The sequence below is a fragment of the Ranitomeya imitator genome, chromosome 10 (assembly GCF_032444005.1).
Source record: "Ranitomeya imitator isolate aRanImi1 chromosome 10, aRanImi1.pri, whole genome shotgun sequence".
In the NCBI taxonomy this organism is placed as follows: Eukaryota; Metazoa; Chordata; class Amphibia; order Anura; family Dendrobatidae; genus Ranitomeya; species Ranitomeya imitator.
The window spans coordinates 34,750,356-34,894,534 of NC_091291.1; the positions used below are offsets into that span (position 1 = coordinate 34,750,356).

At 42.7% G+C, this 144,179-nt stretch overlaps 1 protein-coding gene across 1 annotated transcript; it reads left to right on the forward strand.

Annotated features, from left to right (window-relative positions):
- Positions 1-11,874: 11,874 nt before the first annotated feature.
- LOC138650990 (potassium voltage-gated channel subfamily A member 7-like) lies at positions 11,875-62,261 on the forward strand. The gene is made up of 2 exons (XM_069740891.1): positions 11,875-12,782; positions 61,081-62,261. Exons 1-2 carry the CDS (start codon positions 12,195-12,197, stop codon positions 61,948-61,950), a joined length of 1,458 nt encoding a protein of 485 aa, XP_069596992.1. The 5' UTR covers positions 11,875-12,194; the 3' UTR covers positions 61,951-62,261.
- Positions 62,262-144,179: the final 81,918 nt, after the last annotated feature.

The window sequence follows — 144,179 nt, forward strand, 5'->3', positions numbered from 1 at the left end:
CAAGGTCCTGGAGTGGCCTAGCCAGTCTCCAGATCTCAACCCTTATAGAAAACCTTTGGAGGGAGTTGAAAGTCTGTGTTGCCAAGCGAAAAGCCATAAACATCACTGCTCTAGAGGAGATCTGCATGGAGGAATGGGCCAACATACCAACAACAGTGTGTGGCAACCTTGTGAAGACTTACAGAAAACGTTTGACCTCTGTCATTGCCAACAAAGGATATATTACAAAGTATTGAGATGAAATTTTGTTTCTGACCAAATACTTATTTTCCACCATAATATGCAAATAAAATGTTAAAAAAACAGACAATGTGATTTTCTGGATTTTTTTTTCTCAGTTTGTCTCCCATAGTTAAGGTCTACCTATGATGTAAATTACAGACGCCTCTCATCTTTTTAAGTGGTGGAACTTGCACTATTGCTGACTGACTAAATACTTTTTTGCCCCACTGTATGTTCCACTTGTTGTTGATTCTACACCAAAAATTTACATTTGGTATCTTCATGTTTGAAGCATGATATGTGGGAAAAGGTTGAAAAGTTCCAGGGAGCCGAATACTTTCGCAAGGCACTGTAATTAGTTCAGATTTGTCCACATTGAGTTTAAAGTCCAAAAGATGAAGTAAGGGACAGGAGTTTGGAGGCTGCAGACTGGTGAGTGTCAATGGGGACGTTGAAGTCACCCATGATGATGATGGGAATGTAAGCAGAGAGAAAGTGAAGAAGCCAGGTGGAGAATTGGTCAATAAAGGCAGTGGTCGGGCCCTGAGGTCGGTATATGACGGCCACTTGGAGGTTGGAGGGAGAGTAGTTGCGGAGAGTTGACTTCAAAAGAGGGGAGTATAAGGGAGGGTAGAGATGGGATTGTGTTAAAGCAGGGGTGGGCAATCTTTTTTCTGCAAATGGCCACTTGGATATTTATACCATCCTTTGGGGGCCGTACAAACTCCGCCTACAATGTACATCCTGACTCTAGCACTGGTTTCAGGACGTAATCTTTCATTGCATGCCCTTCAATGTTCAGTAGTGAACACTGCATGTGTGTGCTAATTGAGCAAGAAGAATTTAATGAGCTTGTGGCATTCAAAATACACCTCCCTGCCCAAGAATGCAGTCCCTGAGAATCTGCTCGTGGGCCTGATAAAAGGTCATCGAGGGCCGCAAATGGCCCTGGGACCTGAGGTTCCCCACCCCTGGGTTAAAGGTACAAATGGAAGAAAGGAGAAGGCCCACTCCTCCACCATGTCTGTTGCCAGGGCGAGGAGTATATACAATTATAAAAAACAATATTACAAATAGCGGATTTAAGGCATGATAAGCATTAATATATCAAAATCAATAAATACCCCAAAAGAATATATATATATTTTTTTAAATTAACAACGAGGAATCAACACCCTGGATATACAGAGAGCTCACATCCAGCCTGGATGTGGGAGAGTTACTCACACAAGTGAAAACATTGAAACTTAGATCAGATTTCAAACTGCATATCATGGGGTCTGAAAACAAATGAAGAATGCAGACTGAAACTTAGTGCAATTTTATTAACTAAAGATAACTACTGTTGACATAGTGTATGTGCAGCAATTTTAGACCATAAACCAAGCAATTTTGACATGTACATATTTCTAGATGGGTGAGGGCTCACAGTATACACCCTGTGTAACAAGACGGCACCCTCCTTATATCAGGTGTTATCAGGGATTTGAATTTAGGACCCCTTACATGGATGGCTGAAACTCTAACAGTGGGCCAAAAGATTTTTCTTTGCCTAAAGCTCTAAATGGTATTCTTCTTCCTTACAGGCAAAATGTATTGGTACATAGAGATACATCTCTACATACCAGTATGTTATGGGTAAAAAAATCCCAAAACTGAAAAATTAATGTCAGAGATTTTTTCCCATAAAGTTAATGGTACAAAATAACATGTTTTATACACTTTTTTTAAAATAAACATCACAAACCTGTAATTAACATGGAAATATTTGGTATCTCTTACAACCCTTACAATACAGTCAACATATTATTTATGAGAATTGGTTAATGTCATTCCTAAAAAATGTAAAAAAAAAGTCTCGATTTAATCAGTGATTAAAATTAATATAAATGTACCACTTACATTTCTGTTTGGTAAATTAACACTAATAAAATATATACATTATCTAGCAAAAAAAAGACCTTATATAGCAAAGTTTATGTCAAAATTAAAAAATGTATGGCTGTTACATCTATGAATAACGGAAGGCCAAAGAAGCATATTCTTCTGGTCATCTGAATAAAATTTCCATTAGTGAAGACTTCAGTAGTAGAGGAGGATGATAACACGTTGAACGGCTGCACTGCGGTAATTGAGAAGCCTTTTGTCTTCCAAAATGGTCCTTTATTGTTCCAACGCATTTCGGCACCTTTCTCAAGGTATCTCTGAAAATGTCATCTTTTCCCGCAAAAAAAGCAAGCCATCAAACAGCTCCGTCAGTGGAAAAATAAGAAAGTTGTAGTTCTCAGAATAAAGTGATGCAAAAATAATTCTTTTTCCAATAAAATAGTTTTTATTGCGCAAAAGTGCCAAAACCTAAAAAAAAATCTAAATGGAATATTGCTGTAATCAAACTGACCCAAAGAATAAAACTGTCGTATAATTTTTACCATATGTGGCATGATATAAAAAACACCCAGAAAAATACATTTCCTGAATTGCTGGTTTTTGTTAATTCTGCCTCCCAAAAATAGGAATAGAAAGCGATCAAAAAAGGTCATGTGCCCGTCAATGGTACCAATAAAAATGTCAGCTCGTCCCGCAAAAAACAAGCCCTCAGATGACTGTCAGCCGAAATATGGAAAAATTATAGCTATTTAAATAATAGGATGCAAAAAAGCATCTTTTAGTGTGTGACAGCAGCCAAACATAAAAACCCATTGTATATCTGGTATAGTTGTAATCGCACCAACCTGAAGAATAAAGTCGTCTAATCACTTATACCGTATGAGGATTAGCATAAAAAATAAAACCAGTTCTTCATATGATGTTGATTTTTTAATTCTGTCTACCAAAGATCACAGTAAGGCTCAGCTCCCATTTATCCTGCGCTCTGCCATGAGTGTTTATATAGGGGTTTCCGTGTAAATCTCTGAAATAATTCATTCAGACAGAACCCCTGGTGGAAAATTCCCTATAATGAGGCAGATGGAGGCACTGTAGATGCCGTCTGGCCTACGATCTGGCGGTGTCCGTCTTTTTAGGCATGTTTAAAAGTGCTGTCGACCACAGTTTTGTGCACTTCTAAAAAGAAGGATGACGCTGAGCAGAGGCCAGACGGAGTCCAGAGTAACTCTGCTGCCTCATTATAACGAATAGATCCCTCATGGGTTTCATCTGAATCACGTCACTTGGAGATTTAGATGGAAACCCCGATATAAGTGCTCAGCGTAGAGCCCAGGATAAAGGTGATCCCAAATGTTATCTAAAATGTTCTTAATTAAAGTTTCAACTCAATCCACAAAAAAAAGCAAGTCCCCACTCAAGTCCATCATCTGTCAATGGAAATATAGGGGCTTCCACATTACTGGTAGCATAAAGGCTCTGGAAAAGCGCTATTGCTTCTCTCCCCCCAAAAGAAATTCAGCAAATTCTCCAGAAGCATGAGCTGGACACAATGTACTGGTCACTACAACGTACTGGTCATTGCAATGGCACTCAGCAACATTAGTGATGAGTGAGTGTACTCGTTGCTCAGGTTTTCCCAAGCACGCTCGGGTGACCTCCGAGTATTTATGACTGCTTGGAGAATAAGTTTTCATCAAGGCAGCTGAATGTTTTACAGCTAGTACCCAGCCTGAGTACATGTGGGGGTTGCCTGGTTGCTAGGGAATCCTCACATGTAATCAAGCAGGCTAGTAGCTGTAAATCAATCAGCTGCCGCGATGAAAACTAGATCTCCGAGCAGTCATAAATACTCGGAGGTCACCTGAGCAACATATACACGCTCATCACTAAGCAACATCCATTGCTGCTTGTTTCTGGAAAGCACCCATGGAGTCAAATTGATCATTACACCTGTAGATAAATTCCCAAAGGGGTATAATTTTCAAAATTGGGTCACTTGAGGGGATTCTGCTCTTCTAACACATAGAGGTTCTGTATATGGAGTCCGCAAAACTATTCTAGGAAAATCTGCGTTCCAGGAGGCAAATAGCGCTCCGTCCCTCCCAAGTCTTTCCATCTGGCTAAGCAGTACGGTACAGTCACACATGGGGTATTTCTACATTCAGCAGAAATTGTGAGATACGTTTTGGTGCCATTTTTACCCATTTCCCAGTGTGAAATTGTAAAATATGGGGCTAAAACAAAATGTTGGTGGAAAAATGTAATTGTTTTTTCTTTACTGCCTAATGGTATAAAATTCTGTGATACCCCCATGGTGTTAATATGATCACTGCACACTTATATGAATTCATTGAGAAGTATAGTTTGAATAATGGGGTCACTTATGGGGGGTTCTGCTATTCTGGCACCTCAGGGGCTCTACCAATGTGACATGGCACCCTCAAACCAGTCCAGCAAAATCTGTACTCCAATATGATGCTTCTTCACTTCTGAGCTTTGCACTGTGCCTTAAAAGTAGTTTTCAACCATGTATGGAGTATTGGTGTACTCAGGAAAAATTGCACAACAATTTTCGGAATCCATTTTCTCCTGTTACCCTTGTGAAAATAAAAAAATTGGGGCTAAAAGAACATTTTTGTGGAAATTTTTTTTTTTCATTTTTATTTTCATGGCTCAATGTTATAAACTTCAGTTAAGCACCTGGGTGTTCAAAGTGCTCACCACACATTTAGATAAATTCCTTTAGGGGTCTAATTTCCAAAATGGTGTCACTTGTGAGTGATTTCGACTGTTTAGGCACATTAGGGACTCTCCAAATGCGACATGGGGTCCACAAATTATTCCATTAAGTTTTACATTCAAAAAGTGAAATGGCATTCCTTCCCTTCCAAAATCTGCTATGTGCCCAAACAGTGGTTTTCCACACATATAGGGTATCGGTATGCTTGGGAAAAATTGCACAACAAATTTCCTGTTACCCTTGCGAAAATAAAGAAAATTGGGGTCTAAAGTAATATTTTTAGACAAAAATACCGTGTGCACTACTGGAAAGGATGGTGCTAGGTTAGGTTCCCACACCTTCATAGACTATAATGAAAAAGAACCCAGCACTCAACTGATGCTTTAGTGCAATTTTAATCGTAGTAGTACCCAATAAACGTTTCGGTCCTAAACATGGACCTTCGTCAGTAACGTACTAAAGAATAATAGGACAGACCATAGGGTCATAGGGCACAAAGAGGCAGCGTCTTGTAAGTGAATCAGATAGGAGCGGTACTGAGGAGACCGAGCTGTATGGTGGTGCTGTCAGACGCGGTGTCCACCGCTGAGACTAGCGGTGGACACCGCGTCTGACAGCACCACCATACAGCTCGGTCTCCTCAGTACCGCTCCTATCTGATTCACTTACAAGACGCTGCCTCTTTGTGCCCTATGACCCTATGGTCTGTCCTATTATTCTTTAGTACGTTACTGACGAAGGTCCATGTTTAGGACCGAAACGTTTATTGGGTACTACTACGATTAAAATTGCACTAAAGCATCAGTTGAGTGCTGGGTTCTTTTTCATTAAAGTAATATTTTTGTAAAAAAAAGTTTAATGTTATTTTTTTCCTTCCACATTCCATTAATTCCTGAAGGGTTCATAAACTTCTTGAATGTGGTTTTGAACACCTTGATGGTTGCAGTTTTTAGATTGGTGTCACTTTGGGGTATTTTCTGTCACATAGATCCCTCAAGGTCACTTCAAATGTGATGTGGTCCCTAAAAAAAAAATGGTTTGGTAAATTTTGTTGGAAAAATGAGAAATCGCTGGTCAACTTTTAACTCTTCTAGCTTGCTACCCCCAAAAAAATGATGTTTAAAACGTTGTGCACATGTAAGGCAGACATGTGGGAAATGTTATTTATGAACTATATTGAGTGACATACAGTATCTCTCTGACTTAAGGGCATAAAAATTAAGTTTGAAAGTTTGCGAAATTTTAAAAATTTTGACCAAATTTCTGATATTTTCACAAATAAATGCAAGTCATATCGAAGAAATGTTACCACTACCATGAAGTACAATATCTCACGAGAAAACAATCTCAGAATCAGTGGGATCTGTTGAAGAGTTCCAGAGTTATTAGCACATAAGGTGACAGTGGTCAGAATTGTAAAATTTGGCCTGGTCAGGAGGGTAAAAAGAGTGTTCGGGGTGAAGGAGTGAAATTACAAACTTTGCAGCATAGATCTTTTTAGGGATTGTTCACACATGTTAAACTTTTTGACCACTTTTTTCCTTGAATTATAGGAAAATATAACAAGAGAATTATGTGTGTGTAATATGTATGTATTTGCTATGTACAGTATGTGTGACTTTTTGAGCATTTTTTCCCTGGCATTAGGGGAAAATATGACACAAGAGTAATGATTGCATAATATGTACGTGTTTACTATGTATGTGTGACTTTTTGAGCATTTTTTCCTGGCATTACAGGAAAATATGACACGAGTAATGTATGCATAATATGTACAGTACATGTTTACTATGTATGTGTGACTTTTTGAGCATTTTTTCCCTGGCATTACAGGAAAGTATGACACGAGAGTAATGTGTGCATAATATGTATGTATTTGCTATGTATGTGTGACTTTTTGAGCATTTTTTCCCTGGAATTACAGGAAAATATGACACGAGTAATGTGTGCATAATATGTATGTGTTTACTATGCATGTGTGAATTTTTGAGCATTTTTTCCTGGCATTACAGGAAAATATGACACAAGAGTAATGTGTGCATTATATGTACGTATTTACTATGTATGTGTGACTTTTTGAGCATTTTTTTCCTGGCATTACAGGAAAATATGACACGAGAGGAATGTGTGCATAATATGTACGTGTTTACTATGTATGTGTGACTTTTTGAGCATTTTTTCCCTGGCATTACAGGAAAATATGACACGAGAGCAATGTGTGCAGAATATATACGTGTTTACTATGTATTTGTGACTTTTGAGCATTTTTCCCTGGCAGTACAGGAAACTATGACACGAGAGTAATGTGTGCATAATATGTACGTGTTTACTATGTATGTGTGATTTTTTGAGAATTTTTTTCCCTGGCATTACAGGAAACTGTGACACGAGAGTAATGTGTGCATAATATGTACGTGTTTACTATTTATGTGTCTAATGAGTATGTGTGTAACTTATACATGCTTGTGTGCATGTGTGTTGTACAAATGTGTGTGCACAATGTGGGTATGCTTATATAGTGTGTATATTTTATGCATATGTGTGTGTATTGGGGAGGTTATTGTGCATGTGTACATGATGGTGGGGCATTATGGAGGGGGAGCCAGACACATGTCCTGTACAGGAGTCCTTAGCTGTCAGTGTCCGCCCCGGGTGCGGGCATTGAAGTGACTGACACAGCACCACGTCGCTGCTCTTTGACTGTCCCAACGCTCGTATCGCCCTCCGACGTTCCTGCATTCTAGATTGTTTCAGCTGATATATGTCGGAAGCGTCATCTTTTGTTCTGCCAGACGGGATTATGTACATTCAGATCTGGTGGATTTATACATTGAAAAAGAAAATGAGTTTACTAGACGCGTAGATTGATCTGCCCCATTATAACATATCTGTGAAGGAATTCTCTGTTAATACCTTGTATTGTTCGGTCTAATCGCTTCACAATTACTCAAGTGAGCTTCATTACACCGGTGCTTGCAGAGGGTACATGATGTAACAGCTCTAAAATAAAGTTCTTACTGGGCATTGTACTCAACGGCAAGCAATACAGACATTCTACATAGGTATATCTGCAGCATTAGGAGCCAACATATGACCCAGCACATTCTCCACCGTGACAAAAGAAGCAGGAATGTAATGCAAAAAAACAAACAAACAAAATCATAAAGTAACTTCTAATAAAAAATACACATAAATCAAAACATAATAGCATAAATATCACACAAGATAAAAAATAATCACTCATGACGGGAAGGAGGCTGTCGCTTCATTTTAAATCAATAGAACATGTCATTTCCCAAAATTCTCAATTCATGGGTAAAATCTGTCAGATTTTCCCATTCCTGAGATAGGAGATGACAGTTGCTGCTCATAACGTTCTATGGAGAAGGAGGAACTAGAGACAGACAAAAAAAAAAAACATTCTACTGCAAGTTCTCCTGAAATGACAGTTACTATTTTAAAAACAAGTTTATTAAAGTTTAACTGTCATTTCAGGAGAACTTGCAGCAGAATGTCGGTGTCGGCCTCTAGCTCCTCCTTTCTCCATAGAATTTTAAAAGCACTGACTGTCATATGTTATCTAAATAATGAGAAAATCTGTTTTCACTGAACACGTTTTTCCCATGAATTGAGAATGAATGATCAATCCTGGAGGAGAAAGAAGCAGATTTCCCTGATAAGATATACAGTTAGGTCCATATATATTTGGACAGAGACAACATTTTTCTAATTTTGGTTGTAGACATTACCACAATGAATTTTAAACAAAACAATTCAGATGCTGTTGAAGTTCAGACTTTCAGCTTTCATTTGAGGGTATCCACATTAAAATTGGATGAAGGGTTTAGGAGTTTCAGCTCCTTAACATGTGCCACCCTGTTTTTAAAGGGACCAAAAGTAATTGGACAGATTAAATAATTGTAAATAAAATGTTCATTTCTAGTACTTGGTTGAAAACCCTTTGTTGGCAATGACTGCCTGAAGTCTTGAACTCATGGACATCACCAGACGCTGTGTTTCCTCCTTTTTGATGCTCTACCAGGCCTTCACTGCGGTGGTTTTCAGTTGCTGTTTGTTTGTGGGCCTTTCTGTCTGAAGTTTAATCTTTAATAAGTCAAATGCATGCTCAATTGGGTTGAGATCAGGTGCTGACTTCACCATTCAAGAATATTCCACTTCTTTGCTTTAATAAACTCCTGGGTTGCTTTGGCTTTATGTTTTGGGTCATTGTCCATCTGTAGTATGAAACGATTACCAATCAGTTTGGCTGCATTTGGCTGGATCTGAGCACACAGTATGGCTCTGAAGACCTCAGATTTAATTCGGCTGCTTCCGTCCTGTGTCACATCATCAATAAACACTAGTGACCCAGTGTCACTGGCAGCCATGCATGCCCAAACCATCACACTGCCTCCGCCGTGTTTTACAGATGATGTGGTATGCTTTGGATCATGAGCCGTACCACTCCTTCGCCATACTTTTCTCTTTCCATCATTCTGGTAGAGGTTGATCTTGGTTTCATCTGTCCAAAAAATGTTCTTCCAGAACTGTGCTGGCTTTTTTATATGTTTTTTAGCAAAGTCCAGTCTAGCCTTTTTATTCTTGATGCTTATGAGTGGCTTGCACCGTGCAGTGAACCCTCTGTATTTACTTTCATGCAGTCTTCTCTTTATGGTAGATTTGGATATTGATACGCCGACCTCCTGGAGAGTGTTGTTCACTTGGTCGGATGTTGTGAAGGGGTTTATCTTCACCATAGAGATTATTCTACGATCATCCACCACTGTTGTCTTCCATGGGCGCCCAGGTCTTTTTGCATTGATGAGTTCACCAGTGCTTTATTTCTTTCTCAGGATGTACCAAACTGTAGATTTTGCCACTCTGAATATTGTAGCAATTTCTTGGATGGGTTCTTTCTGTTTTCGCAGCTTAAGGATGGCTTGTTTCCCCTGCATGGAGAGCTCCTTTGTCCGCATGTTTATTTCACAGCAAAACCTTCCAAATGCAAGCACCACACCTCAAATCAACTCCAGGCCTTTTATCTGCTTAATTGAGAATGACATAACGAAGAGATTGCCCACACCTGTCCATGAAATAGCCTTGGAGTCAATTGTCCAATTACTTTTGGTCCCTTTAAAAACAGGGTGGCACGTGTTAAGGAGCTGAAACTCCTAAACACTTCATCCAATTTTAATGTGGATACCCTCAAATGAAAGATGAAAGTCTGAACTTCAACTGCATCTGAATTGTTTTGTTTAAAATTCATTGTGGCAATGTCTATAACCAAAATTAGAAAAATGTTGTCTCTGTCCAAATATATATGGACCTAACTGTATTACAAAGATTTTTCTTTTCACATGTACTATTTATTTATGGAAAAAATTAAGTTTTAACAGAAGGTTATTATTTAGGAGGGCTGTTCTAATCATACAAATCAGATAAATAGGAATAAAGTTAAGTGGATTGGGATAAGAATTATTTAAATTTCCTGTTGGCGCAGATTTCCCTGAGAAATCCCATTCACAGAATAGTCAATCTCCACAGACTTAATATCCCTTGTTATGCTCTGGGGACTCTTTAGACCACAGAGCATAATAAATGTAATATAAAAAAATAAATCTTTATACTCACCTTAACACTTGCCTCTCCAGCCCCTCCGCTCCTCACTGTCACCACTCCAGTCCCTCTGCTCTTCACTGTCACCTCTCCAGCCCCTCCGCTCCTCACTGTCACCTCTCTGGTCCCTCTGCTCCTCACTGTCTCCTCTCTGGTCCCTCTGCTCCTCACTGTCACCTCTCCAGTCCCTCCGCTCTTCACTGTCACCTCTCTGGTCCCTCCGCTCCTCATTCTCACCTCTCCGGTCCCTCTGCTTCTCACTGTCACCTCTCTGGTCCCTCCGCTCCTCATTCTCACCTCTCCGGTCCCTCCGCTCCTCACTGTCACCTCTCCAGTCCCTCCGCTCTTCACTGTCACCTCTCCAGCCCCTCCGCTCCTCACTGTCACCTCTCCGATCCCTCCGATCCTCACTGTCACCTCTCCAGTCCCTCTGCTCTTCACTGTCACCTCACTGGTCCCCCCTCCGCTCCTCATTCTCACCTCTCCAGTCCTTCCGCTTCTCACTGTCATCTCTCCGGTCCCTCCACTCCTGTCACTGTCCTTTTTGCATCTTCTGATCACCTTCACTTGCGCTGAAATCCTTAGGCATTTCACACTGAATCTGAAGTTCCTACTTTTATGAAGCCCGGGAGTGTTCTGCGCAAGCACACAAAGCTTGTGTTCTTTGCCGTGAACTTGCACGCATGCACAGAAACCGTCTTGGGTATTTCAGCACTCGCGGCAGGGATAAGAAGATGCAACGCAGAACGAATAGGTGACAATGATGAGCAGAGGGGTTGGAAGGTGTTCATTAGCTTTTTCTTTTTACTTTTTGACTGTTCAGAAAAATAATGCACAGCGGTCACCACTTTGCTGAATCTGTATTTTTGTTTATCAAATATTTTTTATATTAGCGAAGATGGAGATTTAACATCAGTGACTATAAAAAAAGGTAAATTTTTTGAAGAACGTTCACAGGTGGTTGCAATAGGTACATTTTACATTTCGATCTTTGCTTGCAGATAATTTTAGATTCCAAAATCTGTTGTAAGTTAAGTTTGTTAAAAACTTTTGTCTATTAAAAAATATTGATACAATTTAGTTGGCTGTTCCAAGGAGATTAGTTCACAAGGTCTTATTTTTAGAGGCGGTATGGTAGTGGACTTGAGGCTGGGCTGACCTACAGCCTTCAGTGGGTTTCCGGACATTAGCAGGGGAAAGGGAGTTTGGAGGGAGGAGCTGCAGATGTGTATTTTTATTTTGCATGGAACTCTTATGTAGTCGAGAGAACCCGATACCTAGAGCTCTGCGAATCTGTTTACAGCACAGAGCAAAGTGCAGCTATTGGTATGAAGGTCTGGAAAGAAGTATACAGGCAGCAATAGCAAATGTGACATAATGTTAATCCCCTGAGCCAGGCAGGCAGGATCACAAATCAGAGAGACCAGGGTTGTGAGAGAAGGCTGGTGCATCTCCTCAATTAATGGACGAAAACTCCACTGGAAGTGAAGTTTATGAAAGACCTTTGGGATTTCTGGAACGTTACATGAACATTGAATCAAACAGACACACTACGTAAACTTAACCCTCAAAACTCGGAAGTTTTTGAAACTAACTACCATGTGAAGAAAGGAACAGAAAATGTGAACTCTATAAAGAAAAAAAGAACAAGTAAATAAAAAGTGAAAACAGGCTATGGATATGACAATTCTACTGGGATTACCTTGAGTACACTTATAGGCTCTCAGTCATGGAGAACGGGGACGAAGTGATTGGGAATTCGAACCTCGTGGTGGTCTCCGATGAGAAGAAGTATGAAGTTTGCCGCCAGAAAGACTGTTGTGAACGAGTGGTTATTAATGTGTCTGGGTTGAGGTTTGAAACTCAGGTGAGGACACTGAGTCGGTTTCCCGACACCTTGTTGGGAGATCCAAGAAGACGAATGCGATTCTTTGATCCATTGAGGAATGAGTATTTTTTTGATCGGAACCGGCCATGTTTTGACTCGATACTATACTTTTATCAGTCTGGGGGTCGTCTACGACGACCTACTAATGTACCCCTAGATGTCTTCATGGAGGAGTTGATGTTTTACCAGCTTGGGGATGAAGTGATCGGGAAATTTAGGCAAGATGAAGGATTTGCTAAAGAGGAGGAGAGACTTCTTCCCGAATGTGAATTTATGAAGCAAGTTTGGCTATTGTTTGAACATCCAGACAGTTCATCCGCTGCTCGTATCATTGCCATTATCTCAGTCATGGTCATCCTGATTTCCATAGTCATCTTCTGCTTAGAAACGCTACCTGAATTCCGAGATGAGAGGGATCTGTCCTTACCGGTAAGAGTTGTATCTAAACTAATTTGCAGTGATTGAGTTGTTTTTGCACTAGTGCATCTAAGTGAAAAATTTCAAAAAATGACATTAAACTTGTGTTCATTTCCTTGGGAATGTTCTCTGAATATTTCCAAAAGTGCCCTTGCTTAAAGCTGACTACACAGGATATATTGAGCTTTTTGCAGTTCTCCATAATCTCATAGTGTTTCTGAAAGTAGGTTATGAGTTTATAAAAGGTTCTAAATGTGCTTTTCACATTATCTACCCTTGGCGTAAGTCTAATAGAAATGGGTTGACAGTATTATTATAATACAAAAACTATCTACGATATATTAGACAGTCATTGAGTTTTGACATTTGTTTACATCGTTGTTCCGGCTTGTGGTTTCTCACTTTGTTAACCACAAACCAAAATATCAAGGGTTCAAATTAAAGGAGAGCTCTAAAATATCAGTATCAAGGGATAAAAGAAAAATGTTTTCACTGTCCAGTTATAAAGTTTTCTTGGCTGGGTGCACTTCCCTCATTCCGAATTTATTTACTGGTAATCGCATTTTTATTAAGAGCCCTGTGGCAAAATATGTGCTGCAGCAGGGCTTTATTACGATGGTCTCTACTCCTCCATGGCCCCTGTCTGACCGGTGGATTATTCACAAAGAAATGCTAGTTGTGATTAAAAAATATTTCCAATAATGCTTTAGGCTGAATTCACAAATGCAGTTTTCGAGTCAGTTTTAGTGCATTTTTTAGCCAAATCCAAAAGTGTATAGAGGGAATAAAAAAGGTAAAATAGTTATTTTGTTTATGCATTTTCTTTTTCTTTAGGTATTAAAAAATGCGCTAAAAATGAACAAAAAAAGCCTTTTTTTTGTATATCTACCCATACATTCATGAGTATATTCACACGCAGTGTTTTTGCAGCATTTTTTATGCAAATAAGAAGCTGCTTTTTACAGTACCAGCATAATCAGATTTCAGAAATCTCATGCACACGCTTTTTTTTCCAGTCTGAATTGGAAAACTAATTTTTTAAATCTGCAGCATGTCTATTCTTTCAGATTTTTTTTTTTCACTCATAGAAAGGAATGAGAAAGTGCAAAAATGCTGCAAAAAATCAGCAAGCAGGTTTTGCTCTGTTTTTTTTTCTGCACTTTTGGTGAATAAAACTCAGTTTATTAAACATGTACTGTGGACAAAACACATGTTAGGCTATGTTCACACGTTCCTGATTTCCCTCCTTTTTTTCAGGACTAAAAACCGCAGCTCTTGGCAGAAAACACAGGTCCTTTTTTTGGTGCTTTTTTGGTGCTTTTTTGGTGTGTTTTTTGATGCGTTTTTTGATGCGTTTTTTTATGCAGTTTTCTATGCAGAGTCTGTGTGTTTTCTAGGAAGTTTTTTAGGGTTAAAATGGCTGAAAATACCCTACCCCTAACCCTACCCCTAACCCTACCCCTAACCCTACCCCTAACCCTATTCTAACCTTAGTGGGGAAAAAAAAAAATTCTTAATTTTTTTATTGTCCCTACCTATGGGGGTGACAAAGGGGGGGGGGGGTCATTTACTATTTTATTTATTTTGATCACTGAGATAGGTTATATCTCAGTGATCAAAATGCACTTTGGAACGAATCTGCCAGCCGGCAGATTCGGCGGGCGCACTGCGCATGCGCCCACCATTTTGCAAGATGGCGGCGCCCAGGGAGAAGACGGCCGGACGGACACCGGGAGGCCGGGTAAGTATAAGGGGGGGAGATGAGGGCACGGGGGTGGCGTCGGAGCACGGGGTGGTGGCATCGGAGCATGGGGGGGTGGGATTGGGGCACGGGGGGGCAGCCACACTGCAGCGGTTCTGCACCACAAACCGCAGAAAACCCGCAGATATTTTTTTCATCTGCGGGTTTTACTGCGGGTTTGACCTCACAATGGAGGTCTATGGGTGCAGAACCGCTGCAGTTCCGCAAAAAGAAGTGACATGGTACTTCTTTTTTACCGCGGCTATTCAGCGCGGCTTTTTTCGCGATTTTCCGCAATGTGGGCACAGCAGTTCCTGTTTTCCATAGGGTACATTGTAATGTACCCTGCATGGAAAACAGCTGCGGACCCGCAGCGGGAAAATCGCGGCGATTCCGCATGAAAAAAAGGATGGTGTGAACATGGCCTTAATATCCACACCAAAAAAGCAGCAACAACACGCTGCAAAAATGCAGCAAAAACCTGCATTTGAATGCAGCGTTTTTACTGCTGAGAAAGCAGGTTTTTGGCTACAGAAAAAAATGCTATGTGTGAACATCGCTTAAGACTGTGTAACAAATTGGCAACCCTGTCTTAAGTTTTTGCTGATGCAACTGATAATGAAAAGTTCACACCAATAATCCATATGACTAATTTTAGTGGAAATTTCCATGTGGCCTTCTCATTTTCTTTGGCTTAAAAAGATGCTGAGATACCAGGCGTGTAAAGCTGATTATAGATGAAAAACATTATTATTTTTCCATTTTTTGATTGCTTTATTTTAAGTCGAGAAAGATAAGTTGCCAGACACCCATTGTCCATCTACAAGGTCCATTATGGAAGACTCTGCAAACCTCCTTATTCTATAGGTTTTGTTATCAGTTATTCAAGCAGTAGACACTTCGGGAATTACTTGTTTCTGGGGTTTTCTCAGTTCTTTGTAACCCTCAGCGGTTTTTTTTAGGGTTTCGTTTTTTCCTGCACAGATTTTTTAGACATCTTTTATTTATGTTCTCCAGACTTTTTAAAATCCATTTCTGTGGCGAAAACGCATACAAAATGCTTCTTTTTAACCTTACCGTTGACTTCTACTGTATAGTATGGTCCGTCTTCCTAGAAAAAGCGCCGAAAGAATGTTCCGCTCGCTTCTAATAAACGCTCGAAACCTGGAGCAGTTAAAAGACGCTCAAAAGCCTGAGCGTATGAACAGAATGTTGTTTTTCCATTGAAGAAATGAGATGATTCTTTTTGAGCCTTTTCCAAGCTTTGTTTTTTTCTGAAAAACCACCGGAAAAAAATTCAGCATGAACATACCCCTAGTGTATTACATATAAAAAGATGTCACCAATTATGGAAATTATTCTCGGGGGTCTCCCCAGAGCATAATAAATACTCATTTCTGATCCACTGCATGTCCTCTTCAGCTTTTCCATTATCTTCTCTCAGAGCCAGGGCTTCCAACACCAAATAACCCTCAGAAGTCATGACACACGTAAGATATAAGGTGAATTGTCCAAAGTCTAGTAGGCTTCTCGGGTGATGGACAACACCATTGCTTGACATCTGAGGTCTACTTAATGCTGGAAGCTCTAGTGCTGAGGAAGATGATGGAAGAGCTGAAGAGGATGCGTGCAGGGCCAGATGAACAAAGGAACAGACAGGGGTCTGCAGTGGTAAAATAGGTGTGCGTTGGGGTATTTTTTGGGGTTTATGGCCCGCTACAATCCAATCTGCTATTTTTCTCAATTTTCACAAACCCTCTGTTCCTCCTGCTTCTAAGATGGCCATGGCAGTGGCATTGGAAGTGCAGTGGTAAGTCTAAACCATGTCTCACCTGACTTTCCGATCATGCAAGAGCGACGCGGTTTAGACATGCCACCACACTCGCCGTGCCATTACAGCAGCCATCTTAGAAGCTTAAATAACAGAACAACACTTGTAGGAGGCAACGAGAGCCAAACAAGAGGGCACCAGTTAGGACGACTATACATGACTAAACGTATCATCACTTTTCAGTCCCAGGATATAGGGTGACTAAAAATTCAACTATAAAAAGAAATAAAAAAATGCAGGCACTAAAGCACATTTAATTAAACACACACACCAAAAATGCCATTAGCAATATTCCAGTTTTACATGTTTTTTTTTCTTTTTTGCCAAAAATGGGGTTGGCCCACAATCAATATTCATAGTTAATAGAATCAGTGATAACTGTATGAGAGGACAGTGACCTCCTCATACTCTTCCACGGGGACTTCCTCTAGTGACGACTGGCACCTCCAGTAACGTCCATCTCCTACTTTTCCACTGAGACTTCCTCCAGTGACCACTAGGGCCTCCTCCAGTGACCTACTGCTGATACTTTTCCACTGAAACTTCCTGCAGTGACCACTTCGGCCTCCTCCAGTGACAACCTTCTCATACTCTTCCACTGAGATTTCCTCCAGTGACAACTAGGACCTTTTCCAGTGACCTCCTCATACACTTACACTGGGACTTCCTCTAGTGACCACGAGGACCACCTCCAGTGACCTCCTTCTCATACTCTTCCACTGAGACTTCCTCCAGTAGCCACTAGGACCTCCTCCAGTGGCCCCCTTCACATATTCTTTCACTGAGACTTCCTCCAGTGACCATTAGGACTGCCTCCAGTGACCTCTTCATACTCTTCCACTGGAACCTCCTCCAGTGACCTCCTTCTTATACTCTTCCACTCAAACTTCCTCCAGTGACCACTAGGACCTCCTCTAGTGACCTACTTCTCATACTCTCCCACTGAGACTTCTACCAGTGACCACTTGGACCTCCTCCAGTGACCACCTTATACTCTTCCATTGGGATTTCCTCCAGTGATCTTCTTCTCATACTCTTTCACTGAGACTTCCTTGAATGACCACTGGGAACTCATCCAGTGACCTGCTTCTCATTCTCTTCCACTGAGACTTCCTCCGGTGACTACTAGGACTTCCCCGGTGACCACTGGGACCTCTTTCAGTGACTTCCTCCTCATCCTCTTCATTTACACCTCCTTCAGTGACCTCCTTCTTGTCTTCTTCTACTGGGACTTCTTCGAGTGACCATTGGGACCTCCTCTTATCATGCAGGGGTCCTGTTCCTAGTTTCATAGGAGCACACTACTGCTTCCTGCAATGTCTGCATTATAGATAGCTGAGAATTGTACATCTTTATCGCCATCAATCCCACAGGCTTTGAATGGAAACTTTGTGCGCATGTGTGCGCAAGGATTCATTCCAACCGGGAAAATGGGACCTTCATTCCTGTGATAGGTATACCCCCACCCCAGGAGATAGATGATTAATGTCCTTGTGCCAACCCCTAAACTATTGAATACATTCCAGATTTGGTTGTTATTTTGCCAAGACACTTTGAAGCTAAATTCAGAAATTGAAAAATGAGGAACAATGGGTAAGTCTTTTTCTTAAATTTGCCCTGTAGTGTAAGTTTTTTCATTATATTTGCCCCGTGCACAAGATTCAACACTGGTTTTGGCTCCCAAATACCACTGCAAAATACTGACCTGTTCTGCAATGTGTGAATAAGGCTTAACGATTAGGAACATTTCCAAGTATGATTGGCCAGGAAGATCACAATTCGTGTCCTCCATCTCCCGCACATCTGTTGCTACACATAGATGCTTATTGATGTGTTCCGTTGTCTGTAGTCAGTGCAGCTTCAATGACAGAAGATCAGTGATCATTTTAGCAGACAGCTTGCTAAATACATACTGATAATTTCATGAATGCCTGGCAATGAGGCCTATGCTTCAAAAGTTCCCGTCTGTCCTTTCATAACGTCTGCGAGAAAGACTTACTTAGACTGGTGTTTTATAAGCCAAGTCTAAATCCGGTATGAATCAATATGCCCCCAATTTATTAGGACACAAGGGCCCTAGAGGTAAAGGGGGACCCACTATCACCTCCAAACCAGGTGAAATTGTGCATTATTATGAGCCATTGGACTGCAAAGTGCCCATATATTGTTCTCGCACAGAGGCCCTCTCCTGATTGTGTTCTCTCCTCATGTATGCATTTTCTGAACAGTATATTGATTTTAATATCCACCATGTAATGCCTCACTTCCACTGCGGAGGCGCTGCAGGAGAATTAAACACTTGCTATTAAGTTCCTCTTCTGATTGCTGGGACATCCTGTGGTCAGCCTATCCATTGGGGAATCTTCCAACACTAGGAAATTATCCAAACCTTTACACCCCTTTACTTTACAATCCTTTTCTGGACATTTTTATCACGTGTTTAAAAAAATGAAACTTCATTTTTTCACCTCCTCTTGCTGGTCTCATATTTGTTCTGCTGTATTCCAAAACTAACTAGATGTGGTGCAACTTGCAAATATACCTTTATCTAGGTCCCCAGGGGTGGACTAGGAGTTCTTGGACCCTCCAAATTATTACCCTGATGGTCCACTTCACATTTATACAGAACATGTTCATGTCCACTTAAAGGGTAATTAAACTTTTATACTTTTTTTTATATAATTTTGTCCAGCATGGAATGTTCTGAAAATTTGCAAATCACTTTCCATGCTGGAGAAAATTATATAAAAAAATGAAGTTTTAGTATTTCTTTAATATTACAATGTTAAAGTGGTAATCCAGGACTATATATTTTTTTTTTTACTATGGGCCTAAGAACTAACAGATCTCTGCTGGCACAGAGTGGTCACAAATCACTACTGCCGTGACCTCCAAATAGAGCTATCTTCTCTTAAACCTTTGACACCCATTATTGCCCTGCTCACCAAACTCACTGGCACTCTGATTGGCCAAACCATCCTTGAAATTAATATTTATTTTACAATGCACTCAGTTTGACACCCATGGATCCTTAGGAGAGTAAGTTCATGTGTGGAAGATTTAGGTACCCGAGGTCAGTTTCACAGAAGGGTAATAGTGGCATATTTCTGCCACTGTATGACGTTGCAAGTCCTGGCCTGACTGTTGTGGATTCTGTTTTTGGGCTCCCTCTGGTGGTTACAGATGGTACTGGGTGACTTGTGTTTTCTGCGGTCTCTGGTGTCCACCTGTTCTATCAGGATATGGGTGTTTCCTATTTAACCTGGCTTTCTTGTCATTTCCTCGCCGGCTATCAATGTAATCAGTGTGTCTTGTTACCTCTGCTTCCCGCTTCTGTATTCTTCAGGACAAGCTAAGTTTTTGATTTTCCTGTTCCACGTTTTGCTTAATTTTTGTCTTAGTCCAGCTTGCAGATATGTGATTCCTTTTTGCTGGTTGCTCTAGTGGGCTGATATTACTCCTCATGTTCCATGAGTTGGCACTTGAGTTCAAGTAATTTCAGGATGGTTTTTTGTAGGGTTTTTCGCTGACCGCGCAGTTCACTTTTGTATCCTCTGCTATCTAGCTTTAGCGGGCCTCATTTTGCTGAATCTGTTTTCATAACTACGTATGTGCTTTCCTCTCATTTCACCGTCATTACATGTGGGGGGCTGCTATTTCTGTGGGGTGTTTCTCTGGAGGCAAGAGAGGTCTGTGTTTCTTCTAATAGGGGAAGTTAGTCCTTCGGCTGGCGCGAGACGTCTAGGAATCATCGTAGGCACGTTCCCCAGCTACAGCTAGTTGTGTGTTAGGTTCAGGATCGCGGTCAGCTCAGTTTCCATCACCCTAGAGCTTGTTTTGTTTTTTGTGCTTGTCCTTTTGTGATCCCCTGCCATTGGGATCATGACAGTATCGCCGGCCAAAAAGTGGTAATCGTATTGGCTGAAGTAGGAGGAAAAGTAGTCTGAGGAAGTTTTTTTTTTTTTTTCCCTCAGAGTTTGCTGCCTAGCCTTAATTGCAGCCTGGCTGCGTCTTACCTCCTCTTAATCCCTGAATGGCTCTGACCTCAGCTGTTTATCATGGACGTCCAGAGTTTGGCTTCCAGCCTGAATAATCTTGCTGCTAAGGTTCAAAATATACAAGATTTTGTTGTACATGCTCCTATGTCTGAACCTAGAATTCCTATCCCAGAGTTTTTTTCTGGAGATAGATCTAGTTTTCTGAATTTTAGGAACAATTGCAAGTTGTTTCTTTCTTTAAAATCTCACTCCTCTGGAGACCCTGCTCAGCAAGTCAAAATTGTTATATCTTTCCTGCGGGGTGACCCTCAGAATTGGGCATTTGCATTGGCACCAGGGGATCCTGCGTTGCTCAATGTGGATGCGTTTTTTCTGGCATTGGGTTTGCTCTATGAGGAACCTAACCTAGAGATTCAGGCTGAAAAAGCTTTATTGGCTCTCTCTCAGGGGCAAGATGAAGCAGAAATATATTGTCAGAAATTTCGAAAATGGTCGGTGCTTACTCAGTGGAATGAGTGCGCCCTGGCTGCAAGATTCAGAGATGGCCTTTCTGAGGCCATTAAAGATGTTATGGTGGGGTTCCCTGCGCCTACAGGTCTGAATGAGTCTATGACTATGGCTATTCAGATTGATCGGCGTTTACGGGAGCGCAAACCTGTGCACCATTTGGCGGTGTCTTCTGAACAGGCACCTGAGACAATGCAATGTGATAGAATTCAGTCCAGAAGTGAACGGCAAAACTATAGGCGGAAAAATGGGTTGTGTTTTTATTGTGGTGATTCAGCTCATGTTATATCAGCATGCTCTAAACGCACAAAAAAGGTTGATAAGTCTGTTGCCATTAGTACTTTACAGTCTAAGTTCATTCTGTCTGTGACTCTGATTTGTTCATTATCAGCCATTTCCGTCGATGCCTATGTGGATTCAGGCGCTGCCCTGAGTCTTATGGATTGGTCATTTGCCAACCGCTGTGGGTTTAGTCTGGAGCCTCTGGAAGTCCCTATTCCTTTGAAAGGAATTGACTCTACACCTTTGGCTATGAACAAACCTCAGTACTGGACACAAGTGACCATGCGTATGACTCCCGTTCATCAGGAGGTGATTCGCTTCCTGGTACTGTATAATTTACATGATGTCTTAGTGCTTGGTCTGCCATGGTTACAAACTCATAACCCAGTCTTGGACTGGAAAACAATGTCTGTGTTAAGCTGGGGATGTCAGGGGGTTCATGATGATGCACCTCCAATTTCTATCGCTTCATCTACTCCTTCTGAGGTTCCTGTATTTTTGTCTGATTATCGGGATGTTTTTGAGGAGCCTAAGCTCAATTCGCTTCCTCCTCACAGGGATTGCGATTGTGCTATAGATTTGATTCCTGGCAGTAAATTTCCCAAAGGACGTTTGTTCAATCTGTCAGTGCCAGAGCATACTGCTATGCGGGATTATGTTAAGGAGTCCTTGGAAAAGGGACATATCCGTCCATCTTCGTCCCCTTTGGGAGCAGGTTTTTTTTTCGTGGCCAAAAAAGATGGTTCCTTGAGGCCTTGTATAGATTACCGTCTTTTGAATAAGATTACAGTCAAATATCAGTATCCTTTGCCATTGTTGACTGATTTGTTTGCTCGCATTAAGGGGGCTAAATGGTTCACTAAGATTGATCTTCGGGGTGCGTATAATCTTGTGCGGATAAAGCAGGGTGATGAGTGGAAAACCGCATTTAATACGCCTGAGGGCCATTTTGAGTATTTGGTGATGCCTTTTGGACTTTCTAATGCTCCTTCTGTCTTCCAGTCCTTTATGCACGATATTTTCCGTGAATATCTGGATAAATTTATGATTGTGTATTTGGATGATGTTTTGGTTTTTTCTGATGACTGGGAGTCCCATGTTCAGCAGGTCAGGAAGGTGTTTCAGGTCCTGCGGGCCAATTCTTTGTTTGTAAAAGGTTCAAAGTGTCTCTTTGGAGTCCAGAAGATTTCTTTTTTGGGGTATATTTTTTCCCCTTCTACTATTGAGATGGATCCCGTCAAGGTTCAGGCTATTTGTGACTGGACGCAGCCTACATCTCTTAAGAGTCTACAGAAGTTCTTGGGCTTTGCTAATTTTTATCGTCGTTTCATAACTAATTTTTCTAGTGTTGTTAAGCCTTTGACGGATTTGACTAAGAAGGGTGCTGATGTTGCTGATTGGTCTCCTGCGGCTGTGGAGGCCTTTCAGGAACTTAAGCGCCGGTTTTCTTCTGCTCCTGTGTTGCGTCAGCCAGATGTTTCGCTTCCTTTTCAGGTTGAGGTTGATGCTTCCGAGATTGGAGCGGGGGCGGTTTTGTCGCAGAGAAGCTCCGATTGCTCAGTGATGAAGCCATGTGCGTTCTTTTCTAGAAAGTTTTCCCCCACTGAGCGGAATTATGATGTTGGTAATCGGGAGCTTTTGGCCATGAAGTGGGCATTTGAGGAGTGGCGTCATTGGCTTGAGGGTGCTAGACATCGTGTGGTGGTCTTGACTGATCACAAAAATCTGATTTACCTTGAGTCTGCCAAGCGTCTGAATCCTAGACAGGCTCGTTGGTCACTGTTTTTCTCCCGTTTCGATTTTGTGGTTTCATACCTGCCAGGTTCAAAGAATGTGAAGGCGGATGCTCTTTCTAGGAGTTTTGTGCCTGACTCCCCTGGAAATTCTGAGCCCACTGGTATCCTTAGGGATGGGGTGATTTTGTCGGCTATCTCCCCAGACTTGCGACGTGCTTTGCAGGAGTTTCAGGCGGATAAACCTGATCGTTGTCCGCCTGAAAGACTGTTTGTTCCGGATAATTGGACCAGTAGAGTCATCTCCGAGGTCCATTCTTCTGTGTTGGCAGGTCATCCTGGAATATTTGGTAATAGAGACTTGGTGGCCAGGTCTTTTTGGTGGCCTTCCTTGTCGAGGGATGTGCGTTCTTTTGTGCAGTCTTGTGAAGTTTGCGCTCGGGCTAAGCCTTGCTGTTCTCGGGCCAGTGGATTGTTGTCACCTTTGCCTATCCCGAAGAGGCCTTGGACGCACATTTCCATGGACTTTATTTCGGATCTCCCTGTCTCTCAAAAAATGTCCGTCATCTGGGTTGTGTGTGACCGCTTTTCTAAGATGGTTCATCTGGTACCCTTGCCTAAGTTACCTTCCTCCTCTGAGTTGGTCCCTCTGTTTTTTCAGAATGTGGTTCGTTTGCATGGGATTCCGGAGAACTTCGTTTCTGACAGGGGATCCCAGTTTGTGTCTAGATTTTGGCGGACGTTCTGTGCTAAGATGGGCATTGATTTGTCCTTTTCGTCTGCATTCCATCCTCAGACGAATGGCCAGACGGAACGAACTAATCAGACCTTGGAAACTTATTTAAGGTGTTTTGTTTCTGCTGATCAAGATGACTGGGTTACCTTTTTGCCGCTTGCCGAATTTGCCCTTAATAATCGGGCTAGTTCTGCTACCTTGGTTTCTCCTTTCTTTTGTAATTCGGGGTTTCATCCTCGTTTTTCCTCTGGTCAGGTGGAGCCTTCTGATTGTCCTGGAGTGGACATGGTGGTGGATAGGTTGCATCAGATTTGGAGTCATGTGGTGGACAATTTGAAGTTGTCCCAGGAGAGGGCTCAGCAGTTTGCTAATCGCCGTCGCCGCGTGGGTCCTCGACTTCATGTTGGGGATTTGGTGTGGTTGTCTTCTCGTTTTGTTCCTATGAAGGTCTCTTCTCCTAAGTTCAAGCCTCGGTTCATCGGTCCCTATAGGATCTTGGAAATTCTTAACCCTGTGTCGTTTCGTTTGGATCTCCCGGCATCGTTTGCTATTCATAATGTGTTCCATCGGTCGTTGTTGCGGAGGTATGAGGTACCTGTTGTTCCTTCGCTTGAACCTCCTGCTCCGGTGCTGGTGGAGGGAGAATTGGAGTATGTTGTGGAGAAGATCTTGGATTCTCGTGTTTCCAGACGGAAACTCCAATATTTGGTCAAGTGGAAGGGTTATGGTCAGGAGGATAATTCTTGGGTGGTTGCCTCTGATGTTCATGCTGCTGATTTGGTCCGTGCATTTCATAGGGCTCATCCTGGTCACCCTGGTGGTTCTCGTGAGGGTTCGGTGACCCCTCCTCAAGGGGGGGGTACTGTTGTGGATTCTGTTTTTGGGCTCCCTCTGGTGGTTACAGATGGTACTGGGTGACTTGTGTTTTCTGCGGTCTCTGGTGTCCACCTGTTCTATCAGGATATGGGTGTTTCCTATTTAACCTGGCTTTCTTGTCATTTCCTCGCCGGCTATCAATGTAATCAGTGTGTCTTGTTACCTCTGCTTCCCGCTTCTGTATTCTTCAGGACAAGCTAAGTTTTTGATTTTCCTGTTCCACGTTTTGCTTAATTTTTGTCTTAGTCCAGCTTGCAGATATGTGATTCCTTTTTGCTGGTTGCTCTAGTGGGCTGATATTACTCCTCATGTTCCATGAGTTGGCACATGAGTTCAAGTAATTTCAGGATGGTTTTTTGTAGGGTTTTTCGCTGACCGCGCAGTTCACTTTTGTATCCTCTGCTATCTAGCTTTAGCGGGCCTCATTTTGCTGAATCTGTTTTCATAACTACGTATGTGCTTTCCTCTCATTTCACCGTCATTACATGTGGGGGGCTGCTATTTCTGTGGGGTGTTTCTCTGGAGGCAAGAGAGGTCTGTGTTTCTTCTAATAGGGGAAGTTAGTCCTTCGGCTGGCGCGAGACGTCTAGGAATCATCGTAGGCACGTTCCCCGGCTACAGCTAGTTGTGTGTTAGGTTCAGAATCGCGGTCAGCTCAGTTTCCATCACCCTAGAGCTTGTTTTGTTTTTTGTGCTTGTCCTTTTGTGATCCCCTGCCATTGGGATCATGACACCTGACCCTGCGTCTATAGAACTGAATTGACAAAATCAAAGCTGTCCAGGACATGGAATGGATCTTCAGGTGCAGAAATTTTTATAATCTACTCCATGTGAACACCGCATTGTGGCTCCAATCCTCTTTTTCCTGGTTTGTAGTGGTAACACATTGCTTATTGGCCAGGCAATGTGTGTGCTGGTATTTATAGTCCAAAATGCCAACATACAAAATAATCAGTTACCCCAGTCTGGTGTAACTGATGATTGGTTTTCTTGGTTAGAGCCAGAACATACTATATTTAGACACACTTAAAAAGTAACTAGTTTTTTTTTTATTAAATCATCCTCCAAGCACTGCAAACTTCTGAATGTTTATAACATAGTTTATTACCTTATTTTGCTTGCCCAAACACAATGCAGCAGCACTTTTTCAGTGCCTAGTTCATGCTCCTTTAGAAGCTGCCTTCAACTGCTGCTCAGCAAAGAGCTAAGATCAGCGAAGAAATTAGAAAAGTCTGTGTAGGGAATTCTCCAGTTTGAGTAGCGGGGTTGTGAACAACGAGGCTAAGACAGGTTAAGTCCTGTCTATGGACTGCTTGGATATAGTGTAATGATCGTTGCTGAGCAGCAGTTGAAAGCAGCTTCTAAAGAAGCATCAAATGGATATTGAAACAGTACTGCAGCACATTGTTTGAAAGAGAAGGAATCAAAATAAGGCACTGAAGTATATTCCAAAATTTACAATTTTACAATGTCAGGAGGATAATTAAAAAATGTTTAATTACTCTTTAATGGTATTTTAAGTAAGATAAAGTATGTTACAGTAAGGCAAGTATGAATTACTCTTACACTAAGCATTTCAAAAAGATCTGCCCAATATGTATTATATATACAGTACAGACCAAAAGTTTGGACACACCTTTTCATTTAAAGATTTTTCTGTATTTTCATGACTACGAAAATTGTAAATTCACACTGAAGGCATCAAAACTATGAATTAACACATGTGGAATTATATACTTAAAAAAAAGTGTGAAACAACTGAAAATATGTCTTATATTCTAGGTTCTTCAAAGTAGCCACCTTTTGCTTTGATGACTGCTTTGCACACTCTTGGCATTCTCTTGATGAGCTTCTAGAGGTAGTCACCGGGAATGGTTTTCCAACAATCTTGAAGGAGATCCCAGAGATGCTTAGCACTTGTTGGCCCTTTTGCCTTCACTCTTCGGTCCAGCTCACCCCAAACCATCTCGATTGGGTTCAGGTCTGGTGACTGTGGAGGCCAGGTCATCTGGCGTAGCACCCCATCACTCTCCTTCTTGGTCAAATAGCCCTTACACAGCCTGGAGGTGTGTTTGGGGTCATTGTCCTGTTGAAAAATAAATGAAGGTCCAACTAAACGCAAACCTGGTGGAATAGCATGCTGCTGCAAGATGCTGTGGTAGCCATGCTGGTTCAGTATGCCTTCAATTTTGAATAAATCCCCAACAGTGTCACCAACAAAGCACCCCCACACCATCACACCTCCTCCTCCATGCTTCACGGTGGGAACCAGGCATGTAGAGTCCATCCGTTCACCTTTTCTGCGTCGCACAAAGGCACGGTGATTGGAACGAAAGATCTCATTTTTGGACTCATCAGACCAAAGCACAGATTTCCACTAGTCTAATGTCCATTCCTTGTGTTCTTTAGCCCAAACAAGTCTCTTCTGCTTGGTGCCTGTCCTTAGCAGTGGTTTCCTAGCAGCTATTTTACTGTGAATGCCTGCTGTACAAAGTCTCCTCTTAACAGTTGTTGTAGAGATGTGTCTGCTGCTAGAACTCTGTGTGGCATTGACCTGGTCTCTAATCTGAGCTGCTGTTAACCTGCGATTTCTGAGGCTGGTGACTCGGACAAACTTATCCTCAGAAGCAGAGGTGACTCTTGGTCTTCCTTTCCTGGGGCAGTCCTCTTGTGAGACAGTTTCTTTGTAGAACTTGATGGTTTTTGCACTTGGGGACACTTTCAAAGTTTTCCCAATTTTTCGGACTGACTGACCTTCATTTCTTAAAGTAATGATGGCCACTCGTTTTTCTTTACTTAGCTGCTTTTTTCTTGCCATAATAAAAATTCTAACAGTTGTAAGATTGCTCTTACTGAGTGTATTGGGGGACACTCGCTTGGCACAGGATTCAAGCACTCAGGCATTAATTTTCACTCAAACAGTCTATTTGGTTTATTAAAGACTCATAAACCATTTCATGAACAGTCCATTACACATTCCAACAGGACATCACAGTATATGGCTTTGTAACTCGGTCACTAAACACGCTGAACCACTGTGTCCAGTTACCGTGGGTGACCGCACGCCATACAGTTCATTAATGCCCATGTAGCACAACCGGCACCAACATATGACATTACGGTTGCAGCAACTAATCACTCTGGTCCTCCCTTGACCAGTTGCCGTGGGTTACCACACAGTTCATGTCACAACACAATCACCAACAGTCTATGGTACCTTACGGGAGCTCCTGCTCCACCTGCTGACTCCTTGTCAGTCCCCTGGGAAAGCTGCCTCACGGGAATCACCAACTTGCCTGTGCGGCATATCTTAGTCAGTCCAGACCCACCGAAGGACGGTAGCTTCCCCAACAGTTTCACTGTGCGCTTTTCAGGGATCCGGTCCCACTCCCAGGACCTCCCAACACACCAGCATGTGACTTGTCCAGGTGCTATTCAGGACTCCATCCAACACCCCAGGCATGTGACCTGTCCGGGTGCTATTCAGGAAGGTAGTCCAACACCCCAGGCCACCAGGTCTGAAGCCCCACCATGTGCTCTTCAGGAAGCCTCCTCCCAGGTCTTCCAACACAGGCTTCAAACAGGAAACTCGCAGCGACATGTGACCCACACCCTGGTCACATTATATACCCTTAACCACTCCCCTGGGTGGGAGTGTGGATGTGTGGCTAGTTTGTCCCACCCATCTCATATAACTAGCCTAGTAAGTCTCCCTTACAACTACACCATACATATACACACACTCTTGAGGGACCACAGGTCCCAGAACAACAACATTGCATCAGACTTACCACGCAGACTCCCTCTGCGACACATATCGGCCATTCACAACAATGCCGGCTTTGTCACATAATCACATCCATGCATGCAATTGCCATGCATTCCTATGGCCTCAATACGCCTCTGTGCGTATATTGGGGAGACCATGCATCGCCCCCTACCTGTTACAGGGGTCACTGCATCACACAGTCTATTCAGTAGGACTATCAGCTGTGTATCCACCAGACTTCTGCACAACACAACTGATGGTCCCAACCCCATTTATAAGGCAAGAAATCCCACTTATTAAACCTGACAGGGCACACCTGTGAAGTGAAAACCATTCCCGGTGACTACCTCTTGAAGCTCATCAAGAGAATGCCAAGAGTGTGCAAAGCAGTCATCAAAGCAAAAGGTGGCTACTTTGAAGAACCTAGAATATAAGACATATTTTCAGTTGCTTCACACTTTTTTGTTAAGTATATAATTCCACATGTGTTAATACATATTTTTGATGCCTTCAGTGTGAATGTACAATTTTCATAGTCATGAAAATACAGAAAAATTTTTAAATGAGAAGGTGTGTCCAAACTTTTGGTCTGTACTTTATATTTTCAGGTACTTGGAGGAAAGCATTAGGGCATTAGATATTACCGCATCCTGTGGTTGTGGTGCTAAACAGAACAAGGATCAAAGGGTTAGATGACACCGTAATTACCACATCAGGAATTATACTGGATACATGTAACCTGATAATAAGGGGGTTCTCCGGGAATATATAAATATAGCTCCAGTAACAGAGCACTAGATGTACTCACACTTCTTATTTATACTCTGCTAAAATCCAGTACTCGCCTTGGGGAGGTTACAGCAACAAGGAGGGAAATTATTTTTTACTCGTCCGATCTGTGTAGACATCTATGAACAAGGCATAAGTAAATAAATAATTATGCCCCGTCCTGCATCCAAGATCAATGCTTGGGGGCAATTTTTTTTGAGAAACATTCCTTAATTCAGGACATAATCAATAACAACGAGCTATAAACAGGGACAGATTGGCCCAACAGAATTCAGACATCCGATTTTCATGTACGAGTCCTATCAGAGTTTTCCAAAGGTAGAACACGTACCTGTGATAGTCCATGGAGCCATTCACGTGATTTTTTCACAGACTGAGATGTCCATGGAATATCTCTGAGACCTGTCTGTTTTTGATCCCTTTGGTCGGATCAAAATCGGCAATGCAAGTCAATGGGTCCGTGCAGTGTTAGACTGGGCTGCCAAGGGCCCCCCAATAACCAACTCAAGGGCCCCACTTTCAACTACATGTCAATGTGACGCTATCCTCAATCACAAATTTATGTAACAATGATCTCGGTAGATTGTTAAATTAATAATATGCTGCCTTTGTCTGTACATGTGACTCAAGTATATAGTTCCAAGTACTGCTCATATAAGACGGTGGTGGCCCACCGGAGGATTCCCCTGTTGGCCAGTCCAAGCCTGGGTCCATGTGTGGGATATCCGAGTGTGCTCCAATTTTCATGGACTGTCAGAATGGAAAAGATGGGGAAACTTTTCTTTAAAAAAAAAAAAACTCCACGTATGAAAAAAAATGAGTGAAGTTCGGACCACACTGAACAAACTCTGATCAGAATAATCAGTCCATTTTTCTTGTACATGGAAAAATCAGATATGCGAATGTTAGAGGCTAAATCAGTGATCCCCGGAAGAAGGTGGTGGCGAAACGCGCGTCGGGGTGATGGGACACTTTTCACTATACAGGTAAAAACTAATCAAATGTTTGCAGAATAACTTGATACTTGGCTGAGTATGTATCATTATTAATACAAGCTCTTACCTCTTTATCCAGCCTTATGTTGTTCAAGTTAGGAAACGATATATCATGACAAACATCTTTTACTCCATGATTAGTATTGCCTGTACACATGCTGCTTTAATATATGTCTTTTTTTAAAGTGGATTTAGTTTATACATTTTGGACTTATTATTTATTGATCATTTCTTTACCTTTATCCCTTATTATTATTTTTCGATTTTCCCTCATTTTTTGCTTGGCGTCCCCTATATGGCATTCTTGTTTTCTGTCTTCACTTTATGGCTTCTAACTCTAAGTGGATCAAAAATAATTATTATTTTAATTAATTTGTTGGATCTCTTCTTGTGCCCTCATATTTATTAATATGTGGGATTTGTTGTTCTACATTGTTTGAAGTGCCACCATTATTTAGGACATTGCTTTGAATTCCCAATGTGTCTGTATGTTTTTAGATATTTTTTTTACATCTTCGCAAAAATTATTAGCCTTATTGGGGGAGATAGGGGTGCAAACCCCCAAATTCCTAACTGTATGAACATATTAGAGCTCTTTGGACCTTTTTTTTTTTTAACCCACACAATTTAGGAGACAGCATGGACTTGACATCATCCATAAAACTTGTTAGAAGGTTCACACAACCCGGTGTGTTGTTCCAGCTGACTAGTGAGTGATAAATACTCTTGAGAGTCCATAATTACCTCAATTTGTCCCCCATGATTAGAGTGTTATAGACATAACTATAAGACAAGCGTATTTATTTCCATAGATCTCACTTATCAAAATCACGGGTGGCCAAACATCGCAACTCTGGTTCACGTGTACACAGTGGATTTTACATAGGAGGACTAGCACAGCAAAATATCTAAATGCAGCGCTGATCATGTCATACACCCCTCGAGCTGGCTCTCAAGACAAAATCAGATACCCCATGCCACAAAGAAACTGGATCCGAGCTGCCCAGGTGACGACTTTTCCATGTGAAATTGACTCTACTGGTGATGAGAATGAAGCCTAGGTATAAACTACAAATACAGAGATGGGCAGTGGTGTAAATAGAGTCCTAGGGACCCATTGGCAACATTTGAACCAGAGCTCCCACAAGCACGTTGGTGAGATCTATGGGCCCCTGTAATAATGCCCTTTGTCCTGGCCCCTATTCTGTAATAATGTCCCCTATTCAGTAGTAATGTACCTCATCCTGGCCTCATTCTTTAATAATGGCCTCTTCCTGTAATAATGTCCCCATCATGTAATAATGCTTCCCATCATGTAGTAATATCCCTGTAATAATGTCCTACACCCTGGGCCTCATCCTGTAACAATTACCCCTGTCCTTGCACCTATCTTGTAATAATGGTTAACATCCTAGCCTCATCCTGTAATAATTGTCCTCGTCCTGGACCCTTCCTGTAAAAATTTACCATGTTCTGTAATAATGTCCCCCTTCCTGTAATAATGTCCCCATGCTGTAATAATGTCTCCCATCCTTCCTCTTTATTTAATAATGCCCTTTATACTGTGCCCCTTCCTGTAGTATTGTCCCAGTCCTCTTTTAATGTTCTACATCCTGGGCCCCTTCCTGTAATAATGTCCTTTGTCCTGGCCCCTATTCTGTAATAATGTTCTTTGTCCTGGCCCCTATTCTGTAATAATGTCCCCTTGTTGTGAATTCTGTGGCAGAGTTCACTCCTGTGGTCACAAGTGGTACTTCGGCTGATTCTCTCTGGGATCTTCCGTTTGTGGAGGAAAGTGGTACTGCAGCTTCTGAGTTTCCTCCCTCAGGTGATCTGGTGAGCTCGTTAGCTTCTTCTCTACTTAACTCCACCTGATGCTTTGATCTATGCTTCCTGTCAATGTTTCAGTGTGGGACTTGTTTTTTCCCTGGATCATTCCTGTGGCCTGCTGCTCTGCAAAGCTAAGTTTTGCTTATGTTATTTTGTTGCTATTTTTCTGTCCAGCTTGCTTTATTGGTTTTTCTCGCCTGCTGGAAGCTCTGAGACGCAGAGGGACCACCTCCGTACCGTTAGTCGGTGCGGAGGGTCTTTTTGTCCCCTCTGCGTGGTTTTTTTATAGGTTTTTGTGCTGACCGCAAAGTTATCTTCCCTATTCTCGTTCTGTTCAGCTAGTCGGGCCTCACTTTGCTAAATCTGTTTCATCTCTTTGTTTGTGTTTTCATCTTACTCACAGTCATTATATGTGGGGGGCTGCCTTTTCCTTTGGGGAATTTCTCTGAGGCAAGGTAGGCTTTTTTTTCTATCTTCAGGATTAGCTAGTTTCTCAGGCTGTGACGGGGCGCCTAGGTTCTGGTCAGGAGCGCTCCACGGCTACCTTTAGTGTGGTTTGATAGGCTTAGGGATTGCGGTCTGCAGAGTTCCCACGTCTCAGAGCTCGTTCTATTATTTTGGGTTATTGTCAGTTCACTGTATGTGCTCTGACCTTAATGTCCATTGTGATTCTGAATTGCCTTTCACAACAGTACAGGAAGCCAAAAGTGCTAATGATTCTCAATAGAGGGAAAAAAGAAGTTCTGAGACCATTTTTTTTTCTTTGCACTGTGTTTTGTCTTTTTTTTCCCCTAGACATTTGGGTGGTTCAGGACACAGGTGTAGCAATGGACATTAAAGGTCTGTCTTCATGTGTGGATCAGCTCACGGCAAGAGTTCAAAATATTCAAGATTTTGTGGTCCAGAATTCTTTGCTTGAACCGAGAATTCCTATTCCAGATTTGTTTTTTGGAGATAGAACTAAATTTCTGAGTTTCAAAAATAATTGTAAACTATTTCTGGCTTTGAAACCTCGCTCTTCTGGTGACCCAATTCAACAGGTTAGGATCGTCATTTCTTTTTTTGCGCGGCGACCCTCAGGACTGGGCGTTTTCTCTTGCGTCAGGAGATCCTGCATTGAGTAATATCGATGCGTTTTTCCTGGCGCTTGGGTTGCTGTACGATGAGCCTAATTCAGTGGATCAGGCAGAAAAAAATTTGCTGGCTCTTTGTCAGGCTCAGGATGAGATAGAGGTATATTGTCAGAAATTTAGAAAGTGGTCAGTGCTCACTCAATGGAATGAATCTGCGCTGGCAGCAATATTCAGAAAGGGTCTCTCTGAAGCCCTTAAGGATGTCATGGTGGGATTTCCTATGCCTGCTGGTTTGAATGAGTCTATGTCTTTGGCCATTCAGATCGGTCGACGCTTGCGTGAGCGTAAACCTGTGCACCATTTGGCGGTATTACCTGAGCTTAAACCTGAGTCTATGCAGTGTGATAGGACCTTGACCAGAGTTGAACGGCAAGAACATAGACGCCTGAATGGTCTGTGTTTCTACTGTGGTGATTCCACTCATGCTATCTCTGATTGTCCTAAGCGCACTAAGCGGTTCGCTAGGTCTGCCACCATTGGTACTGTACAGTCAAAATTTCTTCTGTCCGTTACCTTGATCTGCTCTTTGTCATCATATTCTGTCATGGCATTAGTGGATTCGGGCGCTGCCCTGAATTTGATGGACTTGGAATATGCTAAGCGTTGTGGGTTTTTCTTGGAGCCCTTGCAGTGTCCTATTCCATTGAGAGGAATTGATGCTACGCCTTTGGCCAAGAATAAGCCTCAATACTGGACCCAGCTGACCATGTGCATGGCTCCTGCACATCAGGAGGTTGTTCGCTTTCTGGTGTTGCATAATCTGCATGATGTGGTCGTGTTGGGGTTGCCATGGCTACAAGCCCATAATCCAGTATTAGATTGGAAATCCATGTCGGTGTCCAGCTGGGGTTGTCAGGGGGTACATGGTGATGTTCCATTTCTGTCAATTTCGTCATCCACTCCTTCTAAGGCCCCAGAGTTCTTGTCTGATTACCGGGATGTATTTGATGAGCCCAAGTCCAATACCCTACCTCCGCATAGGGATTGTGATTGTGCTATCAATTTGATTCCTGGTAGTAAATTCCCAAAAGGTCGATTGTTTAGTTTATCCGTGCCTGAGCACACCGCTATGCGCAGTTATGTGAAGGAATCCCTGGAGAAGGGGCATATTCGCCCGTCATCGTCGCCATTAGGAGCAGGGTTCTTTTTTGTAGCCAAGAAGGATGGTTCGCTGAGACCTTGTATAGATTACCGCCTTCTTAATAAGATCACGGTTAAATTTCAGTACCCCTTGCCATTGTTATCTGATCTGTTTGCTCGGATTAAGGGGGCTAGTTGGTTCACAAAGATAGATCTTCGTGGTGCGTATAATCTGGTGCGAATTAAGCAAGGTGATGAATGGAAAACTGCATTTAATACGCCCGAGGGTCATTTTGAGTATCTCGTGATGCCGTTCGGACTTGCCAATGCTCCATCAGTGTTTCAGTCCTTTATGCATGACATCTTCCGAGAGTACCTGGATAAATTCCTGATTGTGTACTTGGATGACATTTTGATCTTCTCGGATGATTGGGAGTCTCATGTGAAGCAGGTCAGAACGGTTTTTCAGGTCCTGCGTGCTAATTCTTTGTTTGTGAAGGGATCAAAGTGTCTCTTTGGTGTGCAGAAGGTTTCATTTTTGGGGTTCATCTTTTCCCCTTCTACTATCGAGATGGATCCTGTTAAGGTCCAAGCCATCCATGATTGGACTCAGCCGACATCTCTGAAAAGTCTGCAAAAGTTCCTGGGCTTTGCTAATTTTTATCGTCGCTTCATCTGCAATTTTTCTAGTATTGCTAAACCATTGACCGATTTGACCAAGAAGGGTGCTGATGTGGTCAATTGGTCTTCTGCTGCTGTGGAAGCTTTTCAAGAGTTGAAGCGTCGTTTTTCTTCTGCCCCTGTGTTGTGTCAACCAGATGTTTCTCTTCCGTTCCAGGTCGAGGTTGATGCTTCTGAGATTGGAGCAGGGGCTGTTTTGTCGCAGAGAGGTTCTGGTTGCTCAGTGATGAAACCATGCGCTTTCTTTTCCAGGAAGTTTTCGCCTGCTGAGCGTAATTATGATGTGGGCAACCGAGAGTTGCTGGCCATGAAGTGGGCATTCGAGGAGTGGCATCATTGGCTTGAAGGAGCTAAGCATCGCGTGGTGGTATTGACTGATCATAAGAACTTGACTTATCTCGAGTCTGCCAAGCGCTTGAATCCTAGACAAGCTCGTTGGTCGTTGTTTTTTGCCCGTTTTGACTTTGTGATTTCGTACCTTCCGGGCTCTAAAAATGTGAAGGCGGATGCTCTGTCTAGGAGTTTTGTACCCAACTCTCCGGGTTTATCTGAGCCGGCGGGTATCCTCAAGGAAGGAGTAATTGTGTCTGCCATCTCCCCTGATTTGCGGCGGGTGCTGCAAAAATTTCAGGCTAATAAACCTGATCGTTGCCCAGAGGAGAAACTGTTTGTCCCTGATAGGTGGACGAATAGAGTTATCTCTGAACTTCATTGTTCGGTGTTGGCTGGTCATCCTGGAATCTTTGGTACCAGAGAGTTAGTGGCTAGATCCTTTTGGTGGCCCTCTCTGTCGTGGGATGTGCGTGATTTTGTGCAGTCCTGTGGGATTTGTGCTCGGGCTAAGCCCTGCTGTTCTCGTGCCAGTGGGTTGCTTTTGCCCTTGCCGGTCCCGAAGAGGCCTTGGACACATATCTCTATGGATTTTATTTCTGACCTTCCCGTTTCTCAAAAGATGTCAGTCATTTGGGTGGTCTGTGATCGCTTTTCTAAGATGGTCCATCTGGTACCCTTGTCTAAATTGCCTTCCTCCTCTGATTTGGTGCCTTTGTTCTTCCAGCATGTGGTTCGTTTGCATGGCATTCCAGAGAATATTGTTTCTGACAGAGGTTCCCAGATTATTTCGAGGTTTTGGCGAGCCTTTTGTGGTAGGATGGGCATTGACTTGTCTTTTTCCTCGGCTTTCCATCCTCAGACTAATGGCCAGACCGAGCGAACCAATCAGACCTTGGAAAAATATCTGAGGTGCTTTGTTTCTGCTGATCAGGATGACTGGGTGTCCTTTTTGCCTTTGGCTGAGTTCGCCCTTAATAATCGGGCCAGCTCGGCTACCTTGGTTTCACCGTTTTTCTGCAATTCTGGGTTCCATCCTCGTTTCTCTTCTGGACAAGTTGAGTCTTCGGACTGTCCTGGTGTGGATACTGTGGTGGACAGGTTGCAGCAGATTTGGACTCAGGTAGTGGACAATTTGACCTTGTCCCAGGAGAAGGCTAAACTTTTCGCTAATCGCAGACGCCGTGTGGGTCCCCGACTTCGTGTTGGGGATCTGGTTTGGTTATCTTCTCGTCATATTCCTATGAAGGTTTCCTCTCCTAAGTTTAAACCTCGTTTTATTGGTCCGTATAGGATTTCTGAGGTTCTTAATCCTGTGTCTTTTCGTCTGACCCTTCCAGATTCTTTTTCCATACATAACGTATTCCATAGGTCATTGTTGCGGAGATAAGTGGCACCTATGGTTCCATCTGTTGAGCCTCCTGCCCCGGTTTTGGTGGAGGGGGAATTGGAGTATATTGTGGAGAATATTTTGGATTCTCGTGTTTCAAGACGGAAACTCCAGTATCTGGTTAAATGGAAGGGTTATGCTCAGGAGGATAATTCCTGGGTTTTTGCCTCTGATGTCCATGCTCCCGATCTTGTTCGTGCCTTTCATGTGGCTCATCCTGGTCGGCCTGGGGGCTCTGGTGAGGGTTCGGTGACCCCTCCTCAAGGGGTGGGTACTGTTGTGAATTCTGTGGCAGAGTTCACTCCTGTGGTCACAAGTGGTACTTCGGCTGATTCTCTCTGGGATCTTCCGTTTGTGGAGGAAAGTGGTACTGCAGCTTCTGAGTTTCCTCCCTCAGGTGATCTGGTGAGCTCGTTAGCTTCTTCTCTACTTAACTCCACCTGATGCTTTGATCTATGCTTCCTGTCAATGTTTCAGTGTGGGACTTGTTTTTTCCCTGGATCATTCCTGTGGCCTGCTGCTCTGCAAAGCTAAGTTTTGCTTATGTTATTTTGTTGCTATTTTTCTGTCCAGCTTGCTTTATTGGTTTTTCTCGCCTGCTGGAAGCTCTGAGACGCAGAGGGACCACCTCCGTACCGTTAGTCGGTGCGGAGGGTCTTTTTGTCCCCTCTGCGTGGTTTTTTTTATAGGTTTTTGTGCTGACCGCAAAGTTATCTTCCCTATCCTCATTCTGTTCAGCTAGTCGGGCCTCACTTTGCTAAATCTGTTTCATCTCTTTGTTTGTGTTTTCATCTTACTCACAGTCATTATATGTGGGGGGCTGCCTTTTCCTTTGGGGAATTTCTCTGAGGCAAGGTAGGCTTTTTTTTCTATCTTCAGGATTAGTTAGTTTCTCAGGCTGTGACGAGGTGCCTAGGTTCTGGTCAGGAGCGCTCCACGGCTACCTTTAGTGTGGTTTGATAGGCTTAGGGATTGCGGTCTGCAGAGTTCCCACGTCTCAGAGCTCGTTCTATTATTTTGGGTTATTGTCAGGTCACTGTATGTGCTCTGACCTCCATGTCCATTGTGATTCTGAATTGCCTTTCACAACACCCCTATTCAGTAGTAATGTACCTCATCCTGGCCTCATTCTTTAATAATTGCCCCTTCCTGTAATAATGTCCCCATCATGTAATAATGCTTCCCATCATGTAGTAATATCCCTGTAATAATGTCCTACACCCTGGGCCTCATCCTGTAACAATTGCCCCTGCCCTTGCCCCTATCTTGTAATAATGGTTAACATCCTAGCCTCATCCTATAATAATTGTCCTCGTCCTGGACCCTTCCTGTACAAATGTACCATGTTCTGTAATAATGTCCCCCTTCCTGTAATAATGTCCCCATGCTGTAATAATGTCTCCCATCCTTCCTCTTTATTTAATAATGCCCTTCATTCTGGGCCCCTTCCAGTAGTAATGTCCCAGTCCTCTTTTAATGTTCTACATCCTGGGCCCCTTCCTGTAATAATGTCCCTCATCCTGTATTAATGTCCCCCATGCTGTAATCCTGAGTCCTATATTATTGACGTCCCTTTCCTCAAACACATTTAAACATTAAAAAATAAATGATTTTTCTTACCTTTCCTCACTTCCAATGTGAGCAGTGTACTCTTCCTTCTTAGCCGACCTAGGATCCATCCGGGATGGGTCCGGTTGCGGTCGCACTCTCTGCAACCACGATCGTTACGTCCGTGGAGATAGGCAAAGAAGACATAGCTAATTAGACAGTGCCAATAAACTGCCAGACCACTCAGCCCCATCCTAAAAAAAAAAAAAATGTTACTGATCTCTGAAAATGGCGACACAAAGCAAAATAAAATATTTTTGCAATATTCAGAATTTTTTTTTTTCATCACTTAAGTAGAGAAAAAAAAATTGTTGCATGTCTGGTATCGCTGTAATTGGACTCACGTAGACAACCATATTTCCAGGTCATTTTTGCGACACAATGATCTGCATAAAAACAAACCGGCCCAAAAAAACAAGGTCAAAATTTGCATTTTTTTTTCATCATGATTTGAATCTTTTTTTTCCCGGTGTTTCTGTACACTACATGGTAAAACTAATCGTGCCATTCAAAACTACAACTCTTCCCGGGGAAAAAAAAAAAAACAAGGACTCTAAGGACAAGTAATTTAAATAAAAGGTTATGTCTCTAGAAATAAGGAGAGGGAAAAAAAGAACAAAAAATAAATTCCCTGGTCTTTAAAGGGTTATTATTATTATTATTATTATTATTATTATTATTATTTCACATTCTCATGATTGATGAATGCAGAGTAGATGGTATGAGAAATGTTGTGGTGGCGGTGGCCCGGGGTGCAGTCATTCATTGTCACTCTTCTTTGATGTACTGTGGAAAAACATGACATGTGCGTCCTGCGTGTGAGTCATATGTCTTGATGTCTGAAAATTCTATCTCTTGACCTTTCTGACAGATGGAAATGCAATCTTCCATGTTAAACCCTAGTAAAACTGTTGGTTATGGGGGGGATCTTAAAGGGTTATCTGGTTCAGAAAACCAATTAACCCTTTCATCTGCAGGATCAGTGGGGGTTCCCATTAGAAGAATCCCCTTCAAAAAGGAATTGTCCGAAGTAGATACTCACACTAACATGGGGAAACCCTCCAAACCCCATGCATATGCTGTCCTTGGACCACATCAAAGCCAAACTGCTCACCACTGCTTTAAGGGAATAGCTTATCGGGTTTGTGCTATTTAGTCTAAGAACAGCATAGTATAGAGCAAGAGAGCCTGATTCCAGGGATGTGTCACTTATTAGACTGAGTGTTGTAGTTTCAATACAATCAGTGTTTTATCAGAAGGAGATTATCACTACTGGACTAGTTGTCATGTGCCTCCTAGTCCTACTACTGTGTAAGCACGCCCCCACCACTGATTGGAAGTTTACTAACAGTGTACACAGGAACTGGCCAATCAGTGACATGGGAGAGCTTATACACCGCTAAGCATTCCCTGATCTGCAGCAGATAAAAAAAGGGATTCTATCAAAACTGCACCAAGCAACCCTCTACATCATACTGCTCTCAGATTCCATAGCAAAATCTTCTGACAGATCTCCTTTTAGTATTGCAATATATATTATGAGTTATCAAATGATTTCAGTCTCTTAAGGGGACTAAGAAATAAAGTTAAAACAACAAATTATTTAAAAGTTTAAATCACCTTCTTTTTTTTTCCCATTTAAAAAAAGAAATAAATTAGAAAAATATCTTTGGTATTGCCGCATCTGTAAAAGTCCAATCTATCAATCTATCAAAATCCAAAATAATTTTAATCTAGCGTTAAAGGACAAAAATAATCAAAAAGAGTCGAAACGCAAGAACAACTTTTTTTTTACTGTCACTGTACCCCCACAAAAAATGCAATTGATAATGATCAAAACATTACACGTACGCCAAAATGGAGTCAATAAAAAAGTAATCTTGGGGCACAAAAAAGCAAAATCTTACACAACTTTTTTTTACATAAATATTAAAAACTTGTATGTTTCATAAAATGCCAACACAGTCAAATTTCATTTTTTAAAAAGTTTAGATTTTTTTTTATTTCTAAAATATATATATATTTTTAAAAATTATAATTTGGTATTGCACTACTTATACTGACCTGCAGAATCATACTGCCTGGTCACTTTTAATGAATGTTGTAAAGACAAAACCCAAAAAACAACAGCGGAATTTTGTTTTTTTTAGTTTTTAATTTTTACCTTACTTGGAAGTCTTTTTATCGTTTTTCTGAACATTACATGATAAAATGAATGGTGTGATTCAAAACGACAACTCATTCCGTAACAATAAAGCCCTCATAAGTTGACGGAAGAATGAAACAAAAAGTTCTAGGTCTTGGAAGGGAGTGAAAAATCGAAAACACAAAAGTGAAAGATTTTCCAAATATGGCACATCTCACCAATTTTTAGATCAAAGGAATTGGCGTGTCTATAGTAATAGTTTGGAACATTCTTGGGGACTCTTTGTTAGTGGCTCTCTGAGTGTCCGGAATTGATCTTGTATGATGTTGATATGCCATAGTAGGGTTTATCAAAAAAAAATTGTCCACTTTGAGCTAAGCCCACTTAGGGTATGTTCACACGTGGCTTTTTTGCTGGTGCATAAAATAGGCAGTGTTTTACAGTACCAGCATAAGCAATAAGATTTCTGAAATCTCTAGCGCCCATCGCAGGGTTTTTATCTTGCTGTTTTGTTACCAAGACGTCAATTATTTCACCATCTTTGTAGAGCTTTTCACTCCTTTAGGCCAGTTTCACACGTCAGTGGCTCCGGTACGTGAGGTGACAGTTTCCTCACGTACCGGAGACACTGACTCACGTAGACACATTGAAATCAATGTGTCTCTGCACATGTCAGCGTGTTTTCACGGACCGTGTGTCCGTGTGCAAAACACAGAGACATGTCAGTGTTCGTGGGAGCGCACAGATTACACGGACCCATTAAAGTCAATGGGTCCGTGTAAAACACGTACTGCACATGGACGCTGTCCGTGTGCAGTCCGTGTGCCATGCAGGAGACAGCGCTACAGTAAGCGCTGTCCCCCCAGCGTGGTGCTGAAGCCGCCATTCATATCTTCTCTCCAGCAGTGTTCGCTAGAGAGAAGATATGAAAAATCCTTTTTTTTTTTTTTTCGTGTTTAAAATAAAGATCCCTGTCCCCTCCCCCCTCCCACCCCCTGTGCGCCCACCCGCTGTTAATAAAATACTGACCCGGCTCCCTCGCAGCGTCCTCTCAGCGCCAGCTTCTCCTGTATGAGCGGTCACGTGGTGCCGCCAATTACAGTCATGAATATGCGGCTCCACCTCCCATAGGGGTGGAGCCGCATATTCATGACTGTAATAGGCGGCACCACGTGACCGTTCATACTGGAGAAGGTGCGGCGTGGAGAGGAAGCTGCGAGGGAGCCGAGTGAGTATTTTAGGGCGGGTGCACAGGGGGTGGGAGGGGAGAGAGGACAGGGATCTTTATTTTAAACACGAAAAAAAAAAAAAGGATTTTTCATATCTTCTCTCTAGCGAATGCTGCTGGAGAGAAGATATGAATGGCGGCTGCAGCACCAGATGCAGGGGACAGTGCTTATCTCTAGCGCTGTCTCTTGCACGCTCCATGTGGTACCCAGTCGGCACACGGGCGGCACACGGCTGCCGCGCGTGTGCCACACTGATGTTCAAGGTAAGCACACGGACACACGGACACGGATAATTCCGGTACCGATTTTTCCGGTACCGGAATTATCTGGACGTGTGAGACTGGCCTTATATGAATCGGTTTAGAACACATATTGGTGCGAAAAAAAGCCACGTGTGAGCATACCCTAAACCCAAACTAATCCATTTATTTTCAAATAAAATTTTGAGGTCTACAGCAGTTTGGATGTATTGGGAATTTTGACCGTCGGAAAGCTTACCAGTATTACATTTTTTTCTTAAAAATTTTTTTTAGGATCTTTATATCTGATAGATGTGAGCAGGCTTGGACTGGCCCACAGGAGAACCGGAGAATCCTCCGGTGGGCCACCACCCTCTTATATGAGCTGTACATGGCACTATATACGTGCAGACAAAGGCGGAATCTTATTCATCTAACAATCTACCCAGATCATTGTTATATAAATTTGTGATTGAGGATAATGTCACTTTTGCATGTAGCTGAAAAGTGGGGTCTTAGAGTTGGTTACTGGTGGACCTTTGATATTGCAGAAACAGATGCCCGAAAGACGTAGCCGCGCTCTCAAGATAGATGCAGGTCCCACATCTGTTAGCCATTTATTGTTTTTCCTGTTTATTCAAGGTGAGAATAATAATAATAATAATTTTATTATAGCATTTGAATTCACAGAAGAAATTGAATAGAGAAGCTGAACAATATCTCTGTGTGATTGGTCAATAATAAATTACAAGAGAAACAATAAAAGAGACAAGAAAATAACCAGGGACAAATCTTTAAAACCTGGGATTATCTCTGCAGATTAGGGACAGTTGGTGACTATGTAATACATGAACTTTGCAGAAAATTTACTTTTACATTATGGTTAAAGAAAAACTAGGTCATGATTTGTAATATCTCACTAAAATGGTCTTTTGGGGACTTTTTAGTGCACATTTATGGCAAGATGTCACAAAAATTGTTGATTTGCATAGAATCACTCCTGGGGTAGGATTGGAGAACATTTGTCACAAATTTTGCTACCTTTTGAAAAGTCGCTAATTAGAAAACAGGCGAAAACATCTGGAAACTCCAAACTCTGCCCACAATAGCAAATGTAAGAAAAACACACGTATAAAACTTACAAAAAAAAAAAGATTCAAACTGCAAAAAAATCAACAAAAAACTGGTGCAAATGCAATAATAAATTGGGCCCCAAATCTTCAATATTTTGTCTTGTTATATTCATACAGGGGTTTCGTTTTTCTTTTACTGTAAGTGGATTTTGGAACAGACTCTATTTCGAAATCCACATGAAAAAAGATCTGAAATACTCTTTAAATAAGATTCCTATTAATTTCAGTGGTAAAACACGCTTAGGTGATGTTCCACAAATCGCGTATAGTGCACACTGTGAAAATTCTCCAGTGCAGGGGGCAGGAGCAGGCGGTTATGTAACTGTAAGTATGTGATTTTCATCCTTCTAGCCACATTCCATCCAGACGTGTCTGGCCTTCGATTGAATGAGAACGCGCACGTCTAGTCGGCATGTGACCACATGTATGTAAATCGCAAACTTGCAGGCACGCGCCCGGAGAATCCTCACAGTGTGCGTGATGTGAGGATTCACAGTGCTTTGCAAAGTGTCAGATCAGCGATCTGACACTATAGCATGATGTCCCACCCACAAAGTAAAAAAAAAATATTTACATGTGTAAAAAAAAAAAAAATCCTAAATAAAGAAAACAAATAAAAATATTGTTCCAATAAATACATTTCTTTATCTAAATAAAAAAAACAATAAAAGTACACATATTTAGTATCGCCGCGTCCGTAACGACCCAACCTATAAAACTGTCCCACTAGTTAACCCCTTCACTGAACACCGTAAAAAAAAAACAGGCAAAAAACGCTTTATTATCATACCGCAGAACAAAAAGTGGAATAAAACGCGACCAAAAAGACGGTGATAAAGTGTGCAAAATGTAAAGCGCTGCGGAATATGTTAGCGCTATATAAAAATAAAGATTATTATTATTATATAAATACAGCTGAAAACGTCATCTTGTCCCGCAAAAAAACGAGCCATCATACAGCATCATCAGCAAAAAAATAAAAACGTTATAGTCCTCAGAATAAAGCGATGCAAAAATAATTATTTTTTATATAAAATAGTTTTTATCGTATAAAAGCGCCAAAACATAAAAAATTACATAAATGAGGTATCGCTGTAATCGTACTGACCCGAAAAATAAAATTCCTTTATCCATTTTACCAAACGTGGAACGGTATAAACGCCTCCCCCAAAAGAAATTCATGAATAGCTGGTTTTTGGTCATTCGGCCTCACAACAATCGGAATAAAAAGCAAACAAAAAATGTCATGTTCCCGAAAATGTTACCAATAAAAACGCCAACTTGTCCCGCAAAAAACAAGACTTCACGTGACTCTGTGGACCAAAATATGGAAAAATTATAGCTCTCAAAATGTGGAGACGCAAAAACTATTTTTTTGCAATAAAAAGCATCTTTTAGTGTATGACAGCTGTGCAATCATAAAAATCCACTAAAAAAATCGCTATAAATAGTAAATCAAACCCCCCTTCATCACCCCCTTAGTTAGTGAAAAATAATAAAATTAAAAAAATATATTTATTTCCATTTTCCCATTAGAGTTAGGGTTGGGGCTAAAGTTAGGGTTAGGGCTACAGTTAGGGTTGGGGCTAAAGTTAGGGTTGGGCTAAAGTTAGGGTTAGGGCTACAATTAGGGTTGGTGTTAAAGTTAGGGCTAGGGTTGGGGCTAAAGTTAGGGTTAGAGTTGGGGCTAAAGTTAGGGTTGGAGCTAAAGTTAGGGTTTGGATTACATTTACGGTTGAGATTAGGGTTGGGATTAGGGTTAGGGGTGTGTCAGGGTTAGGGGTATGGTTAGGGTTATGGTTGGGATTAGGGTTGTGTTGGAGTTAGGGGTGTGGTTAGGGTTGGGATTAAGGTTAGGGATGTGTTGGGGTTAGGGGTGTGTTGGGTTTAGGGGTGTGGTTGGAAATAGGGTTAAGGACATGTTTGGGTTAGGGGTGTGGTTAGGGTCATGGCTAGGGTTGGGATTAGGGTTAGGGGTGTGTTCGGGTTAGAATTGGGGGGTTTCTACTGTTTAGGCACATCAGGGGCTCTCCAAACGCAACATGGCGTCCAATCTCAATTCCAGCCAATTCTGCGTTGAAAAAGTAAAACAGTGCTCCTTCCCTTCCGAGCTCTCCCGTGCATCCAAACAGGGGTTTGCCCCCACATATGGGGTATCAGCGTACTCAGGACAAATTGGACAACAACTTTGGGGGTCCAATTTCTCTTGGTACCCTTGGGAACATAAAAAATTGGGGGCTAAATAATCATTTCTGTGGGAAAAAAATGATTTTTTATTTTCATGGCTCTGCGTTATAAACTGTAGTGAAACACTTGGGGGTTCAAAGTTTTCACAACACATCTAGATAAGTTCCTTCCTTGGGGGGTCTAGTTTCCAATATGGGGTCCTTTGTGGGGGTTTCTACTGTTTAGGTACATCGGGGGCTCTGCAAATGCAACGTGACGCCTGCAGTCCAATCCATCTGCATTCCAAACGGCGCTCCTTCCCTTCTGAGCTCTGCCATGCACCCAAACGGTGGTTCCCCCCCACATATGGGGTATCAGCGTACTCAGGACAAATTGGACAGCAACTTTTGGGGTCCAATTTCTCCTGTTACCCTTGGGAAAATACAAAACTGGGGTCTAAAAAATAATTTTTGTGGAAAATTTTTTTTTTTATTTTCACGGCTCTGTGTTATAAACTGTAGTGAAACACTTGGGGGTTCAAAGTTCTCACAACACATCTAGATAAGTTCCTTAGGGGTCTACTTTCCAAAATGGTGTCACTTGTGGGGGGTTTCCACTGTTTAAGCACATCAGGGGCTCTCCAAACGCGACATGGCGTCCTATCTCAATTCCAGTCAATTTTGCATTGAAAAGTCAAACGGCGCTCCTTCCCTTCCGAGCTCTGCCATGCACCCCAAACAGTGGTTTACCCCCACATATGTGGTATCAACGTACTCAGGACAAATTGTACAGCAAGTTTTGGGGTCCAATTTCTCCTGTTACCCTTGGCAAAATAAAACAAATTGGAGCTGAATTAATTTTTTTGTGAAAAAAGTGAAATGTTCATTTTTTTAAAAACATTCCAAAAATTCCTGTGAAACACCCAAAGGGTTAATAAGCTTCTTGAATGTGGTTCTGAGCACCTTGAGGGGTGCAGTTTTTAGAATGGTGTCACACTTGGGTATTTTCTATCATATACACCCCTGTTATGGCTGGCAATCAGGCAACACAGCGTGCAGTAATCAGCGCACATACAGAGATCTGGCAATAACCAAAAACAATAGGACGAGCTCTGAGACGTGGAATCTCTGTAGACTGCAGTACCTGATCTATCCTCACACAACTATAAGCAGCAGTGGATTGCGCCTAACAACTACCTATGCAACTCGGCACTGCCTGAGGAGCTGACTAGCCTGAAGATAGAAATACAAGCCTGACTTACCTCAGAGAAATACCCCAAAGGAATAGGCAGCCCCCCACATATAATGACTGTTAGCAAGATGAAAAGACAAACGTAGGAATGAAATAGATTCAGCAAAGTGAGGCCCGATATTCTAGACAGAGCGAGGATAGCAAAGAGAACTATGCAGTCTACAAAAAACCCTAAAACGAAAACCACGCAAAGGGGCAAAAAGACCCACCGTGCCGAACTAACAGCACGGCGGTGCACCCCTCTGCTTCTCAGAGCTTCCAGCAAAAGACAATAGCAAGCTGGACAGAAAAAAACAGAAAACAAACTAGAAGCACTTATCTAGCAGAGCAGCAGGCCCAAGGAAAGATGCAGTAGCTCAGATCCAACACTGGAACATTGACAAGGAGCAAGGAAGACAGACTCAGGTGGAGCTAAATAGCAAGGCAGCCAACGAGCTCACCAAAACACCTGAGGGAGGAAGCCCAGAGACTGCAATACCACTTGTGACCACAGAAGTGAACTCAGCCACAGAATTCACAACAGTACCCCCCCTTGAGGAGGGGTCACCGAACCCTCACCAGAACCCCCAGGCCGACCAGGATGAGCCACATGAAAGGCACGAACAAGATCTGGGGCATGGACATCAGAGGCAAAAACCCAGGAATTATCTTCCTGAGCATAACCCTTCCATTTGACCAGATACTGGAGTTTCCGTCTAGAGACACGAGAATCCAAAATCTTCTCCACAATATACTCCAATTCCCCCTCCACCAAAACAGGGGCAGGAGGCTCCACAGATGGAACCATAGGTGCCACGTATCTCCTCAACAACGACCTATGGAATACATTATGTATGGAAAAGGAGTCTGGGAGGGTCAGACGAAAAGACACCGGATTGAGAATCTCAGAAATCCTATACGGACCAATAAAACGAGGTTTAAATTTAGGAGAGGAAACCTTCATAGGAATATGACGAGAAGATAACCAAACCAAATCCCCAACACGAAGTCGGGGTCCCACACGGCGTCTGCGATTAGCGAAAAGCTGAGCCTTCTCCTGGGACAAGGTCAAATTGTCCACTACCTGAGTCCAGATCTGCTGCAACCTGTCCACCACAGAATCCACACCAGGACAGTCCGAAGACTCAACCTGTCCTGAAGAGAAACGAGGATGGAACCCAGAATTGCAGAAAAATGGAGAGACCAAGGTAGCCGAGCTGGCCCGATTATTAAGGGCGAACTCAGCCAACGGCAAAAATGACACCCAATCATCCTGGTCAGCGGAAACAAAACATCTCAGATATGTTTCCAAGGTCTGATTGGTTCGTTCGGTCTGGCCATTAGTCTGAGGATGGAAGGCCGAGGAGAAAGATAGGTCAATGCCCATCCTACCACAAAAGGCTCGCCAGAACCTCGAGACAAACTGGGAGCCTCTGTCAGAAACAATATTCTCAGGAATGCCATGTAAACGAACCACATGCTGGAAGAACAAAGGCACCAAATCAGAGGAGGAAGGCAATTTAACCAAGGGCACCAGATGGACCATTTTAGAAAAGCGATCACAGACCACCCAAATGACCGACATTTTTTGAGAAACGGGAAGGTCAGAAATGAAATCCATCGAAATATGTGTCCAAGGCCTCTTCGGGACCGGCAAGGGCAAAAGCAACCCACTGGCACGTGAACAGCAGGGCTTAGCCCTAGCACAAATTCCACAGGACTGCACAAAAGCACGCACATCCCGTGACAGAGATGGCCACCAGAAGGATCTAGCAACCAACTCCCTGGTACCAAAGATTCCTGGATGACCGGCCAGCACCGAACAATGAAGTTCAGAGATAACTTTACTAGTCCACCTATCAGGGACGAACAGTTTCTCGGCCGGACAACGATCAGGTTTATTAGCCTGAAATTTCTGCAACACTCTCCGCAAATCAGGGGAGATGGCAGACACAATGACTCCTTCCTTGAGGATACTCGCCGGCTCAGATAACCCCGGAGAGTCGGGCACAAAACTCCTAGACAGAGCATCCGCCTTCACATTTTTAGAGCCCGGAAGGTATGAAATCACAAAATCAAAACGAGCAAAAAATAACGACCAACGGGCCTGTCTAGGATTCAAGCGCTTGGCAGACTCGAGATAAGTCAAGTTCTTATGATCAGTCAATACCACCACGCGATGCTTAGCACCCTCAAGCCAATGACGCCACTCCTCGAATGCCCACTTCATGGCCAGCAACTCTCGGTTGCCCACATCATAATTACGCTCAGCAGCAGAAAATTTCCTGGAAAAGAAAGCACATGGTTTGAACACTGAGCAACCAGAACCTCTCTGTGACAAAACCGCCCCTGCACCAATCTCAGAAGCATCAACCTCGACCTGGAACGGAAGAGAAACATCAGGTTGACACAACACAGGGGCACAGCAAAAACGACGCTTCAACTCCTGAAAAGCTTCCACGGCAGCAGAAGACCAATTAACCAAATCAGCACCCTTCTTGGTCAAATCGGTCAATGGTCTGGCAATGCTAGAAAAATTACAGATGAAGCGACGATAAAAATTAGCAAAGCCCAGGAATTTCTGCAGACTTTTTAGAGATGTCGGCTGAGTCCAATCCTGGATGGCCTGAACCTTAACCGGATCCATCTCGATAGTAGAAGGGGAAAAGATGAACCCCAAAAATGAAACTTTCTGCACACCGAAGAGACACTTTGATCCCTTCACGAACAAGGAATTAGCACGCAGTACCTGGAAAACCATTCTGACTTGCTTCACATGAGACTCCCAATCATCTGAGAAGATCAAAATGTCATCCAAGTAAACAATCAAGAATTTATCCAGATACTCACGGAAAATGTCATGCATAAAAGACTGAAAAACAGATGGAGCATTGGCAAGTCCGAACGGCATCACCAGATACTCAAAATGACCCTCGGGCGTATTAAATGCCGTTTTCCATTCATCTCCCTGCCTGATTCTCACCAGATTATACGCACCACGAAGATCAATCTTAGTAAACCAACTAGCCCCCTTAATCCGAGCAAACAAGTCAGAAATCAATGGCAAGGGATACTGAAACTTAACAGTGATCTTATTAAGAAGGCGGTAATCAATACACGGTCTTAGCGAACCATCCTTCTTGGCTACAAAAAAGAACCCTGCTCCCAATGGTGACGACGATGGGCGAATATGTCCCTTCTCCAGGGACTCCTTCACATAACTGCGCATAGCGGTGTGTTCAGGTACGGACAAATTAAATAAACGACCTTTAGGGAATTTACTACCAGGAATCAAATCGATAGCACAATCACAATTCCTATGCGGAGGTAGGGCATCAGACTTGGACTCTTCAAATACATCCTGAAAGTCCGACAAGAACTCTGGGATGTCAGAAGGAATGGATGACGAAATAGACAAAAATGGAACATCACCATGTACTCCCTGACAACCCCAGCTGGTTACCGACATAGAGTTCCAATCCAATACTGGATTATGGGTTTGTAGCCATGGCAACCCCAACACGACCACATCATGCAAATTATGCAGTACCAGAAAGCGAATAACTTCCTGATGTGCAGGAGCCATGCACATGGTCAGCTGGGCCCAGTACTGAGGCTTATTCTTGGCCAAAGGTGTAGCATCAATTCCTCTCAACGGAATAGGACACCGCAAAGGCTCCAAGAAAAATCCACAACGTTTAGCATAATCCAAATCCATCAGATTCAGGGCAGCGCCTGAATCCACAAACGCCATGACAGAATACGATGACAAAGAGCACATTAAGGTAATGGACAAAAGGAATTTGGACTGTACAGTACCAATAACGGCAGAGCTATCGAACCGCCTAGTGCGTTTAGGACAATTAGAAATAGCATGAGTAGAATCACCACAATAGAAACACAGTCTGTTCAGACGTCTGTGTTCTTGCCGTTCTACTTTAGTCATAGTCCTGTCGCACTGCATAGGCTCAGGTTTACTCTCAGGCAGTACCGCCAGATGGTGCACAGATTTACGCTCGCGCAAGCGACGACCGATCTGAATGGCCAAGGACATAGACTCATTCAAACCAGCAGGCATAGGAAATCCCACCATTACATCCTTAAGAGCTTCAGAGAGAACCTTTCTGAACAAAGCCGCTAGTGCAGATTCATTCCACAGAGTGAGTACTGACCATTTCCTAAATTTCTGACAATATACTTCTACATCATCCTGACCCTGGCATAAAGCCAGCAGATTTTGCTCAGCCTGATCCACTGAATTAGGCTCATCGTAAAGCAATCCCAGCGCCTGGAAAAATGCATCAACATTACTCAATGCAGAATCTCCTGGTGCAAGAGAAAACGCCCAGTCCTGTGGGTCGCCACGCAAAAAAGAAATAATAATCAAAACCTGTTGAATAGGATTACCAGAAGAATGAGGTTTCAAGGCCAAAAATAGCTTACAATTATTTCTGAAGCTCAGGAACTTAGTTCTGTCACCAAAAAACAAATCAGGAATCGGAATTCTTGGTTCTAGCATCGATTTCTGATCAATAGTATCTTGAATCTTTTGTACATTTACAACGAGATTATCCATTGAGGAGCACAGAGCCTGAATATCCATGTCCACAGCTGTGTCCTGAAGCACTCTAATGTCTAGGGGAAAAAAAAGACTGAAGACAGAGCTAAGAAAAAAAAATGATGTCAGGATTTCTTTTTTCCCTCTATTGGGAATCATTGGTGTGGCTCCTTGTACTGTTATGGCTGGCAATCAGGCAACACAGCGTGCAGTAATCAGCGCACATACAGAGATCTGGCAATAACCAAAAACAATAGGACGAGCTCTGAGACGTGGAATCTCTGTAGACTGCAGTACCTGATCTATCCTCACACAACTATAAGCAGCAGTGGATTGCGCCTAACAACTACCTATGCAACTCGGCACTGCCTGAGGAGCTGACTAGCCTGAAGATAGAAATACAAGCCTGACTTACCTCAGAGAAATACCCCAAAGGAATAGGCAGCCCCCCACATATAATGACTGTTAGCAAGATGAAAAGACAAACGTAGGAATGAAATAGATTCAGCAAAGTGAGGCCCGATATTCTAGACAGAGCGAGGATAGCAAAGAGAACTATGCAGTCTACAAAAAACCCTAAAACGAAAACCATGCAAAGGGGCAAAAAGACCCACCGTGCCGAACTAACAGCACGGCGGTGCACCCCTCTGCTTCTCAGAGCTTCCAGCAAAAGACAATAGCAAGCTGGACAGAAAAAAACAGAAAACAAACTAGAAGCACTTATCTAGCAGAGCAGCAGGCCCAAGGAAAGATGCAGTAGCTCAGATCCAACACTGGAACATTGACAAGGAGCAAGGAAGACAGACTCAGGTGGAGCTAAATAGCAAGGCAGCCAACGAGCTCACCAAAACACCTGAGGGAGGAAGCCCAGAGACTGCAATACCACTTGTGACCACAGAAGTGAACTCAGCCACAGAATTCACAACACACCCCTCAAAGTTACTTCAAATGAGATGTAGTTCCGAAAAAAATGGTGTTGTAAAAATGAGAAATTGCTGGTCAACTTTTAACTCTTATAACTCCCTAACAAAAAAAATTTGGGCTCCAAAATTGTGCTGATGTAAAGTAGACATGTGGGAAATGTTACTTTATGGTATTTTGAGTGACAAATCTCTGTGATTTAAGGGCATAAAAATTCAAAGTTGGAAAATTTCCAAATTTTCCAAATTTTCACCAAATTTTTGTTTTTTTCACAAATAAACGCAGGCAATATCAAAGAAATTTTACCACTATCATGAAGTACAATATGTCACGAGAAAACATTGTGAGAATCATCAGGATCCGTTGAAGCGTTCCAGAGTTATAACCTCATAAAGGGACAGTGGTCAGAATTGTAAAAATTGGCCCGGTCATTAACGTGCAAACCACCCTTGGGGGTTAAGGGGTTAAGTCAACGCAACTGAATCTCTGGAACTAGCATATTCTTTTTGCTTCCTAATACTCCTCTCAGCTACCAGGCTTTTCTAACTGTTAACGCCCCTCTGCTTTTTTCTTATAAAGTTACTTGCACTTCTCCCCAATTTGATACCTTTGCAAAGCATAGCAATGCAATAAATGGTTGCATGAACATCACATATTAAATCTACTCTACTGGGACAAGTGGTGTGTCAATATATTTAAGTTTGTTGTACTACTGTAATATGGTGCAGGGTGGTAGCTGAGAGCGAGGCACTTGTCTCTTATGCCACGGCACGTTACCTGAAAGTGGGGGGTCCTGGCTGGTGTGTGGACTTGTGCTGTGAGGTCACTACGCCCTTGCAGGTTGCATGTGATCGATGTTGCTGGTTTACAAGGACCAGATGTTTCACAGTTCAGTGAGGGAGACCACGATTCAAAAATTACCTTTGTACGTTAACGGGAACTTGGTAAGGAATATATACAAAACATAGTGGGTACACTCATTCTTATGATAATTTCCTTTATAACTTGAAGCATTTTTCACACAGTTTCCGTCTTTCTTTTACTTCTTGTTCTCTATCTTCTCCTTTCCTCTTTACAGTCTCTACTTGTCCTCTGTTTCCACTCTTTCTCGTTGCTTCAACATAATCCAGCCTGACACTACAGTCCTGATTAGCAAGAGTCATGTACTCGTCCCGCGGTTCGCATCTTCTTTCCCCTAAGGGTGCCAGTATGGCTGGTACTTATCTCCTTTAATGCTGACATTCTGGAACTCCCGCCCAGGGCATTTACTCGTCTCACGCACTCAGTCCTGTTTAGACCCGTTACATTCAAAAGTTTTAAACTCTGGACCTTGTGGATAGTCATCCTCTCCCAGGACTCATCTCCAATAAACCACTCTGTCTCTTAGTCACTTCTCCGGATCTCACTATCTCTATGCTTCTGTCTCCCCTCACCTCAGGGACACCCCAGAATGCAGCATTGCTCACTTTGGACCTTACGTCCTATTTCTATGCATGTTAGGCCCTATCTAACTCTCTGCCCGGAAATTGTCACTTTCCCTTCAATTTATCCCTTCCCACTCTTGGCTAGTCCCATACATCAACTATCACTATCCCTACTGCCAAACTACATACGTTATCATTATTATCAACAACTTTAATGTACATCACAATTTGCAATATACAGTACATCACAGTTCACATTACATCACATAACATAATACTTGTTTCTTCATGGGGGAACTTTGGCAACATGTCCATCTCCATACTCTAATACACAATTAATTACTGAGAAGTCATTAATGATGAAGTTTTGTGTATATATTCTTGATCTGTTCCTCCTAAACACAGCCGTGTTTTTGGAACTCACATCATATCCAAGGCTTGGGAGGTCCGCTTGGCTCTGGGCATATGACACTTTACAAAATACCAGCTAGGAGTTATCGAGTTTTGTTGGATGACAAACTATTTTTATCTGTGTCTTGATCGAGCACTGATTTCGTCTTATACCTCTCACTTCTTTTTTGTGCATTCCATGAGAGTCAACATGCCCATCTTGACACCGCCTATGTTTTAAGGGGTTAAGGCGCAAAATGAGACACAAACCTTAAAGGGTTTAACCCAACTTCATGTAGGCTTCCCTTGATCTAGTCCTACTCATACAAACTGGAATAAGATTAGTATTAAATATTAGTAAAAAAAACAAAAAAACAACCACAATTAGTAAATATTCAATTACACATGAAACATTTTGGAGCTTTTGAAGATTCTGCCCTGACCTCATTTGCCAAAAAGGTATCACTGTGTTGTCATGATGTGCGTGGGGATCGGGTGACAGGTCATCATAGTTGCACATCTATTCTTGACAGGATTAACAACATTCTGAGGTGTACCGACATCTTGGTGTCACTTAATCCAGGACACGATAGGACAGTGTGTTGTTGAACTTGTGCTTGGTTACAGAGACGGAGAGAGAGAAAGAATTTTTGAAACCTTAGAGTATCTCATAAAAGTCATAAAATAGATGTTTCTGTTGTGCATCTGTCGGGACGGCTTTTGTATTCTGATATCTTGATATTGGCAAATTATAGTTTTCTATTTTGACGCTGTAGAAAAAACAAGAAAAATGAAAAAAAAAAAAAAAAAACCAAGATGGAAATAAAAAAATGCTGGGGAATTAGGCAATTACAAAGTAGCAAAGGTGACCAATCCATAGCTCTCAGGTACAGATTGCAAAATCTAAGATTCTCTGTGGACAAGCCACAGAATTTCTGGATTTTTCAGTAATAGAGAATTGAGAAGAAATGCCTGCACCAAGCTGCTGTAGAAAATCTTTAAAAAGGGGAGATTTATGTAAAATACTGTTTGAATTACATAATGCTCCTCAGGGGCGGTCCCCTCTATACAAGGAGGTGGTAGAAGGGAATGGAGAACCAAGAATGAGAAACATCCAGGTAGAGTGGGATAAATTACATAAAGCTCCTTGGGGCGGCCCTCTCTATATTCAAGGAGGGGTCATAAAGGAAAGGAGAACCAAGATTGAGAAAACAGCCATGAAGAAGTGGGTCACAGCTAGGAAAAGCGAGAGCAATCCAGACAGTGCAGTTACATTGTGATATGTCCTTCTTCTTCAGTATCTGAAGTGCCATGCACCTGCAGAACATCTTTTAAAGGATTGAATTACATAAGGCTCCTCAGGGGCAGTCCTCGCTATATACAAATATGCTTCAGAAGGAAAAAGAGAACCAATAACGAGAAACATCCAGCAAGAAGGGAGAAACAACTAGGAATAGTGGGTGGAATCCATAGTTATATGGTGATATGTCCTGTATCTGCAGGGTCTGGGGCCCAATTCAAAATTTGTTACAGTACCCCAACTATAGTCTCCTTAAAGATTGGGCATCCTCAGACTCCAAGACCCAGATGCAACCAGGGCATGTGCGCCCCATACAGTTGTGCCAGTGACTTTCCCATCGTAGGTTTGATATATATGTGAATAAACAGTGTTGGATGATATGTCACCAATATTTCACAGCAGAGGCTTTGCCTTAATACATGCGTCGTCTGACTACAATTTTTGACTTTAGTCCCTGCACCTTGATTAATACTGTGACACCTACAGACAATTCACTTAAAAAGGACCCCCCTGAATTACAGATACAAGTGATGCCAAAAAATCTTACGCCAAGGTTTCAACAGCGTGAAATAGCAAATTACAGGACAAGCTGCCCTTATCTAAAATAGCTGTCACTAGTCTTGTAAGTCTGTCTCCACCCTGAAATGTCAGGAGGGTTTATCAAGGTAGCCATTGACAGAAGGATTCCTGTTTTCGATAATTTCTTTGTAAATTCTTGTAAGGCAATAACCAATAAAGCCGTAATGACCCGTGACACAATCACAATACTTTTTATACAGTAGCTAAACTTTCATTTTTTTTAGAATTTTGTCCAGCATGGAAAGTCATAAAACTCAGCCACTGCCACTGCAACCTCTATAACATTATTTTGCCTTTGTAACAAGAAGGGATTGATATGGTCAGAGCCACCTTCTCCTTGGTTTAACTTTGAACTCAATGGGTCGGATTCCTTAATTGTTTTTATTTTTAAGTCACTCTTCTTTTTTTGTTTCCCTGTGGTATTCATTGACATTTTTTTGTGAATTTTGTGCAAAATAGAAAAAAAGTATTTCTAAGGAGTTCATCCTGGCAGAAATCAAAGTAGAAGGAACCTGGAAAGTGACAGGACTCTTGGATTTCAAGAAAAATAAATTTCTGAAAAAACGTCTTTTTCAGGCGAGTCCATTCCAAAAACCACTAACTAAACACTCAAAAGAATGAATATGTGCATTTCTCGTAAAAAAAAACAACAAAACACTCATTTGTTTGTTCAGTCTTTGGAGCATCTCTTCTGGTTTCCAAAGACGCCAAGTTAAAAGAAGTGACCCAACCATTCTTTAGGTATCTTCCACTCTGACGACGCTCTGTACTTCATAATAGAAGTCAAAGGGAAGGCTTTAAAGATGCACGGATGTGTTTTTTTGTGTGTTTTTCCAACGTTTTTGCTTGAACGCTTTCTTCATTGACAAATGGAGTTAAAAAAAATGACCAAAAACTGCAGTAACTTAAACTTCCACAAAATTGCTGGATTACTGCCTAAAAAAGTAAAAAAAAAAAAAAAAAGCTCAGAAAATGACCAAAAGATGCTAAAAAAATGCTGCAGGAAAAAAAATCAATACTGTTTCCTGTAGCTTGTTTCTCCTAAAAAAATTTGGCAAGTTCACCTCCCTCAAAAAAGAAATAGGAGCCGATTCGCCAAGAACGGCGTACCGCTCAATCTCTCTATGCCAATCTTGCTGAAATAAAAGATGTAAAACTCATTTAGAGGTGCACCCCACTTGAAATTGGTTCCTTTTCTAAGTAGTCTGCGTCTCCATGAGACGTGCTAGAAATGCTACTCCGGTCATGGACTGCCGTAGCATTTCGGGAGTATGAAGAGCTAGCATTTTTTTTAAAAAAATATGACGTTCAGATGGTCCTGTCCCACCCCATTTCATGAATCAAGAGCATCTAACTCCTTGACACCTCCTCTGAAAAATCGCAGACCTTGATAAATCGTGGCCAAATCGGGGCAATATCCTTAGGCAGCTGGGTGATGGAACATCAAAAGTCTCCAAGTTGTAGGACATCAGATAGACGTGTTTACAGTAAGGAATTCTGGACATCAGAATCCAACAGTGAATATTACGCATTTATTTCATGAAGGCTATCCAATTAAGGTTTTTTAACAGTTACATTTTTTTTCTCACATCTTAAATCGGAAACATTACTATGTATACAGGTTTAGCGACTCATTTGTTTGGAAGGAATACCCCATCTCTAAAGCTGTAAAGGTTATGTCCTAATGTGACCCATGTTAGTAACACGAGTGGTCAGAGCATTTGAGGTCAATGGTAGAATTGAATTATGAAGCCCTCTTAAGCTCGAAGATGTTTTTTTAAGCCATAAAACGTCTCACTTCCAAATGTTCATGACCCCTAAAACACCAAATTGCATGTGTGTTTGCCCAGCAGCAGTATTTATTTGAAGCTCGTGGCACCTTGCCTTCAAGAGTTACCAACTTGGGTTTCATTTCACGCTAGTCCTCATCACTCACACGGGGTTCGTTTTCATGTCTGAAGATAGTTCGGTAGGTTCTGAACTCCAAGTTCTAAGATACTTAACCTTTAATTAACAGTTGGTGCAGAACTTTTATCGTAATGGAATATTGTGCTAACTTGATCGATACAGTTTCATTGCTATTCTTCTCGTTGATCTTTGTTCATAGCCTAAACTCAACCTTTATTTTGTTTATCACATTATCTTGATTTCCCATTGTCTTAAGGTGTCGATAGGCGATAGATAGAAATAGGTTGATGGTTGAAAATCCATTGCATGAACGGTCATCTGCTGAACCTACATGGAGCCATATACATTTAATACTGGATACATGCTTAAGTGTGTAGGGGACCACGGTGAACTAACTGGCCGCTTGTGTCCAGTCTCAAATTTAACAGCCTCATATGAGGCTATTAAGTATAGGTTGGAAAATCCTCATGACCTGTTTATGAATCATGGCTCATTCAGACATCAGTTTTTCATGTGGGAGTTCTATCTGTGTTTTTTTGCCGATAAAACTCGTACCTATCACATTCTATACAGCTGGTCACATATCCATGTATTTTTGCAGACTGAGGGTGGTTTCACATTTGCGTTTTTTTTTTGCGTTTTTGCAGTAAAAAACGCATGCGTTTTCCCCCCTATATTTAACATTAAAAACGCATGCTTTTTTTGTATGTGTTTTGACGCGTTTTTGCAACGCATGCGTTTTTTCTGCATGCGTTGTGTTGCAGAACTGCAACATGTAGTATTTTTAGCGGCGTTTTTTTTGCCGCAAAAAAACCCATGTTTTTTTTGCGGCAAAAAAATGCATTGCTGTCTATGTAAACGCATGCGTTTTTAACCACATGCGTTTGCATGCGTTAAAAACACATGCTTAAAAAAAAAAAACACTGATAAACCACCCCACACCATAAAATTGATAAAGGGATCCTAACCCTACCCCTAACCCTACCCCTAACCCTACCCCTAACCCCTTTAAGGGTAGGGTTAGGGGTAGGGTTAGGGGTAGGGGTAGGGTTAGGGTTAGGATCCTGTTAGGGTTAGGGTTAGGATCCCTTTAGGGTTAGGGTTAGGATCCCTACCCCTAACCCTACCCCTAACCCTAGCTCTTTCTGTTTATAGTGGGTTTTTTACTTTATTTTGATGATTGGCAGCTGTCACACATTTATCTGCATGCGTTTAAAAAACGCAAACGCATGAAAAAACGCATGTAAACGCGTCAAAACGCAGCATTTTTTTCACCACATGCAAAAACGCATGCGTCAAAAACGCAGCGTTTGCACGCGTTTACATGCGTTTTTTCACCATGCGTTTTTTTTTTTTAAAAACGCATGCGTTTTGAAACGCAAGTGTGAAACCAGCCTGAGAGGATCACTTAAAAGCATGAAGAGTTGTCCAATTGTGATCGGAGTGTTGGATCAAACCCACCAATGCAATTCTATGGGTCAGCGAAAAAATTGGACAGCATTCAGTTGCCATCTATGTTCTGTCCTTTTTTACTGACTGTTGATTGAAGAAGTTTGAGAAACCTCCATCTTTTTTTTCATACAGGAAAACTGATGAAACACAGTGACCAAACTCTGATGGAAATCAGATCAAAAATATTGATAACTTTTTTTGGTCAACCAAAATCACTGAGGTCTGAATGACTCTTTAATTCATGTTAGCTGTCACGGTTCTTCAACATGGACTTACATGTCCAATAACCGGACAAAGGACGAACAATTCTACTGGGAAACATTCTTTGTCCGACTAGTGGACTAAAAAATTAAAACTCGTCTGACGTTGTTTGAGACGATAGTCGAATGTGACTAGTCAACTAAAAATTTTTGTGCACCCGACGAATGGATGAACACTCATAATGGTTTGAATCATCCATTTTGGCCACTTTTTTAATCTTTTTCTAAAATGATATGCTGGTTTTCTAACATTTATTTGAAGGTACAATATAGCATGAGTGCCTGCACCTTCCAGGTCATGATGAATCTTGATTGTTCCTCTTTCACCACTTGGAGCTGATAGCCCTATTGGTGTTCAGTTTAGATGGGGAGAGAATATTAGTTTTTCAGGTAAATCTTATAAGATTAATTCTACTATCATTTAGTTGTTTGTTTCTTTAGATCTTTTTTTTTACATCAATTTTAGTAAATTCTGGCATTACTCATGAAATAACAATTCTTTCTTAGAATTCTTAGAATTTCTTAGAACTTTTCCTTGCGAAGTTCATCTGTTCTTTCTTTTGAAAAAAATGTTTTAATAAAATGATAACTGGAAATTACCATTATCCTTGCCATTAGGCTGCATCATTGTCATCATTCGTTGGACCGTGCATTGTAGGGCATGGCCAATTATAAGGGAAAAGGTGCTCCCAGTTGTCCATTCATTAAAAGAGGTTTTACCATTTAGAACGTTGATAGAATATGCAATAAATGTGCAATAACTGCCACAGAGACCTACATTTATCCTGGACCCTGTCAAAAATTAAGAAGTGACTGTGCACAAATTGGCTTAATTTTTCTGGATAATGTAGTGCAGAAAGAATTTAATACGGGGTCTCATGCAGTTGCATAAAACAAATAACCCACTAAAAAGCTGACTATGACCAAATATCACCATTAAACATAACATTTATTGGTATACAGTAATAAAAACATATATAAAAAATGACATATAATCCCCACAATGTAAAGGAGAAAAAGGGTTGAGGTAGTAGGGCAAATCAAGAACCCCGGAAAAAACAGAGTTAGGAATGACTTACATTAATGTATAAGGCATTTAGATGGTATAAAAAAACCCGGAAAAAAAATATGGAATTGCATGTTTTTTTTTAGCTATTTTGCCACATTTTAAATTGTTTTCCCACTTTACATTACTTCACATAATAAAATAAATGATGCCATTCAAAAGTACAACTCGTCCCGCAAAAAAATAAAAAAGTTATGGCTCTTAGAATAAAGAGCAGAAGAAATGAAAGCTCAAAAATAAAAAATTTCCCAGTCCTTGAGGGATTTATGGTCCATGTTGGCAGCCATATTAAAGAAAACTAGTGATGGGCCAGTATACTCGTTGCTCAGGTTTTCCCGAGCACGCTGGGGTGGTCTCCGAGTATTTGTGACTGCTCGGAGATTTAGTTTTTGTCGATGCGGCAGCTGAATGATTTACAGCTACTAGCCTGCCTGAGCACATGTGGGGGTTGCCTGGTTGCTAAGGAATTCCCACATGTATTCAAGCTGTCTAGCAGCCGCAAATCATGCAGCTGACTCAACAAAAAATAAATCTCCAAGCTCTCACAAATACTTGGGGACCACCTGAGCGTGCTCAGGAAAACCTGAGCAACGAGTATACTCACTCATCACTAATAAAAACACATATGTAGTGAAACCATAACCGTAGATAGCACACTCAGACATAATAATACCAACCAGACGTTAGGGGAAAGTCAAGATGCCCAGAAAGCCCGACACGAGTTTCACGCATCATACTTCATCAGGGGTGAAAGTTTTTCTCCTTCACATGTGGAATATAAATGTCATGTTTTTATATTTTGTTCTATGCTTTTTTTACTGTGAACCAATACATTTTATTATGTTTTATGGTGATATTTGGTTATAGTAATGCTTTATTTAGGGGGTTATTTAGTTTTTATTTGAGCCCTAAATGTCCCAGATGTGATAACTCCTTTAAAATTTTTGATCTATATATTGTAAATGTCCTAAAAATGTTTTTTTGTTTCCTTATGTTGCAGGTACAGCCGGGTCATAGGGGTAATTTCACACACAGCTTTAAAGAGAAAAGTCCATTTGAGGATCCCTTCTTTATTGTGGAAACCATATGCATCTGTTGGTTCTCCTTTGAGCTCTCTGTACGTTTCATTGCTTCTCCCAGCAAGGCGGCCTTCTTCAAGGATATCATGAATATTATTGACTTTGTGGCTATAATACCATACTTTGTTGCACTAGGCACAGAACTAGCTCGCAACAAAGGTGTTGGCCAACCAGCCATGTCATTGGCCATTCTCAGGGTGATCCGTTTGGTGAGAGTCTTCCGTATCTTTAAGCTGTCCCGGCACTCCAAGGGATTACAGATTTTGGGACAGACACTGAAAGCAAGTATGCGAGAACTTGGGCTTCTTATATTCTTTCTGTTTATCGGAGTTATTCTCTTCTCCAGTTCTGTATACTTTGCAGAAGCAGATCACGAAGAAACCAAGTTTACCAGCATCCCGGAAGCCTTCTGGTGGGCTGTGGTCACAATGACAACTGTAGGCTACGGAGATATGTCTCCTGAGACTGTTGGGGGTAAACTGGTGGGCTCACTCTGTGCCATTGCCGGTGTGTTGACCATCTCTCTTCCTGTGCCAGTCATTGTATCCAACTTCAGTTATTTCTACCATCGCGAGACAGAGTGCTCAGATATGGGCCAGTATAATCACGTTGGTTCATGTCCTAATGGCCCACCCCATACTCCAAAGACGGTGGGGAAGGATAAGAGTCCCATACTGGATAAAATCAAGAATTTATATAGCAATTCTAAGCCAGAATACCTGGATGGACTGGGCCCCCTGGATGATAACAAAAGAAATTCTGGACAGTCACATACAATAACTGAAGTGTGATTTCTGCTATGGTGGCTTTGTCCCAACTAGCATCATATCATCTTCATCATTACCCTCATCATCATTTCATTTTGGAGTCTTAAATGAAGAGTATTGGTGTCCAATCAGTTTGAGAAATATGAATAGTACCATGCTGAATTTTTTTTTAAATACTTGGCTTATTTTAAATTAGGAAGAATTTTGAAAGTTTACTAATGGCTTTTTGGCGATCTGAAGGTAGACAAAGTTTCCACTGATTATGCTGATGAAGTGTCGCCACTATAAGACACAGAATTGGGGTTGACATGAGATGAAATTTGTGAATTTTTGAGAAAAAAACAAACACATAACACAAGCATTCTTGTGAAGATTAATGAATTGCCAAATTTACCGCATACTCTTGGCCAATGGAAGGTCCTTCACCAAAGTCGAAGAGCGAAGAAGATGACAATTATGACTTACTGCACTATTATGAGCTCAGGGAATCAGATTGTGAGATCAGGCTTTAAAAGATGGCAAACGAATCAATTCACAATAATGACAACAAAGGTCAAAGGTGAAAAATATGCAACACGATACTGAATATCACCTGCTATAACTACGTGACCCCCTAAAGACTGGAAAATGTGGGGCTCACTTAGGAGAGAACCGGAGAACGCATGTTTGTGAAATAATTTATTTAATTGAGTTGAAGAGCCTTTGAGTTTACAAATATTCTTGTTATATATATATATATATATATATATATATATATATGCTCTGTTTTTGAAGAACATTGGAGTTGACGAGGGTGAGGTCTGGAGGAAGGTTCCCAAGGAATTATTGGTTATACTCAGTTCACTGTGATTTCCTTGTTCGCTGACTAGATGGGGCAACTTTTGCGGGAAGCTTTTGAAAATACACAATGTACTTCTGCCATACAAACTTTAGTCAAAACTTTTGTCTTAATTTTTAACATAATTGTGAGGTTTAAATTTCAATCTCACCAAAAATTTTAGCTTTTCCTCATTCCTCATGCACTTCTTATGACCTCTTAGTTTTAATATGTAGCCTCTACTTTTCCCTGAAGCCCAAAAAATTGAAAACGCAGTTGTCCATAACATTACATCGATCCCATGTTACTCACACAGGGTTTTAGATAGTTGACAAATAAGGATTTGTTTCGGGCAGTCCTCGGAGGCGTAACTTAAAGCTCCTGGGCTGACACAAATGTCCCCAAAAGTGCTATTTATAATACAAAGGTGCCTTTGATCCCCTCTCTCCCCGAAGGGTTCAGGTTTAGTGGCTTGCACAGTATTCCTCCTTGATCTGTCCCTGTCCTTTCCTGCAACTTCGGGCAAATCTGTTCACATTCGCACTCCTCTGGCTCACATTGCACAAACAAATGGTTCACAGTCTGAAGCACCATTTCCACTCACCACCTTTGTATACACATAAGGATAAAATGTTCTCTAAAATGGAACAGTTCTGTTGGAATGATTGTTTTACTAATACTTGTAGTCTTCTAGCACAGGTTAACGAAAATCCAAATTTTGGTCTTCATACCCCTAGGGATATATAAAGCATAACACCCTAGTGCAGCAGACCTCAAGCTTGGATACTCAATAGGTTATTTATTATTAAATACTAACAATGATAAAAAAAATGTGCGTTATATAAAAGTATAGAGTCCTAATGGAAAGCCAGATTTTTCCTGACACTGGGTTTCGCTTTCACAGCTTCTTCTGGGGCTTGTCCTAGTTATTTGGACTTTGACCATTTATTTGTGTGATCTGAGCTACAGGAGTACGAACGTGATCTGATTACACATTTAAGGAATTGTTGACTTTTTTTTCTCTTCTGGTTGGTGCCCAATGGTAATTTTTGGCTTGAAATACTCTCCCGCATAACATCGATATTGGAGAAATCTGTTGCACTAGCTGTTTTTTTTCTATGTTCAATAAAACACATAACTTTCAGCTCCTGGGCCCTATTGTAAAAAATGCTGAGGTCTGGTTGGGACAGAAATGCACAGGAGGCCAATACTACAAAAGGAATAAGAGAGGGTGAGAGTGATAGTAATGCTCCCATTGGAAGGAAGGTTGTGTAAGGGCACAACATGTACAAGAGCCTAAGTATCAGCAGCTGCAGCCCCATGGCTGGAGGAGAAATTCTTCTGGATAGTAATTAACTTTAATGGAGATATCAAAGTACCTGGGCTGCACGTGTGGGAATGAAGATACCTCAATGGTAAACAATTAAGGTTTGTATTCACACTAACGCATTTTGGTGCCGGACTAACATTTGTTTTTTTAACCCGAAGAAGCACCGACTTTTTTTTTTTACCATGAAAAAGGCACTTTTCCGGCACCGAAATGCGTTTGTGTAAATTGAAACCTTAATTGTATACCATCGAGGCTTCTTCACCTTTCCTGCAAGCGAAGCCCAGGTACCATGATAATGCCACTAAAGTATAATGCAAAAAATTAGGACAATAGATATTTTGGGGAATGCTCTTTCAAGGAAAGATCATTGGTAGGTAAAAGATCTTTCGCCCCATTTTTTGAATATTTCAGACAATAATGGAGCATTATTGGTTACTTTAAAACACTCATTCATTGTTTAATTTCCAAAATCCTTATTAATTTCTTGGAAAAATATTAACATGGGACTCTAGCGTACATCCCAGAAAAGGTCTAACCGGTAGAGTAAAGTGACAAAAACAATCTTCACCCAACACATCGGCCACCAATCTGGCTTGTCTTCTTCTCGTAGACCAGACGTAACCCAGACCAAAGTATTCTGGACAAATATTGAACCTCCTCACTTCTGAGTTGTGATATAAGAGATGAACCGGAGGGGATGTTTTATTATTTCCATCACTACCTCTTTGAAAAGTTTCCGATGGCAGTCAGGTCATGGTCATTACAAACTCACGAGAGGACTATAATTGGTTCAATCATCAGACCTACCTAAAGACATGACAGTAGAAACAGCATACTTGTGTTTTAATGAGCCTTTCACTCCAACAAGACAGTAAATGAGGCTGAAGATTTCTTCTTGGTGGGGTGGAGGGTTGTGTGATGTGAAGCCTTGATGACACGTAGGAAAATACAACATCTGTGCATTCAGAGCATTCAAAGAAGGTGGACAATGACTTCTGCTTAAGAGTGTGAACTATTAAAGCTGGCATTGCTTTTGAATTTCTTGTATCTCTTACAAGCCGCATTAATTCTATTTGTAAAGGAGCCAAGGTGATGTTTTGAGTGCTTTTTTTTGCATATATAAAATTTGTTATAATTCAATTAACAAAGAGATGATGCTATGCAAATTGTTTACACAGGACTACTATATGAAAGTGCCAAAGATACACTGGCCAGTGCCACGGGCCACTTCTTAATACAGTACATGTAAGCACAATGTCATCTTGGAAAATGTATATTTATCTAATAATAAACAATTTATTTATTGCAAAGAGTTTTATTCCTTATTTGTGCTTTTGTCCTTACTTTTTTTATAGTTAAAGGCTATTCTCATCACCATGAAAGGTTAACATTGTAAAGCAACGTTGCCATTTACTTGTTATTAAAAATTCTCTCTGCTCCCCAGAACAAAGAGATTTTTACTTTTATTGTTTACAGCTAATTGCCGAAATTACTGACCTCCTCTGCAAGTCTATCAGTGGTAACCGGTTTCCTAGGCAAGGATTGCAGTGCTTACAAGCTCTTTTTTATAGAACTTGTAAGATCTGCACTGATGCCTTCTGAATTGCTTGATCCAGACTGCTTTGGTGTCACTGTGCTCTTCCGATGCTGCAGAGGCTACGCTGTCTCTGCTTGTAGCATTGGAAAATGCATAGTTCAGAACTGCAGAACAAAGCTGCCTCTGCTTGCAGCACTAGAGACTGCACAGTTCGGTGCTGCAGAACAAAGCTGCCTCTGTTTGCAGCATATGAAAGCATACAGTTTGGTGCTACAAAGGTAAAGCTGCCTCTGCTGGCAGCAATGGAGAGTGCACAGTTCAGTACTCCAGAAGTAAAGCTGCCTCTGCTTGCAGCAATGGAGAGTGCACAGTTCAGTGCTCCTGAAGTAAAGCTGCCTCTGCTTACAGCAATGGAAAGTGCGCAGTTCAGTGCCCCAGAAGTAAAGCTGCCTCTGCTTGCAGCAAAGGAAAGTGCGCAGTTCAGTGCCCCAGAAGTAAAGCTGCCTCTGCTTGCAGCAATGGAGAGTACACAGTTCAGTGCTCCATAAGTGAAGTTGCCTCTGCTTGCAGCAATGGAGAATGCACAGTTCAGTGCTCTAGAAGAAAAGCTGCCTCTGCTTGCAGCAATGGAGAGTACACAGTTCAGTGCTCCAGAAGTGAAGTTGCCTCTGCTTGCAGCAATGGAGAATGCACAGTTCAGTGCTCTAGAAGTAAAGCTGCCTCTGCTTGCAGCAATGGAGAGTGCACAGTAAGTGGTCTTCAATATCTGGTTCTTCAATTGAGAATCAATAAACTAAAGAGATGGGCTTATCGTTTTTTTGCAGAACCCCATCATTATAAGTCAAGGGTTTCCAACACAGCCAGAGTAAGTACACAACACTCAGAGAAATTAAAGGGTAAGTATCATATGAAATAGATAAACATCCAAGCTGCGACCTTACACTTACGGGTATCTGCCTGGAATTCTTCGAGAGGACATTTCTTTTTCTGGTAACATATAATCCCCATAGGATGCAGAAATCTAAGTGTGATGAATTGCCTCCTCATGTGTTTCCCAGGAATAATGATATAGGCTGAGCTAAGAGCTATTTTAGTTCGTAGTCCTGCTTAATTAGCCATGTTTGATCTTACATTCTTATCCCCCAATTTTTAACGTACAGCTCAGTAACTATTTGTATCTGTAATTATATTACATGTTACTTTACCATATACAGGTGCTTCTCACAAAATTAGAATATCATCAAAAAGTGAATTTATTTCAGTTCCTCAATACAAAACTCATATATTATATAGAGTCATTACAAACAGTGATCTATTTCAAGTGTTTATTTCTGTTAATGTTGATGATTATGGCTTGCAGCCAATGAAAACACAAAAGTCATTATCTCAGTAAATTAGAACAATTAACAAAAAACACCTGCAAAGGCTTCCTAAGCATTTAACAAGGTCCCTTAGTCTGTTTCAGTAGTCTCCACAATCATGGGGAAGACTGCTGACTTAACAGATGTCCAGAAGGCAGTCTGTTGTGAATTCTGTGGCTGAGTTCACTTCTGTGGTCACAAGTGGTATTGCAGTCTCTGGGCTTCCTCCCTCAGGTGTTTTGGTGAGCTCGTTGGCTGCCTTGCTATTTAGCTCCACCTGAGTCTGTCTTCCTTGCTCCTTGTCAATGTTCCAGTGTTGGATCTGAGCTACTGCATCTTTCCTTGGGCCTGCTGCTCTGCTAGATAAGTGCTTCTAGTTTGTTTTCTGTTTTTTCTGTCCAGCTTGCTATTGTCTTTTGCTGGAAGCTCTGAGAAGCAGAGGGGTGCACCGCCGTGCTGTTAGTTCGGCACGGTGGGTCTTTTTGCCCCTTTGCGTGGTTTTCGTTTTAGGGTTTTTTGTAGACTGCATAGTTCTCTTTGCTATCCTCGCTCTGTCTAGAATATCGGGCCTCACTTTGCTGAATCTATTTCATTCCTACGTTTGTCTTTTCATCTTGCTAACAGTCATTATATGTGGGGGGCTGCCTATTCCTTTGGGGTATTTCTCTGAGGTAAGTCAGGCTTGTATTTCTATCTTCAGGCTAGTCAGCTCCTCAGGCAGTGCCGAGTTGCATAGGTAGTTGTTAGGCGCAATCCACTGCTGCTTATAGTTGTGTGAGGATAGATCAGGTACTGCAGTCTACAGAGATTCCACGTCTCAGAGCTCGTCCTATTGTTTTTGGTTATTGCCAGATCTCTGTATGTGCGCTGATTACTGCACGCTGTGTTGCCTGATTGCCAGCCATAACAGTACAAGGAGCCTCACCAATGATTCCCAATAGAGGGAAAAAAGAAATCCTGACATCATTTTTTTTTCTTAGCTCTGTCTTCAGTCTTTTTTTTCCCCTAGACATTAGAGTGCTTCAGGACACAGCTGTGGACATGGATATTCAGGCTCTGTGCTCCTCAATGGATAATCTCGTTGTAAATGTACAAAAGATTCAAGATACTATTGATCAGAAATCGATGCTAGAACCAAGAATTCCGATTCCTGATTTGTTTTTTGGTGACAGAACTAAGTTCCTGAGCTTCAGAAATAATTGTAAGCTATTTTTGGCCTTGAAACCTCATTCTTCTGGTAATCCTATTCAACAGGTTTTGATTATTATTTCTTTTTTGCGCGGCGACCCACAGGACTGGGCGTTTTCTCTTGCACCAGGAGATTCTGCATTGAGTAATGTTGATGCATTTTTCCTGGCGCTCGGATTGCTTTACGATGAGCCTAATTCAGGGGATCAGGCTGAGAAAAATCTGCTGGCTTTATGCCAGGGTCAGGATGATGTAGAAGTATATTGTCAGAAATTTAGGAAATGGTCAGTACTCACTCTGTGGAATGAATCTGCACTAGCGGCTTTGTTCAGAAAGGGTCTCTCTGAAGCTCTTAAGGATGTAATGGTGGGATTTCCTATGCCTGCTGGTTTGAATGAGTCTATGTCCTTGGCCATTCAGATCGGTCGTCGCTTGCGCGAGCGTAAATCTGTGCACCATCTGGCGGTACTGCCTGAGAGTAAACCTGAGCCTATGCAGTGCGACAGGACTATGACTAAAGTAGAACGGCAAGAACACAGACGTCTGAACAGACTGTGTTTCTATTGTGGTGATTCTACTCATGCTATTTCTAATTGTCCTAAACGCACTAGGCGGTTCGATAGCTCTGCCGTTATTGGTACTGTACAGTCCAAATTCCTTTTGTCCATTACCTTAATGTGCTCTTTGTCATCGTATTCTGTCATGGCGTTTGTGGATTCAGGCGCTGCCCTGAATCTGATGGATTTGGATTATGCTAAACGTTGTGGATTTTTCTTGGAGCCTTTGCGGTGTCCTATTCCGTTGAGAGGAATTGATGCTACACCTTTGGCCAAGAATAAGCCTCAGTACTGGGCCCAGCTGACCATGTGCATGGCTCCTGCACATCAGGAAGTTATTCGCTTTCTGGTACTGCATAATTTGCATGATGTGGTCGTGTTGGGGTTGCCATGGCTACAAACCCATAATCCAGTATTGGATTGGAACTCTATGTCGGTAACCAGCTGGGGTTGTCAGGGAGTACATGGTGATGTTCCATTTTTGTCTATTTCGTCATCCATTCCTTCTGACATCCCAGAGTTCTTGTCGGACTTTCAGGATGTATTTGAAGAGTCCAAGTCTGATGCCCTACCTCCGCATAGGAATTGTGATTGTGCTATCGATTTGATTCCTGGTAGTAAATTCCCTAAGGGTCGTTTATTTAATTTGTCCGTACCTGAACACACCGCTATGCGCAGTTATGTGAAGGAGTCCCTGGAGAAGGGACATATTCGCCCATCGTCGTCACCATTGGGAGCAGGGTTCTTTTTTGTAGCCAAGAAGGATGGTTCGCTAAGACCGTGTATTGATTACCGCCTTCTTAATAAGATCACTGTTAAGTTTCAGTATCCCTTGCCATTGATTTCTGACTTGTTTGCTCGGATTAAGAGGGCTAGTTGGTTTACTAAGATTGATCTTCGTGGTGCGTATAATCTGGTGAGAATCAGGCAGGGAGATGAATGGAAAACGGCATTTAATACGCCCGAGGGTCATTTTGAGTATCTGGTGATGCCGTTCGGACTTGCCAATGCTCCATCTGTTTTTCAGTCTTTTATGCATGACATTTTCCGTGAGTATCTGGATAAATTCTTGATTGTTTACTTGGATGACATTTTGATCTTCTCAGATGATTGGGAGTCTCATGTGAAGCAAGTCAGAATGGTTTTCCAGGTACTGCGTGCTAATTCCTTGTTCGTGAAGGGATCAAAGTGTCTCTTCGGTGTGCAGAAAGTTTCATTTTTGGGGTTCATCTTTTCCCCTTCTACTATCGAGATGGATCCGGTTAAGGTTCAGGCCATCCAGGATTGGACTCAGCCGACATCTCTAAAAAGTCTGCAGAAATTCCTGGGCTTTGCTAATTTTTATCGTCGCTTCATCTGTAATTTTTCTAGCATAGCCAGACCATTGACCGATTTGACCAAGAAGGGTGCTGATTTGGTTAATTGGTCTTCTGCTGCCGTGGAAGCTTTTCAGGAGTTGAAGCATCGTTTTTGCTGTGCCCCTGTGTTGTGTCAACCTGATGTTTCTCTTCCGTTCCAGGTCGAGGTTGATGCTTCTGAGATTGGTGCAGGGGCGGTTTTGTCACAGAGAGGTTCTGGTTGCTCAGTGTTCAAACCATGTGCTTTCTTTTCCAGGAAATTTTCTGCTGCTGAGCGTAATTATGATGTGGGCAACCGAGAGTTGCTGGCCATGAAGTGGGCATTCGAGGAGTGGCGTCATTGGCTTGAGGGTGCTAAGCATCGCGTGGTGGTATTGACTGATCATAAGAACTTGACTTATCTCGAGTCTGCCAAGCGCTTGAATCCTAGACAGGCCCGTTGGTCGTTATTTTTTGCTCGTTTTGATTTTGTGATTTCATACCTTCCGGGCTCTAAAAATGTGAAGGCGGATGCTCTGTCTAGGAGTTTTGTGCCCGACTCTCCGGGGTTATCTGAACCGGCGAGTATCCTCAAGGAAGGAGTCATTGTGTCTGCCATCTCCCCTGATTTGCGGAGAGTGTTGCAGAAATTTCAGGCTAATAAACCTGATCGTTGTCCGGCCGAGAAACTGTTCGTCCCTGATAGGTGGACTAGTAAAGTTATCTCTGTACTTCATTGTTCGGTGCTGGCCGGTCATCCAGGAATCTTTGGTACCAGGGAGTTGGTTGCTAGATCCTTCTGGTGGCCATCTCTGTCACGGGATGTGCGTGCTTTTGTGCAGTCCTGTGGAATTTGTGCTAGGGCTAAGCCCTGCTGTTCACGTGCCAGTGGGTTGCTTTTGCCCTTGCCGGTCCCGAAGAGGCCTTGGACACATATTTCGATGGATTTCATTTCTGACCTTCCCGTTTCTCAAAAAATGTCGGTCATTTGGGTGGTCTGTGATCGCTTTTCTAAAATGGTCCATCTGGTGCCCTTGGTTAAATTGCCTTCCTCCTCTGATTTGGTGCCTTTGTTCTTCCAGCATGTGGTTCGTTTACATGGCATTCCTGAGAATATTGTTTCTGACAGAGGTTCCCAGTTTGTCTCGAGGTTCTGGCGAGCCTTTTGTGGTAGGATGGGCATTGACCTATCTTTCTCCTCGGCCTTCCATCCTCAGACTAATGGCCAGACCGAACGAACCAATCAGACCTTGGAAACATATCTGAGATGTTTTGTTTCCGCTGACCAGGATGATTGGGTGTCATTTTTGCCGTTGGCTGAGTTCGCCCTTAATAATCGGGCCAGCTCGGCTACCTTGGTCTCTCCATTTTTCTGCAATTCTGGGTTCCATCCTCGTTTCTCTTCAGGACAGGTTGAGTCTTCGGACTGTCCTGGTGTGGATTCTGTGGTGGACAGGTTGCAGCAGATCTGGACTCAGGTAGTGGACAATTTGACCTTGTCCCAGGAGAAGGCTCAGCTTTTCGCTAATCGCAGACGCCGTGTGGGACCCCGACTTCGTGTTGGGGATTTGGTTTGGTTATCTTCTCGTCATATTCCTATGAAGGTTTCCTCTCCTAAATTTAAACCTCGTTTTATTGGTCCGTATAGGATTTCTGAGATTCTTAATCCGGTGTCTTTTCGTCTGACCCTCCCAGACTCCTTTTCCATACATAATGTATTCCATAGGTCGTTGTTGAGGAGATACGTGGCACCTATGGTTCCATCTGTGGAGCCTCCTGCCCCTGTTTTGGTGGAGGGGGAATTGGAGTATATTGTGGAGAAGATTTTGGATTCTCGTGTCTCTAGACGGAAACTCCAGTATCTGGTCAAATGGAAGGGTTATGCTCAGGAAGATAATTCCTGGGTTTTTGCCTCTAATGTCCATGCCCCAGATCTTGTTCGTGCCTTTCATGTGGCTCATCCTGGTCGGCCTGGGGGTTCTGGTGAGGGTTCGGTGACCCCTCCTCAAGGGGGGGGTACTGTTGTGAATTCTGTGGCTGAGTTCACTTCTGTGGTCACAAGTGGTATTGCAGTCTCTGGGCTTCCTCCCTCAGGTGTTTTGGTGAGCTCGTTGGCTGCCTTGCTATTTAGCTCCACCTGAGTCTGTCTTCCTTGCTCCTTGTCAATGTTCCAGTGTTGGATCTGAGCTACTGCATCTTTCCTTGGGCCTGCTGCTCTGCTAGATAAGTGCTTCTAGTTTGTTTTCTGTTTTTTTCTGTCCAGCTTGCTATTGTCTTTTGCTGGAAGCTCTGAGAAGCAGAGGGGTGCACCGCCGTGCTGTTAGTTCGGCACGGTGGGTCTTTTTGCCCCTTTGCGTGGTTTTCGTTTTAGGGTTTTTTGTAGACTGCATAGTTCTCTTTGCTATCCTCGCTCTGTCTAGAATATCGGGCCTCACTTTGCTGAATCTATTTCATTCCTACGTTTGTCTTTTCATCTTGCTAACAGTCATTATATGTGGGGGGCTGCCTATTCCTTTGGGGTATTTCTCTGAGGTAAGTCAGGCTTGTATTTCTATCTTCAGGCTAGTCAGCTCCTCAGGCAGTGCCGAGTTGCATAGGTAGTTGTTAGGCGCAATCCACTGCTGCTTATAGTTGTGTGAGGATAGATCAGGTACTGCAGTCTACAGAGATTCCACGTCTCAGAGCTCGTCCTATTGTTTTTGGTTATTGCCAGATCTCTGTATGTGCGCTGATTACTGCACGCTGTGTTGCCTGATTGCCAGCCATAACAGCAGTCATTGACACTCCACAAGGAAGGTAAGCCACAAAAGGTCATTGCTATAGAAGCTGGCTGTTCACAGAGTGCTGTATCCAAGCATATTAATGGAAAGTTGAGTGGAAGGAAAAGGTGTGGTAGGAAAAGGTGCACAAGCAACCGGGATAACCGCAGCCTTGAAAGGATTGTTAAGAAAAGGCTATTCAAAAATTTGGGGGAGATTCACAAGGAGTGGACTGCTGCTGGAGTCATTGCTTCAAAAGCCACCACACACAGATATATCCAGGACATGGGCTACAAGTGTCGCATTCCTTGTGTCAAGCCGCTCATGACCAATAGACAACGCCAGAAGCGTCTTACCTGGGCCAAGGAGAAAAAGAACTGAACTGTTGTCAGTGGTCCAAGGTGTTGTGTTCAGATAAAAGTAAATTCTGCATTTCATTTGGAAATCAAGGTCCCAGAGTCTGGAGGAAGAGTGGAGAGGCCACAATCCAAGCTGCTGGAGGTCTCGTGTGAAGTTTCCACAATCAGTGATGGTTTGGGGAGCCATGTCAGTGCAGACGTCTACCAGATAATTTTAGAGCACTTCATGCTTCCCTCTGCGACAAGCTTTTTTGAGATGGAAATGTCATTCTCCAGCAGGTCTTGGCACCAGTCCACACTGTCAAAAGTACCAATACCTGGTTTACAAACAACAGGATCACTGTGCTTGATTGGCAGCAAACTCGCCTCACCTTAACCCCATAGAGAATCTATGGAGTATTGTCAAGAGGAAGATGAGAGACACCAGACCCAACAATGCAGATGAGCTGAAGGCTGCTATCAAAGAAACCTGGGTTTCCATTAGACCTCAGCAGTGCCACAGGCTGATCACCTCCACTCCACTCTGCATTGATGCGGTAAGTGATGCAAAAAGAGCCCCGACCAAGTATTAAGTGCATTTACTGAACATACCATATGTACTCGTGTATAAGCCAAGATTTTCAGCACTTTTTTTGTGCTTAAAACACCCCCCTTGGTTTATACATGAGACATTGTCCAGAAAGCCAGTGGGGGAGGGGGCGGCAGAGCAGCGGCAGGAGCCAGAGGCTGTGACATCATACTCACCTTCCTCGCATGGTCGCTGCATGTCCCTGCATCTCTTGTCCCAGTGACGGCAGCTCTCCTGTGCTTAGCGGTCACATGGTACCGCTCATTAAGGTAATGAATATGTACGCGTCTCCACTCCCATAGGCGTGGAGTGCATATTTATCACCTTAATGAGTAGTACCATGTGAGCGCTCAACACAGGAAGAGCTGCCGTGCCGGACAACGGAGATGCAGAGACGTGCAGTGACCATGCGAGGAGGGTGAGTATGATGGTGGAGGATGCAGAGCCATGCATAGAAGTGGAAGGACAGGGGAGGAGGCGGAGCAATGCATAGAAGGAGGAGGATGGGGGAGGATGCGGAGCCATGCATAGAAGGGGGAGGACGGGGAAGGAGGCCAAGCCATGCATACAAGGGGGAGGATGGGGGAGGAAGCCGAGCCATGCATACAAGTGGGAGACCGGGGGAGGACGCTGAGCCATGCATACAAGGGGAAAGACGCCGAGCCATGCATACAAGTGGGAGACCGGGGGAGGACGGGGAAGGAGGCCAAGCCATGCATACAAGGGGGAGGATGGGAGAGGAAGCCGAGCCATGCATGCAAGTGGGAGACCGGGGGAGGACGCTGAGCCATGCATACAAGGGGGAGGACGCCGAGCCATGCATATAAGTGGGAGACCGGGGGAGGACGCTGAGCCATGCATACAAGGGGGAGAATGCTGAGCCATGCACACAAGGGGGAGGCCGGGGAAGGACACCAAGCCATGCACACAAGGGGGAGGACGCCGAGCCATCCATACGACTAGGAGACCGGGGGAGCCATACATAGCAGGACAGGGATGAGGGGACAATGCATACCCGGCTTATACTCGAGTCAATAAGCTTATCCAGTTTTCCGTGGCAAAACTAGATGCCTTGGCTTATACTCGGGTCGGCTTATACTCAAGTATATACGATACATTTCAGTAGACCAACATTTCAGATTTTAAAATCATTTTCCAACCTGGTGTTATAAAGTATTCTAATTTACTGAGATAATGACTTTTGGGATTTCATTGGCTGTAAGCCATAATCATCAACATTAACAGAAATAAACACTTTGAATAGATCACTCTGTTTGTAGTGACTCTATATAATATATGAGTTTCACTTTTTGTATTAAAGAACTGAAATAAATTAACTTTTTGATGATATTCTAATTGCGTGGGAAGTACCTATATATGTCTTTTATCCAAGACAATATTTTTCCTGCAAATACCCGTGGTCCAAGCTTACGGCAACAGATTTACTGCCATGAGATCTTGGTGGTTGAGCTAAAACATTGATGGACTAAAAAACTATGAAACAAAACAAACACATTCAATAGCTGGTCAGTGCTTCAAGGATTTCATATTGGAAAGGGTCCTAGACTCGAAATTTTTCTAGAGGAACCTTTCACCTTGTGTTTGGCAGAGACGTGGAGAAACACAGCCTAATCCTCTACATGTTTTACCTATGTGCAAAACCAATATAAGTTACTTATGTTTTGGTATCATTCTCCTTCCCTCTCGCATAAACGTAACCCTACCGTCCCTAACTGTTGTTGGAGATGTGGAAATACAGAAGGTGACCTTCCCGTTTTTTGGGGGCATTCTTAAACCTTCAAGGTTTTTGGCAAATGTGTAAGTCCCTTATTTGTAAAGTTACCGGCTTCGAGATCCCCTTGGATCCAACATTTTATCTACTTAATATCCCACCATTTCAACTAGAATTTAGAGTCCTAATTTACTTGTGACATTACGAAGACTTTCCTCTGACACGTTGGTGGAAAAGTTCCTTCTCTGACAATGCCCAGTGGATCCCTCTATATAGTTACTGTCATATTGACAAATTTACATACTTTATTAGTACAAGAAAATAGCTGTAATATTTCTATGTCATATACCAAAGAAATAAGCTTATTTCTCCACTGGTGAGCCACTTTCTTTCTTCCCCTCATTCACTCGAAAAATAGGCTAAAAACGCTAGATGGACTGCAAGCTCACTGAGGGAGAGCAGAGTGAGAGAAAAATGTTGAGATAGCAAGTGTCTTGGAGAGGTTATTCTCTTTCGTAAAAAGAATGTCTCCACCTGTTCTCATCTTCCCCAGGTCCAACGTTAAGTCTCCTATTAGTGTAGAAAGAACACCCTCTTCAAAGCTGCTGAGATCACTGATTAGCTGGATTCACATCTACTCTGCTCATTAAGGGTGCAAGCGAAAAAAATAAATGAGTTTATTACTTTATTGGTAATACATATATAACGAATGGAATAATAAAATACATGTGAGACAACTACAAGCAGAGTGTTTAGCAACTAAACAGTAGACATGATGTAATGATATTAGGCATAAAGAATGGGTACATTAATATGATTGCACAAGATAAACAAATCCTCAGTTGAAGACAAAGTAGTAAAAGTATTAGAAGCACAAACATATAAGTACCTATACATGGATTCACTTTGTCATAGGTATATGGAAAAGACCCATAGTAAATATGGATGGTTGTTGCTACCAAAATGCTTTACATGCATGTTACCCCAACGTACGTTTCGCGTACATAGATATCGCTTCCTCACGGTAGCCCCTGTGATTATCACCTGGATAGTTACTCCTGTTTTTACCAGTTTGGGGATCTCCTGGACAGGAAAAGAAAAGTGAGGTGGGAAGAAAAGAGGGGAGCGCTATCTAAGCACAGTAAATGTATTGTGGTATTGGGAGAAGAAAAAGGTTTTATATTGTGCTCACCTGAGCCGGTTGTGCTGTACAGGCACAGCACTGGACATGATTTTCTAAAGGACCGGGATCCCTCCTGCAGCATGCAGCTTATCTGATAGCATGGCAGTGTGCTTTCCAGCCCTGAAGACACTCCATGTGGATACAAAGGTAGGTACCGTAAGTCTCTGATGGCTCTTCTGTCTAAGGAATAATAATAATAATCTTTATTTATATAGCGCCAATATATTCTGCAGCGCTTTACAGTTTAACAGCTTCAAACACAACAGTCATAAGTAACAATGTTAACAATACAATAATTAAAGCAACACAAGACGACCCTGCTCGTGAGAGCTTACAATCTACAATGAGGTGGGGAGATACAAAGTACAGGTGTGTATTTACAATGATGTATCTACAATGATGGTCCAGCCATCTTCAGGGAGTGGGGGATAGATGGAAGTAGTGAATGGGCTACACACAAACAAAATAACTGATTAGGGAACATGATAGGCCGCTCTGAACAAATGTGTTTTGAGGGAGCGCCTAAAACTATGCAAATTGTAGATGGTCCTAATTTCTTGGGGTAGAGCATTCCAGAGGATTGGTTCAGCACGGGAGAAGTCTTGTAGTCCGGAGTTGGAGGGAGGTACGGATTAGTGCAGAGGTTAGTCAAAAGTAATTTGCAGAGCGCAGCGGTCGGTTAGGCCGATAGACAGAAATGAGGGAGGAGATATAAGGGGGTGCCGCACTGTGGAGAGCTTTGTGGGTGAGAACAAGTACTTTGAATTGTATCCTGTAATGAATGGGCAGCCAGTGTAATGACTGGCGAAGAGCAGACGCGCTTGAGTAACGATTAGCTAGATAGATGACCCTGGCTGCTGCATTAGGGATATACTGGGGAGGGGAAAGTCGAGTAAGGGGGAGGCCAATTAATAGAGCATTGCAGTAGTCCAGGTGGGAGTGGATCAGGGCGACAGTGAGGGTTTTAGTTGTTTCTATAGTGAGAAAAGGGCGGATTCTAGAGATGTTCTTTAGGTGTAAGCGGCACGAGCGGGCAAGAGATTGTATATGGAAGGTGAAGGAGAGATCGGAGTCAAACATAACACCCAGACAGCGTGCCTGCTGCCGGGGTGTTATTATGGTGCCACCCACGGAGAGGGAAACTTCAGGTTTAGGGAGGTTAGTAGATGATGGGAGCAGAAGAAGTTCAGTTTTGGAGAGGTTGAGTTTCAGATAGAGAGCGGACATGATGTCAGAGACTGCAGACAGTCAGTGGTGTTCTGTAGTACAGCGGGGTAAGGCCAGGGGATGACGTGTATAGTTGTGTGTCGTCGGCATAAAGATGATACTGAAAGCCAAATCTGCTGATGGTCTGTCCAATTGGGGCCGTGTAGAAGGAGAAGAGAAGGGGGGCAAGGACTGGGCAGTGAGAGGAAGAGGCGATGAAGTGGAGCCAGAGAACAGAACACTGAAGGAGCGGTCAGAAAGATAGGAGGAGAACCAGAAGAGAGCAGTGTCCTTAATGCCAAGTGAGGGTGGTCAACAGTGTCGAAAGCTGCAGAAAGATCGAGAAGAATGAGCAGAGAGTGGTCACCGTTACATTTTGCTGTCAGAAGGTCGTTGGTCACTTTGATGAGTGCCGTTTCTGTCGAGTGTAGGGGGTGGAAGCCGGACTGTGAAGGGTCTAGGAGGGAGTGAATGGAGAGGTAACAGGTAAGGCGGGAGTTGACTAGGCGCTCCAAGAGTTTAGAGATGAAGGGGAGATTGGAGACCGGTCTGTAGTTGTTTGTGCAGGATGGGTCGAAGGCGGGTTTCTTTAGTAACGGAGAAATGATAGAGTGTTTGAAGGAGGACGGGAAAATGCCTGAGGAGAGTGAGAGATTAAAGATTGTAGTTAGGTGAGCAGTGACGATTGGAGAGAGAGACTGGAGGAGATGAGAGGGAATGGGGTCGGTAGAGCATCTAGTTGGACGAGAAGAAGAGAGGAGCCTGGGGACTTCTTCTGTGATGGGATCAAATGCGGAAAGTGAGCCAGGGGAGATGCAGGGAGGGATGGGAGTCACTGAACTTGGTGATTGGGAGCGGATTTCCTGACGGATGTTGTCTATTTTCTCCATAAAGTGGGAGGCCAGGTCGTCAGTGCAAATGTCTGTGATGGGGGCTTGACCTTTTGGCCTGAGGAGGGAGTGAAAGGTGGCAAAAAGTTTGTTGGGGTTGTTGGATGGTGAGGAAATCAGAGTGGTGAAGTAGGTCTGTTTGGTGAGGTGAAGGGCAGAGTTATAGATTTTTAACATAAATTTGAAGTGTATGAAGATTCAAATGCAATTGGATACAATTCAATGAACATTTACTAACTGCAATTACAACACGTTAAAAACTTTTTTCTTTATAAAAATTTAAAAACTAGATAAAAAAACTAAAAAACAAATTAACACAATGCGTTTCAACTCGTATGAGTCTTCACCAGTTGTATAGAGCTGGCTAAACCAAGAAAGACTGAGATAAGAATAATCTTTTAATTCACAGGCTTTTTTTTGGGACCTAGTCACTACTGGGATTCCAGCTCAGGAATATGAGTAAAGGTTGAGACACTAAGGGCTCATACCTACTTGTGCGAAATACGGATGAGTGCAATCTGATAAAAAAAAATCGGATTGCACTCGGACCAATGTTATTCAATGAGTCACATATCATTTGCGATTTTTTTTCTCAGCCGAAATCGGACTGAGAAAAACATCGCAGCATGCTGCGATTTACTGTGTATCTTGGATGAGACTCGCCAATGTAAGTCAATGGGTGCGAGAAAAAAAACGCACAGCACTCGCACCAATTTTTACGCATCGGTGTTCTTTGAAAAGCCGTCAATTCATGTCCGGCGTACAGTAAAAACACACTGACATGTTAACAATGGAATAGACAGAATAGATATATACACATAGAATACATATATATATATACAGTATATGTCAGTGACACACACATATATATATCTTTATACTGTATTTCATGGAGAGATAGCAGAATAGCCGCTAATTCATTTGTCGGCTTCAGCAAAATCATTGCAGAAACCGACAGGATAGGAGATGAGCGAGTGTACTCGCTGCTCGGGTTTTCCCAACCACGCTCAGGAGTCCGAGTATTTTTTAGTGCTTGGAGATCTAGTTTTCATCGCGGCAGCTGAATGATTTACAGCTACTAGCCAGTCTGAGTACATGTGGGGGTTGCCTGGTTGCTAGGGAATCCCCACAGGTAATCAAGCAGGCTAGTAGCTGTAAATCATTCAGCTGCCGCGATGAAAACAAAATCTCCAAGCAGTCATAACTACTGGGAGGTCATCCGAGCGTGCTCAAGAAAACACGAGCAACGAGTGCACTCGCTCATCACTAGTAACCAGCAATAAACAGCGGCTAACAGACGCTCCGGAGGCTAAGTCCAGAAATCTCTCTACTGAGCATGCTCGTGAGGTGGCGACCTTTCATTGGTGGTCGGTTGTCTGCTGCTCATGTGATGTGGCAGTTCTGGATTGGTCCACGAGCAAGGTCCTGTCTGACTGGACTTAAGTGGAGCATATAAACGGATCTTTGGGGCATACGTCGGCACGCTAAGATCCTTTGATATGTGTGTCAATGGTTACGTTACCACTCTGTGTGCACGTGTGCCGCTTATAGCACGGTGATTGTGTGTTTAGGCAGGCAGTGTAGGGTGGGAACCCCCGATTGGCATAGCATCTGACTCCGGCCGTTCTAAGTCGCATGTGTCGTTAGCACAGCTGAGTGTCAGTGCGACCACCAGCCTCAGAAAATGGAGTGAAAAGAGAAAAAAATTTTATTACAAATTTCGGTATTTTTTTCGCCACTTAAATTAAAAAAAAACTATCCATGTTTGATATCTGCTTACTCGTACTGACCTGGAGAATCATATTGCCAGTTCAGTTTTACCATATAGTGATCATGGGAAATAAAGAACCCAAAAAAAAAAACAATTTAGAAATTGAACTTTTTTTGCAATTTCAACTCATATGGAATTAGTTTTTTTCCTGTTTTCCAGTACACTTTATGGTACAATGGAATTCAAAAGTTCAACTCGTCCCGCAAAAAACAAGCTCTCATACAGCTATATTGACAAAAAAAATAAACAAGTTATGGCTCTTGGAAAAAGCGAAGGGGTTAAGGGGAGGTAACTAACAATCAAAAAATGTATTTATTTTCTTTTTTTACAGCACCATTCACATGCACCTAAAAATAAGTAGATTTTTTTTTTATTATTCTTATATATTCTATTATTTTATAATTAATTGTAATAATAAAAAAAGGTAATAAGGAAAAAGGACAGTTTACATTTTTTTCGATATATATTTTTCTAAAACATTCGACAGAATGTAAAGGCTGTTGCCGATCAGCACTGGCTGCAGCGGTCACGTGATGCCCCTCTCCAGAAACTGATGATATACAGGGGGACACAATAGCGAGTGTAGAGAATTGGCGCTGGACCGGGAGGCGAAGGTTAGGCTTTTTTTTTTTCTAAAACCACCTTGAGCCCTTTGAGTATGATTTTGGGCGGGTTTATAGCAGATTATTACATTCGACTGACACCTTATTTTTATGTAAACGGATCTGTAAAACTGCGATTATTTCTAAGACTTATTTACTCATAGACTGGAGACAGAACGGCTTGGAAACTATGCATAGTTTTCACTGTCTCATAAAGGATTTTTTTTTTAAACTTTATGACAACTCAAAGAATTTTCTCATAAAAATTCTCTTTGGGAATCACTTGTCAGGATTGATGCCAAAAACAGCAGTAACTTTGCAAAATAAATAAATTGAAATGTTTCCAGTGAGAATAATTTACTGAATCATTTACTAGTTTTGCTTGGAGAACTGATAGATGCCACAGGTTGCTATATATTTATAGATATCGCCACATTATATAGAACATTTCTTCATACTGACAAGTTGATTCAGACATAAATGTCAATGCTCCGGCTCCAGGCTTGTTTCCTTGAATAGCTGCCCATGGAAAGGCACCGGTGTCAACTCGCGGCGGCCATAAAGCTGGCCACCTCCTATTTTAAGTGCAGATTAATAAAAAGCATATGTTTTGGAAATCACGATTGGAAATGTTAATGCCTTCACTCAATAAACTCTTTTCGATCAGCATCAATAAAAAAATGAACAACATTCACATTCATCTACATGATATCTACAACATAACAAGTGACCATCTTGCTGCAGACCTTTAGGCCTCGCTCACATCAGGGTAAAAAAATTGCTATAGATAGATGATAGATAGATAATAGATAGATAGATAAAATATAGATAGATAATAGATATATAGATAAAAGATAGATAAAACATAGATAGATGTCCTGTAGATATATAATTTCACAAGCCCCCTACATGCAATAATCATATAATAAATTTGCACCCTTTAGTGCCTTTCAAGTGGCACTAAAGGCTGTTTAGCCTTGTTTAACTAAATAAATAATTAAAAACTATTACGGTATGTGGGATCCCCCTATATTTGATAAAAAGCAAAGGTAAAGCAGACAGCTTTGAGCTGATACCAGGCTGGCAATGTCCATGGTTATTGAACATTTCCCAGGATAAAAATTCCAGCCTGCAGTCACCCCATAAGTGGCACATCACATTAAATGCCCCAATTCTGATGCTTTGCCAGGCTCTCTCCCATTGCCCTGATGCAATGTCAATCGAGGTAATGGTAGTTGGGGTTGAGCTCAGCTGGGATTTGTCAAATTGTTGATTTATCCACTTCTAACATTTCTGCTACCTCACTGATGAATTTCTTCCTTTTTTTCAGTCTAATTATGACCTGTTTCTCTTCCATTGAAAGCTCCTTTGACCGCATGTTGTGACTTCACAGCAACAGCTTCCAAATGCAATAGCCACACCTGGAATCAGCTCAAGACCTTTTACCTGCTTAATTTATGATGCACTAATGAGGTAAAAGCCCATTTTGTTTTAGTGCAGTGCAATCTGTGGACAGCAATAAAAACTGCATGTGTTTGGATAAAGACTGCTTTGCCTGTGCGATCGCTACCTAACGAGAGAGAGTGAATCCCTACAATGTGGTCGAAATTCTTGGCCCATAACAAGTTGAAACTACACCCACACTAGCAGTGATCTTTAAATCAACACTATACACGTTATTTCTAAGAGTATCCTTAAATAGAAATTGAAACCAATCTCTTGCACATGACATTGAAATGAGTAATGTGACTAGACAATGGATGAGCTGCCAGGACCAATACCCCCAGAAGTGCCCAAAACGTATCAGGAATGGGGGAGTGGCCATGAAGAAAAGGCCATACCTATATTGTGACCATACCCAGTTTTTGGCTCCAGTCCCAGATCTTTGTCTGTAAGTGCATACCTTTTTTGATCAGAGGTTGTAATGTTTTGCTTAATTATGCTCCATCTAAAAATCCTTTCTGATCTCTGAAGATCTGAAGTCAACAGGAGGAAAACAACATCCATCTCGTATGTGCATGAGCTAGTAGGGGAACCAAAGGTGAAGGCTGGAGCTGAGGGCAAACAAGAGTCCACTAACCCAGCAACAAGCCCACGAAAGTATGGGCCTCCCCATCAACATTGGAAGATGCGACTTAGATAGTGGAGGATTCCCCTACCTAGGTCTACCTGTTAGTAATGATGGGGAGGAGGCTTTTTGCCTCAGCTTGGCCAGGTATTTGACCCACATTCCAAGGGCTTTGAGACTGCATACCAGGTCTGCTCTCCAAATTGTCATAGATGCCACAATGCCACCCAACGGCGTTCTTTTAATTCTTAGAGAGGTGGCAGCTTCCATGGTGGTAGAAGCAGTCCAGTCAGCAGCCCCACTCTGTGAGCTGCCACCACCACATTCCCGACCATCTCTCCATCCACCACCCTCTCAAACATCTCTCCAGCCATCATCACCCTCTCAACCATTTGTACAGCCACAACCGCCCTCGCCAACATGTCTCCAGCCCCAAACACCCTCGCCTTCTAGGCATTAGGGCCAGTACCACAAGGCCAAGCCAGAGAAAGAGCTGGGCTTCTGGAATTTTGTGGTGAGGTGCCTCTGCTGCATAGTATTAGGAGGAAACCACAGCAGGAGGGTGATGCCCTTGTTGGGTATTTTGTCTTGATTAAAAATTTGTTAAAAATTATCGAGAATAGTTGTTTGTGTTCTATTTTACATCAAGCAAGTCCAATTCACATTATCAAATCATATCACAAAACACACATTTTGCTTAAGTGACAGTATCACATATTTTTAAGGGTAAATAAAGATGCACTTCACTCCGTATTAATAAGGTGTTCAGATAGGATAACACTCCCCCATGATGAACCAACTTTATTAATAAGAAGCGAAACGCGCGTAGGGGATCCAAGGGGGTTCCATACTGGGCTGCTGGTTATCTGGTATGTTGTATTATGTTTTCTTTTTTTGTTTAACCCATTAATGACAGCCAATACGTCTTTTAACTGACCTCACATATAAGAGAATATCCTCCCCATACAGGTGACAATACAGCATCTGTTGGCTGTCCACTATAGCTGACAACTTTATGCATCAGCCACAATCAGTGTTTGCACTGTCCAAATCTGTTTAACCCCTTAGATGCTGCTGTAAATAGTGACTACATCATTATATATGGTTAACAGAGTGTGGGGGCTTCCTATTTATCCCAATTGGCGCCCTCAGATCATGATTGTGTGGTCCTGATGTTTGCCATGGCAATTCATGACCAAATAGCGGCCTTAGAGTCTGACGGCTGTAGTAATCTGTTCAGAAGTTAGAGACATTTAGGTGGTAAAAATACACATTTTCATTTCTGTCATACCACTTTGCATTAATTCCTGAAAAGCACCCGAAGGGTTAATAAACTACCTGACTGCAGTTTTCAATATGTCAGGGGGTGCTGTTTTTAAAATGGTATCACGATTGGGGGTTTCCCAATATATGAGACCCCTAAAGTCACTTCAAATATGGATAAGTCCACAAAAAAATAAATTTAGTAAATTTCCTTGAAAAAAATGAAAAATTGCTGCTACATTTTTAAACCTCCTAAAATGCTAGCAAAATAAAATAACATTTTACAAATGATGCTGATGTAAAGCCGACATGTGGGAAATGTTATTTATTAATGGTTTACTAATGTATGACTATCGGGATTAACCCCTCTGTGACCTTAGACGTACTATCCCGTCGAGGTGCCCTGGGCTTATCTGACCCTGGACGGGATAGTACGTCATAGCCGATCGGCCGCGCTCACGGGGGGAGCGCGGCCGGGTGTCAGCTGCTTATCGCAGCTGACATCCGGCACTATGTGCCAGGAGCGGTCACGGACCGCCCCCGGCACATTAACCCCTGGCACACCGCGATCAAAGATGATCGCGATGTGCCGGCGGTGCAGGGAAGCACCGCGCAGGGAGGGGGCTCCCTGCGGGCTTCCCTGAGACCCCCGAAGCAACGCGATGTGATCGCGTTGCTGCGAGGGTCTCACCTCCCTCCCTGCTCCCTCCAGCCCCGGATCCAAGATGGCCGCGGATCCGGGTCCTGCAGGGAGGGAGGTGGCTTCACAGAGCCTGCTCAGAGCAGGCACTGTGAAGCCTGCAGCGCTGCATGTCAGATCAGTGATCTGACAGAGTGCTGTGCAAACTGTCAGATCACTGATCTGTGATGTCCCCCCCTGGGACAAAGTAAAAAAGTAAAAAAAAAATTTTCCAAATGTGTAAAAAAAATAAAAAAAAATATTCCAAAATAATGAAAAAAAAAAAAAAAATTATTCCCATAAATACATTTCTTCATCTAAATAAAAAAAAAAAACCAATAAAAGTACACATATTTAGTATCGCCGCATCCGTAACGACCCGACCTATAAAACTGTCCCACTAGTTAACCCCTTCAGTAAACACCGTAAGAAAAAAAAAAAAAAACGAGGCAAAAAACAACGCTTTATTATCATACCGCCGAACAAAAAGTGGAATAACACGCGATCAAAAGGACAGATATAAATAACCATGGTACCGCTGAAAGCGTCATATTGTCCCGCAAAAAAAGAGCCACCATACAGCATCATCAGCAAAAAAATAAAAAAGTTATAGTCCTGAGAATAAAGCGATGCAAAAATAATTATTTTTTCTGTAAAATAGTTTTTATCGTATAAAAGCGAAAAACCATAAAAAAATGATATAAATGAGGTATCGCTGTAATCGTACTGACCCGAAGAATAAAACTGATTTATCAATTTTACCAAACGCGGAACGGTATAAACGCCTCCCCCAATAGAAATTCATGAATAGCTGGCTTTTGGTCATTCTTCCTCACAAAAATCGGAATAAAAAGCGATCAAAAAATGTCACATTCCCAAAAATGTTTTCAATAAAAACGTCAACTCGTCCCGCAAAAAACAAGACCTCACATGACTCTGTGGACCAAAATATGGAAAAATTATAGCTCTCAAAATGTGGTATTGCAAAAAAATATTTTTTGCAATAAAAAGGGTCTTTCAGTGTGTGACGGCTGCCAATCATAAAAATCCGCTAAAAAACTCGCTATAAAAGTAAATCAAACCCCCCTTCATCACCCCCTTAGTTAGGGAAAAATAAAAAAAAATGTATTTATTTCCATTTTCCCATTAGGGCTAGGGTTAGGGCTAGGGTTAGGGCTAGGGCTAGGGTTAGGGCAAGGGTTAGGGCTAGGGTTAGGGCTAGGGCTAGGGTTAGGGTTAGGGCTAGGGCTAGGGTTAGGGTTAGGGCTAGGGTTAGGGCTAGGGTTAGGGCTAGGGCTAGGGTTAGGGCTAGGGTTAGGGCAAGGGTTAGGGTTAGGGCTAGGGTTAGGGCTAGGGTTAGGGCTAGGGTTAGGGTTAGGGCTAGGGTTAGGGCTAGGGTTAGGGTTGGGGCTACAGTTAGGGTTGGGGCTAAAGTTAGGGTTAGGGTTTAGATTACATTTACAGTTGGGAATAGGGTTGGGATTAGGGTTAGGGGTGTGTCAGGGTTAGAGGTGTGGTTAGGGTTACCATTGGAATTAGGGTTAGGGGTGTGTTTAGATTAGGGTTTCAGTTATAATTGGGGGGTTTCCACTGTTTCGGCACATCAGGGGCTCTCCAAACACGACATGGCGTCCGATCTCAATTCCAGCCAATTCTGCGTTGAAAAAGTAAAACAGTGCTCCTTCCCTTCCGAGCTCTCCTGTGTGCCCAAACAGGGGTTTACCCCAACATATGGGGTATCAGCGTACTCAGGACAAATTGGACAACAACTTTTGTGGACCAATTTCTCCTGTTACCCTTGGGAAAATACAAAACTGGGGGCTAAAAAATAATTTTTGTGGGAAAACAAAAAGATTTTTTATTTTCACGGCTCTGCGTTATAAACTGTAGTGAAACACTTGGGGGTTCAAAGTTCTCACAACACATCTAGATAAGTTCATTGAGGGGTCTAGTTTCCAATATGGGGTCACTTGTGGGGGGTTTCTACTGTTTAGGTACATTAGGGGCTCTGCAAACGCAATGTGACGCCTGCAGACCAATCCATCTAAGTCTGCATTCCAAATGATGCTCCTTCCCTTCCGAGCCCTCCCATGCGCCCAAACGGTGGTTCCCCCCCACATATCGGGTATCAGCGTACTCAGGACAAATTGGACAACAACATTTAGGGTCCAATTTCTCCTGCTAACCTTGGAAAAATACAAAACTGGGGGCTAAAATATAATTTTTGTGGAAAAAAAAATATTTTTTATTTGCATGGCTCTGCGTTATAAACTGTAGTGAAATACTTGGGGGTTCAAAGCTCTCACAACACATCAAGATGAGTTCCTTAGGGGGTCTACTTTCCAAAATGGTGTCACTTGTGGGGGGTTTCTACTGTTTAGGTACATTAGGGGCTCTGCAAACGCAATGTGACGCCTGCAGACCATTCCATCTAAGTCTGCATTCCAAATGGCGCTCCTTCCCTTCCGAACCCTCCCATGCGCCCAAACGGTGGTTCCCCCCCACATATGGGGTATCAGCGTACTCAGGACAAATTGGACAACAACTTTTGTGGTCCAATTTCTCCTGTTACCCTAGGGAAAATACAAAACTGGGGGCTAAAAAATAATTTTTGTGGGAAAAAAATTTTGTTTTATTTTTATGGCTCTGCATTATAAACTTCTGTGAAGCCCTTGGTGGGTCAAAGTGCTCACCACACATCCAGATAAGTTCCCTAGGGGGTCTACTTTCCAAAATGGTGTCACTTGTGGGGGGTTTCAATGTTTAGGCACATCAGTGGCTCTCCAAACGCAACATGGCGTCCCATCTCAATTTCTGTCAATTTTGCATTGAAAAGTCAAACGGCGCTCCTTCCCTTCCGAGCTCTCCCATGCGCCCAAACAGTGGTTTACTGCCACATATGGGGTATCAGCGTACTCGGGACAAATTGGACAACAACTTTTGAGGTCCAATTTCTTCTCTTACCCTTGGAAAAATAAAAAATTGGGGGCAAAAATATAATTTTTGTGAAAAAATATGATTTTTTATTTTTACGGTTCTGCATTATAAACTTCTGTGAAGCACTTGGTGGGTCAAAGTGCTCACCACACCTCTAGATAAGTTCCTTAGGGGGTCTACTTTCCAAAATGGTGTCACTTGTGGGGGGTTTCAATGTTTAGGCACATCAGTGGCTCTCCAAACGCAACATGGCGTCCCATCTCAATTTCTGTCAATTTTGCATTGAAAAGTCAAACTGCGCTCCTTCCCTTCCGAGCTCTCCCATGCGCCCAAACAGTGGTTTACTGCCACATATGGGGTATCAGCGTACTCAGGACAAATTGGACAACAACTTTTGAGGTCCAATTTCTTCTCTTACCCTTGGAAAAATAAAAAATTGGAGGCAAAAATATAATTTTTGTGAAAAAATATGATTTTTTATTTTTACGGTTCTGCATTATAAACTTCTGTGAAGCACTTGGTGGGTCAAAGTGCTCACCACACATCCAGATAAGTTCCTTAGGGGGTCTACTTTCCAAAATGGTGTCACTTGTGGGGGGTTTCAATGTTTAGGCACATCAGTGGCTCTCCAAACGCAACATGGCGTCCCATCTCAATTCCTGTCAATTTTGCATTGAAAAGTCAAATAGCGCTCCTTCCCTTCCGAGCTCTCCCATGCGCCCAAACAGTGGTTAACTGCCACATATGGGGTATCAGCGTACTCAGGACAAATTGGACAACAACTTTTTGGGTCCAATTTCTCCTGTTACCCTTGGTAAAATAAAACAAATTGGAGCTGAAGTAAATTTTTTGTGTAAAAAAGTTAAATGTTCATTTTTATTTAAACATTCCAAAAATTCCTATTAAACACCTGAAGGGTTAATAAACTTCTTGAATGTGGTTTTGAGCACCTTGAGGGGTGCAGTTTTTAGAATGGTGTCACACTTGGGCATTTTCTATCATATAGACCCTTCAAAATGACTTCAAATGAGACGTGGTCCCTAAAAAAAAATGGTGTTGTAAAAATGAGAAATTGCTGGTCAACTTTTAACCCTTATAACTCCCTAACAAAAAAAAAATTGGTTCCAAAATTATGCTGATGTAAAGGAGACATGTGGGAAATGTTACTTATTAAGTATTTTGTGTGACATAGCTCTGTGATTTAATTGCATAAAAATTCAAAGTTTGAAAATTGCGAAATTTTCAAAATTTTCGCCAAATTTCCGTTTTTTTCACAAATAAACGCAGGTACTATCAAAGAAATTTTACCACTATCATGAAGTACAATATGTCACGAGAAAACAATGTCAGAATCACCAGGATCCGTTGAAGCGTTTCGGAGTTATAACCTCATAAAGGGACAGTGGTCAGAATTGTAAAAATTGGCTCGGTCATTAATGTGCAAACCACCCTTGGGGGTAAAGGGGTTAAAGGGGGGATAATCATTCAAATCTTGAAAATTGCTAATTTTGTAACATTTTTCTCAAATTTTTGATTTTTTTTTATAAATAAACACAAAACCTATTGACCTAAATTTACCATTATCATAAAGTATAATGTGTTACGAAAAAACAATCTCAAAATTACTGGGATTTGTTGAATCATCGCAGAGTTATTACCACATAAAGTGACACTGGTCAGATTTCAAAAATTTGGCTCCGTCATTTATGTTGTACACTGAAATATATGCCATTGATACATCTGATTATTAACATGCCCTTGTCAGACATTGTGCTTTAAGGGACTTATATTGTCCCTGCTTTCATTTTATCTAATTGCATTCGGTATCTTACTATTACTGGGCAGATCTGATTATCAGCGTAATCATATCAGATATTATGGCATAAAAGATTCATGTAGCCTTTTGCTATTTTTTGCATGTTGGCGCCTTAGGTGGATGTCAGTCCTGTTCTGTGTTATGCCTTTCTTGCTAACGGTTTGCCTACATTTTAATATATATTCAGTAAAGTTTGCTATACTTCAAGCACCACAAACTCCTAGAGTTTTTCTTAAGTATCCAATATATCGTTCTATGGAATGTTTTTTTGTGATCAGCTAAGACATTACATTGTCCTCTTAATATGAATTGGTTACAACTGGTGGATCTTGGTTTAACTCTTTGATCATGTAGAAACAAAATCTGGCGCTCTTGTATTTAGAAATGAAGAATATTCGGTAAAGCAATCCCAATAACGTAACGTTTCGGTCATTAACATGAATGTCTTGGCATGGATAAATTCCCTCTGGTGTAATACTGTTCAATCAAAGCTAACATATTCAAAACTCGAGAAAAATTATCCAGGCAATGACATTATGTCTAGTAAAGGGATTCAACAATTAGGAGTGAAAAACACCTAATTGATACATGGAACCTACATAGAATGTGAAGTGTCTTAACGCCAAGTAAAGTACACAAAGAAGTGTGTAAAAACATAACAATTTTTATTACATATCCAACATACGCTAAAAGTGCGCAAAAATTATAAGTAGTAAATAATGATCAATGGAGAAGGCTCGCAAAAATGGACAATTACATACTGTATATATCAGATTTCCATGCTCAAAACTCTGATTTCAGAAGGGTCTCGGCATGTCTATCCAACATATGGTACTGTGCCGGAATTGGGTCTGCGGTCTCCATGTTATGTTACATACTCAGGAATATCGTGGATATGGTTCAAGAAGTAGTGCTTCACACATGGCTTAGGGTATGTGCGCACATTGAGAATTTGTCAAATTTTTGCATACTACGTGGCTGGGCAATATACTACGTGACTGGGCAATATACTACATGGCTGGGCAATATACTACATGGCTGGGCAATATACTACGTGGCTCTGTGCTGTATACTACGTCACTGGGCAATATACTACATGGCTGGGCAATATACTACGTGGCTCTGTGCTGTATACTACGTCACTGGGCAATATACTACGTGCCTGTGCAATATACTACGTGGCTGGGCAATATACTACGTGGCTGGGCAATATACTACGTGCCTGTGCAATATACTACGTGACTGGGCAATATACTACATGGCTGGGCAATATACTACGTGACTGGGCAATATACTACGTGACTGGGCAATATACTACGTGACTGGGCAATATACTACGTGACTGGGCAATATACTACGTCACTGGGCAATATACTACGTGGCTGGGCAATTTACTACGTGACTGTGCAATATACTACGTGGCTGGGCAATATACTACGTGACTGTGCAATATACTACGTGACTGGGCAATATACTACGTGACTGGGCAATATACTACGTGACTGGGCAATATACTACGTCACTGGGCAATATACTACGTGGCTGGGCAATATACTACGTGACTGTGCAATATACTACGTGGCTGGGCAATATACTACGTGACTGTGCAATATACTACGTGGCTGGGCAATATACTACGTGACTGGGCAATATACTATGTGGCTGTGTGCTGTATACTACATGGCTGGGCAATATTGTTGTGAATTCTGTGGCTGAGTTCACTTCTGTGGTCACAAGTGGTATTGCAGTCTCTGGGCTTCCTCCCTCAGGTGTTTTGGTGAGCTCGTTGGCTGCCTTGCTATTTAGCTCCACCTGAGTCTGTCTTCCTTGCTCCTTGTCAATGTTCCAGTGTTGGATCTGAGCTACTGCATCTTTCCTTGGGCCTGCTGCTCTGCTAGATAAGTGCTTCTAGTTTGTTTTCTGTTTTTTCTGTCCAGCTTGTTATTATCTTTTGCTGGAAGCTCTGAGAAGCAAAGGGGTGCACCGCCGTGCTGTTAGTTCGGCACGGTGGGTCTTTTTGCCCCTTTGCGTGGTTTTCGTTTTAGGGTTTTTTGTAGACTGCATAGTTCTCTTTGCTATCCTCGCTCTGTCTAGAATATCGGGCCTCACTTTGCTGAATCTATTTCATTCCTACGTTTGTCTTTTCATCTTGCTAACAGTCATTATATGTGGGGGGCTGCCTATTCCTTTGGGGTATTTCTCTGAGGTAAGTCAGGCTTGTATTTCTATCTTCAGGCTAGTCAGCTCCTCAGGCAGTGCCGAGTTGCATAGGTAGTTGATAGGCGCAATCCACTGCTGCTTCCAGTTGTGTGAGGATAGATCAGGTACTGCAGTCTACAGAGATTCCACGTCTCAGAGCTCGTCCTATTGTTTTTGGTTATTGCCAGATCTCTGTATGTGCGCTGATTACTGCACGCTGTGTTGCCTGATTGCCAGCCATAACAGTACAAGGAGCCATTCAATGATTCCCAATAGAGGGAAAAAAGAAATCCTGACATCATTTTTTTTTTCTTAGCTCTGTCTTCAGTCTTTTTTTTCCCCTAGACATTAGAGTGCTTCAGGACACAGCTGTGGACATGGATATTCAGGCTCTGTGCTCCTCAATGGATAATCTCGTTGTAAATGTACAAAAGATTCAAGATACTATTGATCAGAAATCGATGCTAGAACCAAGAATTCCGATTCCTGATTTGTTTTTTGGTGACAGAACTAAGTTCCTGAGCTTCAGAAATAATTGTAAGCTATTTTTGGCCTTGAAACCTCATTCTTCTGGTAATCCTATTCAACAGGTTTTGATTATTATTTCTTTTTTGCGCGGCGACCCACAGGACTGGGCGTTTTCTCTTGCACCAGGAGATTCTGCATTGAGTAATGTTGATGCATTTTTCCAGGCGCTGGGATTGCTTTACGATGAGCCTAATTCAGTGGATCAAGCTGAGAAAAATCTGCTGGCTTTATGCCAGGGTCAGGATGATGTAGAAGTATATTGTCAGAAATTTAGAAAATGGTCAGTACTCACTCTGTGGAATGAATCTGCACTAGCGGCTTTGTTCAGAAAGGGTCTCTCTGAAGCTCTTAAGGATGTAATGGTGGGATTTCCTATGCCTGCTGGTTTGAATGAGTCTATGTCCTTGGCCATTCAGATCGGTCGTCGCTTGCGCGAGCGTAAATCTGTGCACCATCTGGCGGTATTGTCTGAGAGTAAGCCTGAGCCTATGCAGTGCGACAGGACTATGACTAAAGTAGAACGGCACGAACACAGACGTCTGAACAGACTGTGTTTCTATTGTGGTGATTCTACTCATGCTATTTCTAATTGTCCTAAACGCACTAGGCGGTTCGATAGCTCTGCCGTTATTGGTACTGTACAGTCCAAATTCCTTGTGTCCATTACCTTAATGTGCTCTTTGTCATCATATTCTGTCATGGCGTTTGTGGATTCAGGCGCTGCCCTGAATCTGATGGATTTGGATTATGCTAAACGTTGTGGATTTTTCTTGGAGCCTTTGCGGTGTCCTATTCCGTTGAGAGGAATTGATGCTACACCTCTGGCCAAGAATAAGCCTCAGTACTGGGCCCAGCTGACCATGTGCATGGCTCCTGCACATCAGGAAGTTATTCGCTTTTTGGTACTGCATAATTTGCATGATGTGGTCGTGTTGGGGTTGCCATGGCTACAAACCCATAATCCAGTATTGGATTGGAACTCTATGTCGGTAACCAGCTGGGGTTGTCAGGGAGTACATGGTGATGTTCCATTTTTGTCTATTTCGTCATCCATTCCTTCTGACATCCCAGAGTTCTTGTCGGACTTTCAGGATGTATTTGAAGAGTCCAAGTCTGATGCCCTTCCTCCGCATAGGAATTGTGATTGTGCTATCGATTTGATTCCTGGTAGTAAATTCCCTAAGGGTCGTTTATTTAATTTGTCCGTACCTGAACACACCGCTATGCGCAGTTATGTGAAGGAGTCCCTGGAGAAGGGACATATTCGCCCATCGTCGTCACCATTGGGAGCAGGGTTCTTTTTTGTAGCCAAGAAGGATGGTTCGCTAAGACCGTGTATTGATTACCGCCTTCTTAATAAGATCACTGTTAAGTTTCAGTATCCCTTGCCATTGATTTCTGACTTGTTTGCTCGGATTAAGGGGGCTAGTTGGTTTACTAAGATTGATCTTCGTGGTGCGTATAATCTGGTGAGAATCAGGCAGGGAGATGAATGGAAAACGGCATTTAATACGCCCGAGGGTCATTTTGAGTATCTGGTGATGCCGTTCGGACTTGCCAATGCTCCATCTGTTTTTCAGTCTTTTATGCATGACATTTTCCGTGAGTATCTGGATAAATTCTTGATTGTTTACTTGGATGACATTTTGATCTTCTCAGATGATTGGGAGTCTCATGTGAAGCAAGTCAGAATGGTTTTCCAGGTACTGCGTGCTAATTCCTTGTTCGTGAAGGGATCAAAGTGTCTCTTCGGTGTGCAGAAAGTTTCATTTTTGGGGTTCATCTTTTCCCCTTCTACTATCGAGATGGATCCGGTTAAGGTTCAGGCCATCCAGGATTGGACTCAGCCGACATCTCTAAAAAGTTTGCAGAAATTCCTGGGCTTTGCTAATTTTTATCGTCGCTTCATCTGTAATTTTTCTAGCATTGCCAGACCATTGACCGATTTGACCAAGAAGGGTGCTGATTTGGTTAATTGGTCTTCTGCTGCCGTGGAAGCTTTTCAGGAGTTGAAGCGTCGTTTTTGCTGTGCCCCTGTGTTGTGTCAACCTGATGTTTCTCTTCCGTTCCAGGTCGAGGTTGATGCTTCTGAGATTGGTGCAGGGGCGGTTTTGTCACAGAGAGGTTCTGGTTGCTCAGTGTTCAAACCATGTGCTTTCTTTTCCAGGAAATTTTCTGCTGCTGAGCGTAATTATGATGTGGGCAACCGAGAGTTGCTGGCCATGAAGTGGGCATTCGAGGAGTGGCGTCATTGGCTTGAGGGTGCTAAGCATCGCGTGGTGGTTTTGACTGATCATAAGAACCTTACTTATCTTGAGTCTGCCAAGCGCTTGAATCCTAGACAGGCCCGTTGGTCGTTATTTTTTGCTCGTTTTGATTTTGTGATTTCATACCTTCCGGGCTCTAAAAATGTGAAGGCGGATGCTCTGTCTAGGAGTTTTGTGCCCGACTCTCCGGGGTTATCTGAGCCGGCGAGTATCCTCAAGGAAGGAGTCATTGTGTCTGCCATCTCCCCTGATTTGCGGAGAGTGTTGCAGAAATTTCAGGCTAATAAACCTGATCGTTGTCCGGCCGAGAAACTGTTCGTCCCTGATAGGTGGACTAGTAAAGTTATCTCTGAACTTCATTGTTCGGTGCTGGCCGGTCATCCAGGAATCTTTGGTACCAGGGAGTTGGTTGCTAGATCCTTCTGGTGGCCATCTCTGTCACGGGATGTGCGTGCTTTTGTGCAGTCCTGTGGAATTTGTGCTAGGGCTAAGCCCTGCTGTTCACGTGCCAGTGGGTTGCTTTTGCCCTTGCCGGTCCCGAAGAGGCCTTGGACACATATTTCGATGGATTTCATTTCTGACCTTCCCGTTTCTCAAAAGATGTCTGTCATTTGGGTGGTCTGTGATCGCTTTTCTAAAATGGTCCATCTGGTGCCCTTGGTTAAATTGCCTTCCTCCTCTGATTTGGTGCCTTTGTTCTTCCAGCATGTGGTTCGTTTACATGGCATTCCTGAGAATATTGTTTCTGACAGAGGTTCCCAGTTTGTCTCGAGGTTCTGGCGAGCCTTTTGTGGTAGGATGGGCATTGACCTATCTTTTTCCTCGGCCTTCCATCCTCAGACTAATGGCCAGACTGAACGAACCAATCAGACCTTGGAAACATATCTGAGATGTTTTGTTTCCGCTGACCAGGATGATTGGGTGTCATTTTTGCCGTTGGCTGAGTTCGCCCTTAATAATCGGGCCAGCTCGGCTACCTTGGTCTCTCCATTTTTCTGCAATTCTGGGTTCCATCCTCGTTTCTCTTCAGGACAGGTTGAGTCTTCGGACTGTCCTGGTGTGGATTATGTGGTGGACAGGTTGCAGCAGATCTGGACTCAGGTAGTGGACAATTTGACCTTGTCCCAGGAGAAGGCTCAGCTTTTCGCTAATCGCAGACGCCGTGTGGGACCCCGACTTCGTGTTGGGGATCTGGTTTGGTTATCTTCTCGTCATATACCTATGAAGGTTTCCTCTCCTAAATTTAAACCTCGTTTTATTGGTCCGTATAGGATTTCTGAGATTCTCAATCCGGTGTCTTTTCGTCTGACCCTCCCAGACTCCTTTTCCATACATAATGTATTCCATAGGTCGTTGTTGAGGAGATACGTGGCACCTATGGTTCCATCTGTGGAGCCTCCTGCCCCTGTTTTGGTGGAGGGGGAATTGGAGTATATTGTGGAGAAGATTTTGGATTCTCGTGTCTCTAGACGGAAACTCCAGTATCTGGTCAAATGGAAGGGTTATGCTCAGGAAGATAATTCCTGGGTTTTTGCCTCTGATGTCCATGCCCCAGATCTTGTTCGTGCCTTTCATGTGGCTCATCCTGGTCGGCCTGGGGGTTCTGGTGAGGGTTCGGTGACCCCTCCTCAAGGGGGGGGTACTGTTGTGAATTCTGTGGCTGAGTTCACTTCTGTGGTCACAAGTGGTATTGCAGTCTCTGGGCTTCCTCCCTCAGGTGTTTTGGTGAGCTCGTTGGCTGCCTTGCTATTTAGCTCCACCTGAGTCTGTCTTCCTTGCTCCTTGTCAATGTTCCAGTGTTGGATCTGAGCTACTGCATCTTTCCTTGGGCCTGCTGCTCTGCTAGATAAGTGCTTCTAGTTTGTTTTCTGTTTTTTCTGTCCAGCTTGTTATTATCTTTTGCTGGAAGCTCTGAGAAGCAAAGGGGTGCACCGCCGTGCTGTTAGTTCGGCACGGTGGGTCTTTTTGCCCCTTTGCGTGGTTTTCGTTTTAGGGTTTTTTGTAGACTGCATAGTTCTCTTTGCTATCCTCGCTCTGTCTAGAATATCGGGCCTCACTTTGCTGAATCTATTTCATTCCTACGTTTGTCTTTTCATCTTGCTAACAGTCATTATATGTGGGGGGCTGCCTATTCCTTTGGGGTATTTCTCTGAGGTAAGTCAGGCTTGTATTTCTATCTTCAGGCTAGTCAGCTCCTCAGGCAGTGCCGAGTTGCATAGGTAGTTGATAGGCGCAATCCACTGCTGCTTCCAGTTGTGTGAGGATAGATCAGGTACTGCAGTCTACAGAGATTCCACGTCTCAGAGCTCGTCCTATTGTTTTTGGTTATTGCCAGATCTCTGTATGTGCGCTGATTACTGCACGCTGTGTTGCCTGATTGCCAGCCATAACACAATATACTACGTGGCTGGGCAATATACTACGTGGCTGTGCAATATACTACGTGGCTGGGCAATATACTACGTGGCTGGGCAATGTACTACGTGGCTGGGCAATATACTACGTGGCTGGGCAATATACTACGTGGCTGTGTGCTGTATACTACATGGCTGGGCAATATACTACGTGACTGGGCAATATACTACGTGGCTGTGCAATATACTACGCGGACATGCATATTCTAGAATACCCGATGCGTTAGAATTGGGCCACTATCTAGTATAAATATAATTGAGTAACCCCATGGCCAGATATCTATATCCAGCACATATATAATTACACAAACCCACGACATAATATAAAATTAAATACATGTCTAAATATCTACGATATGGTCCGAATAACTAAAGCAATTGTTACCATCCACCTCTCGTGTCTCCCCTTTTCCCCATAGTCTGTAAGCTTGCGAGCAGGGCCCTCATTCCTCCTGGTATCTGTTTTGAACTGTATTTCTGTTATGCTGTAATGTCTATTGTCTGTACAAGTCCCCTCTATAATTTGTAAAGCGCTGCGGAATATGTTGGCGCTATATAAATAAAAATTATTATTATAATTATTATATCTACAGCACATATATTATTATATCTGTGTGCATATATATATATATATATATTTATACACATATTGCAGCAATGCCAGGTAGGCTAGGGTTGAATCCTAGCTGTGTAGGTTTATATACGTACACCTTGGCTAGATATGCATGTAAACAAGCTAGGTGTTCATCTAAGTCACTCTGCTGGTGAGGCTGACCAGAGTGGATGTGTCTTGAAGTTGAAGAGAGAAACTTTGAGAAGAGTCTGCACAGGTCGTGAGCAGAGAACAGCTAGTAACATTGGCTGATATGGCCGATAGCCATTTTATTTGACCGAGCTGGGGCTAGTTCAGCTTTGTATTTAGCGAAAGTGCTCCTGAGTGTTGTGTCACATTTGTTTGTTTTTGCCCCACTTTTGAATAGTGTAAATCCATTTTCACATGTGTGCTGGTCTATTCCCCCTGCAATGCTAGCACCCTTAGTCCAGAACAAGACTAGAGCTATTCGGAATTTCAGAGAAAACATAGTTTGAAGATCCGGCCGGGGACTATAGGAAGAGGCGTGATTTGTCTGGCGCTGCCCCTGGTTAGCTTCTCCCAACGGTTTGAGGAGAAGTGGTGGCACCAGACTAGTCTCATCTCCATTAACTATGGCCAGATCTTTAAACTGCAGCATTTCAGAGAAAAACATACCTGGTTGTAGTCATGAATTCATGGTCTGATTGGTGGGCAGCATGAATCGATCGACAGGTTCCCTTTAAAAATGATTCTAAAAAAATTGCGATGCCTGGTTCAATTTGTTATTTTTGAAATCTAATGCATGTTATTTTAGCATAAATTTGTACTCTTGATTATTTTGCAGATTGCAATTAAAAAACATCAGCATATGTAACATTCATGGACAGCGCTCAGGGCCCAGTGGTAAAGGGTCACTCTTCTTAATCTCATCTAATCTTGTGAGCATGTTTGTCTACATGAGGTGTCTATTCTGTCTGCTGAGACAGCGAGGTTAAAATTAGACTGTCAGGATAGTCTAGATTCCAGTTCTGAAGAAGTTGTAACTGGACCACGCAGCTTGATGAATGTAATGTGACAGCAGCTCTTACTTCATTTGTTGGAGTTAATGGCCGCCATTGGCGCTCCTCTCATTTAGGTTTTCTGGACTCTCCCTTGCTTTTCCTATAATGGACTATGTGATAAATGAGTGTGTTATATCCATGATCTCTTTTGCTTTATATATATTGTGAAGGATTACCCCTTCCTCCCACGTCACCAATCCGTGACGTCACTACACAGGTCCAGCTCTCCGGCGCCCCCTTTGTCTCTCAGGTCAGTAAAGGGACTGCACCTAGAGCAAATGGCCGCCGGGGAGACTGCCCTGTTACCCACCCTGGGTATTCTAAGATTCGCAATCAGAGTAAAAGGATCAGCCCAAAATTAATTCATGATTTAATTGCCTTAAGGGCGCACTAGATAATTACAAGAAATATACAATCACAATATATCAAGAGTTACAGTCAGAGTACAATATAACAACAATAATACAAGGCTTAAAGGTATAAAGCTGGAGGTCAATTTACCAGGTCGAAGGTCGCTTGTGGAAGCCGGGGGGCATAGCATTCCGCAGGTCCGAAATCTTAGTTGCCGGGCAGCCCCCAGAAAGCATGTGCTTGCTCCCCCCTGGCTGGCATACCCTGTTCCTTAAGATGTCATCATCATCATCTTCTTCTGTGGAGTGAGTCCCTCCCAGTGACCTCAGCGTCTTCTTATACCTGGCTGAGCCCCCCTGCCTGCAGCTGGGTGGGCTTAGCAATCTCCACCCCCTCTGTCTCCCTGCAAGATTTATTCCAATATCTAATAAATGGGATAACTTCTCTCAGGATGATCGGATCAGCACACGGGCAGTACCAGCGCCTGTGGTTTGTTCTGCCGGTCGTACTGGGATCAAACCTGGACCCATTCGGTCCCTGTGGGAGGCTGATCCCTATATCTCGGGTTTCAGACCTTCCACCGTCACGGGAGTCACACTGTTGGATGTACAATTTCTTTAGGGTAATGAGAATATTTTTTATGAGCCTGTACCTCGGACGATGCGTCCATAATTCACAATTCCATGTTGGAGACGGTTTGGCTGGGCTGCCATAATAGATGTGTATCCAATGGCCACTTGGCATGCGTGTTTTAATTAAGCCCCCAAGCATTTCCAAGCCCCCTGGTGGCGTGGTTTCCTCATGGGGCTTTGAACTACCATCTACAGTTTACACTGAGCTCAGCCCGTTAGCATACTAATAGGAACTCTATTCATTAGCAAAGGTGGGGGCCAGGAGCACTCCTGTGTCCAGGAGACAAAATGGAGTCACGCCAATCTGATAGCATGCCTGTTCCAAGATGGCGGCTGTTCCCTCATCACATATATATATATATATATATTTATATATATATATATATATATATATATACAATTCACTGTTTATGGAATACAGAATAAGGCCTACAGAGAAAAGAACACAGTACCTACAGTCAAATATGGTGAAGATTCTAAGATGTTTTGGGGTTGTTTTGCTGCCTCTGGCTCTGGGTGCATTGACTGTGTAACAAATGGAAATGGAGGCACAGATGGTGAAGTTCACATTTGTTTTTATTGAAGTTTAATGTGGAACCTCGAGGCCTTGGTCCGGGGGGCTCCGAAGGGGGCGTGACTACATGGGCGCAAACCCCCGTGGTAAGACCCCTCGAAGAGGGTCAGATTGGAATGCCTGGGGGACACGGGTGCTACCTCCAGTTAGACTCTGAACTCTTTGTAGCTGACCCAGCGAGACAGACGGACAAGCAGGGTTAGCAGATGACGTGGAGCTAACCGGTGGGTATCGGGGGTATGGGTAGAAGCTGGTTCCGGCAGTACTGACATTGTCCAGAGGTACAGGTAACTGAAAGGAGGGATGAGACAGAACTGGAGTAGGCAGATCGGAGGTCATCCAGGAAAGCCAGGTAACGGGTAGCAGATAGTCTGTGGAGACAAACAGTGTAAGCGGAGCACTGGCAGAGAACTTCCGAAACAGAAGCACATGCTAGCAGAAACTGGAAGTTAGCAACAGAGGATATGTATTGCTCCGGAACCCTCCCTATTTTGGAGGGGCTAGAAATAGTGATCATTAACACGCCATTGGTCAAAAGTCCTTTTTGGAAAATGCGCGCTGTCTCTTTAAGAGACCGGGAGCAAGCATGCGCGCGACCTAAGCACACAGCCCGAGAACCTGCTGGGTGGGTGCCAGGAAGCAGAGGAGGAAGGGGAAGCAGACGCTGTGTCAGGACAGCGTGGAGCAGGTACAGAGCGGGAGTCCCGACGGGGACCCCGTGAAGGTGCAGGGACCAGGTGTAACAGACTGTATGAAAGCATCATGAAATCTGAAGATTACCAACAGATTTTGGGTCACAATGTAGTGTCCAGTGTCAGAAAGCTGGGTTTGCTTCCTAGGCCATGGGTCTTCCAGTAGAACAATGACCCCAAAGAGACTTCAAGAAGCCCCCAGAAATGGATGGAATCAAAGCGCTGGAGAGTCCTGAAGTGGCAGCAATGAGTCCAGATATAGATCCCATTGATCACCTGTGGAGAGATCTTAAAATTCTTATTAGGAGAAGGCGCCTTCAAATATGAGAGATCTAGATCAATTTGCAAAAAAGGGTGGTTAAAAATTCAAGTTTAGAGGTGTAAGAAGCTTGTTGATGGTTACAGGAAGCGATTGCAGTAATTTATTCCAAAGGGACCAAATATTAAGTTGAGGGTGCCAACAATTTTGTCCAGACCATTTTGGGGGTTTTGCATGAAATTATTAAATTTGCCTTTTTCTCAGTTATTTGTGTTGTTCCAATACACACAAAGGAAATAAACGTGTGTATAACAAAGCCACATGTTTTGCAATAAGTGCAATCATTTTCTGGGGGAAATGCTTGATTTTCTGGAACAATGTCAAGGTTATAACTGTGTATACTGTAGATGGGAGGGAGAAATAATTGTATAGATGCCCTAATATTTTCAGAATGTTCCATTATCCATTGTACTCTGAAGTAGGAGCGTTACTAGTTTGAACAAGCTCCGATAACAGTTCGTTATGCTTACAGCAGATAAAGGGTTAATCAGAAGGTCTGAGCCATAAAGTACAGTACATGCAAGTTGTAGAAATCACACGAGTTTGCAGGGGAGTTTTAATCTCAGAAAACTGGATGTTGGCAAACTCCTAAGCACAGAGTATCCGATCTCATAGCCCAGTCAAGGAAAGATAAAATCACCCTTAAAAGGCCTTGGGTGATGATGTCACTTGAGTACACCAAGCAACTCATGAAACGCAGCATGGAGCACAAAAAGGTCAATGGCAATATGAGAAGGGAGCAGAACCCATCCCTGGAGCTGAGACAGGTGAATAACATCAACCAAGTGAAGACCATTTAAAATGACAGAGTTGTTCGGCTGAGTCAATGAATACAAAGTCCAAACCTCCTGTGGCATTATCAACAGCGTAGATGGAGTAGTGTTAGACACATTGCCACAGTACTCAAGAGCAGAGGAAACGTGTTCCGTTCAGTAGTGAATCACCCTTCCCTATCTGGCATCTGATGTCCATTGTGACTGCAGTAAGGTTTGGTGTATGATGGAAAATGCAATTGGGTTGTATTTTAGGGGCTACCATAGGCCCCTTAGTTACAGTGTAAGGGAAATCTTAAAGGGTTACTACAAATATCACAAGCTATCTCCTATCACAAGGATATGGGATACCTTGTTGATCACTGGGGGTCCTAGCAGTTGGTTTCTCAGTCATCCTAAGAACAGGCGCTTCCAAGCCTGTTTTGAGCTGAGCAGAAGTGCAGTTCTATTGAGAATGAATGGAGCAGAGATTGAGCATGCACAAGTCCGCTCCATCTCCACCTTGTTTATTGGCATGACCTCAACCCCATTGAACACTTTGGTACGTACTAAATTGGTGATTCTGAGCATGGTCCTTGTTACAGAACCCCCCAGCACCAAGAATGTTATGCAGTATATGTATGTATAATAGTTTCCATGTGAAATGCCTCAGTCCACAGGCTGCGCCCCTGGACAAGAAATTTTCTTTCTCCCTGGACAAGATATTCTCTTTCTCCCTGGACAAGATATTCTCTTTCTGACCTCCCCCCACCTTTGTAATTCCCACAGTAAATAGCGGCAGGCTCCGGCCCCCTGCGGCTATTGTAATGTATGTCTGGCCTGCTGTTTTCCTATTGGCCGGCCCTGTGTATCTGTGTTATATATTCTGTGTGCTGTAAATAAAGGGTGTTCTTAGACTGGAAATACGTGGAGAAGCAGGCAGCTTTTATATGCTCTCATGTAATCAAGAGATTCCTGCCAGCACCATTCATTCAGAATCTAGCAAAAGCCAGAGTGGACCTTCTGAAACACGGGGTGGTACTGAAAGAGGTACCCCAGCTTGGTAGACCCCGTTACAGTCCTCTCCTCCAACATCAGGGTCTGACCCCACAAAGGTTTCTTCTGTAGGAATGGGCAAAAATTCCAAGAGACGTCTTCACAATGTTGTAGAAAACCTTCTTAAAAAAGAAAAAGCGGCCAAAGGTGGCACCAATTGGGGTATCATAGATGAAATGTGTAGGTATCTCAATACTTTTGTTCATAGATATGGTGGATTAAATATGAGCTCTCGGGTTGTTGACCCTATCGCTCAAGGTTTTTATTAATTTTAATATAATAAGAAAAATTAACTAGAAGAGACCAGTAGAATAAAAGACAAATAAATGAAGGGAAATTGTACAAAAGTGTATTTGAAAGAATAATTGAAAAGATTATAAAAATATTTAGAATTGAGAGTCATTGAATTGAATTGAAAAAATTATATCATATTAGCTATTGGGACAGAAAGGGACACTGATCACACAATCTTTTTGACTCAAGAGTTAATTTTAACCACCTAATTTTGATGGAGGTCTGCATGACCTAATGCTTGGTCATTACTGTAGGTTGAATTGAACTTCCCTGTTTTTCTCATCATACCTCTTAAACTTGTCAGTGCAATCCTTTCAGATCTGAAGAGTTTGGATAAATCATCATAATATGATCCTGAAGGCAAAGGGCAAGTTATGATCCAAACAAGACATTTCAGAAGGGTCACTGGTCAGGAAGGTTTCTTCACACTATGCGTTTTTTAAGTGGTTCTTCTTTAATAACATGATTTAATTCAAAGTGACTGTGCTATAAAGTTTCCATCACCTCTTGTAGATCTCGGTGAGCAGTTCCGCTCTCTAATACTTCCGTTACATAAAAAAGTTAAATTAAAAAATAAAGATTTTGTCAGCTTACTTATTTCTTCTCAACGTTGCATTCGATGAAGGGTATGAAAGACACAAACATGTAATGAAGAGCAGAAAACTTACAGGAATTCTAAACATTGAGAAAGAAAAAGGGAAGATTGTCTTCTAATGGCTAAAAACACGTTGGGCTTGAAAGATTTAAAATTCGCCTGTTCATACGTTTTTTCCCAGGAAATTCAATTTGCGTAGGAGTTATTCGCTGTAACTTTAATGTTTTTGTTGTACCTTTGGGCCCCCAGAGCATAATAAACAAAATATGTAAAAAAAAAATAGTTGTACTCACTTTTCCAGGCCTTCCACTACTCAACCCTACCGCTTACCATGGAATGTTTGTGTCTCCTACACTGTACCGGGACTTTCAAGAGTCATATCGCTCGGTAGGATACTGCCCAGGCGTGAGAGAGGTCATCGGCGTCACATGATGACGTCACAACGTACGCCGTGACCTCCAGAGCGCCATAACAGAACTCCCCCAGGCTCTATGACACCCGAAAGTCTCGGCATAGTACAGGAGATACAAAGATTCTATTACTAACAGTGGGGATTCTGAAGATGCGGCGAGGACCGGACAGGTGGTGGTGAGAATCAAAGGGGCAGTAGCAATAAGTGGTGAGATGAGCATAACGATTATTTCACTTTGTTAACCTTTAGATGGCACATTATGGTTCAGTAAATTGGCGGCCAGCGGTATGTTGTGAATTCTGTGGCTGAATTCACTCCTGTGGTCACAAGTGGTACTGCAGCTTCTGAGCTTCCTCCCTCAGGTGTTCTGGTGAGCTCGTTAACTGCTTCATTACTTAACTCCGCCTGATGCTGCTATCCTTGCTCCTTGTCAATGTTTCAGTGTTGGATCTGAGCTTCTCCTGATTGTTCCTGTGACCTGCTGCTCTGTATAGCTAAGTGCTTTTTGCTTTTTTTTGTTGCTTTTTTCTGTCCAGCTTGTCTTTTGTTTTGCTGGAAGCTCTGAGACGCAAAGGGTGTACCGCCGTGCCGTTAGTTCGGCACGGTGGTTTTTTTTTGCCCCCTTTGCGTGGTTTTGCTTTAGGGTTTTTTGTAGACTGCAAAGTTCGCTTTACTGTCCTCGCTCTGTCCTAGAATATCGGGCCCCACTTTGCTGAATCTATTTCATCCCTACGTTTTGTCTTTTCATCTTACTCACAGTCATTATATGTGGGGGGCTGCCTTTTCCTTTGGGGAATTTCTCTGGGGCAAGTCAGGCCTATTTTTCTATCTTCAGGCTAGCTAGTTTCTTAGGCTGTGCCGAGTTGCCTAGGTAGTTGTTAGGCGCAATCCACAGCCGCTTTTAGTTGTGTTTAGGATAGGATCAGGTGTGCAGTCTACAGAGTTTCCACGTCTCAGAGCTCGTTCTTGTATTTTTGGGTATTTGTCAGATCACTGTGTGCGCTCTGATCGCTAAGCACACTGTGTCTCTGGATTGCTTTCATAACTCCTGTCATTAGCAAACATAACAGTACAAGGAGCCTAACTAATGATTCTCAATAGAGGGAAAGAAAAAGTTCTGACATCATTTTTTTTTTTTTTTTTCTGCTCTGTGTTCACTTTTTTTTTTCCCCTAGACATTTGGGTGATTCTGGACACAGGTGTGGACATGGATATTCAGGGTCTGTGCTCTTCAATGGATAATCTCGTTATAAATGTACAAAAAATTCAAGATACTATTGATCAGAAATCTATGTTAGAACCAAGAATTCCTATTCCTGATTTGTTTTTTGGAGATAGAACTAAGTTTCTAAGTTTCAAAAATAATTGTAAGCTATTTCTGGCCTTGAAACCTCATTCTTCTGGTAATCCTATTCAACAGGTATTGATTATTATTTCTTTTTTGCGCGGCGACCCTCAAGACTGGGCATTTTCTCTTGCGCCAGGAGACCCTGCATTGAGTAGTGTCGATGCGTTTTTCCTGGCGCTCGGATTGCTGTACGATGAGCCTAATTCAGTGGATCAGGCTGAGAAAAATTTGCTGGCTTTGTGCCAGGGTCAGGATGATATAGAAGTATATTGTCAGAAATTTAGGAAATGGTCAGTACTCACTCAGTGGAATGAATCTGCGCTGGCAGCTTTGTTCAGAAAGGGTCTCTCTGAGGCTCTTAAGGATGTCATGGTGGGATTTCCTATGCCTGCTGGTTTGAATGAGTCTTTGTCTTTGGCCATTCAGATCGGTCGACGCTTGCGCGAGCGTAAATCTGTGCACCATTTGGCGGTACTGCCTGAGGTTAAACCTGAGCCTATGCAGTGCGATAGGACTATGACTAGAGTTGAACGGCAGGAATACAGACGTCTGAATGGTCTGTGTTTCTACTGTGGTGATTCCACTCATGCTATTTCTGATTGTCCTAAGCGCACTAAGCGGTCCGCTAGGTCTGCCGTCATTGGTACTGTACAGTCCAAATTCCTTCTGTCCATTACCTTGATATGCTCTTTGTCGTCGTTTTCTGTCATGGCGTTTGTGGATTCGGGCGCTGCCCTGAATCTGATAGATTTGGATTATGCTAAACGTTGTGGGTTTTTCTTGGAGCCTTTGCGGTGTCCTATTCCATTGAGAGGAATTGATGCTACACCTTTGGCCAAGAATAAACCTCAATACTGGGCCCAGCTGACCATGTGCATGGCTCCTGCACATCAGGAAGTTATTCGCTTTCTGGTGTTGCATAATCTGCATGATGTGGTCGTGTTGGGGTTGCCATGGCTACAAACCCATAATCCAGTATTGGATTGGAATTCCATGTCGGTATCCAGCTGGGGTTGTCAGGGGGTACATGGTGATGTTCCATTTTTGTCGATTTCGTCATCCACCCCTTCTGAGGTCCCAGAGTTCTTGTCTGATTATCAGGATGTATTTGAAGAGCCCAAGTCCGATGCTCTACCTCCGCATAGGGATTGTGATTGTGCTATCAATTTGATTCCTGGTAGTAAATTCCCTAAAGGTCGATTATTTAATTTATCCGTGCCCGAACACGCCGCTATGCGCAGTTATGTGAAGGAATCCCTGGAGAAGGGACATATTCGCCCATCGTCATCACCACTGGGAGCAGGGTTCTTCTTTGTAGCCAAGAAGGATGGTTCGCTGAGACCGTGTATTGATTACCGCCTTCTTAATAAGATCACTGTTAAATTTCAGTATCCCTTGCCATTGTTATCTGACTTGTTTGCTCGGATTAAGGGGGCTAGTTGGTTCACTAAGATAGATCTTCGTGGTGCGTATAATCTGGTGAGAATCAGGCAAGGAGATGAATGGAAAACTGCATTCAATACGCCCGAGGGTCATTTTGAGTATCTAGTGATGCCGTTCGGACTTGCCAATGCTCCATCTGTGTTTCAGTCTTTTATGCATGACATCTTCCGTGAGTATCTGGATAAATTCCTGATTGTTTACTTGGATGACATTTTGATCTTCTCAGATGATTGGGAGTCTCATGTGAAGCAAGTCAGAATGGTTTTTCAGGTCCTGCGTGCTAACTCTTTGTTTGTGAAGGGATCAAAGTGTCTCTTCGGTGTGCAGAAAGTTTCATTTTTGGGGTTCATCTTTACCCCTTCTACTATCGAGATGGATCCAGTTAAGGTCCAAGCCATCCAGGATTGGATTCAGCCGACATCTCTGAAAAGTCTGCAAAAGTTCCTGGGCTTTGCTAATTTTTATCGTCGCTTCATCTGTAATTTTTCTAGCATTGCCAAACCATTGACCGATTTGACCAAGAAGGGTGCTGATTTGGTTAATTGGTCTTCTGCTGCTGTGGAAGCTTTTCAGGAGTTGAAGCGTCGTTTTTGTTCTGCCCCTGTGTTGTGTCAGCCAGATGTTTCTCTTCCGTTCCAGGTCGAGGTTGATGCTTCTGAGATTGGAGCAGGGGCGGTTTTGTCACAGAGAGGTTCTGATTGCTCAGTGATGAAACCATGTGCTTTCTTTTCCAGGAAGTTTTCGCCCGCTGAGCGTAATTATGATGTGGGCAATCGAGAGTTGCTGGCCATGAAGTGGGCATTCGAGGAGTGGCGTCATTGGCTTGAAGGAGCTAAGCATTGCGTGGTGGTATTGACTGATCATAAGAACTTGACTTATCTCGAGTCTGCCAAGCGCTTGAATCCTAGACAGGCCCGTTGGTCGTTATTTTTTGCCCGCTTCGACTTTGTGATTTCGTACCTTCCGGGCTCTAAAAATGTGAAGGCGGATGCTCTGTCTAGGAGTTTTGTGCCCGACTCTCCGGGTTTATCTGAGCCAGCGGGTATCCTCAAGGAAGGAGTCATTGTGTCTGCCATCTCCCCTGATTTGCGGCGGGTGCTGCAAAAATTTCAGGCGAATAAACCTGATCGTTGTCCAGCAGAGAAACTGTTCGTCCCTGATAGGTGGACTAATAAACTTATCTCTGAACTTCATTATTCGGTGTTGGCTGATCACCCTGGAATCTTTGGTACCAGAGAGTTAGTGGCTAGATCCTTCTGGTGGCCATCTCGGTCACGGGATGTACGTACTTTTGTGCAGTTCTGTGGGATTTGTGCTAGGGCTAAGCCCTGCTGTTCTCGTGCCAGTGGGTTGCTTTTGCCCTTGCCGGTCCCAAAGAGGCCTTGGACACATATTTCGATGGATTTCATTTCTGACCTTCCCGTTTCTCAAAAGATGTCAGTCATTTGGGTGGTCTGTGATCGCTTTTCTAAAATGGTCCATCTGGTGCCCTTGGCTAAATTGCCTTCCTCCTCTGATTTGGTACCTTTGTTCTTTCAGCATGTGGTTCGGTTGCATGGCATTCCTGAGAATATTGTTTCTGACAGAGGTTCCCAGTTTGTTTCAAGGTTTTGGCGAGCCTTTTGTGGTAGGATGCGCATTGACCTATCCTTTTCCTCGGCTTTCCATCCTCAGACTAATGGCCAGACCGAACGAACCAATCAGACCTTGGAAACATATCTGAGATGTTTTGTTTCTGCAGACCAGGATGATTGGGTGTCCTTTTTGCCGTTGGCTGAGTTCGCCCTTAACCCCTTCATGACCGGGGGATTTTTCGTTTTTCCGTGTTCGTTTTTCGCTCCCCTCCTTCCCAGAGCCATAACTTTTTTATTTTTCTGTCAATTTGGCCATGTGAGGGCTTATTTTTTGCGGGACGAGTTGTACTTTTGAACAACATCATTGGTTTTAGCATGTCGTGTACTAGAAAACGGGAAAAAAATTCCAAGTGCGGTGAAATTGCAAAAAAAGTGCAATCACACACATGTTTTTTGTTTGGCTTTTTTGCTAGGTTCACTAAATGCTAAAAATGACCTGCCATTATGATTCTCCAGGTCATTACGAGTTCATAGACACCAAACATGACTAGGTTATTTTTTATCTAAGTGGTGAAAAAAAATTCCAAACTTTGCTAAAAAAAAAAAAAAAAAATTGCGCCATTTTCCGATACTCGTAGCGTCTCCATTTTTCATGATCTGGGGTCGGTTGAGGGCTTATTTTTTGCGTGCCGAGATGACGTTTTTAATGATAGCATTTCGGTGCAGATACGTTCTTTTGATCGCCCGTTATTGCATTTTAATGCAATGTCGCGGCGACAAAAAAAACGTAATTCTGGCGTTTCGAATTTTTTTCCCGCTACGCTGTTTAGCGATCAGGTTAATACTTTTTTTTAATTGATAGATCGGGCGATTCTGAGCGCGGCGATACCAAATATGCGTAGATTTGATGTTTTTTTTATTGATTTATTTTGATTGGGGTGAAAGGGGGGTGATTTAAACTTTTATGTTTTTTTTATTTTTTTCACATTTTTTTAAACTTTTTTTTTTAACTTTTGCCATGCTTCAATAGCCTCCATGGGAGGCTAGAAGCAGGCACAGCACGATCGGCTCTGCTACATAGCAGCGATCTGCTGATCGCTGCTATGTAGCAGAATTGCACGTGTGCTGTGAGCGCCGTCCACAGGGTGGCGCTCACAGCGACGGGCAATCAGTAACCATAGAGGTCTCTAGGACCTCTATGGTTACAATGGAGACGCATCGCCGACCCCCGATCATGTGACGGGGGTCGGCGATGACGTCATTTCCGGCCGCCCGGCCGGAAGCGGTAGTTAAATGCCGCTGTCTGCGTTTGACAGCGGCATTTAACTAGTTAATAGGTGCGGGCAGATCGCGATTCTGCCCGCACCTATTACGGGCACATGTCAGCTGTTCAAAACAGCTGACATGTCCCGGCTTTGATGCGGGCTCACCGCGGAGCCCTGCATCAAAGCAGGGGAGCCGGCATCGGACGGTATAGTACGTCCGATGCCGGTAAGGGGTTAATAATCGGGCCAGCTCGGCTACCTTGGTTTCTCCATTTTTTTGCAATTCTGGGTTCCATCCTCGTTTCTCTTCAGGACAGGTTGAGTCTTCGGACTGTCCTGGTGTGGATTCTGTGGTGGATAGGTTGCAGCAGATCTGGACTCAGGTAGTGGACAATTTGATCTTGTCCCAGGAGAAAGCTCAACTTTTCGCTAATCGCAGACGCCGTGTGGGTCCCCGACTTCGTGTTGGGGATCTGGTTTGGTTATCTTCTCGTCATATTCCTATGAAGGTTTCCTCTCCTAAATTTAAACCTCGTTTTATTGGTCCGTATAGGATTTCTGAGGTTCTCAATCCTGTGTCTTTTCGTTTGACCCTCCCAGACTCCTTTTCCATACATAATGTATTCCATAGGTCGTTGTTGCGGAGATACGTGGCACCTATGGTTCCATCTGTTGAGCCTCCTGCCCCGGTTTTGGTGGAGGGGGAATTGGAGTATATTGTGGAGAAGATTTTGGATTCTCATGTTTCTAGACGGAAACTCCAGTATCTGGTTAAATGGAAGGGTTATGCTCAGGAAGATAATTCCTGGGTTTTTGCCTCTGATGTTCATGCTTCCGATCTTGTTCGTGCCTTTCATGCGGCTCATCCTGGTCGGCCTGGGGGCTCTGGTGAGGGTTCGGTGACCCCTCCTCAAGGGGGGGGTACTGTTGTGAATTCTGTGGCTGAATTCACTCCTGTGGTCACAAGTGGTACTGCAGCTTCTGAGCTTCCTCCCTCAGGTGTTCTGGTGAGCTCGTTAACTGCTTCATTACTTAACTCCGCCTGATGCTGCTATCCTTGCTCCTTGTCAATGTTTCAGTGTTGGATCTGAGCTTCTCCTGATTGTTCCTGTGACCTGCTGCTCTGTATAGCTAAGTGCTTTTTGCTTTTTTTTGTTGCTTTTTTCTGTCCAGCTTGTCTTTTGTTTTGCTGGAAGCTCTGAGACGCAAAGGGTGTACCGCCGTGCCGTTAGTTCGGCACGGTGGGTTTTTTTTGCCCCCTTTGCGTGGTTTTGCTTTAGGGTTTTTTGTAGACTGCAAAGTTCGCTTTACTGTCCTCGCTCTGTCCTAGAATATCGGGCCCCACTTTGCTGAATCTATTTCATCCCTACGTTTTGTCTTTTCATCTTACTCACAGTCATTATATGTGGGGGGCTGCCTTTTCCTTTGGGGAATTTCTCTGGGGCAAGTCAGGCCTATTTTTCTATCTTCAGGCTAGCTAGTTTCTTAGGCTGTGCCGAGTTGCCTAGGTAGTTGTTAGGCGCAATCCACAGCCGCTTTTAGTTGTGTTTAGGATAGGATCAGGTGTGCAGTCTACAGAGTTTCCACGTCTCAGAGCTCGTTCTTGTATTTTTGGGTATTTGTCAGATCACTGTGTGCGCTCTGATCGCTAAGCACACTGTGTCTCTGGATTGCTTTCATAACTCCTGTCATTAGCAAACATAACAGCGGTAATCCTTGCGTTGATTTCGCTATGAAGCAAATAACAAAATATCCGCATTTGGCCCCATAAATTTTGTAGAATTTAATTCCACTCGAATTCATTCGGTCATCTCTATTTGTTTACTTTTATCGGCCTACCTACATTTAACCACCACTCCAGGTTCTTGTTTTTTTCAGTGCTGGAGTGGTGCTTTAAATGTAATGCACTTGCTCCCATTTTTGTACTCACCGTCCAGCGGCTTCACCTTTTACAAACGCCGTTCCTGTCCTGCAGTGCCATCTTGTACCCATAACTTCTGACTGGCCGGAAGTCAGAAGTTACATCACAAGAGCTCAATGCAAGTCTCTGAGAACCAGAACGAGGCTCTCAGAGATGTATTGAAAAGTGACCTCCATGAAACACTGGTGCTAACGGCAGTTCACTTTTCGCCTGAGACTGATGGGAGTATTGCTGGAAAAGGATGAAAAGCAGGTGAGTATGAGACAGGGGGCAGGGGAATTACATTTAAAGTTCTATTCCAGTGGTGCAATAAAAAAGACTTTGGTGTGGTGCTTAAACTCAGGATACTATAATAGGGCATATGAAAATCGGTTTTCTAAACTGGACAGTATCAGAGGAGAATTGTTTTGGCAGGCCATAAGTCCTGTTAAAACGCCAGGTTTTTGTCATGTTTTAAAATCATATTAAGAAGACTAATTTGAGAAATGTTTCCACATTTAAAATCTCCATAATTTATACAATTCAATTGATCATCTAGAATTGGCAAGCTTTGCACACCTTTCCTTGCATTAGCTCCACATCTGTCTGATTACGAGGACATCTCCTGTGTACAGTGCCCTCTTCTGGTCAACCACAGATTTTCAATTAAATTCCGGTGTGCGCTCTGGCTGGGCCATTCCAAAACTTTGATCTTCTTCTGTTGAAGCCATTCTTTTGTTGATTTGGAGGTTACTTAGGGTTCTTGTCATGCTGACCTGAAGGTTTTGTTACAAAATTGACTGATATTTAGAACTGTTCACAATTCCCTCCACCTTAACTAATGACCCAGTTCTAGCTGGTTAAAGGCAGCCCCAAAACACAATGCTGCCTCCACTATGCTTCACTATGTGTATGGTGTTCTTGTTGATGAGCTGTGTTGGCTTTGTGCCAAATATACCTATTTGAATTATGGTCAAAAAGTTCCACCTTGGTATCTTCAGACCATAACACATTTTCCCACATACTTTTGGCAGACTTGATGTAGGTTTTGGTAAAACATAGTTGGGTTTTGATGTTTTTCTTTGCAACAAAAGGCTTCCACATTACCCCTACTACACATGCCACACATATGATGAATATGGAAGATTGTTGTCACATGTAGTGCACAACCAGTACTGGTCAGAAACTCCTGCAGCTCCTTTAGTGGTGCCATAGACCTCTTGGCAGCCTCCTGAACAAATTTTTTTCTTGTCTTTTTGTAAATTTTTGAGGGATATCCAGTTTTAGGTAATGCCACTATTGTGCCAAACTTAAGCCACTTTTTGATGATGTCTTCCTTCACAGTGTTCTATGGTATAGCTAATGTCTTGGATCCCCAAAATATTTTTTGTGTCTTAAGACATTTTGTGTATTATTTATGTTTTTCTAATGCTGCTGCCGACACCCCTACATGGTGTCTCCTTCTCCCCCCCCCCCCCCCTGCAGTGTGGCCTCAGGCGTTTTCCTGCTTCCCTGTCACTTCTTTGTCGGTATGTGGGCGCCACAGTCTGGCAGAGTGCCTAGTATCTGTGTGCCCATGCTTTCCGGTTCTCTAAGGGGCAGCACATGAATTATGCTAAAAGCTCTTTGCCTGTTGATGAGAGGCAATTAGCATAAGTACTACACCTGCAAGATGGCTCCAAGCCACTAGGGAGGCACCTTGTACAAAAGACTCCCTCCCCCTAGGGAGTCACCAAGCAACATATTGAGTCATTAGTTAGTAAGGGGTACTGCTAGTGAGTTGTGAGGTCCCCTGGTCCTGGTGTGGCCACAGCCTGGATCTTACCCCCTGGTGCTGGTGTTGTCCAGTCCTGTATCTGTAGTTCCCTGGTCCAGGTGTGACCAGTCCTGTATCTTTGTCCCCTGGTCCTGGAGTGGCCAGCACCTTACCCTTGTCCCCTGTTCCTGGAGCGGCCAGTGCCTGAACCTCATCCCATGGTCCTATATCGGCCAGAGCCTAAACCTCGTCCCGGTCGCGGAGCGGCCAAACTCTGAACCTTGACCAGTGGTCCCGGAGCGTTTCTGCCTGAATCTCATCCCCTGGTCCTGGAGCTGCCAGTGTCAGTTTCCAACCGTTTGTGCAGACACATGCACATTTGTGGCCTGCTGGAGGTCATTTTGCAGGGCTCTGGCAGTGCTCCTCCTGTTTCTCTTTGCAAAAGGGCTGAGGTAGAGGTCCTGCTGCTGGGTTGTTGCCCTCCTACGTCCCCCTCCACGTCTCCTGGTGTACTGGCCTCTCTCCTGGTAGCGCCTCCAGCCCCTGGACACTACGCTGACAGACACAGCAAACCTTCTTGCCACAGCTTGCATTGATGTGCCATCCTGGATGAGCTGCACTACCTGATCCACTTGTGTGGGTTGTAAAGTCCGTCTCATGCTACCACGAGTGTGAAAGCACAACCAACATTCAATAGTGACCAAAATATCAGACACAAAGCATTGGTACTGAGATGTCTGTGGTCCTCACCGGCAGAACCACTCCTTTATTGAGGGTGCCTTGATAATTGTCAATAATTTCCATCTGTTGTCCATTCCATTTGCACAGCAGCATGTGAAATTGATTGTCAACCAGTGTTGCTTCCTAAGTGGACAGTTTGATTTCACAGAAGTTTGATTTACTTGGAGTTAGATTCTGTTGTTTAAGTGTTCCCTTTATTTTTTGGAGCAGTGTATATATATCTATACACACACACATCTTATTTATTTTATTTGTTATTATACTGCAAAAATTAAAACTTAAAATAACCAAAAATGACAGTGATGATTTGCCATTAACTAAGCAATTTTATTCTACATTATTTGTTGTTTTATGTCTTTGAATCCAGAAGTCCATCACTGTCATGCTTCTTGTTTTCCTGTCTTGTTTGCCCCCTGAGAACATCATTCATGCCAGTTTAAATAAATATGATATTATTACATTAATAGTTTATTTATCATAAGTCAATCATGCCAAGTAATACAGGAGATAAAAAATATTTTGAGACTTGTGGTTGTATTTTAGGAAAGTTAATCTCTCCTTGACCGTACTTGTGCCGCCAGATGCTTTCTCCGTCAAATGTAGGAGCCTGCCAAATAGATGGTGCCATCCGAACGCCTCTCATCTCAAACTTATACTCATGGCAATTTGATATTATCTGGTCCAGATTTAGAAGTCATCTTTTGGAGAAGCCTCTGAAGGGATTTCCATAATTTGTTTTCGAAGGTTTCCCTTTTGGTGGTAGGCAAGATCTAAAGGAGGCAACTTTAATTCTTCCAGAGATTGAAGTCACACCATTCCAGAGGGAACATGTAGGAAATTTGTGTTTGGAATTGACGATGTAACTCCAGATAAACTTGTTACCGGTCTCTCTCAATGACTACACCTTGTAGTTTAGAGCTCTTTGAAAGTTTGGATCCTCCAATCTTTGGTTGGGATTTGGCACTAGTATTCTGAATTACCAAGAAAAAGAAAGAACTCTGCAGCTCTTACCAAAATGCTTACTTTAAGGCCAACTTTAAGGGAACCTGTCAAGTGTATTTACTTCTACAATATTTTAGAAGTGCTCCATCGGGTTCTTAATAAAATGTAAATTATGCCATTATTACTGCTATTGTTGCTACTGTCATTGTAAAAATAATCCCAGTGCGCTTGGACCCGGACTAGTCTCAGAGTGCTGCCACCTATCCCTGCAGTATTACTCCCTCTGCATCATGATTGACAAAACGGCATGGGAAAGGAGGAGGAGAAAAGGCACTTCTTATCCTCCCTTCTCTCCCTGCACATGCTGATCAGTTAATCATGACATTGCGGGTGTGAAGCCGGCAACTGCAGGGTGTGGCAGCGCTCTGGCACTAGTTCAGGTACAAGGGTGCTGGGATTAAACATTTTTATAAAGACTCCAATAACAGTTGCAATATAGGCATTGTTAAAAACATTATTGGGAGCCTGAAAAAAAGGCACTCTGTAGTGCCAGCGTCCCTGCATGCCTCCCTTCTCCCATGGCAGGGACACTGACTCACTCACCCCTGCAGCCCACGTCCCGCACCGCCTCCTACTCCTGCTGCTGCTCAGGATCTGCACATGGCTTGCAGATCCCTGGACACTGTGCTTAGGGCATGTGCAATCCCTGCTTCTTAAAAGGGACAGTGTGCCCCATCCTAAAATGTGTTCCAAGCCAATGACTGGGAGACACTTAATATTTAACCCCTTTCTGACCTCGGACGGGATAGTACGTCTGAGGTCAGAAGCCCTGCTTTGATGCGGGCTCCGGCGGTGAGCCCGCATCAAAGCCGGGACATGTCAGCTGTTTTGAACAGCTGACATGTGCCCGTAATAGGCGCGGGCAGAATCGCGATCTGCCCGTGCCTATTAACTAGTTAAATGCCGCTGTCAAATGCAGACAGCGTCATTTAACTACCGCATCCGGACGGGCGGACGGAAATGATGGCATCGCCGACCCCCGTCACATGATCGGAGGTCAGCGATACTTCAGTATTGTAACCATAGAGGTCCTTTAGACCTCTATGGTTACTGATCCCGGCAGCTGTGAGCGCCACCCTGTGGTCGGCACTCACAGCACACCTGATTTTCTAGTACATAGCAGCGAACATCGTGTAGCAGAGTCGATCGTGCTGTGCCTGCTTCTAGCCTCCCATGGAGGCTATTGAAGCATGGCAAAAGTAAAAAAAAAAAGTACAAAAAATGTGAAAAAAATCAAAAAAATATAAAAGTTTAACCCCTTTACCCCCAAAGGTGGTTTGCATGTTATGGACCGGGCCAATTTTTACAATTCTGACCACTGTCCTTTTATGAGGTTATAACTCTGGAACGCATCAACGGATCATGGTGATTCTGACACTGTTTTCTCGTGACATATTGTACTTCATGATAGTGGTAAAAAAAATTTGATATTACCTGCGTTTATTTGTGAAAAAAAAAACGGAAATTTGGCGAAAATTTTGAAAATTTTGCAATTTTCCAACTTTGAATTTCTGTGCAATTAAATCACAGAGATATGTCACACAAAATACTTAATAGGTAACATTTCCAACATGTCTACTTTACATCAGCACAATTTTGGAACCAACATTTTTTTTGTTACGGAGTTATAAGGGTTAAAAGTTGACAAGTAATTACTAATTTTTACAACACCATTTTTTTTTTAGGGACCACATCTCATTTGAAGTCATTTTGAGGGGTCTATATGATAGAAAATACCCAAGTGTGACACCATTCTAAAAACTGCACCCCGCAAGGTTCTCAAAACCACATTCAAGAAATTTATTAACCCTTCAGGTGTTTCACAGGAATTTTTTGAATGTTTAAATAAAAATGAACATTTAACTTTTTTTCACAAAAAATTTACTTCAGCTCCAATTTGTTTTATTTTACCAAGGGTAACAGGAGAAAATGAACCCCAAACGTTGTTGTACAATTGGTCCTGAGTATGACGATACCCCACATGTGGGGGTAAACGACTGTTTGGGCGCATGACAGAGCTCGGAAGCGAAGGAGCGCCATTTGACTTTTCAATGCAAAATTGACTGGAAATAAGATGGGACGTCATGTTGCGTTTGGAGAGCTACTGATGTGCCTAAACATTGAAACCCCCACAAGTGACACCATTTTGGAAAGTAGACCCCCTAAGGAACTTATCTAGAGGTGTGGTGAGCACTTTGACCCACCAAGTGCTTCACAGAAGTTTATAATGCAGAACCGTAAAAATAAAAAATCTTTTTTTTCACAAAAATTATCTTTTTGCCCCCAATTTTTTATTTTCCCAAGGGTAAGAGAAGAAATTGGATGCCAAAAGTTGTTGTACAATTTGTCCTGAGTACGCTGATACCCCATATGTGGGAGTAAACTACTGTTTGGGCACATGGGAGAGCTCGGAAGGGAAGAAGCGCCGTTTGACTTTTCAATGCAAAATTGACAGGAATTGAGATGGGACGCCATGTTGCGTTTGGAGAGCCACTGATGTGCCTAATGTAATGTGCTGCTGCAGTGCAGTATAGAGCAACCTCCACAGGGGGTGCTGATTAAGGAAAGGAGGTTGCACACACAGCGCAGCAACGCTGAACAACAACACAGGTGTCACAGGTAATGAAAGGGACATGAAACAAGCCAAGGTCATACACGGAGATAGCAGCGCAGTACAGAAGGGGACAAGCAAGATGTCAGAACCTACCGGGAACGTGGTAACCACAACGTGAGACGTAAGACGGAGTCGGGGTACAGGCCAAAGGTCAGAACAAGTAACAAACGGGTGCAGGCAGTCAGAGGGAAAGAGGAACACTAGAACAGGGATCCAGGTCAGGAGCTCAAACAGTGCAGAATGAACTATAGCTGACACTGGCCCACAGGCTGCAGAGACTTAAATAGCTCAGCCAGCTCCAGGGTGAGGCAGAGAGGATTAACTCCCACATGACCAGTCCAGAGACAAGAGAGCTGAACATAATCTCAGAACTGGATCATGACACCTAAACATTGAAACCCCCCACAAGTGACACCATTTTGGAAAGTAGACCCCCTAAGGAACTTATCTAGATGTGTGGTGAGCACTTTGACCCACCAAGGGCTTCACTACAGTTTATAATGCAGAGTTGTAAAAATAAAACGAAACATTTTTCCCACAAAAATTATTTTTTAGACCCCAGTTTTGTATTTTCCCGAGGGTAACAGGAGAAATTGGATGCCAAAAGTTGTTGTCCAATTTGTCCTGAGTGCGCTGATACCCCATATGTGGGGGGGAACCACCGTTTGGGCGCATGGGAGGGCTCGGAAGGGAAGGAGCGCCATTTGGAATGCAGACTTAGATGGAATGGTCTGCAGGCGTCACATTGCGTTTGCAGAGCTCCTAATGTACCTAAACAGTAGAAACCCCCCATAAGTGACACCATTATGGAAAGTAGACCCCCTAAGGAACTCATCTAGATGTGAAGTGAGAGCTTTGAACCCCCAAGTGTTTCACTACAGTTTATAACGCAGAGCCGCGCAAATAAAAAATATTTTTTTTTCCTCAACAATAATTTTTTAGCCCCCATTTTTGTATTTTTCCAAGGGTAACAGGAGAAATTGGACCCTAAATATTGTTGTCCAATTTGTCCTGAGTGCGCTGATACCCCATATGTGGGGGGGATCCACCGTTTGGGCGCATGGGAGGGCTCGGAAGGGAAGGAGCGCCATTTGGAATGCAGACTTAGATGGATTGGTCTGCAGGCGTCACATTGCGTTTGCAGAGCCCCATATGTACCTAAACAGTAGAAACCCCAAACAAGTGACCCCATATTGGAAACTAGACCCCCCAAGGAACTTATCTAGATGTGTTGTGAGAACTTTGAACCCCCAAGTGTTTCACTACAGTTTATAACGCAGAGCCGTGAAAATAAAGATAAAAAATTATCCCCCCAAAATTATTTTTTAGCCCCTAGTTTTGTATTTTCCCGAGGGTAACAGGAGAAATTCGACCCCGAAAGTTGTTGTACAATTTGTCCTGAGTACGCTGATACCACATATGTGAAGGGGAACCACCGTTTGGGCGCATGGGAGAGCTCGGAAGGGAAGGAGCGCCATTTGGAATTCAGACTTAGATGGAATGGTCTGCAGGCATCACATTGCGTTTGCAGAGCCCCTAATGTACCTAAACAGTAGAAACCCCCCACAAGTGACCCCATATTGGAAACTAGACCCCACAAGGAACTTATCTAGATGTGTTGTGAGAACTTTGAACTCCCAAGTGTTTCACTACAGTTTATAACGCAGAGCCGTGAAAATAAAAAATCCTTTTTTTTCCCACAAAAATTATTTTTTAGCCCCCAGTTTTGTATTTTCCCAAGGGTAACAGGAGAAATTGGACCCCAAAAGTTGTTGTCCAATTTGTCCTGAGTACGCTGATACCCCATATGTTGGGGTAAACCCCTGTTTGGGCACACGGGAGAGCTCGGAAGGGAAGGAGCACTGTTTTACTTTTTCAACGCAGAATTGGCTGGAATTGAGATCGGACGCCATGTCGCGTTTGGAGAGCCCCTGATGTGCCTAAACAGTGGAAACCCCCCAATTATAACTGAAACCCTAATCCAAACACACCCCTAACCCTAATCCCAACGGTAACCCTAACCACACCTCTAACCCAGACACACCCCTAACCCTAATCCCAACCCTATTCCCAACCATAAATGTAATCCAAACCCTAACCCTAACTTTAGCCCCAACCCTAACCCTAACTTTAGCCCCAACCCTAACTGTAGTCTTAACCCGAGCCTCAACCCTAACCCTAGCCCTAACCCTAACCCTAGCCCCAACCCTAGCCCTAACCCTAGCCCTAACCCTAGCCCTAACCCTAACCCTAGCCCTAACCCTAACCCTAGCCCTAACCCTAGCCCTAACCCTAGTCCTAACCCTAACCCTAGCCCTAACCCTAACCCTAATGGGAAAATGGAAATAAATACATTTTTTTAGTTTTTCCCTAACTAAGGGGGTGATGAAGGGGGGTTTGATTTACTTTTATAGCGGGTTTTTTAGCGGATTTTTATGATTGGCAGCCGTCACACACTGAAAGACGCTTTTTATTGCAAAAAATATTTTTTGCGTTACCACATTTTGAGAGCTATAATTTTTCCATATTTTGGTCCACAGAGTCATGTGAGGTCTTGTTTTTTGCGGGACGAGTTGACGTTTTTATTGGTAACATTTTCGGGCACGTTACATTTTTTGATCGCTTTTTATTCCGATTTTTGTGAGGCAGAATGACCAAAAACCAGCTATTCATGAATTTCTTTTGGGGGAGGCGTTTATACCGTTCCGCGTTTGGTAAAATTGATAAAGCAGTTTTATTCTTCGGGTCAGTACGTTTACATCGATACCTCATTTATATCATTTTTTTATGTTTTGGCGCTTTTATACGATAAAAACTATTTTATAGGAAAAATAATTATTTTTGCATCGCTTTATTCTGAGGACTATAACTTTTTTACTTTTTTTGCTGATGATGCTGTATTGTGACTTGTTTTTTGCGGGACAAGATGGCATTTTCAGCGGTACCATGGTTATTTATATCTGTCTTTTTGATCGCGTGTTATTCCACTTTTTGTTCGGCAGTATGATAATAAAGCGTTGTTTTTTGCCTCGTTTTTTTTTTTTTTCTTACGGTGTTTACTGAAGGGGTTAACTAGTGGGCCAGTTTTATAGGTTGGGTCGTTATGGACGCGGGGATGCTAAATATGTGTACTTTTCTTGTTTCTTTTTTTATTTAGATAAAGAAATGTATTTATGGAAATAATAAATATATATATTTTCATTATTTAGGAATTTTTTTTTTTTTTTACACGTGTGGAAATTTTTTTTTAAACTTTTTTACTTTGTCCCAGGGGGGACATCACAGATCGGTGATCTGACAGTTTGCACAGCACTCTGTCAGATCACCGATCTGTCTGAGAGCTATGCAGGCTTACCAAGCGCCTGCTCTGAGCAGGCACTTGGTAAGCCACCTCCCTCCCTGCAGGACCCGGATGCCGCGGCCATCTTGGATCTGGGCCTGGAGCAGGGAGGGAGGTAAGAGACCCTCGCAGCAACGCGATCACATCGCACTGCTGCGGGGGTCTCACGGAAGCCCGCAGGGAGCCCCCTCTCTGCGCGATGCTTCCCTGTACGTGACCGCTCCTGGCACATAGCGCCGGATGTCAGCTGCGATAGGCAGCTGACACCCGGCCGCGATCGGCCGCGCTCCCCCGTGAGCGCGGCCGATCACGCTGGACGTACTATTCCGTACTTGGGAAGTAGGGCCCACCCCACATGGACGGAATAATACGTCCAGTGGCAGAAAGGGGTCAAATCACCCCCCTTTCGCCCCAATCAAAATAAATCAATAAAAAAAATCAAACCTACACATATTTGGTATCGCCGCGTTCAGAATCGCCCGATCTATCAATTAAAAAAAAAGCATTAACCTGATCGCTAAACAGCGTAGCGAGAAAAAAATTTGAAACGCCAGAATTACATTTTTTTGGTCGCCGCGACATTGAATTAAAATGCAATAACGGGCGATCAAAATTACGTATCTGCACCAAAATGCTATCATTAAAAACGTCATCTCGGCACGCAAAAAATAATCCCTCAACCGACCCAGATCATGAAAAATGGAGACGCTACGAGTATCGGAAAATGGCGCAATGGTTTATTTTTAACAAAGTTTGGAATTTTTTTCACCACTGAGGTAAAAAATAACCTAGTCATATTAGGTATCTATGAACTCGTAATGACCTGGAGAATCATAATGTCAGGTCAGTTTTAGCATTTAGTGAACCTAGCAAAAAAGCCAAACAAAAAACGTGTGTGGGACTGCACTTTTTTTGCAATTTCACCGCCCTTGGAATTTTTTTCCCGTTTTCTAGTACACGACATGCTAAAACCAATGATGTCGTTCAAAAGTACAACTCGTCCCGCAAAAAATAAGCCCTCACATGGCCAAATTGACGGAAAAATAAAAAAGTTATGGCTCTGGGAAGGAGGGGAGAGAAAAACGAACATGGAAAAACAAAAAATCCCAAGGTCATGAAGGGGTTAAGGCACTTCCACATAATGGGAGGTGCCTGAGCAATGTGTTCACTTTGTTAGTTGCATGCTTGATAGTTCTCAGGTCCCCTGTTCTAATTTATCTTCCAGTACATGCTTGCCTACATGTATACCAACCATACTTGTCATACCTGCCTGCACCTGCCATGCCTGCCTGTATACCAGCCATATTGGCCTGCACATGCCAGTGCCTGACTGTATACCAGCCATACCTTCCTGCACCCACTGTGCCCACCTGTATACCAGCCGTACCTGCCTTTACTTGCCGTGCTCAAGGGTATACAGCCATATTTGCCTGCACCTGCCAGTGCCTGCCTGTATACCAACTGTACCTACCTACACCTGCCGTACCCACCTGTACACCAGCCATACCTGCAAGCACCCACCAGCCATGTCCACCTGTATACCAGCAATACCTGCCTGCACCTGCCAGTGCCTGCCTGTATAATAGCTGTTCCTGTCTGCACCTGCCAGTGCCTGCCTGTATTGCAGCCGTTTCTGACAGCACCTTTTGTTCCTGTGTTCCTGCCATGCCTGCTGAAATTTTCCTTCTAGGCTGTTCCAGCTCCCTGCCCATTAGGCATCAATTGCCATGCTTACGAGGTCCGTCCTTGTGTCCATCTGGAGCCAAGTCTAACCCCATCATCAGGGGCTTTACCGAAGAGTCAGGTGTTCACCTAGTTATGCCCCTCCAGGCTGTGCCCATTCCATGGCACAGTGGTTCCACCACCATTCCCGTTACACTCCTAATGTTATTGGGCTATATTCCTATTAAAGAGTGATTCCCAAGTTTTTTATTGGGTGAAATTGCAAAAAAGTGCTTATAAAAACAAGCAACTGTGCAATTTAGTTCTTGCTAAAAATCCTCTTTGTTCTCAGAAATGGAAATATTTTTATTAATATAGTGTACTGCTCTTTGCCCAGGTTACTGGCCACTTATGCAGTATATCAGAACTGGCCTGTCTTCTAGGCAAAGAGCACAGCACTTACAAGCTCTTTGCTTTACCGTTCAGGCTAGCGGCACAAACATCTCACTAGTCCCAACTGAGCAGCCCTCAGGAAACAGGAAGCCAAGAGGAAGAGGAGTGGTACATTCCTGAAACTAAATGTTGAGACCAACCCTTTAAAAGATAGCTTCAGTCTGTCTTCTCTCCTTCCTGCTTGTAATCTGACAAGGAGAGACCTATTACAAGAAGGAGGCAGAGAAGATAGGCTGAAACTGCATTACATAGCATACACTGAGACTGCAATAAGTGTTTTAGATAGATCAGTGACATAGAAATGCTATCACTGCTGCCCATACATAGGAATCAAAGCAAGCAAGTGCAAAAGAGATTTTGCTCCCTCTGCAAAGCCAAAGACATCATGGGAAATGTAGTCATTAGGAGAATTATATAAAAGTGATGGAAGTAGTCAATATAGAAGACAACCCAGAAATGCACAATAAATAAAACAATTCTACACAACCAAGATGTTGATGAAATTCTTGTGATAGGTCATTAATATCAAACTGTTAGAGGCCAACACCCAGTACCCCCCACGATCATGTTACTAGGTCCTGCGACTGCTGGAAGTACACAGTGTATGGAGCTTGTACACTGTGTAGTGGCCATTCACTGATGTTCCAGCTTTGCACACTATGTACTTCAGGGTATGTAATAGCTGATAACTCATTATAGGGATGCCAGATGTCAGAGACTCACCAATCTGATACAGATGACCTATCCCATGCACAGAGATAAAAATAAATTTTTGCAAATAGGCTTCATTAAAAATTTTGCTCTGGTTATCTTTTATAACCTCTGTGCTGAACTTTGTATTGCTTACTGCAGAATAAGTTAACTAAGAATCCTTCAGTGAGTGTATTCTGACATCTGGCCAGGAGAGTTTCTAACTGTTTGATCTGTCTTTTTCTGAACTCTTCCCAGCTGATTTATGACCAAAGACCACAAAAAAGTTGAATGCACAGGGGCACAAGGAGCCTGTAAAAGCCAAACGGTGCAACATTTTTAATGTACTTGTTTTTATTATGTATACCGCTTCTCACGTGTAAAGCGCCATGTAATAAATGGCGCTATAATAATAAATAATAATATTATAATGATAATAATGAAGCCTGTCACGGTTCACGGGGAGGATACCTTTATCATCCCCTCCACTCACACCAATTTGTCATGAACCGGGGTTGTTTGGTTGCCCCTGGTTCTTTCTCAAGGGGATTTATCTTTATCCCACTTTCCAGTTCTGGTTTGGAACTTGCAGCTCTCTGGCGCCCCCCTTACCCTCAGGTCAGACAGGGTACTGCACCTAGGATAAGTAGTCGCCAGAAAGGCTGCCTTACTTTGTACTGGCCAAGGGGCACACTGGAGTGAGGGCGATATAACTACTCTCACTCATGCGGGAACAATAATTATCAATGCTGCCAGTCGCTACAAAGGCTCCCAAGTGCACAGGACCAATATGCTGCCACCAGCTCCGATTTCTTAATTATTAACGGGTCCGGAGCCAACCCAGATTAGTAGCGTAATTCATTTCAGAGGACATGACAGTTCATTATAGAGCAAGGAGAGACAAAGCTAGTAATTTTATATTTTACTCCAAAAAAGGTAGGCAGTGTTTACAGAGGTATAAAAAGATATTATAAAGAAGACAAGTATCGTATGTACAATACAATTACAAATGAAATGGGATTAAAGTTGAAAAGAACACTTATATTTCGTTATATCATGTCATCTCATGGCTGACCGTGTGCTGTGGGGGATAGGCGATACATCTAGATGCATATCACACATCTGTATAGCAGCTATACCCTGGACAAAAGACACGTGAAGACTGCTGCTTCACTCACTTATTTTCCAGCCTAAAATCAAGGCACTCCCCCTGTGGTGACCTCTCTTAGAGGCTAAATCCTCCCCTTTTCTTAGAGTTATGGCAACCATTTTTATACCTATACCTAGTTTGCTGCATGAACCTCGTATATGAAAGACACAATGATCAGGATGTGCACCACATTGGGGAGATTCTTTTAAGTGTAAACACAGCATAGTTACACAACCCGCTTACGGGGAAACCCACTCCTTGCACTAGTTGAGTTTAGCTTCTAGCGATTTCAGGGGATTATATATCTCTCGATGGACATCTGGAATATGTAATCCTTATATCTCTAGCCCTGATCGGTGCCATTTTACCTAGTTTTACAAGATCAAAAGAATCCCATACATTCTGTACCAGTTTTAGTATCAGGTGGGAGGGGGGAATGAGGAGTGTAGTGAGACTTGTCTGTCGCAGCACAGGGCCACATAAATTCCTGAGGGAGGGGGGAACAAGTATATGATTTCACACACAGGCAGAGGGAGAAAGAGTGGCTTAGAATTCCAGCCTTGTGTTGGCAGGCAGAGGAAACTGCAGCTGAGAGCACTGTATGTGTAAGTGAAGTAATCAGAACTTTCCTATTTCATGTCAAAGCCCAATTGCTAAATTGTTTTGAGCCTGAAATACATGATTTAAAAAAATTTCTTAAATCTAAAATTTTCAAGTTATTTCCATCAAATTTCTAATAATTATATATATATAAAAAATTGTATTTCTGACCTGAGCCAGATTCACATAGTTGGCTCTACTATTAGTGTCCTGACGTTATCAGTATAATCAATAAGTAAAGCTTGTGATAAATTAGCCCAGGTCTCAATATTAATTACAAGTTGTGTGTGTTACTGTAATTAAACAATTTAAAATTATTTAAAATTGTGCTTTAGGAGTATGAAAACACGGCTACTTTTATTAAAATAGCGCCACACTTGTCCATAGGTTGTATATGGTAATGCAACTCAGTCCTATTCATTTCAGTTGACCTAAATTGCAATACCAAACACAGCCCATGGGCCGCATAAAAAAAACCCTGAGTTACATACCATATAAAAATCCCTGCCCTACCATGATTCTACTAGTTCTTTACGTTTTGTGCTGCGTCGCTCCATTGCCGGCTCCATTGAATAGCGGCCACAGAAATTAATTGCAGTATGTGAAATCTCTGCTTGCAGACAACTAGGTAATTCTCTGGGGGCATGTCACCACTCCCTCCCAGATGCTGCCAATCAGAGCTTGACAGCTTGTTTGAAACTGTTCAAGTGCAAAATCAGCTGCCGAGCTGTGACTGGCAGTGTCTGGGAGAGAGTGGTGAAATACCTAGTTGACTGGAAACTGAAATTTCACATACTGGGCTCCAAAAGCAACAAATGTGAATATCTCTGCAATGGAGTGTCGCAGCACAAAATGGAAAAAAAGTGTCAGTATCAGGGAAGGTTAGGGATTTTTACATAGTATGTACCTCAATACTTTTGAGCAAGTGACAAATCTCTTTAAGTTCTAATAAAAGTTTAATATTTTCATTTTCTGTGGCCGTCTTTTTTTGTAATTCTTCAGAATTCCTGTAGTTACATAAGTTGAGTACTGAGAGAAGATAAGCGAAGTGTTTTCCCGGAAAGGGTGTTTTCTTCTGCAGCACAAATGTTTTTTTGAGAACTGTGCAAGGGAATCCCTATATTAAATAACAAATCACAGAAGATAAATCCCTATCTTACCTTACAGAGGGTTTCGGACTTGATGGCAGTGACATGACAGCGAGCGCGATCACTTGACACTCGGCATGTGATTGCACACACGACTCTGGCTCTTCAGTTACATACACAGTACTTCATCTTGCTGGGCACCTGCTTGCTTCAGTAATATTCACTATGCATCACGTCTTGTCCACAAGACGAAGAAGAACAGCTGCTTCGAGGAGGTTGCGTGAACTTCACTCTAGAGTTGTCGTTTCATAGATGCCGAACTTCACTTTGTAAGCAGAAGAAGTAAATTAATTGAGGGAATCCCTGAACTACAGGTGGAGAGACAGATTTGGATTATATACAATACATGATAGAGAAGTATTAGCGCCTACTATAACAACCACATTGTATCTCAATAGACCATATAAGTCATGTTTATGTCATGCCTTATGCTATGAAATAACCCAACTTTCGTAGAAACCTGACTGCCAAATCTGCCCCAACTTTCATGGTTCCTCTTTGTTAAAGTTCCTTCTTTTGCATGACTTAATCAACGATGTCAAATTCTTAGAGTAAGTTATTAGTTAGATCATGGAGGTCTGATTGCTGATTGTAACACACAGAATTTTCTATGTGTTGGTACAATACAGAAGACGGTGGTGAAATATCAATGGTCATGGTCATGGCTGGGAAAGAAGATTTGACTCACACAGGAATTGAGCAGACACTTGTATATAGAGCTCCGCACTGTAGGGAACGCGTGTACAAAATTGATGAAAGTAATTATTGGAGACCCTGAAAAAGCAGAGAATGAGCATGTGATCCAGTACATAGAATCATCAAGAATTTACCACCACCTGTTAAGTTGCCGACTCTAGAAGGAGGGCACCTGGGGTACAGAACCTTACTGTAGAAGTAGGGCACCTGGTGTACAGAAAGACTGAATGCAGAAGAAGGGCATCTGATGTACAGAGAGGCTGAATGCAGAAGGAGGGCATCTGATGTACAGAGAGGCTGACTTTAGAAAGAGGGCATCTGGGGTACAGAGTTGCTGACTCTAGAATGAGGGCACCTGGTGTACAGAGAGGCTGACTCTAGAAAAGGGCATATAGGGTACAGAGATGCCGACTCTAGAAGGAGGGCACCTGGTGTACAGAAAGGCTGAAAGCAGTAGGAGGTGGGGAAACTCCGAGAACACCATTATAGACTTGAGGTGGACCATTAAATAAAACCGTGTTCATGTCTGGACATCCTCCAGCGGCTGAATTCTTATGGAATACTCAGGCTAACTGCAGGCATTGTTGTAAGAGCAAACTGAAAAGTAGTGTTAAGTAGTGCTCAAGGTCACTCAAAGAAGGGAAGGGGAAAAGGGAGGAAAAAGGAAAGAATTTCTAACAATAATAAACATAGAAAGAGAAGTGCAAAAATGTATAATAAATAATTGGCTATGTAAAAGAGAATATAAAAATACTTATTGCCAGTGAGTGAGAAACATCTCAAACCAAGTGGATAAAAATATTAAAATATATAGTGCAATAAGCAAAGCGGCACACAAGAATAAGTAGAATTTTTTTTGTGTGTAAATAGTGCATAAGTGCAATGAAGCCAATGAGCAATGATGTGGGTATATACCTTTAAGGCCCACCGGTCCAAGTACAGCTCAGTACTTGGACCGCTCCCTCGGTAGTCTCACCTGATTCTGCCATCTTTATCACCCACTAAGCACGTTACAATGTATGGATTACTAATTGAATCCAGAAAATTTTTTAACTTTTTTGCAGTTTTATATACCACCGTAATGTAACACTAACCACGTTAAACTCCATGGATAGCTAATTGAATGCAGAAAGATTTTTTGAACATTTTTTGGAGGTTAATACCACCGTAATGTAACTCTAAGATTGTTACACTGATGGATGACTAATTCAATCCACAAAAACAGGCCCTAAGGCCCTGCCTAGATGCAAACTAGCGAAAACAACCGAAACCACTGGATTGCCAAAGAATTCCAGACAGGAAATTAAATAAGTATTTTAATTAAATAATAGTGGCAAAGAAAATTACATAAAGAAAATGTGAGCGTATTCAGAACAATAAAAAATATGTACAAACCATATTCGGAAAAGGCAGACCCTAATATAAAAATTGATTGCATAATAAAAACATATAATACACCTCAAGTATATGAAAAAAATAAAAATATATATATTAATAAAAGATATTAATAACAAAAAAAAGCTATCGGTATGTCCAAAAAATAGAGACATTCTCAAAGAAACAACAAATGTATATAAATGTAATAGGATTAGTCACATTTAAAGTGCATGTGAAATAATGTGAAAAAACATTTCAGAATGTGCATGATTAAATGTGGATATACCGAATAACAAATCAAATCAATACCCCATACAAAGTGCAAGAGTGCAAAACGGAGTACTGGAGGAATAAGATATGGGGGTAATATTGCTTTAAGGGTCGCCGGGTCTCGTAACCACGCGCATCCCTACGCGCATTTCGGAAATCCTACTGCAATTAATGAGTCACCAACTCATATACAATCAAACGCCTCAGGCGTTTTTAATTGCAATAGGATCCTACCCCTCCATAGAGATATAGACTTCAGTTTATGAGAGGATTCACATTAACCCCTTCAAGACCCAGCCTATTTTGACCTTAAAGACCTTGCCGTTTTTTGCAATTCTGACCAGTGTCCCTTTATGAGGTAATAACTCAGGAACGCTTCAACGGATCCTAGCGGTTCTGAGATTGTTTTTTCGTGACATATTGGGCTTCATGTTAGTGGTAAATTTAGGTCAATAAATTCTGCATTTATTTGTGATAAACACGGAAATTTGGCGAAAATTTTGAAAATTTCGCAATTTTCACATTTTGAATTTTTATTCTGTTAAACCAGAGAGATATGTGACACAAAATAGTTAATAAATAACATTTCCCACATGTTTACTTTACATCAGCACAATTTTGGAAACAAAATTTTTTTTTGTTAGGAAGTTATAAGGGTTAAAATTCGACAAGCGATTTGTCATTTTTACAACGAAATTTACAAAACCATTTTTTTTAGGGACCACCTCACATTTGAAGTCAGTTTGAGGGGTCTATATGGCTGAAAATACCCAAAAGTGACACCATTCTAAAAACTGCACCCCTCAAGGTACTCAAAACCACATTCAAGAAGTTTATTAACCCTTCAGGTGCTTCACAGCAGCAGAAGCAACATGGAAGGAAAAAATGAACATTTAACTTTTTAGTCACAAAAATTATCTTTTAGCAACAATTTTTTTATTTTCCCAATGGTTAAAGGAGAAACTGAACCACGAAAGTTGTTGTCCAATTTGTCCTGAGTACGCTGATACCTCATATGTGGGGGTAAACCACTGTTTTGGCGCACGGCAGGGCTTGGAAGGGAAGGAGCGCCATTTGACTTTTTGAATCAAAAATTGGCTCCACTCTTTAGCGGACACCATGTCACGTTTGGAGAGCCCCCGTGTGCCTAAAAATTGGAGCTCCCCCACAAGTGACCCCATTTTGGAAACTAGACGCCCCAAGGAACTTATCTAGATGCATAGTGAGCACTTTGAACCCCCAGGTGCTTCACAAATTGATCCGTAAAAATGAAAAAGTACTTTTTTTTCACAAAAAAATTCTTTTAGCCTCAATTTTTTCATTTTCACATGGGCAACAGGATAAAATGGATCCTAAAATGTGTTGGGCAATTTCTCCTGAGTACACCAATACCTCACATGTGGAGGTAAACCACTGTTTGGGCACATGGTAAGGCTCGGAAGGGAAGGAGCGCCATTTGACTTTTTGAATGAAAAATTATTTCCATCGTTAGCGGACACCATGTCGCGTTTGGATAGCTCCTGTGTGCCTAAACATTGGCGCTCCCCCACAAGTGACCCTATTTTGGAAACTAGACCCCCCAAGGAACTAATTTAGATGCCTAGTGAGCACTTTAAACCCTCAGGTGCTTCACAAATTGATCTGTAAAAATGAAAAAGTAATTTTTTTTCACAAAAAAATTCTTTTCGCCTCAATTTTTTCATTTTCACATGGGCAGTAGGATAAAATGGATCATAAAATTTGTTGGGCAATTTCTCCCGAGTACGCCGATACCTCATATGTGGGGGTAAACCACTGTTTGGGCACTCGGCAGGGCTCGGAAGAGAAGGCGCGCCATTTGACTTTTTGAATGGAAAATTAGCTCCAATTGTTAGCGGACACCATGTCGCGTTTGGAGAGCCCCTGTGTGCCTAAACATTGGAGCTCCCGCACAAGTGACCCCATTTTGGAAACTAGACCCCCCAAGGAACTTATCTAGATGCATATTGAGCACTTTAAACCCCCAGGTGCTTCACAGAAGTTTATAACGCAGAGCCATGAAAATAAAAAATAATTTTTCTTTCCTCAAAAATGATTTTTTAGCCTGGAATTTCCTATTTTGCCAAGGATAATAGGAGAAATTGGACCCCAAATATTGTTGTCCAGTTTGTCCTGAGTACGCTGATACCCCATATGTGGGGGTAAACCACTGTTTGGGCGCACGGCAGGGCTCGGAAGGGATGGCACGCCATTTGGCTTTTTAAATGGAAAATTAGCTCCAGTCATTAGCGGACACCATGTCACGTTTGGAGAGCCCCTGTGTGCCTAAACATTGGAGATCCCCCAGAAATGACACCATTTTAGAAACTAGACCCCCAAAGGAACTAATCTAGATATGTGGTGAGGACTTTGAACCCCCAAGTGCTTCACAGAAGTTTATAACGCAGAGCCATGAAAATAAAAAAAAAAATTATTTTCTCAAAAATGATCTTTTAGCCTGCAATTTTTTATTTTCCCAAGGGTAACAGGAGAAATTTGACCCCAAAAGTTGTTGTCCAGTTTCTCCTGAGTACGCTGATACCCCATATGTGGGGGTAAATCACTGTTTGGGCACATGTCGGGGCTCGGAAGTGAAGTAGTGACGTTTTGAAATGCAGACTTTGATGGAATGCTCTGTGGGCGTCACGTTGCGTTTGCAGAGCCCCTGATGTGGCTTAACAGTAGAAACCCCCCACAAGTGACCCCATTTTGGAAACTAGACCCCCAAAGGAACTTATCTAGATGTGTGGTGAGCACTTTGAACCCCCAAGTGCTTCATAGAAGTTTATAATGCAGAGCCGTGAAAATAATAAATACGTTTTCTTTCCTCAAAAATAATTATTTAGCCCAGAATTTTTTAATTTTCCCAAAAGTAACAGGAGAAATTTGACCCCAATATTTGTTGTCCAGCTTCTCCTGAGTACGGTGATACCCCATATGTGGGGGTAAACTACTGTTTGGGCACATGCCGGGGCTTGGAATTGAAGTAGTGACGTTTTGAAATGCAGACTTTGATGGAATGCTCTGCGGGCGTCACGTTGCGTTTGCAGAGCCCCTGATGTGCCTAAACAGTAGAAACCCCCCACAAGTGACCCCATTTTGGAAACTAGACCCTGAAAGGAACTTATCTAGATGTGTGGTGAGCACTTTGAACCCCCAAGTGCTTCATAGAAGTTTATAATGCAGAGCCGTGAAAATAATAAATACGTTTTCTTTCCTCAAAAATAATTATTTAGCCCAGAATTTTTTATTTTCCCAAGGGTTACAGGAGAAATTGGACCCCAAAAGTTGTTGTCCAGTTTCTCCTGAGTACGCTGATACCCCATATGTGGGGGTAAACCACTGTTTGGGCACACGTCGGGGCTCAGAAGGGAAGTAGTGACTTTTGAAATGCAGACTTTGATGGAATGGTCTGCGGGTGTCACGTTGCGTTTGCAGAGCCCCTGGTGTGCCTAAACAGTAGAAACCCCCCACAAGTGACCCCATTTTAGAAACTAGACCCCCCAAGGAACTTATCTAGATATGTGGTGAGCACTTTGAACCCCCAAGTGCTTCACAGACGTTTACAACGCAGAGCCGTGAAAATAAAAAATCATTTTTCTTTCCTCAAAAATTATGTTTTAGCAAGCATTTTTTTAGATTCACAAGGGTAACAGGAGAAATTGGACCCCAGTAATTGTTGCGCAGTTTGTCCTGAGTATGCTGGTACCCCATATGTGGGGGTAAACCACTGTTTGGGCACACGTCAGGGCTCGGAAGTGAGGGAGCACCATTTGACTTTTTGAATACGAGATTGGCTGGAATCAATGGTGGCGCCATGTTGCGTTTGGAGACCCCTGATGTGCCTAAACAGTGGTAACCCCTCAATTCTACCTCCAACACTAACCCCCCCACACCCCTAACCCTAATCCCAACTGTAGCCATAATCCTAATCACAACCCTAACCCCAACACACCCCTAACCACAACACTAACCCCAACACACCCCTAACCCTAACCACAACCCTAATTCCAACCCTAACCCTAAGGCTATGTGCCCACGTTGCGGATTCGTGTGAGATATTTCCGCACCATTTTTGAAAAATCTGCGGGTAAAAGGCACTGTGTTTTACCTGCGGATTTTCCGCGGATTTCCAGTGTTTTTTGTGCGGATTTCACCTGCGGATTCCTATTGAAGAACAGGTGTAAAACGCTGCGGAATCCGCACAAAGAATTGACATGCTGCGGAAAATACAACGCAGCGTTCCCGCGCGGTATTTTCCGCACCATGGGCACAGCGGATTTGGTTTTTCATATGTTTACATGGTACTGTAAACCTGATGGAACACTGCTGCGAATCCGCAGCCAAATCCGCAGCGTGTGCACATAGCCTAATTCTAAAGGTATGTGCACACGCTGCGGAAAACGCTGCGGATCCGCAGCAGTTTCCCATGAGTTTACAGTTCAATGTAAACCTATGGGAAACAAAAATCGCTGTACACATGCTGCGGAAAAACTGCACGGAAACGCAGCGGTTTACATTCCGCAGCATGTCACTTCTTTGTGCGGATTCCGCAGCGGTTTTACAACTGCTCCAATAGAAAATCGCAATTGTAAAACCGCAGTGAAATGCGCAGAAAAAAACGCGGTAAATCCGCCATAAATCCGCAGCGGTTTAGCACTGCGGATTTATCAAATCTGCAGCGGAAAAATCCGCAGAGGACCAGAATACGTGTGCACATTCCTAACCCTAACCCTAGCCCTAACCCTAGCCCTACCCCTAACCCTACCCCTAACCCTACCCCTAGCCCTACCCCTAGCCCTACCCCTAACCCTACCCCTAACCCTACCCCTAACCCTAACCCTACCCCTAACCCTACCCCTAGCCCTAACCCTAACCCTACCCCTAACCCTAACCCTGCCCCTAACCCTAACCCTATTCTAACATTAGTGGAAAAAAAAAAATTTCTTTATTTTTTTATTGTCCCTACCTATGGGGGTGACAAAGGGGGGGGGGTCATTTATTATTTTTTTTATTTTGATCACTGAGATAGATTATATCTCAGTGATCAAAATGCACTTTGGAACGAATCTGCCGGCCGGCAGATTCGGCGGGCGCACTGCGCATGCGCCCGCCATTTTGGAAGATGGCGGCGCCCGGGAGAAGACGGACGGGACCACGGCTGGATCGGTAAGTATGATAGGGTGGGGGGGGACCACGGGGGGGGGGATCGGAGCACGGGGGGGGGAATCGGAGCGCGGGAGGGGTGGAACGGAGCGCGGGGGCGTGGAACGGAGCACGGGGGGGCTGGAATGGAGCACGGGGGGGTGGAACGGAGCACGGGGGGGGTGGATCGGAGTGCAGGGGGGGTGATTGGAGCACGGGGGGGTGATTGGAGCACGGGGGGGAGCGGAGCACTGGATGGAGGGGAGCCGGAGCAGTGTACCGGCCAGATCGGGGGGGTGGGGGGGCGATCGGAGGGGTGGGGTGGGGGCACACTAGTATTTCCAGCCATGGCCGATGATATTTCAGCATCGGCCATGGCTGGATTGTAATATTTCACCCGTTATAATGGGTGAAATATTACAAATCGCTCTGATTGGCAGTTTCACTTTCAACAGCCAATCAGAGCGATCGTAGCCACGAGGGGGTGAAGCCACCCCCCCTGGGCTAAACTACCACTCCCCCTGTCCCTGCAGATCGGGTGAAATGGGAGTTAACCCTTTCACCCGGTCTGCAGGGACGCGATCTTTCCATGACGCCGCATAGGCGTCATGGGTCGGATTGGCACCGACTTTCATGACGCCTACGTGGCGTCAAAGGTCGGGAAGGGGTTAAGTTCCAAGAGAGATGTAGACTGTCTAAGAGAGGATTGGCATTAGGCCCTGGCAACGAGAGTCGCCTTATCATGGCTGCCAGGTACACATGAATTGGCCAATTTATGCGCTAAGTATTCTCAATTTTTCATATTTCTAGTGCGGTAATGCAATTCAATTGTCATATTTCATGATTTCATGTTTGCATGCTATACCGCTACAGAGTGCTGCTTTATTTGTTTGATTGTATATGAGTTGGCGACTCTGGGTAAGCACATGTTCAGACCTAATTTATGTCTAGATGTGATGGCCAGCTTTTTTGATATTCATAAGTATTAGCCTTCTGACTGAGCACTCCGCCCCTTAGCCTCAGGTGTTTTTAATTGTAGTAGGAAACCACCCCTCCATAGAGATATAGACTTCAGTCTAAAAGAGGATTCACATTGGGTTCCCAGAGAGATGTAGACTGTCTAAGAGAGGATTGGCATTAGGTCCTGGCAACGAGAATCGCCTTATCGTGGCTGCCAGGGACACATGAATTGGCTAATTTGTGTACTAAGCATTCTCAGTTTTTCATATTTCTAGTGCAGTAATGCAATTCAATTGTCATATTTAATGTTTGCATGCTATAGCGCTACAGAGTGCTGCTTTATTTGTTTGAACGTTTAACAGGACAGACTTGCGGTACAGCGAGCTGATTTACAGCAGCTGTTGTAGTAAAAAATTGTAAAATCCATAGAGACATCTCCAGAGAGAGAGGAAATACCACCCTCGCATTGAACATATGGGATTAATTATAACTGGGAAAGTGCAAGAGAGCTGACATTTCAACCTCCATTGAAGTAGAACTTCCTGCAGTGACCAGGTAATTACAACAGGATATCTGTTCTGAGAACCAGACACCAAGGCTAGGATTCATGTATTCAGAGGTGGAGAAGTACACTTCCAAGAGCAAGAGCTTCCTCTGTTCAAAGCACCGGTCGCCGACTTCCTAGAGTCAGCGGACAGTGATGAATATTGGCATTTGCATCAATCCGATATTTATGGGAGATATATTTTCACAATCATAGCTGTTCTGTCCCCACTTAAGGTGATTGAAGGTGTGTAGTATGGCGATGGTGTGAGAAGTCCTACCTTCGATTCCTTGCAGTGGAGCAGACAGGACCAAGAGTCGCTCTTGGGTGGATGGATTCATACATGGATGCAGAGAGATGAATCAGCGTTGGTTTATTTGAACCATAACCCAAAGACATGAGGTGATACGGTGCAGATGGTACAAGCAGCCATTCCTTTGGTTGCATTGTGGGTGTTGACCCCTGGAACCTCTACTGAATGTGATCAAAAGACTTTGCTCTCTGCAGTTCAAAAGAGATGTGTACTTCTCACACGATGGCTGAAAGTAAAATGGATGCCAGGAAGTCAGCTCATACATAAGGATGCAGGACACTCCCACGTTTTAGAAAAATGTAAAAGGAGGAGCAAGGGAGTGACACAAAGCCTCTGGTAAGTAGGTGGCAGCAGACAAGCATGAAGGAACAAACTATTAATACAATACAATAGCAAGATATGAAAAGAACATGAAGGGAACAGCACAATAGCAAAGGGACGAACATAACACATTCACTCTCATAACTGTAAGGCCATTCTAACGCCTCCAACTTAATATCGGGCATATGGATGATGATATTCCTGCCATGTTTCAACTCTATAGAAAGGTAAAATCGTGACAGGAAACAGGACAACAATATCTCTCGCCTGGGACCTCCAAGGGTGAAGATATCCTGGAAGTTAGGGATCTCATAATCTTCCAAAAATACCTATCACATCCTACAAGTAGCCTCCATATGAACTCACCAAGGGGAGGTATGTGGGCATAAAAAGCAGAGATTGGGTTTCTGTCATTGATCATTTCTCAAAGACACAGTTCTCTTTGAGAGTGTTCCGTTTTCCTATTCGGCGTGGTTCCCTACATACAGATAAGAGTCATTCCTGCAACATCAGGTTTAATAATTCTCTTTTGTTATTCCTTTTCATTTTATGTAATTGCATATACTGCATTGTTTTGTTCCCATTTTGTATCATCTTTGTATATTTTTTATAAACATTGCCTAGCTTTCCGGATTAATTATATAAAATTTAATATCTCCGTTCTTCTTGCTCTGCCAACCACACCCCTGAACCCATACGCTACCTGTACTGGTTGTCCAATCGATCTGTAAAAACAAAATTATTTTTGTTATTGTGAAGTTGACAGTTACCATACCAGGGTATATTTGTAAATTCTATGTTTTAGAATCGGACGAGTATGTACCATGTGGTCACTGTGAGTCCACAATAACCGTCCTAATAGTGGAAGCAGCCATAGCCTCATCCATTACTCGTCAGTCAAATACGTAATTGTTCAAATGATTGTAGGCAGTGGAGTTGCATTTTACTAACAAGTTAGTGGCAGCAGTGGGATCTACGTGTTTTCCATGGTGTTATCACTGACACCCTCAATTTAGAGAGATCAGATCTGAGTAAAGGAGTCGAGAGACCAGATCTGAGTAAAGGATTTGAAAGATTAGATCTGAGTAAAAGAGTTGAGAGATCAAATCTGAGTAGAAGAATCGAGAGACCAGATCCAAGTAGAGGAATCGAAAGACCAGATCCAAGTAGAGGAGTCAAGAGGCCAGATCCGAGTAGAGGAATTGGGAAACGAGATACGAGTAGAAGAGTCAAGAGACCAGATCCGAGTAGAGGAATTGAGAAGCGAGATACGAGTAGAAGAGTCAAGAGACCAGATCTGAGTAGAGAAGTCAAGAGACCAGATCCAAGTAGAGGAATTGAGAAACGAGATCCGAGTAGAAGAGTCGAGAGACCAGATTCGAGTAGAGAAATCAAGAGACCAGATCAGAGTAGAGAAGTCAAGAGGCTAGATCTGAGTAGAGGAATCGAGAGAACAGATCTGAGTGGAGGTATTGAGAGACCAGATCAAATTAGAGGAATCGAGAGGCCAGATCCGAGTAGAGGAGTCGAGAAACCAGATCCAATTAGAGGAGTCGAGAGATGAGGTCCGAGTAGAGGAGTCAAGAGACTTGATCCGAGTAGAGGAGTCAAGAGACTAGATCTCAGTAGAGGAATTGAGAGACCAGATCCAGTTAGAGGAGTCGAGAGACCAGATCCGAGTAGAGGAGTCGAGAGACCAGATCCGAGTAGAGGAGTGGAGAGACCAGATCCAAGTAGAGGAGTCAAGAGACCGGATCTGAGTTGACGAGTCGAATGACCAGATCCGAGTAGAGGAATCGAGAGATCAGATCCGAGTAGAGGAGTCAAGAGACTGGATCCGAGAAAAGGCCATTAGCATTGTGTTCATCTGAATTAGTGTATTCTTCTTGCAACATAATTTGATTTATTTTTACCGTTTGGCTACACCCTAATATTGTGCGAAGGCACCCTTTTGATTGTGTTAGTTGAATAATTAGTTGTTGGTTTAAGTACCATTGTCTCATCATTACACTGTTGCATCAGAGGACTAGTTAACAGTCGTAAGAGACTAAATAAAAAACATCTAATACCCCTTTATTAGGGAAAGACAGGCACAAAAGGCACATGCCCCACTGCTCAGAGTCAGGTGCTTATTATAAAGGATGCATTTGGTAATTATGCAGTTAGTCTTTCTTTGATGCCAACTACCCCCCTCCCCAAAGAAAACTTATATGCTGACCTCTGTACCATGATTTTGGATTTGTGCTGTAGCTTCTCAATTATCCTTACCTCACCAGTGTTGTTCCTTGGCTGCATCCCTGCTCTTTACTTATCCTTAATCTTCCTCCCCCTCTGTGTCATCTGAGCACACCTCCACAATAGTATGTATTACTTTGAAATATGCTACTGATACAATTGTAGCCCCGCCTATGCCCAGGCTAAGCCACTCCCACAGCTACGCCCCTGCATAGTGATTTGCATTTGCTGGAATCTCCATTCAATACTTATTTCTTCCTAACATAGCTCTATTTTTAGGTGATCGACGCTACACAGGTTGAGGCTGTTGGTTCATAATCCTCTTCCCGACATAATGATTTAACATTTTTGCACTTTAGGGTTTTTTTCCTCCCCTTTTTCCAAGACTCATAACTTTTTAATTTTTCTATCTACATAGCCATACAAGGGCTCATTTTCTTTGTGACATGTTGTAGTTTTCAATTACTTCATTTTCTCATACTATGTACTGGAAACGGGAAAAAAAGCCAAGTGTTGTGAAATTGTGCAAAAAAATTAAAAATGCAATTTTGTGCTGTAAAAATGACCTGGAAACATCATTCTCCAAGTCAGTAAGACTACCAAACTTGTTTAGTTTTTAAGGTTTTCCAAGACCTGTAAGGTTGGCATTTTTCCGTTGATGTAAATTATGTGAGGGTTTGTTTCTTGCGAGGCGAGCTACGGTTTTTATTGGCACCATTTTAGGGTAGATACAACATTTTGATCATTACTTATTGCATTTTTTTTTTCCAAGTGTTGCGGTGTATTTTCTTTCTCTTTACAAGGTTTACCGATTTGGTTAAATTATGTTGTATTTTCACAGATGAGACTTTTACTGATGCAGTTAAGCAAAATATGTTTTTTTTTTCAAGAATAATTTAAAAAATGTTTAATATATTTCCAACATTTAAAAAAATTTTCTTAGTAGCATCTGATCATGTATACTTTATACAGTAAAACAACGGGATAACAATATATGGTGAAAATCCCAAGTTGCTCTTATTAGGAGCACTATTATGGAGTAGACCCCTGACGGCCTTGATTGCGTCGCAAGGAGGAAAAATTGGCGGGCAGAATAGTGCACCCCTATTTCCAGACTGTGCCCGTTAAATGCCGCTATTAGAGATTGACAGCAGCATTTGTGGGGCTAAGAGCAGCAGGCAGAGCTCACACGACCATGAAATGCTGGGAAAGCTGCAGGCTCAGCTCCTGAGCCCACATCAAAGAAATGGTCCTGACAAGTTACAGTATATGTCGGAAAGGGGCTAATGGCAAAATGCACTTGGGTCCCAGAGGTGTAAAATTCACCGAGGACTTCCATGTTGCCTTCTCATGATCATTAAAGTTTGGACACCCTGTGTAAAAGGGTTGTCCTCCTGCTGTCACTGCTTTACAAGTGGATGGAGATTGATCAGGGGTGGGGGTTCATACTATATGACCATGTAGCCGTTGCCCATTACGGCTTTATTGCATGAAAACAGGGGTAAAGCCTTTTCGAAGCCTGTAGCCAATCTTACGCTGAGTGAGAAGAGACAGAATACTTATGCTCCAGCTTAAGGAAATAGTGAACACTGAGCCACCCTGTGCCTCCTGCCTCCCTCCCGTGGCCCCAGTAGAAGGAGTGACAGGTGTTTGGTTTGTAACTACGGGCCGGGTTACCATCCCCATCATAAACAAGTCGCGTCTCTAGGCTCAGCCCCTTCTAAATATAACAGCATGGTAAAGTCTCAACCTTGGTACAGACCCAAAAGAGGCAGGGAAAATGAGCCTGAAAGTGGAGAACGGCAGCGAGAAGGTCTACATCCCTTAGACAATACGAGATGCTAAAACGAGACATTAATCATGTCGATCGAAGACGGATAACGATTCATTCCCCTGAATAAAAGAGATGTGGAGTCCAATATGATCACCCTATTAAGACTTCTTATCCAACTTTCCTAACTTCGAAACGTTTTGGGGCATTACTAGGAACAAGGGACTTTAGCAGGGAATGCTGCTTCCTGGTCTATAACAGGGATCCCCAACTAGAAACATTGCTCGGACTGGTTCCAATATATGAGGCAGAGGAACCTACTGGGCACCAGGACCATAGTGGGATTCCAGTATCACTGGATAATAAGTCATTTCACATGTCTCCGGTTAGGTCTTCCACGAAGTCTTCAATAAAGTTCTCATCAGCTGCCAAGGCTGGATATGAACGTCCATCCTAGATGTTTTTTTTTCTGTAGGACCTTCACCGATTTATGAACAGGGTACTGTTTTCTGCTATTATAAATGGAGAGATGATTATTAATGTGCAGCTTTTTCCTTTCACCTCTATGGCAGTTTTTAATATAGCTGAGGATGTCCATACAATTGATTGGAGACGGAAGCAAAACAGCCACTAGAAGGGGTCCTGTGGTAGAGATGGGTGCAATAAGTGACAAATTCTTTTAATACGGCATAAATATGAGAGATAGGAGTACGTTTTGTAATTTCTTAAGTCTTACTGTCATAATTTAATTTTTCTCATACAATTTTCTATATAGATATAAATTTAAAGAAAACCTGTCACCAGGATAAAAGGGGCCGGAGTTTACTCATTTTATTCCTGCGCTTCCTCTGAGTAATCCGCTTTTTAAATTTTTTAAATCTGACAAACTTTTCCAGAGATATGGGCATTTTTTGCTCACAGGATCCTCTGGGGCGTGTCTTTAAGTTGATCTGCATTACTATGCACTGTACTGCTACACACGAGCTCTGTATTTAGCTACCCCTGACAGTTCATTAGCAAATGAACAAAGCCATTGCTCCATTTTAACAATGCATTTCAGAGCTCCATTCTCAGGATTGATGGGGGGGAGGGTCACAGTGATGGGGCCCTCACTAATCCAGAAGTTATCAATTATCATTTGGAAAGCTGATAACATCATTGTGTAACTAGTTCGCTATAAAAAATGAGTCTCAGTAATGAGGGAGCTCGGTGACAACCTTTAAAGAGGATCTGGCACCAGCTCATAAGTGACCATTTTTTTTTCTCTTATTTTTTCCCGCTGCTCCCCTGAGTAATCTAGCTTTTTGTTTTGTTTTGTTTTAAATCTGCCATACAGTTCCTGAGATTTGTGCCATTATTTAGTGCTGATTTTTATGGTCTTTACCAAGGGGCGTGGCTCACAGGATCCTCTTGGGCGTGTCTTTAGGCTGATCTGCATATTTACCTTGTGAGCCACGCCCCCCGAGTAAAGACCATAATAAGCACTAAATAAAAAAGCCCATATCTCAAGAACCGTATGGCGGATTTAAAAAAAACAAAAAGCAGAATAATCAGGAGAGCATCAGAAATAAAATCAGAGCCAAATTCAGTCCATTTTTTTTTGTCTGGTGACAGGTCTTCTTTAAAGAATATTTTCACTCTTTAAGATGATTTTACGGTTTTCATATAGAATTAAACTACGTAAAGAATTGAGCTTTACATTATCTTTTACTGGTTCTGAGCTGCAGCTTATGTTATAGAACAGAACTGAATTCACAGTTACCGTTGTCCTCAAAAGTTGACATACCACAGCAGTATTTTTGCTTTTTTGGCCTTTTTTCCGAAAATATGAATGATAACACTAAACCTTTTTCTCCACTCATGGTTAGTGGTTGGATGAAGCCATTCATTGTCAAACTACTGTGTTTTCTCTTTTTAAATCTTAATGACAACCCAATATATTGTAAAAACCATTGCAACCCTTGATCTCGGATGTGGTCGTAGCAGGGCAATACCATGTGCCGCAAATGTCCAGCCCAAGGCAGATAGGGAATTGGAAATATTTGTCACTTTTAGTTGCATATTAGTCTTGTTTATCGAAAAGCCCTTTCAATAATGCTCAGACCACCCTGACCTGGGACCCCGTGACACGTTTTCTTCAGATTAATTTTGCAGGAATGTTCTCCGGCGGCCATCACTCACAGTGTGTGCTAACACTGCAGCGGCTTCAGTTACAGCCCTCACAACTGATTGATGGACGGCAATATTCTACACTGTCGCCACGTGATTCACACGTCTATTCTTGCCTTTGCTATACGGTGTGATTTGTAATATGTTGGTGCTTAGATCCTCCCAGCGTGCAGGAATGCGCACATATGAATGCCAATGACAATACTTGACATCAGATTACATAATTCTCAGTGAATCTCTAAATAGGTCTGCAGTTTACATAAATACAAAGCTAGAGTGTTCATTTAGAATACCTATTATTTCGGATCTTGTGTGTATACATGAGGAATAACACTATTTCTATCCTACATGGTTCACCAGTTTTTCTAATCTTCAGTTGTCTCTGAGCTGGTGGGTGGAGAATGGCTGTCTCCTATACACAGTGCACACAGAGATTGCTTCCTGCTCTCCTTTCTCTCTATCTACATAGATAGAGAGAGGGGGAGAGAGAGGAAAGCAGGAATCAATCTCTGTGTATACTGTGTGTACTGTGTATAGGAGACAGCCATTCTCCACCCACCAGCTCAGAGACAACTGAAAAAAAAAATGGTGAACAATGTAGGATACAACAAGTCATATAACCATTTATTTCTTTATACAGCTTAAAGGGGTTATCCGGTCTTAAGCTATAAGTCTGTAGCATCTCTGTGACTGTAGATTTGTGAACAGTGCAAGAAGCAAGGGGTGTGTGACCATAAGTATGCAATTTGCGTTTTTCCAGCCACATTCCGACTGGACGTGTCTGGCCTCATTCAATTCACTTGCATTGAGAGAAACCGTGAACGTCTAGCCGGCTCGCGACCACATGTATGCAAATCATATACTTATACTGGAGAATCCTGACAGTGCACAGTGCGTGTGACGTGAGGATTCATAAGTCTGCAGTCACACAGAATGTAAGACTGGATAACCCCCTAAAAAGGAACCTGTTAGATGATTCATGGACAGCATGATTGTCAGACAGGCTCCATCATCAAAAAATAAACATGTTTCACCTCTTCCTCTAGTGAGAGGCTACTTGCATATTTA

Excerpts from the sequence above, each read along its gene's own strand:
- LOC138650990 (XM_069740891.1), top strand. The coding sequence starts at position 12,195 with ATGGAGAACGGGGACGAAGTGATTGGGAATTCGAACCTCGTGGTGGTC. Across the intron at positions 12,783-61,080 it reads AGAGGGATCTGTCCTTACCG|GTACAGCCGGGTCATAGGGG; the intron begins GTAAGAGTTGTA and ends CTTATGTTGCAG.